The sequence below is a fragment of the Scomber scombrus genome, chromosome 5 (genome assembly GCF_963691925.1).
Source record: "Scomber scombrus chromosome 5, fScoSco1.1, whole genome shotgun sequence".
In the NCBI taxonomy this organism is placed as follows: Eukaryota; Metazoa; Chordata; class Actinopteri; order Scombriformes; family Scombridae; genus Scomber; species Scomber scombrus.
Window position 1 is genome coordinate 18,149,591 of NC_084974.1, and position 129,713 is coordinate 18,279,303.

Sequence of the window (129,713 nt, forward strand, 5' to 3'; positions counted from 1 at the left end):
TACAGTAGTCTTTCGTTTTTTTTCTCCTGATTATGACAAAAAACTCATGCTGAGCATGTTTGTTGGGGGAGTGTTGCAGGCCTTCAAGGTGATAAGCCCTGCAAAGGCCAAGTACATTAATGAATTGACATTACACCAGAATCAATGTTGAAGCTCTCAGGGTCTGTAAAAACCACACTTAATGAAAAGGGATTACTCTCTTAAGATCAAGGTCTTCCACTCCCCCTTTTCCCCATGTTCTTTTTCTTTTGCTCTTTTGTATTCTGTTGTCTTTTCTGGCCACTCTCCCCATCCTCTCTGAAGAAAAAACACACATACACACATTATAATTTTGTCCATAATTTCACAAAGTATCCCCAGTCTAAAATGTACCGACAACTGTGGCAGTATGCCAGTTGTGATTGGGTGAGGCAGAACCTTAGATTTGAGACTCTATTATTCATGTTTGGGTATGCTTGAATAAAACTACTTCATACAACTTGTCATCAAACTATGTTTAAAGGCAAAATTCAAAAATGCTGTTCCAAACAACCACACTCAAATGTGTGGTGAAAGACCTGCCATCAAAGAAAGGAGTGATAAACAATAATCGTTCAAATGAGTATGACAGCACATAGTTTTGGACAGTATTACCCCAAGGGAATGGAAAATGTTACACTTGTTTGTGCAGACAAAAAATGACTGAAATATTTGTTTGCAGAATATAAAAACAGAGCTTGAGAAAGAGCTTCAAATCTTGTCTGCTTTTTCACCTCCAAACAGTTGGCCAATCACTTCGTAAAGTCGGCATGCTTGTCGGATTATTTCAGAAAAGTTATAAAAAATGTTGACATCCAACGTGTGTTTGTGGGTAGGGGGTTTAGGGGTAGACCTGAAAGTGAAGGGATATAGGGCTTGAAATGGTCAAATATCAGAGCAAGAAGAAATAAAAAATAGCAACAGACAGGTTGCATTAGACCCGAAAGGTTTGCAACAACCTCAAGAGGCCTTGACATTTGCCTTGGATTTTCTCCAAAACATCCCTGATAAATAGTTACATGTATTTATGTATATGCACACTTTGTTAATTTGTAGGAATTTGATTCACTTTGCGGTTTAATCTGCTTATGTGTACATATTATTAAAGTTGACCCGCAGCACAGTCTTAACTAAACGTGGTTTTAAGTGTGCACAAGTACTGTATATGCATGTGTACCGTGCGTGGGTTGATGCATGTGTTGGGTGCTTTGTGCTCCCTCAAGGCTGTCTTTCAGCTCTGACTTCCACCCAGTGAGTCCTCTTCGTTTATTGGTCAGGCTACTGTCTCTTGAACTAATGAGCCACAATGCATTGCTGTTCCCTCACACACTTTTCTGCTTGATTTCACATTTCTCCTTGCCTCTTTGAAGCCATTAGTTGAGACTGTTGAAACTCAGTGTGTGTGTGTGTGTGTGTGTGTGTGTGTGTGTGTGTGTGTGTGTGTGTGTGTGTGTGTGTGTGTGTGTGTGTGTGTGTGTGTGTGTGTGTGTGTGTGTGTGTGTGTGTGTGTGTGTGTGTGTGTGTGTGCGTGTGTGCCTTAACGTACATGAAGCATCCAACTCTCACCTGCTATGAATAATTGATCTGTTTGAATCTAGGGCACATGAGGTTTGTATGCAAGAAGGCAGCTGCTGCAGCAGGAAAGTACCTTACAGTTTGTTTTAAGAGAAACACCAGAAGGTAGAGGCTGCTGAACTGGAAAATACCCCCTTTCATCGCAGGTATAGGTCAATACTGACCTGATCATTTTAGTAGCATGTAAGGAGTCCTGGATATGCTCGGTGTGTGTGTCTCCAGGGTTAGTGAATGGCATATCTATACATGCCTTTAGGATGTACTTTTAATTAGCAGTTTCAAGTAGCTAAATTCAGATTATGGCCTTTAATCGCAAACAATGTTTAATTTTTTTTTTTAAACTAAAGGAAATTTGTGGAGGAGATGGTGTAACAAAGGTTGTTTACTGTAGGGAAAATATGTCTAAGGTTTAACAAAACACTCAGCCACACAATTTAACACAATACAATTCAAGAGCTACAACAAATCTAATATTTATCTGGTAAATAACATGAAATTATTCATGTTAGTACATGGGAATTGTTAAGTCATGCATTTAACTGCGCTCTGACTATCCTCACAAGTATTCAACCCAGAATCACTGCGGATTGTGAAATAGTCATGAAATTTATGTGTATTGCCTTGTTTTTTCTCATTTGTTAATCTTTTCTTTTTTGTTCCACTATAACCGCTAGAGGTATTTTCCTCATTATCATATCCCATATTAAGGTTTTCTTTTAATGATCTCCTCAACACAAGAACATGAAAGTGTCCTTGGTAACTCAACAATATGATCGGTTAATGTTGAGGTCATCAATAATTATTAATTCTTCTTCAATAATAAGAAATCAAGTTGTTTTGTTTTGTTTTTTTTTGGGGGGGGGGGGTTTGTCAGTTTTGCATAGCGGAAGACCATAGCCATGATGCACAGCCACTGTTGCTATGGAGGTTGCTATGGAGGTTTGTTATCTGTTCCAAAACTTTTATTTACTATTTTGTCTAGTAAATTAATTACTGAATTTATTCCAAATTCATTAAGATTTTGCTCATGGAGTCCCCCACGTCATACACAACAGAGATAGTGGTGTTTGGATTTGGATTCGGTTTGGGTTGCTATTGTGGCCAATCGGCGGAAATTTGAAATGGAATGAAGCCCACTGATGGCAGACATCCCAAAAGCAGTATTCATATGAGCTAAGTCCACCCACAACACAGTGCTCTTCCCTAACCTGCCTTTGCACAAAATTTCATTCAATCTTGTACCATGGCCACATAAACGGGATTAAGAAGAGGTTAACAAACTGAACTTTACATTTCACATCTTACTTACTTTCACTTCATACTTACTTACTTTCCCCACTGCAGTGACAGGGATATTGTGCTGCAGGAGCTGGAGTCCTTTGGATGAGAATAATCTGAGGTCATGACTCACTCATCCCATGGGACTTACCACAAAAAGTAGGTGGTTCCCCAGTATCCTGGCAAAATACCCAACCTGGCTCTCTCCATCTGGCCACCTAATTATCCCTCAGTGTAACTGGCTCAATGATTCCCTCCCTCTCCACTTCAAACTGATGTGTGGTGAGCATCCTGGTGCAAAGTGGCTACCATGCATCACCCAAGTGGGTGCTACACATTGGTTGTTAAGATGTATTACGGCTGGCTGGCTGGCTGGCTGGCTGGCTGGCTGGCTGGCTGGCTGGCTGGCTGGCTGGATGGATGGATGGATGGATGGATGGATGGATGGATGGATGGATGGATGGAGGATCGATAGATAGATAGCCCACATACTTGGTTGTGAGAAGTCCTGCCCATATGCATTCATAATATACAAAATCACATCAAGCAAACTGCAGTGACTTGAACCATTTACCTGACTAATCTGGCTCTACAATGAATAGTCACGTTGGGGAATAATAACCAAATGAAATGACAGCAGTAAAATGTGTTCCAGCCATGCAGCTAGATTTTGGCCTAAATGCACCCTCAGTTGGACTGCACTGGTTTTGAAATGCCCACATAACTTACTAAGCATACAGCTCTGCACGTCAATTTATAATTATTTTTAGATACTCAGCACAACATGTGCAATCGTCCACATATTTATCTGTGGGACTCATAGGTCCACACACAAATAATTTCTGTTTTGCAATCATCTATGCAAATATTTATTCAGATCTTCTTGTCCCAGCAGATAAAAGCAATAGAATAACAGAATATTCTGACACATTTACCAATAAGTCTCATGCTTACCTTGTCTTATTTACCAAAACAGTCCACTGTCTATCCTATCCTGCCATTTGGAGCACCTGGTTTGTTTTATGGTTGTTTAGATATAAGTTTGGATATTATTAAAAGACATACAGGAATTGACAGTGAGTAAAAAATGCATACTGATAAAATTAAAATAAAGAAATAAAACAGGATAAAATCTTAAATGAAAACAAATGTTAAGTTATGTAGCAATTGTAGTTTTAAAAAATAAATAACAAATAAGAAAAAAAATACAGCTTGTGTGTTCCCGAAGTGGTTCAGGCTCAAAAGGTATTTATAACTGAAATACAAATTGAGGGGTACATCAGCATACTATTACACTGATTGGACTGTTATATTATAGTTTTGTGTCATTGCATGAATCTAAAAAACATACGTAAATATTTTATTTATTTATTTTACATTTGGCCTGCTTTGGTCATTTCACCGCGCTTTTCTAAACACAGTGTTTATTTATTAACTCCACAGGGGAATTTCACCATTTGTTTGGCCCCTTCCACAGAAACATCAAAGCACAGGGTCAGTTAAAGAGCAGCAGCCCTGAAGCCGGTAATGATTCAATGGTTTGCTCAGATTCTTCATAAAGGAAATGCTTGCTGACATGAGGCTTAAAAACAGGTTCTGTGGTTCATGGACTAACTACAGTGCCAGTGTTGTAGACATGTTTCCCCAAGTGCACAATGAACTGATAGTCACCTCTTCCTCTCTTTACTTATGAATTAAGTAATTTTTTACTTTTTAACAGTAAAAACAAGAAGTTTCTGAACAAGAAGTTTCTTTGTTAATCGTTGCTTTTCCGTCTTCCTGTCTGCTCCCTGTCACAGTATTGCCACAACTCAGCTGTCACTCTTGACAGAGACATCCAGTGATTGGCTGTTGCACTCTGTTATTGACATACATGCGCATGATTGAACAAGATGCAGCAACTGGATGAGCCGGGCAGACTGACAATAGTCCAGCCTGCTGCTGAGAGCTATAAACTCCACTCAAACTTTGCCAAACGGAGTAAAAGCAGAATATAACTCAAATGCGTGAGGCAGGAAGCAGAGTGGTAGTGCACATGATTAGAGTCCTTTGTGCAAGTCCTATGCCTCAGTGTGTGTTGCAGCCTTAGATGGGCTTGATCCAAATATAAAAAGACAATTTAATTAACAGTCAAGCATTAATTTATCTATGTATTTGTATCCATATTTTAATTTGTTTTGTTTTTTTCGTCTAAATTCAACATTTCTGTGACACTCAAATATAATTAGCAGACCAGTCAGAGTTAATATCATTTATATCAAGTATAGCTGGTGCTTTGGAAAAGTGATGGTGTCAAAAAAGCCTAATGTAATAGCCTTGTCTAGTCTAGGTTCTACTAAACACATTCATTTTGGAGGCGTGGGGAAATAAATTCAGTGGGGAAATGAAGAGCTGCCACTCAATCAACCAATCAATCAATCCATTTTGTTTAAAGTGCAAAATCAACCTACTGCTTGTTCCCAATACACTTTACAATTAAAAAACATAGGATAAAACATATAGCAAGCAGTTAAATAAATGAAAATTAAAATAAAGCAACCACATTAAAAACATCAGTATCAAATGGATCTTAAAAGGTGATGGAGCCAACTAAGTTTTATGATAGGTTGTGATAAAGTGAATAAAGGTAGCTTTTCATTCTCGATTTAAACTCCTACATTAGGAATAGTTTCATAACATGCACTCAAAACATTTTGGTAGTTATCATCATCAGTTTATCACTTTTGTGATAAATAGTTCACCACTGTGATTTTACTTTTAGAGAATGAAATAAGAAATTCAAACAGAAATCTTAATATTGTCAGAGCTGCATGTACAAGTGGTACAAAAGCACTACTTTCACATGTGTGGTTAGAAAACAAGCATCCTAATTGGTTGGTTTCTATTCACAGCTCTATCATATCGGAGTGCTTTGTGGCCTCATTACCCTGAATGTGAGATGTTTTTTAAGTCAAGGATCCATATGTATGTTTATGTATATTCTATATATATTTTTGACAAAGCAGCATAAAGATTTCTCCACATTTGAAGAGTAAAAGCTCTATATCTACATTATTTAAAATATCTCTGACAGCCATCAAGCATGAAAGATAATTATTAGCCACTTTACCAACCAAAATTGCATTAAAAATGCCCTCAATCAATTTAATGCAGCTACAATATATGAACTACATATGTATATACTTTGGATGATTTATATAGGTTTGGCAGAACCATTTACCAGTTGTGTTTGGCCAGTGGAGTACACTACCGCCACAGGGAGTGCAATATATTTGAATCATTTGGCTTTGTGCTGTCAAGATGAATGAATGTAGTTGTTGGCTGATAGTGTTGCCGCCCCAACAGCGGTGACTTGACTAGTGTGCCTGTGTGTGTGTGTGTGTGTGTGTGTGTGTGTGTGTGTGTGTGTGTGTGTGTATGTGTGTGTGTGTGTGTGTGTGTGTGTGTGTGTGTGTGTGTGTGTGTGTGTGTGTGTGTGTGTGTGTGTGTGTGTGTGTGTGTGTGTGTGTGTGTGTATTCACATCTATGTACCGTATGGCATCTATCAACATTCAACAGAAATGTTGTGAGGGCGTGAAGAGTGAAAGACCAGTGGTACAGATGTGCCTGCGAATGTAAGCAAGTGGAATTAGCACCTACTAAAAATCCATTAAGTCTGTTAATTAAAATGTCGGTATTAAACATCTGTTGACAGCTCAGCCACCAGGCATCCGCCTCTCTGTCTGGCATCTCAGCATCTTCAAATTCCATCTTAGAAATAAATGAGCTTTATTTACCTGCACACTCCCCACAAATATCCTCCTTTATTCTGTACATGCTCCATATGGTGCTGCTCATTTTGAGGAGTTATTTTTAGGCCCTCTGATTCCTCAACCTGAGAAACACTGCTGTCACTCATATCATCTCTGCCTTTTTTATGTTCAGCTTCCCCCTGGTTTACTTGCTTGCTTTTATATGTGTTTGTGTGTTGAGAAGCACTTTAACCACTGGATCCTTGTCTCCCTGCAGTTGCAACTGTCTGCACTCTTTAGGTGAGAGAGACCTATGTCATAATTTTCTGCTCAAACATAATATTCTTTTTCGATCTGCAGTTTTAAAAAACACAAACAAAAGAGAAAGAAACTAATTACAGTTATTTGTGACTGAGATGTAGTTAGTCTCTGTTGAACATGTAAAACCTGTGATTTACAGATGTTACTTCCTACTGCAGTTAGCACTATTGTTATTTTTTCCTATAAGAGATTAAACAGTGTCATATGATAGAGAGCATGAAATGTAAACAAACACAGATATGAACAGATGATGCACTCTGAACTGATGCACACAACATCTGAGTGTTTGCAGGAATATTGCAGTTAACAGAGTTATTTTTACCTCATGATCTGATACTGAAACTTTTCAAGACTTGACAGTAGACGGAAAAATGAGGAGCTGAGGGAAGAAAGCTTTTCAGATTTTTGTCTATAGCTTCAGGTCAACCTCACCCTCATCTAAGGCTTCTACCACAGTTACATTGCGTTATACCTCTATAACATGAATATAATATTGCATAGTATTAACTATAGTGTATAATAAAACCCCACAGAGTAATAGTGACATTGTACATATTTTGTCAGTTGGGTTTTAAGGCATGCGTCTCAGAAGAATTGGCCCATTTAAGTAAGTAAGTCAGTGATCTAATATACTGCTTCACAATTATTAACCAGTGTGTGCATGACAATGGCTGTAAACACCTTTTGAGTGTGGAGTGAATCGAGACATTATTTAGAACCAGTCAATAGCAGCGGCGAAAACACTGGGGTGCTTATCAGGGTCTTTGGAGAGACACAGGAAATTGAGTTTGTCCAGTCTAATGATGGGCAGAGTCACGCAGCTCTACAGACGTACCATTTCCCTCCTATTAGCAGAGATGTGTTATTCATGAGGGCAAATCTAGTGTGAACTTTGTTTCATTGATATTCCACACAGTCACTTCTCATTGCGTATCAAGGGACCAGAGCCATTCTGTTTTATTCATTTATTTATCTATTTCCGTTTCTTCACCCCCATAGAAAAAAGGGAGGTTGGTGATGATGGGGTCACAGGGCCAAACGTGATTCTCCCTGCAAAGAGCTATCGATAGCATCTGTCTTCAGTAACCAGTTGGGAGAAAAATGGGGTGATGAGAAGCTGCATGGGGAGAGAGTTGGAAGTGAAAGACTTGTGACGAGAGTGTTAATACACAGCCCAGACTCGCGCCAGAAATAGCTGTGCTTTTTCCTTTCCAAAAGCACATTATCTCTCTTTCAGAGCCTGTCCTTTATTCTGCCAAATTCCAATGGGCACTATTGGCATATACTGTATATGCTCTGTCATGTCCAAAGCTATTTATTCAATACAATTTGAGCTGAGTGGGTCTTTGTGTGAGGACACAATGCAGTTACGACACACATTAATTTCTTACATTTTCATTTAAAGACAGAATTCCCACATAATACTTATTTTTTTACCTCTGTGCTGAAAACCAGTCTATTCAAAGCTCTGTAAACAAGCATCATTCAGCCTTTTATGCTTGTCACGCTGACATGATCTGCTTCATTCATTCTCAAACCTGATGCATGTGTTTATGCTTGAAAAGGATATTGAAAATATGCCTCAATGCATCCATATGCAGTTTATGCATATCATATACAAGGCGTTCACTAACTAGTGTGTACATTCAGGTTGGTGTATGTATTTAATTAAGTATTTGGCAAGTGTTACTGTCTCTAGTGGCAATCCAGCTTATGCCAGATGCATAAGAGAAAACTGCATGCCTGAAAACAGGTGCAAATACATCTCCCATGTCACGCCGACTACATGCAGAGGATAGTTACTTACTACAAAATACGTTGAGCATCCACTTCGGAAGTTTACATCCTCTAAAGAGAGACATTTTGCAAAGCAGTAAGAAAAAAAACTGCTGCTTTAGAGGAACAGATTAAACAGGGTAAAGAATCTATTACTTTGTCCTGACAAGCTGAGGGGAGCGAGAGGAGAGGAGGCACATCCTTAGGTGTCTAACATGATTAGCAGATCACTGATTCAAATTGTCTCACTATCTAGGCAGCATCTACATTCTCGCTCCCTCGCTTTCCCGTGTATCACGCTTATCACTGTCTGTCTCTCGCCTGCTCAGATCATTTTCCTGTTAGAAATCTGGAACCTAATTCTATTGCAGACATGGATGAAGTAAAGTGTTAATGGAAGTAGTTTTTAAAAATATCACCACTTGAGTGAGAGAAAGGTCAGTTGAATTATGGAATCTCTTCAATCAATTTTTGCTAAACAGGTGACTGAAATGATTATGATTTTATCTCAGAACAAATGTAAAAGAAAAAACTGATTCAATTTGGTGTATTTCATATGGATTTTATGTTTATAAAAATGTGTCCTGTCCTGCGTGAGGGTCAATAGTCTAATGAAATGTGAGCCAATACCAAATGAATTGACAAGAAAGCTGAATTTCAGGCACCTGGTGGTTTCTGCTTAATGCAAATGTTCCTCAAACAGCAGCTGGAAAATTCACTGTCTTGTCTTGCTTATTTTTCTGATAGATAAAGTAAACCTTTATTTCCCAAGAGCAATGCGGAACATTTTTACCTATTCACTCAGTCAGGAGGTGCCAGACTTGATACATCTTCATGAAAATGGCGAGGAGAGGATAGAGATTGATTGAGATAGAACAGCTGCAGAGTTGCAGAGTGACAAAAGGGAGAAACCGCTTTCTTGTTTGGTCCTGACAGTGTGACAAATCAGGATTTAGCCACTGATATACTGGATCCATGTCCTGATGTGGGTCATGACATTTTAGTCAACATCTAAGTAAAGCTGAGACCTGTTAGGCTCTCATGGTATATCACGGTCTCTCCAACACATTTCACCTCCATACTAGCACACAGAACACATTCGCATTCAACCTTTTGACAGGTTTCAACCGTGAAGAATCACCTCATTTAGTGGGCACATTTCTGGTTCAGGAGGATGCATGCATTTCCATTGTTGCCCAGTGGCTGGGCTTAACAAATAGGATTAGAGCCGTGCCCAAGAGAGCTCACTCCTGTTCAGGTGACACATAGCACCGTGCTCCAGCACTGCAACTAGACACAGAGAATTACTGTAAAAGGTCAGTAGAGTCAGACACTGAATGTCACAGCTTAGCCACAGTTTGATGAGAAAATACATTCAGATAAATATGCCTATCCCTTGGTGGAGAATAATTCTGCAGCTCCTGAATGCCTGCATAAAAGAACCAGGATTATAAGGCGAGTTAAAAGGAAACAGGCATATCGATTAGAGGCAGTGAATCAGGCCTCGGCGATGCTGTGAATAATAAATTGAGTAGAAGACAGCCAGGGGTTGTCGGATGGAGCTTTCATGATGGGCTGTGAGTCGTGCTCATTTAAGATGAGACTGTAGATAAGTCACATCTCCTGTCCTCAGGATCTGGGGAATCATGTCACTGATCAGAAAGCGCCTCAGAGCAGCTTACTACAAGTTTCCATTCCACGCCCCATTTAACAACACAAACGGACTGATCGCACCCTACGCTCACTGCAAAGTAGTGCCAGTGGACTCAGGGAAGGGATTTGGACTCTTAATAGCGCATATCCCTAAGGTGGCAGAATATTAGAAAGGGGAATTTCTGAAATAGCTGCATATGTCAAATCAGACAAGAGCGATCCAGTCAGCTTTACTGAGATGTGTTGTGACTCACAGAAGCAGGTGTTATTGTTTGCTCTCTTCAGCAGTCTCCTTATTGTGGGCTTAAACACACTGACTGGATTTGGGTTATAAACTGTGACAGAGAGGGTTCATATGTGTTGCTCGTACTGTGGCATAAGTTGAACCAACCACACTGGACCTATGACGAGGAACACATGTCCCCGTTTGGCATAAATTCAGGTCCAAGTTCATATTCAAATCATGACTCAATCCCTCTTGAATTCTGCTTAGTGTTCTTGTTTTCTAACTATTCTTGTGTTTTAGTGTCAACAAGAAAGCATTACATTGAAATTTTTAGTTAAAAAAAATTCCACATTTAATTCTTGTTTCTTTCCTGTCTCTCTCTCTCTCTGTGTGTGTGTGTGTGTGTGTGTGTGTGTGTGTGTGTGTGTGTGTGTGTGTGTGTGTGTGTGTGTGTGTGTGTGTGTGTGTGTGTGTGTGTGTGTGTGTGTGTGTGTGTGTGTGTGTGTGTGTGTGTTTGTGTGTGTGTTCACTGCAGCCTGTGGGCTGGAGTTCCTGCTGATCCTCTGTGGGCTCGAGCTTTCCTGGTCCTGCCCCCGTCACTGTATCTGCTACACTGCACCAAGCACCGTCTCTTGCCAAGCCCACAACTTCCTGTCGGTCCCTGAAGGCATTCCTCCTGAAAGTGAGCGCATCTTCTTACAGAACAATAAGATCCACCGTTTACTTCGGGGTCACTTCAGCTCCAACACGGTCACTCTCTGGATATACTCCAACAACATCACATACATTGAGCCCTCCACCTTTCATGGCTTCACGCTGCTCGAGGAGCTGGATCTGGGAGACAACCGCCACCTGCGGTCCTTGGCTGAGGATACCTTTCACGGGCTGAGTCGTCTCAATGCACTACATCTGTACCGTTGTGGACTCAGTTCACTTCCTAATAACATCTTTCAAGGACTCAGAAACCTGCAGTACCTCTACTTGCAGGTATACCTGGCGACTTGTGTCTGGTTGATTTTACTATCAAGACAAAGCTTTTTCAAAAATTAAGTTTGAACACATTTGGACAAACATATTGTGTATATGTGTATATTTTGTCCTAACCATAAACTATGTTGTAGTTCACTATGTTGGTCAGTTAATTGACTGTGCTCCTTGTGACTCACATGAATGACATGCTAACAGAACTGTGGGGCAACTGGATTTTAAAACTTCTGGAAAAACACATTTTCCATTCATGGTTTTTCCCATCTTGGCACCTATGTTGCCTAATGTCTCTCATCTCATTTATTTGATTTTAGATTTTTTTTAAATGACAGCCCTAAACTCTATGCATAATACAAAATGGATTAGTATGTAGATACATTTTAGCTTGCAGTAAATCATGTTTAACTGAAAACATTGCATAAGATGTAATCTTGTGATTGTGTTTTCTCTGTCTCTTCAGGATAATCATCTGAAATTCCTGCAGGATGACACTTTTGCAGACCTCCACAACCTGAGCCACCTGTTTCTGCATGGAAACCGTCTGTGGAGCCTCAACCAAAACACCTTCAGAGGCCTTCGGGCCTTGGACCGTCTGCTTCTGCACCAAAATCAGATTGAGTGGGTTGATCGCCTGGCTTTCCATGACCTGAAACGTCTCACCACCCTCTACCTGTTCAACAACTCCCTGATACAGCTGTCTGGGCAGTGCCTGGAAACCCTGCCTGCCCTGGAGTACCTGCGCCTCAACGACAACCCTTGGTCATGTGACTGCAAGGCCCTGGCGCTATGGGAGTGGTTGAAACGTTTCCGAGGTTCTACATCTTCTGTGGGTTGCCAGGCACCAGCTGATATGGTTGGCAAAGACCTCAAGGAGCTTCGCAAGGAGGACTTCCCCAACTGTTCACCAACTGTTCCTAATTCTGAGTCTAGAGCCCAGACTAACAATTTATCTGGCACGGTGAACCCCTCTTTGAATCGCGGCGTAGCAGTGGGCTCTGGGGGACAGACCCACATAGTGCACCCCTCGAGGCCTGGTCGTTCTAGGAACTGCACAAAGCCTCGTAATAGGGTGAGCAAGGGAAAAGGTGACAATGAGGTTCACCACTCAAAGGAGGTCATGACAGACAAGGAGGATTCCTCCTCAGATTTCACAGATGGGGGGAAACATGACCACACTTCCCCGGATGGCACCGTCACACGGAGGAAGCACAAGTGCAGTCCCCGGACCACTGTTCGCCCCCCTAGTGGGGTTCAGCAAGCCAACAATAGGGCAACCTTATCCCAGCCCTTACTACATGTCTACGCCCTCTTAGTGGCCTTGATAACAACAAATATTGACTTCATTCTCCGTTGATCTACAGAGGGTTTGGCAAATGTTAATCACAAAAAACACAGCCCTCAGACCCTCTCTTGCTCCTGCACTACAAGGCCTGTGTGTCTTTTATGTATGTGTGTGAGTGTGATTATATGTGTAAATGTTGTGTAGGGAGCTTTACTGTTCAGACGGAAACAGGCATCAAAACATCTACAGAAAGTCAAAGGATGATAAAAGGTTAAAGCAGACAAAGCTTGCACTGCCACTTATGCTAGTATGATTTCATCTCCATATGTCCTGGTATCTTATATATATATATATATTTTTTTTTTTTTTTTTAGGTTTGTTTTTCACTCAACCGGAGCTCAAATAACCAAAATTTGGTGAGAAGAGAGCAAGGAAGAAGGAGTTCTCCTCAACTTGAGTTAACTCAAGTTAGCTAATTAGCTCTGGGACAGATAAACTTAATCTACAAGTGTTCCATCCAGCTTTAATTTTCAGTTCACAGTTGGTAAATTGTTTTCAAGAAAGCACAAATGGAAAGCCGATGACCGACCCTGTAAAGAGTTATCTGCCCTATCTTGCTCTCATCCTTTTTGCTAAATGTATTTCTCTGTTAAAGCCTTTGGTAACAACAGGTCCAAATTTGTGTCTAAGTGTTTCTCATGAAGAAAGAGATGAGCATGGCAATAAATTGTCAGTCAGTATCAGACCTAGGAATGTGCCATTCTTTCTACAGAATGTAGGTCTATAGCCACAGATTTTTTAAGGCCATAAACAGATTGACAAACAAATTGTAAAATTAACCACTAACTAAATAATGCTGTTGTTTTCAGGTGCTGTACCAACCCTATGCCTATTTAACAGTATTCCACATTGGCATTCATTTCTACACACACAGCTCTGTGTCCATCTTCATTTACACCATTTATCTCCTTCTGTGCAACCGAATATTAAGCTGCTAATTGTTTTGCGAAGACAAGGACTGCCATGTGCTATTTTCATTTGCTTGGAAAACAATGTGTCTCTGGGAGATCAAGCTGTGAATATTGAAGAGTCTGTCTATATCCTGTGTCAGATGTTGTTCATGATTTTTTTAAGACACAATATGGACCTACAGATGGATCCCTGCTGTGGGACCAACAGGAGCCGTAGAAGTCGAGGGTCAAACGGGGCTTTCTCAGTTTCCCAGTGAGGTTGTGCTGAACTGAACCCTCCTTGGTGAAGGAACCCCTCCCTCACTGAGACTGTGAGGAACACATTTTTTTTCATAATCACTTAACTTCAAAGGAATACAAGAACAAGACTCAAGAAAAAAAATGTGTGTGCATACCTAAAATGGCTCATGTGATCAATAAAATAAAAAAATTTAAAAAATTTAAAAAACATTTTCAATGGAGCATGGCAAAAGAGGGATCATGCAGAGAGAATTACGCCTCTTTAATAACTGATTACCCATGGGTGTGGGGATCCAAGACCGAGACAATTGCTTCTGAAGTAACAAGGGGGATGCAGTTTCATACAGATTGAGTGATGGACAATTACAGGCATCTTGCTGTACTTCTGGAGCTTTTGTGACTCTACTGCTAAGATGGTGTTTGTATCAATGACGTGAACTGTAACAATGGAGACAAGAGGACTTCTTGCAGTGCTGATATTAATCATTTACTGTAATACTATGAGAAAAACAATATCAGTGACATCAATGATGATAACAGGGTTTTTCACTCCTCCAGTCAGGAGGAGGCTTTTTGTTTTTTTTTTGTTCTTTTGGGGGGTTTTTTCTTGGTGATTTGTTTATTTACATATTTTTCATGTTATATTTTTAGAATCTTTATTTGTTAATGCACAATCTGTCACCTCCGTCTTTCTTGTTCTACTGTATTGCTATTCATCTTCTTTCTTTGCCATAATTCAATTGTTCAATAAGTTATCATCAAAGAACAACAGTACAAAAAATGTTTATAAAGATATTAAAATCTATATCTTCTTATGTCTACCGTTGCAGTCTGAGTCTGTTTATTGCTGCGTTCAAGTTTTACAGGCTTGTTTAGAGGAAGCAAAATGCGAGCTTGATCTCCTTTTCTTGCCTTTCTTTATTTTTAATTCATTTAAACCAGAAATTGATTCTGTCAGAAAATTTAGCGTTTTTCCACCCTGTTTCCCCCTCTATCTTTGCTCTAGTTTGCAATCTGTCTCCCCTGATCAAAACCCCGCTGGCTAAACTATAGCTGCATCCTACAAACAGATACTCTTCCCACTCTGCCCACATCTGGGATTTATACAGTATACTCAGTGCACTATAAATATTAATGGAATTTTGAGCGCTAGACAAAGCCCATTTTATTGATAAAATAGGGAAGAAGAAGTAAGTTCCTGACCAACAAAAAAGAAAATTCAAAGACAACGTGGAGACTGTGGTGTGATATAGTGCAGTTCAATAAATCATTTAAAAGCACTAAGGATATTAATGAAAGTGTCACATGGAATCTGTAGATATTCCAGGCTATTATTATTATTAATGGGCCTTTAGAACATAAATTCTATTTCCTTTTCTCTAAATTCCCCGCACCATGATAGAAATTGATCCACAAGTAAGTGTTCAATTTAACTTTTTTCCCATATTCCGTTAAATGATAAATGAGCACAGAAGGAGTGGTTATATGCATGGATGAGGTTGCTGTGTAATTATATTTAAATTGATAGTAGGACTGGCATCTGGTGTTGAAGCTTATGAAGCTCATCAAATCACCAGCTATCACCCCCCTCCCACCACCAGCAGCTTCACTGAAATCCTTCTATTTAGTTTCAACATAGCGACAAGAGTGCATGATTAAACTTCTCAGAAACCACTAACTGAAATTATTGGACCAAGGTTCATTTTATCCCACATTTTCATACTTTGGCCAGTACCCACTTTCAAAATGTTGCTGATTTTGTGGTTTTAATGATGATATGTACAGTTAAAATATTTTTAATCAAGTGTAGGGAGATATCTTTAAGTTTTAATGCCACCAAATGATTTCAAATATATCGTCTATATATGCAGAATTTTCTGGACTCCAAGTCATTATAATCCATAATGATTAACTACAAAGTCAGCAAAGGATGATTTTCTTTTTTCCATGTTCATGTTTGAGTGAGCTGAATGAGATGTTAAATGATGAACTGGGGAAAACGTGAAGCATCCCTGCATCCATTTGTAACTATTTGCTGGAGCTGATGGGGTGTGGATTCTCTAATAAGCGTGTTCACGTGCACATAAACATCCATCACTTTAATTTAGGGGGAAAAAAGGAAAAGGACGCATGCACTTAATAAAATACTGTAAACAGAGTTTCATAAATATGATAAGAAATGTGTTGTAAACGAATGCTAGGCTTAAATGAAATGGTTTATATTTCATTATACATTTATAACAAGGATACAGAAAAATAGATAAAAGTTAATCAATTCATAACAAAAATATAAAAATAAAACATTGGCGATCAATCAATCAATCAATCAATCAAATTTTATTTATAAAGCACATTTCATACACAAGGTAAACTCAATGTGCTTCACAACAAATAATCATAATAAAATAACCAGCAACACAGTGCAAATGTAAAACAAGATAAACAAGTCCAATCAAACACACATGTGCACACACCTATACACACACACACACACACACACACACACACACACACACACACCTAACCAAACACTGTCATAAAAAGAAAAGTTTTTAACCTGCTTTTAAAAATGGCCACTGATGTGGCGCCTCTGACTAATTCAGGCAGGGTATTCCACCTGCATGGGGCATAAACACAAAAAGCTGCCTCCCCTTCCTTACTTTTTATGCGAGGTATAACTACATTTCTGCTGCCTGTGGATCTGAGGGTTCTTGCTGGTGTGTAACTGATGAGCATGTCTCTTATGTACTGAGGCGCGAGGCCATTTAAAGCTTTGTAAACCAGGAGGAGGACTTTGAAATCAATTCTCGCCCTGATGGGCAACCAGTGCAAAGATTTAAGAACGGGAGTGATGTGTTGATATTTTTTTGTTCCAGTGAGAATATGTGCTGCTGCATTTTGATTTAATGGTAACCTGTGAATACTGGATTTTGGAAGGCCGGAGAAAAGGCCATTACAGTAATCTAATCTACTTGTTATGAATGCATGGATCATTTTTTCAGAATCGGATTTTGACAGGAAACTTTTTAATTTGGAAATATTTTTGAGATGATAGAATACTGTTTTTGTAATGTGGTTGATATGAGTCTTGAAATCTAAATTACTGTCCATTTTTATTTCCAGATTTCTTGCTGTAGATTTGCTCTCTAGAGACAGACACTTGAGATGTGCTGCAATTGTCTGTCTCTGAGTTTGTGCACCAAAAATAAGTATTTCTGTTTTGTCTTTGTTTAGTTGTAAAAGGTTTTCTGTCTTCCAAAGGTTGATATTGTTTATACACTGAGTGAGGGACTGTAAGGGAGATAAATCATCAGGATATAGTGAAATGTAGAGTTGTGAATCATCAGCATAATTATGGTAAATAATCAAGGCTTTAGTTCATGCATGTATAAACTGTAGATAGCCTTAAATGTCTTTGTTTTTTGTTTGAGAAATTCCTAGTATCAATATGATATTTCCCACAATCAGGAGCATTGTATACAATATCACAGACTTTGAAATATTTATTTCAAACTCCAAAGTCCTTTACATCCACATTACTTGATTATGTTAGATTACCTTTTCATATATGTCAGCATTCTGTTCTGCATCTTTCTTAATTTGCTTAGTTTTGTTGTTGCTTTTTCAGTTAGATTATAGACTAATTTAGTCCATTAATCTGTCACTCCTATCCTTCCAAGAAGTGGAAACTTTGGCTTACATCACTGGTAGTACATTACTGAAACACAAGATGCTGATTATGAGTGTATTTTTTTGGGGAAGCAGAGGAGGATATGTTATGAGTTTTAACAGATACACGATCCATACAGATTGTTGAATAAGAATCATCGCTCTCATTTTCAAAGGCTAACCTTTAGTTTGTCTCTTTTTCTGTTGAACACAAGGTTGTCAAACAACATTTTTTGTCATAGTTTTCATTGACAAAATTAAAACCGGTTGAGTAGGCATGATGTTATTCAACTCTTTCTGCCTGTTAATACAACCCTATTAATATCTGTTCATATTTCGAGAACTAAAACTACTGAAACCTTAAGGTCAAATTTTAACCTTGATGTTCGACTGCTCTGCAAATTCTGTAGACTCATTAGGAGCAGAACAGGCACATTTTACAGTCTGCTTAAAAAATAAAGTAATAAGTGTTAACATTAAATATTCAACTCAACAAGCTTTTCCAAAACAAGTGGCGTAACACCTGAAACTTAAATTTACTGCAGCACAAATTAATTGTAGATAATAACTAATTAAGTGCAGATAATAACCTGAAAATAAATGGCACTTGAAACTCAGGCACCCAAGTATTATGGTGATCATTTCCAGCCAGCGTTATCTTGTCAGTGAAGAGTTTTACACAGGATTGTTTGATTTTCAGCGTAACTTTGAGGTAAATTGGTATCTGACTCACAGATACTCTCATCTGACTTGACCCACTTATTTGGAAAACACATCAAAGGCAGGGACTTAATTGTAATTGTCTCATTGCAGAGAACATCTAGGAGCGATCAACATACAGTCAGGACCCAGTTCAGTTGGAAAATCCTCTGTGTGAAAACAGGTAGGACACTGACTGTATCGTTAGAAGCTGGAGCCAAACTACTGCTGCATAATTAAAAGACAGGATGAGGAGAAATAAGTTCTAAAATGTAGAATGTGGTATCATTAAGGAAATGAGAGAAGCGGAGGGAGAGAGCACGAGGCTACAGTACATCAGTAATTGAGTGGTTAGAGGGAGGGGAATTGGCTGGGATTCATGGGGGAGGAAATGATACACAAAGGGAACACAACCAGACATGAGACATCACAGTAATGAAACCAAGAAGAAAAGAAGAGAGAAAATAAGCAAAGGAGTGGTGAGAAAATGAATAAAAGAGGTGTGTGCTACTTCACAACACTCCAGGCGTCTTATTCCTATAAATACACCATGTATGCAGATATAAACATAGTCAAACATAAGCACCAAAAAGCCCTTATTACACATCACCACAACACACTACGGGCCTCCCAATATAGAACCAGCATGTAAAAATTTCACATCACTTATTCATGCAAGGGAGAGGCTGCTTCTTGATTCAACCAAATGCATGTGGATGCAACTCTCTCTGACAGAAATACCCCAACCCCCCAAAAAATGCAGCCTTTGACTATCTGTGCCCATTTATTGGCTTTTAATTGACTCACTGTCACTGCTGTGTGGCTTTAATTAAAACCGAGCAATTATAAAATTGAAAAGGAGATGAAGAAAGTGGGTGAGCTGGGAAGGGAGACGGCACACAGGGGCACATGATAATTAAGAGCAGAAACACCACAAAATGCCACAACACTTGCACCTAGTGTGACTCTCCATTCCTTCTCTTTCTCTGAGTCCCACTCTCCCCACTCAATCACAAAGTTAATATCACCTCTTTCTCCCTAAAACCCTTTCTTATTCCAGCTCTTTTATTTTGTCTATTTATTTAGCTTAAAATCCCCCAAGAGCCATGGTGTGCTCCAATTCTGCAAACCAGCCCGCCTGCATACTAAACTGAGAGGATTGAGCAGCCCAAGGCCACACCACCACCTGCATGGATTAGATGCGCGCTAATCCTCTCGTGTTTGACCTCAAGTCAGACGGAAGATGCGGAAAAATTACTGAAAGTCAGCGTGGCATGTTTCACCATAACAATACATCTAGGTTAAATGATTTATTTGTTGGTAGGTGGAGGAAAGGAGGGGCTGTTTGGTGCAGTGTTACCTTTCATGAATCAAATTTCTCTGATGCAGATTTTAAAGTGCTGAATGCTGACTTTTATGTGCACTGTTGTGCCTGTGGCTTTGCTGATTTACTAGAAAAATGAACTTTGTTCAAAGAAAGAAGCTACTTTAAAACTGTTTGGAACTTGTTTTTGCCATTATTTGTGTTATGATAACACTGCACTCACCACAGTAAACATTGAGCTATGGGAACACTGCAAAATTTCTACAATGAATAATGTGTCCATCACATTTTGGTGGTAGTTGAAATGTCCACTACAAGCATTTAAGAAGTGGTCTTTAAGAATTCTGCTGACATTTTCAATATTTTAGTTATTTTGGATTAAGATTTTTTGTGTTTTACAAGCATAATGAAGACATGTTTGAGGCCCAGTGATTGATGTGGTTACAGATTTTGTGAATATAGTCAGCATTCACTCTCCTGCTTCATGTGCAGTACACAGGCGGGTTGCTTCAGGTCTGAAAAGTGAAGCCAATGTGGAAGTGACCTAATCCTGCATTTTTCTTCAAAAAGAAGTCAGATCGTATGGAAGTCTTTGAGAAAATGACCCTACTTCTCACTTGAGTTATTACCTCAGTTTGCAGTTTCCTAATAAGTTTATGGTCTCAATCGCCAATTTGAAGTCTTCTTCAATAGGTCATGATAGACATTTCGTGAATTGAAATGAAAATGAAAATTAGTATTGTCATTAGCATCATGTTTTCAATTTGATTAGTTTATCTATTTTGAACATGTTAAAATAACCAAATAAAATAAATAGGCAGCCACAAAAAAAACATCCTTGTTTATTTGTGGCAATGCATTTTCAGATACTTTTTTAATGTGTTTTTTTTACTTTAAGATTAGGATATTTTTTCAACCCATGAAGGAACATTTAATCCTTGAGATAGGTGTTTATTAATTACATACATTCAAAAGTGAATTTCACACTTCAGAGACGAAAGCTGGTCCACCAAAAACAGACACAGCACTTAAAGATAGCAGAACGGAGAAAAGAGCCAATCACATATCCATCCAGTGGACGTTGGCACAACGGCAGAAATGGCAGTTAATCGTTTTTGGCAGCTGCAGCAGGACATGGCATAGCCACCCTAAATGGAGATTAGGTGTAAATGCACCTGAAATGTTGAAAATAATTCCCAACTGAAGTGGAAAATTGTGTCTATAAACTTTAAACTACGGCAAATTAAGGCTTAAAGTCAGTCTGTAAACTTGGATGGATGTTTATAGCAAAGAATTTTGGGAAAGATTTTACCATTTTCCTTTATTTTCTCAAAAAAGTCCAGATAAAAAAGTCCAGATAACCTGGCTAGCTCTTTAAACTTTTATAATCTTCTTGGTGAGTACAATGTTACAGACAAGAACAATAGCCAAAATATTTTATTTCAATAAATAAAGCTCCATCTGTATGAAACTTCCAGTTCCCCTTTAAGACAACAACACTATTTTCTATTTATTTCCTTTGAGCTAACGTTCCTATTGAAAAACCTCTTTGGTCTGCTTTTGTACTGATCAATGCCTACAATTAACACACAATCAGTTGAGGAGGCCTGAGGAACAGAGGTGTGTTCCTTTGAGCGTGAAGCAGCCGTAGAGCCCATCACTCCTGGAGGGGTCCGTGCTCCAGTCAAGAGGCTAATGACACACACAGCTCTTCTCTCTAATCACTCCTCTAGCAGATCTGACGGGAGGGAAAACTCCTCACAGCAGCATGTTCTTCAGTGCTGATGATGAGATGTGGTTTTGTGTGTGTTGCATGCATGCAGTTTCAATTATTATAGGTGAATCGTAGGCCAACAATGTCAAGTAAAAATTTGTAGTCTGTAAATTGGTTTAAAAAAGAATTTAAATGATGCAGGTTACCTAAGATCCTTGATAAACCATGTTACACTATTTTGTAGTGAGCAAGTAACTCAATCTACAGCAGGTAGTGAACATACTTAACATACTTTTTCCTTGCGAAATAGAATTTGGATCAGATCAGATATCAACCTTAATGGTGATTTGGACTTCACCTTACTCTCATTTCATTCAAAAGCCCATACACATTTAATAGTGGGAGAGCCTTTTAAGAGAATGTCTTTTAAATTGTTCACAAAAATGTTCTAATAATCTTGGATCAGAAAAGATTGGAGTAGAAATGAAGACATACTGATGACACATTTGCAAAAAGATTAAACACCTTAAAAGATAAAGTAGACAAAAAATGTAATTATTAACTTCAATTTGTACTAATTTCAAAGCTATAAACAGCCATTTAAAGAATAAAATGGCTGCTACTTTATCTTTGAAGTGAAGTTTGAGCTTCAACACTCATATTACAAGGTGGCCATGAGGGCTTGTGTATGGCAGCAGGAGCAAAGAAGGCAGCATGTTGCAGTAATATTATAGATTAAAGCCTGCATGTAACATGTGTAATTATTTACAATGCTTTTATACTGTCTCTCTGGAGGGGTATCCAACTGGTAGGAGACCTTGAGGGAAAAACACAGAGTATGCTGGAAGGATTACACACATGTTCTAGCTTGGATCCCGGAGGAGGAGCTGGAGGACGTTGCTGGGGTAAAGGATGTCTGGGTTACCCTACTCAGTCTGATGGCACAGGGACCTGGTCCTGAATAAGAATAGACTACAAGACAAGAGGTTAAGAAATGAGGAGGTAACAACTTTATGTTTAAGAGGGACTTTAACTTTACATTTAAGTATTTTAATTACTGAATACTTAACCCTTAAACAGGCAACATGCACTGGTAGATACAGACTCTTGAACACCCTGTTAGGATAGTTAAGGTGGGTTGTTGAATTGTGTGTGCCTTGAATTGGTAGATCTGAAGCTTGTGGTAGGTTTAAACTGTTTAGAAACTATTATGTGTGATCGTAATGACCAGAGAAAGCAAGAATCAAATCATCATCATACTTTATCAAATAAAGCATTCAGTTGTTTTTAATGATGACTATTTTTATACCTTAATAGGGGCATTGTATCCTGGTGGAGATACAACTCATAAAATCTAAAATATATTTAAAATATTTGTGGAAATGTTTTACTCTAAGTGCGAATGAGATAACTGGAAACATCAAATTATGTTTTTTACATCTCATTTTCCACTCCTGCCTGTTTAAGGGTTAATGATCTTAGTAATACTACTTAATTATTACACTTGATATGATACTATTAGGTAACACTTTTTTTAAAAGGTCACATCATTTTTCTTAAAGGAAACAATATCTGACTATAAATTCATAGAAATGTTGCTGAAAAGAGCTCTGTAATTTGAGTAGCTCTTTCAAGGAAATTCCTGTAATAAAATAGTGCATATAACTCAACACAAACTAAATAAATTCAGCTGTCTCAGAACTCTGTCTCTATCTTTCTCTGTAATTAGTACCAAATTACACAGTTCTCTGCAGGAAACTTGATAGAAAATTGTTTTATATGGACCATAAAATAAAGTGTTACTACATGTAGGAATGCCTGAGAGCTAGTTCAGGCAGTCCAACTCAAGCTGCCACTCCATTCACATGCCACACTCTCCTCACTGTAACACAGATCCAACTCACCCTTATAATCATGGCAATATCAATATTTAAGCAGTCAGTGCTCTGCTCACAGTTTGCGGCATGCCAACGGCAATTTTAGGGGTTGGAAATCTCATTGGCACACACCTCTTTGGCAATCCAGATATGACAGCTCATTGGTCAAGTTCAACAATACAATAGGGCGGGACAAACGTTGGTCAATTAATGATGACAGGCTGTTGAGATCATTCAGATCAGTTAAAGGTGTAATTTGATGTTTTCAATTAATTAAACCAAGTAAGAGCAGTCTATGGAACATAAGAGTGTCACTCATGCAGATGAGGATATATGTTTATCATTGTGTATGATCAATATCTATTGTGTAGAAAATGTTATTACAATGAAGTTCACAGTTCCGGGACAGTAGAGCTGATGCAAGCTGAGCTAATGCCACAACATCGCTGATAATTATTTTAAATATGTAAATATGTAAATATATATATTGCACAGGTATATCCCTGTGAATAAATGTGTTGCACCAGTTTGCATTGCTCCATATTGAACCTGTACAAGGTAAGGGCTCTTAGAAAATGTGCAGTCTATCCTGAATACTGATTGAAAATAGACATGTTTAAATAAGCGCTGCTTTCCAGAGACTGTGATGAAAATGGAAAATGTGATGCACATGGAATAGAAAACAGAGGAGAATGGTATCTGCATGCTAGTGCTGCTCTAAGTTGTAATACAAAATTTAGTTTTTGTGGGTGGTCAGCTTTACAATGGATGCTAACATGAGCTTATCTGTGCATAGGTTGAATCAATGTGATGCACTGAACATCTGCATTTATACATTTTGATCACCTGCTATTCATTAAGGGTTGCTATGCCATGGCCACCCCACACTAGCTCTGTATCCAACCGTGGCCACCCCAGTCAAAATGCCCTGGATACGCTACTAGCTACTGCTGCATGCTGGCTGCAACATCACTCACATGCTTACTTGCTTGCTGCCATTGCTCCTACTGCTGCTGCTGTCATTCATATAATGTTTCAAAATCCCCACCTCCACTCCAGTAACCACCTGTAGGCTCTGACTCTATCTTCCCCGAGGGGAGAAGTTATTATTGTCGTTCCCCACTCCAAGCTGTGTGAGATCAATGTTTCCTTGTGAGGAGCGATGAGACCAGAGCCTAGACACCAAACACTAATGCTGTACATATTTTACATTTAAATAATAATGTACTCCACGTGAGTTGACTGACTGAACCATTTAATGACTTGCATTTTATTTTGATCCATTCAGACCTTTATTTTTATATCATAATCTCACACAGAATTGTGAGTGATTACTTTAAAGCTCATGTTGTTATGAGATGACATAATTTAAATACATCCTGAGGAATCCTGGGGTATTACTGGACAACAACACAAAGCTGCCCTGCTAAGGAAAGAGAAATTTGCACTTTTTCACATTTCATTTCGGTAGTCATTTCCAGATATCTCCCAGTTTTTAATTTGAATAAAACTCTCTTCTGATCTACTGACAACGTGGTTCTCCATCTCTCCTACCGCTGGGTACAAAGAGAATGAAATATACTGATGTTGTAGTGATTTTGTCACTCACCTTGAGATGAGCCATTGACAGACCCTCCCAAACATGCTTAATCCTCTCTGACTCTCTAAGTACAGAGAAATAACACAGATTTAGCAAGGGGTCTGGACCCAACAGTCCTCTGTGCTACAGCATAGCGCTGTTTGAAATGCAATGAAGGGTGTCAGTTGCAGCTGATGGGCCTCATCACTGGGCCAGCAGTGTCTAATTATCATGTCATATTCTCCACACATGTCAACACCACACTGGCAACACTCCCAACGCCAGTACTTTGAAGCTGTGTGCTGATTATGCAAAACAATAAAATGGAGTTTAATAATCAAAGAGGGTTTTGTTTCTTTATCTCTTTGTCTTTAAAACCATTGCATTTCACACTGTTTCGAGGATTACAGCACAACATCAATCTTAACAAGACAACAGATGAACAAATCAAACAACCTCCTGTGTATCAGCTAAGCCTCATTTTCAAAGTATTACTGTAGCAGAGGAAGTACAGAGAGTGAGAACTTCTCCATCTGAAGAAGCTTTCCTGCTGCTGTTCTTAGATAACACTGCCACTAAAAGTTTTGCCACTCCAGCAAAAGAAGACACCACGAGTGTGTCCCCTAACATCCACATGCTCCCACTCAGAGGGAAGCTGTTGGGTGTCTGAGACTGAGTTCAAGCTTGTCTCGCTCCCTCACTCCATGCTCCTGCCCTGCAGCACAGGCATCACTCAGATAAACACGTACCCACACTGACACTCAGCGCTGCACATAACAATACTCACACAAACCTTTTTAAAGCACACATTTTTACATGATACTCATCTGCCTTTTCTCTGTGTACATGCATACATATCAGTGTGCCTGAATGCCTTTCAAATAGGTTTATACCACCCACACAAGAAACAGACCCCAGCTTTGTTTATAGACAACAAACCCTACTGATGAACTCAGAGAGTGTGGCCAAATGCCAGACATGCTACAATATATGTAAACAATGTAATCTTGCACTCTAACTAGCATAGTGGTTCATATGCAATAAATAAACAATCTCTGCCTTTCAGCATGAAAGTGTATAACAACAGATGTTGTGAACATTTGGCTTTACAACAGAAAAATGTAATTATTTATAATTCAATTTATTTATTATATTTTACGTATTGTTTTATATGCAATGGTGTGTAACTTGTAGTATTGTATTTTGGCATTTTTAATGTGTGCCCTTGTGACATTTGCAAGGCTGGAATCCTCAGGTGTTGTTGATTATATATGAATTACTGAGTAAAATAATAATTTGGTATACTGATTTTTCCTAAGATTAAATTTCCCATCATTTTTATTTTAATGATGTCAATTCAAACAGGTCCTAAGAGCAAAGCAAACATCCAGGAACAACCCTGGGCTGTACATTGACATGTGTACATTTTGACCAGTGGCCACAGTCAGGCTTGCAGGTCACATGACACCAACTTTAACAAAAATGGTTGTAAAACCATTGATAAATATAGCATTTATTGTAAGAGGAAGAATTATGTTTTCATTCATGATTTACATATGCTTGCTTTAAATAATATGTAGTTTTACCATTTTCAAAGAACTCACACACTTTTTTATTTATTTATTTTATTTTTGTATTTTACCAAGTGCTGCTATTATCTTCTGATCTGATGTCCTTATGGGCAGGATAACATTTCCTTGTGCCCTCCGAAACTGGTATATATGACTGAAAATCAACCATAAGGAATGTAGGAGTTATCTTTCATCAGGATGTCCTTCAACTCCCACATAAAACACATTTAAAGGACAGCCTTCTTTTGCCTGCGTAATATTGCAAAAATCAGGCACATCCTGTTTTAAAGAGATGCAGAAAAACTAGTTTATGCATTTTTTACTTCAAGGCTGGATTACTGCAATTCCTTATAATCAGGCTGTGCTAACAAGTCTCTAAAACCTCTCCAGCTGGTCCAGAATGCAGCTGCACATGTACTAACAAAGACTAGTAAAAGGGGATCATATTTTCCCATTTTAAGCTTCTCTGCACTCTCTCCCTGTAAAATCCAGAATAGCATTTACAATCCTTCACTTCACCTACAAAGCTCTTAATGGTCACGTACTATCATATCTTAAAGAGCTCATAGTACTATTTTACTTCATTAGCATACTGCACTCCCTGTATGCAGGCTGGTTCCTAGAGTCTTCAAAAGTAAAATGGGAGGCAGAGCTTTCAGCTAACAGGCTCCTCTCCTGTGGAACTATCTTTCAGTTTTGATCCAGGGGGCAGACACCCTCTCTACATTTAAGAGTAAGCTTAAAACTTTTCTTTTTGATAAAGCTTATAATTAGGGCCGACCAGGCTTGCCTTGGACCAGCCCCCTGCTATAGGCCTAGACTGCTGGGGGACTTCCCATGATGCAATGAGCTCTTCTCTCCTCCACTCCCTCTCCATCTGTACACATTCATGTTTCATTAAGGCATGTTACTAGCTTGGCTTCTTCCCAGGAGTTTTTGTGCTTCTCATCTCCCAGATTCTTGTGGATCATGGTCAAGGACAGCCTGGTTATGGATGATAAGCTTCCTTGGGTTGTTGTTGTGGTCCTGCTTGATGTCCACACCTAATATTATTAGTCAAATTTATAGTATTATTAGTATTATCATTATTATTGCTGTTGTTATTAATGTGGTTATTGTTGCTTTGCGTGTGTCTCTCTCCTCTCTCCCCCTCCTTTTTCTCTGTCAACCCAACCAGTCGAGGCAGATGGCCGCCCACCTAGAGCCTGGTTCTGCTTGAGGTTTCTTCCTGTTAAAGGGGAGTTTTTCCTTACCGCTGTTACCAAATGCATGCTCATGGGGGAACGTTCAGTCTCTGTAAAAAAAACGTGTTTTGTGATTTGGTGCTATATAAATAAAACAGAATGAAAAAACTGGTGAATGGTTAATGTTTGGTGGGGTTTAGGCATAAAACCTCCTGTTGACTTTTGACCTTCTGATTTTTTGGTTGTATAATTAAAAGAGTTGCCTTTCAAATGAGGGGTTGTCTGGTAAGAGGCTAAAGTGAGGAGACAATCGTGGTCATAGGTAAAATTTGATAAAGATTGGTAGAAAATAGGTTGTAAGGAAACAATTCAATTGATGTATCACAGAGAATTTTATTGTGTTATGCTGATGTTTATTGAAGCAAATTAATTTTGCTTTAGGAACGATGATATGTTTGGTTTATTATCAAAAAAGGGATTTCCTGAGAAAACAGAATAAGCTGAATAAGCTTACAGGGCAACTAATGTCAACAGTTGAATAAGAATGCAGTTAAAACTAAATGATATATCAAAGGGAAATATTCCTTTGAGATGTTTGTCAGTTTCTTTCATTAGTCTTGAAATATGCCAGACTTGTGCAGCAGTGGAAATGGCAGATAGTATGAAGAATATTCAAAAGATTTTTTTGGAGTTGGGTGGTGTGGGGTGGGGGCACAGGCAGCACATTGACTCAGTGGTTAGCACTGTTGCCTCACAGCATGAAGTCCTGGAGCCTGCATTTTCTCTCTGTGCCATTGGGTGCTCTGATTTTGTCCCATCATCAAAAGACATGTATGTTAGAGTCAATATTCCTGTCAGTGCCCCTGACCAAGGCATGGCAAAAGAATTGGAGCTGGTCACAGGGCGGTGGTTGCCCCCCACTGCTCCTAGTATGGATGGGTCAAATGTAGAGGATCAATTTCCCCACAGGGATCAGTAAAGTTCTTCTTGACAAAGTATACCAATCTGAACAGAAATAACAAAGGAAAGGAAAAATACAATACTCATCTGTGATCCACACAATAACAATTAATTTGCTTCCCCTTGACAGTATTTCAATATTATGAGGCTGAATGTAACATATTCAGTAGGCAAATGGAAGGAAAATGATGGTATAACCAGGAAAGACCTCACTTTGTTCACACAGTCTTAGGCAGTGCTGGCTCTTGCATTAGGGGACAGATCTGTATTGATTTTGTGACAAGTGATTCAGGCTCTTCTTTAATTGGATATGTGCATTTGCAGTCCTCCGAGCTAATTGCACAAGGCCATGACAGCTCAAGACGAGCAGCTGGGATCGGACCAGCATGCTACTCCACCATTTCTGCCTGGTTTTATGACCACGGGTCCACAGCTCTGCACAGAATAATCACTTCAGGTCAGTGACAGAGCACTTGTTTTATCACTGATGCGTTTCTGCTGTGACAATATTGTCCTGGGAGGCAAGTGGTTTGGTCAAAAGCTGATGCATGGAGTTAGAAAAACATCCTCGTCAGTGTTAATGATAGTGAGCCAACTGATGTGAAAGGATTAACCTTTAAGTACAGTATTTATCCTACAATAGGCACAGAACAGAGACAGCGAGTGAATTATGAATACACATTTAACCTAAATGGTAAAAGTAGCCTGTGGATGAGTGTAAAAATGAATTCCAGTGACAAGCTCCTCTGCTGTAGTACTTGACCTTGGAAACAGGATTTTGAAATCTCACCAGAGCTTTCAAATGCATGTCACACCCTTCCTCCTCCTGGCCAACAGGTGAAATATTCACTCTTCTTTTACAGTAGTTCTATTTTTGGTCTTCACTGACTCCTGAGGGAAATATCAGAGGTTTTAGCTGCTAAATGCTCTACTATATTCACATACTAATTGCTGACTTTCTGCTGTTTGGTACAATGCATGTAGTGTACTGTTGGTTTTTGGAGTTTTTCCCTGAAACCAGCTGCCTAATGTGGGTGGAAACAACAAAGGTGAGAGCAGTAAGACTTATCAGACTGATCCAAAACAGGTGTGCTGGGGGCTGGAAAACTACAACAATGAGCTGAAAAACATTATAAATCTCTGCAGAGCTGAAGGGACTGCAGAGCTGTGGAGTTAAGTTTGCCAGCTTTCAAAACTCCACTGGGCACCTTTGTTATAACCCAGCTCAAATGGCCACATCAAAAGGGAGACATGCCATGTTAAAGTTTCAACAAAAGTTACATTTTAAAATGTGTTGTAAGGTGCAAGAAAATGAAGCGTAACAGAAGTAAAGCAACATAATTAAACCAAACAGGCATCTGTAGGGAGAGGGGGAAAAGCAGCAGTGTTAGAAACTGCCTGCTTCACCAACACTTAACCCTCCTGTTGTCCTCGAGTCAAGGAAGGAAAAGAGGAAGAAGGAAGGATGGATGGAAGGCAGGAATAAGGAAGGAAAGGAGGAATGAAGGAATGGAGGAAGAAGGAAGGAAAGGAGGAAGGAAGGAAGGGAGGAAGAAAGAAGAAAAGGAGGGAGGGAGGGAGGAAGGGAGGAAGAAGGAAGGAAAGGAGGAAGGAAGGGAGGAAGAAGGAAGGAAGGAAGAAAGAAGGAAAGGAGGAAGGAAGAAAGGAAGGAAGGAAGGAAGGAAGGAAGGAAGGAAGGAAGGAGGGAAGGAAGGAGGAAGGAAGGGAGGAAGGTAGGAGGAAGGGAGGAAGAAGGAAGGAAGGAAGAAAGAAGGAAAGGAGGAAGGAAGGAAGGAAGGAAGGAATGAAGGAAGGAAGGAAGGAAGGAAGGAAGGAAGGAAGGAAGGAAGGAAGGAAGGAAGGAGGAAGGAAGGGAGGAAGGTAGGAGGGAGGGAGGAAAGAAGGAAGGAAGGTAGGAGGGAGAAAGGAAAAGAAGGGAGGAAGGAAGGAAAGAAGGAAGGGAGGAAGGTAGGGGGGAGGAAAGAAAGAGAGAAGAGGGAAGGAGGGAGGGAGGAAGGGAGGAAGGAAAGGAAGGAATGAAAGAAGGAGGGAGAGAGGAAGGAAGGACAGAAGGAAGGAAGAAAGGGGGATGGAGGGTGGAAAGAGAGAGGAAGGAAAGAAAGAGAGAAGTAGGGAGGGACAAAGTACAGAAGGACAGAAGGAAGGAAGGAAGGAAGGGAGGAAAGAAGGAACAGTCAAAACAGACGGGGTCAATTTGACCCGGGAAGACGACACGAAGGTTAAATAACCTGGAAACACAGTGGGCCCTCAGCTGGTCCAGGTTATAGTAACGCTCACCTGCAGAACAAGGAGAGATATAGGTTAATACCACATTCAAACCCCAAGATGACCCTTGGTGTGATCTTGGGTTTGATGTGCAATCTCATCCTCAACTGACGCACTTGAATATCCTTCTCAAATGCCTCTCCTTGAGCAGTCAAACCCCTTCTGACCTTGCCCACCATGTTTTCTTTGGCTTTGGGAGAGCACAGCTGTTCTGCACAGGTGTGCATCCAGTATGTGAGGGAGTCCTCCTGGCTTATGGAGTTTATTCCCTATCTTAATTCAAGAGCATATTAAATGGATTTGAGAGCAGTATTTATTAATTTCATGCTCAGATTTTGTGATATTTTCTCTCAAAACTCTGCTCTCGCGCTCAAATTTGCTCTGCGCATGCTCGCACTGTGTCCTCGCACTCGGTTACAACGCTGCTCGTGCAGATTTCCTGCGCTCACACTCGAGAGGTTCTTCCTCTCGCACTCAGGGAGTTTGTGCTCGCGGATCTCTGCCCTGCTCTCGGATCAAAACTGTAAACAGGTGCGTTCGCTGCTCTTCGAGGAGCGTCGCATACGGGCGGGCACTCTTTCAACCGGGTTTATCCACTCCTGACCTCCGGTGCTGTAATAAATGTGGTTTCTCAGGATTTTTTTGAATGGATAAGTAATACAATATAAAATATCATCATTTGATAAACATCAGATTCTTTTATATAAAGATAATCTTACCAAAGAATTTTCAGAACTGGTCAATATTATTATAGTTTTGGGTAAATATCATATCCATTCAAGCAAATGGAAAAATAAACCTCCCTCAATAGTTTGGTTTAAAAACGAACTAAATAAATATTTTTCTTCTTTGAAGTTGTTAAATGTATACAAGCCAATTTGTAAATTGAGTGAAACTGCAAAGAAATATTTGTTTTTTTGAAGGTTTTGTTTGTTTAATGATATGAAGTGCCTTGTATTTTCTTTTCTTTTTATATATTTTTTTATTATATCCTTTTATGTCTATAGCCTTGTAGATTTTATTTATAATGGAGATATCTTTGTATTGTAAAAAGAATGCACATGTTTCCTATCGAGTTTTTTTGTATATTACGGAAATGTTAACAAAGTTTATTGGAGAAAAAAAAATAAAAAAAAATAAATGTGGATTCTTTCATTTTTTTGACCACTGTTGGAATAAAATATCATTTAATAAATATTATTATTCTAATACAATATAGCTATTTTAATGAAAATCACGGACGCTTGTGTATTTATTAAATAATATTTTATTCCAACAGTGGTCAAAAAAATGAAAGAAACCACATTTATTACAGCACCGGAGGTCAGGAGTCAGAAAGAGTGCCCGCCCGTATGCGACGCTCCTCGAAGAGCAGCGAACGCACCTGTTTACAGTTTTGATCCAGAAAAAATCCAAGAGCAGGGCAGAGATCCGCGAGCACAAACTCCCTGAGTGCGAAAGGAAGAACCTGAGTGTGAGCGCAGGAAATCTGCGCGAGCAGCGTTGTAACCGAGTGCGAGGACACAGTGCGAGCATTCGCAGAACAAATTTGAGCGCGAGAGCAGAGTTTTGAGAGAAAATATCACAAAATCTGAGCATGAAATCAATAAATACTGCTCTCAAATCCATTTAATATGCTCTTGAATTAAGATAGGGAATAAACTACATACTGGCTCCCCTATGTCCAATATCTAATGCGGTAAGTGATATTAGAACAGGAGATGAATGCCAACATGCACAGGATTTCGAACACACCTGGTATGCCATAGGGCTCCTCCGCCTCCATCAATCTTCTATTATCTAGATTGAAGACAAATGCATAGTAAAATAAATACTATCTTCGTGAAACTTGAAGGGTGTTATTATTTAAGCCTATGTCAAAGAGTTGATTTAGACTGGAGTTTGTAGTGTTCTTGCTGGATTACACTTAACTATGAAGTGTTTTCCTGTGCATGTATAAAGTGATTGCATTTTATTTTTAAATTTAAATTTACTTCAAACAACATGGATCTCCATTTCTTTTATTGACAGTAAAGTGATGATTATTTTACTGGAATCTAGTGGAAGTCGCATCTATTAACTGCAGTCTGGAAATGTCAGTTGGCACATCAATTTTTACTGGAGGCAGGTGGTTAAGTGGCTAAATGCAAAACATGTTAAAGAAATTGAAGTGAGGGAAGTCTTAGTGGCAGGTGTAATATATGGGAAGATAGATGAATAGATGAGGATAGCACAAAGAAAATGAAAAATGGTAAGGATGTTCTTTCTCGTTTTAATGTAATGGCAAAAAAATGGCCTCCAATCTTTTGTAATAATGTTTGCAGAGCTCGCTATAAAAATGTACCAAAAAGTGTCCTTTGCCATTTCCTCAGGGGTTTGAGCTGGAGAATCAAGCTCCCACATCACATCCCCACAGCACTGACAGCAAACGGTGAGGCAGCGTTGTGAGTGCCACTCCATCACAGGGGACCAGTGGTACAGCTACTCATGTCAGCGTGCCGTATTCTCTCCTCGCCGCTAAAAATAAGATGTTAAAGCCTTCGAAAACCTGCCTCCCATCTCACTCCGTTTGTTAAGTCGTCTCAACAGGGAGACTCTAAGAGATTCCATCTATCCCATCAGCTTCAGTGCAACTCCTATACCACAAACACTCAGGAGAGAACTGTCAGAATCTAAAAAAACTGTGTAACACATTGAGATTATTACCTCTGTAGAGCTCCACATAAGTCAGTGTGCAAGGTGGTGTGCAGAAGCTACATCTTTTCAAGGTCTTTTTTATGAAGGTAGGTTGATCTGATCAAAGAATTCAAAATATTTCAGAATAGCTGTGATGCTATGAATTTGTAAACCCCAACCAGAGATTGCCGTGAATACAGATGGTGGGTTAAAAAAAAGCAGCTTCTGCTCCTCTTGGTGGCTAACAGAAAAACATTTTCAGGGCCAGCCACTTCAGGGTTCTGTGGTCACAGATAAATCTGATTTCATCTCTTTACCAAACTTGAAGAACCCATACTTTGAGACTGGAAAGCTGATGCTGTGGTTCAAAGTGACAAGTGCCATCCTGGTCTCTGCACTCCTCTCTATCAACACTGAGAGAACCGAGCAAAAATGGAAACCAGCTCTGCTTCTTGTCCGTCCTTCTTCTCGTTTGTCCTCTGTACCACCATCACAGTCAATTAAATTCAAGCTTGTCAGATCAAACAGGCTTACTCTGCCTTTCCTGCTCTCGCACACACACATAACAACCCCCCACAAGAGCACAAGGAAGAGAGGGGATGCCTTTAATTCAGGGTGAGGAGAAGAAAGTTGACATTAGCGGACAGGCGTCGGTTCTGCCAAGAGATACTGTGACTCACGTGCACACTGTCCAGTGCACTCAATTAAAAACATGCTCTGTGGAAGCCTTTGATCTGCTTTTATATACTCTGGACATAGTTCAGCCATGTGCAACACCCACACATGCACATACACACACTGCACTTACCCACAAGTGCAAGAACAATTGTCTACACACATCCGTTGTTCTCTAAGATAGGAACATACTGATGTTTTCAGTGTTAAAAGTCAGCTATTTTGATGCAAGCTTATGTCACACCTGCAGCTCTTAGCCCACATACTGTATGAGAACAAGTCTTATAGAAAACTGATGTATGTTTCTCACATTTGTGTTGTCTGTCCTCTTTGCTAATCCAATCATGTTGTGAGGTCCTACAAACAATTTGATGGCTCCTGGGAGTCTTACAAATTATCAATGTCTTACAATATCTTTTCTGAACTTATTGCACAAACTTAATGTTCCAATTCATTTGCATCGTGGCATTGTCCTTGACCATATTGTAATTGTACTACTGTTATTTCTGTCTTCGTGTACATATGCAATCTACCACGTCTGTCAATCCTGGACGCTGGATCCCTCCTCTTTTGTTTCTCCCTTCTTCTTTTTTTTACCTTGTTAAATATTTAATTTCATTCATTTTATTGTATCTTATGGTTTGGCTTTTGTTTTTTGAGTATTTCCTTATCCAAATCAAGAGAACAAGAACAGAATGTACATGTTGTACTGATGTTACAGTCCTCTGAGACAGATTTGTGACTTTGAGCTACATTGACTTGATTACTGCCTTTCAGAATCTGAATGCAAAGAATTTCACTTACAGTAAACTGTCTGCTTCATCTATCTGTAGCTTTTCAGAATAGAAGCTGTGGCTGTTGCAGTGTTAATGGAGGGTGGATAGACAATAGGGTTATTATTATTGTTGTCTATAGTTGCAGCAGTAGTAGAAGTGGTAATATAAATCACATATGTGTATTAAAAAATGCTACAGTGCTTGAATGGAGACAAAAAAGATCAGCATATTCAAATTTTAAAGAATAAATAAAGAGGAAAAATACTAAGGCCAAATTTGAAAAACAATGAAAACAAGACACATTCATTCATTAATATATTCCATCCAATCTGTATGAAAATGATAGGCTTAATAAGTGGCACAAATGTAATAATATATTTGGAACCCAACATCACTAATACATTAATATGCAGATTTATGGAACCATAAATATATACACATATTTAAACCTTTATCCATCTTTCCATACATAGTTATTAAACCCAAGAGCGACCATGCTTGCAATTATTTTTTTAAACATTATCTCACAAGTTAATTATTTCATTATCTCAAGATAACAAAACTCGTATTTTCATGATACCAGGTTAATTTATCTCATTATTGTATTGTATTCTATAGCAATCAAATAAAAAACTGCATCAGTATAATATAGAATCTACATATATGTGATACTTGTGTATGTATACTATATATATATAATATATATATAAACTGCTTTAGAAACATGCTTTAGTTCATGCCAATACAGTTATTTGAATTGAACTGGATTGGATTGAATAGATAGATAGATAGATAGATAGATAGATAGATAGATAGATAGATAGATAGATAGATAGATAGATAGATAGATAGATAGATAGATAGATAGATAGATAGATAGATAGATAGATAGATAGATAGATAGATAGATAGATAGATAGATAGATAGATAGATAGATAGATAGATAGATAGATAGATAGATAGATAGAGGTGGGATCCTGTGTTAAACCTTGAAGTAAAATCAGTTGCTACAGAAACCATCTTTGCATGCTGGCATGGCATTCCTGATCTCTGATAAAAACAAATTATAGTAATAAGAGGAAACAACTTTTTGTTTTCTCGTGATAACAGGTTGATTATCTCGTTATCTCAAGATAACAAAGCTTGCTTTATCGAGATAACAAAATAATTAATTTGTGACCTCGAGATAACAGATTTTTTTTTAAAACTGCAAGCACAGCAGTTCTCAGCTTCTGTACGTAGTTAACCTTTATTAGCATTCATTTGTATGATTTTCCATCACTGATATTGTCTATAAAAAATGTACAGACAGATTTTTAAAGCTGCAGAATAAACAGTTTATGAAAGATTTGTATCTTTCATAAGCTGTCAAGCCTTGTACATTTTTGAAGGAATACAGAACACAGAGAGATGCCTCATCTGGGAAGGTCAGAGGAAGGTAAGAATGAATAGAAACGCCACACTTATTTCACTTCCTTACTGCACTCTATAGGATTCAAATAAAACCTCATGGTACAGGGATGACTTTATTTCTATTAGTTGTCAATGTCTTTTGTTGTCCATTATGTTATTATATATATATATATACTATTCTGTTCAAGGCACCACAGTGTGTGAATGACTCTGATTTGACCTGAGCACAGATCAGGCTGTTCTAATTTACTGTAGAGCTAGGCACATTTAAAAACTCTCAAGACCATCTCTACTGAGAGCCGTAACCAAGAGGGGTAAAAACGGCAACAGCAGTGAAATGAAAATCTTATAAACTCATAATTGTTGTACATAATGACTCATCTGTTATCTTGACAAGTCTTGCAGGTGAGACCAATGGACAGTGAGAAGTTTAATTAAAACATTATTGCATAAAATGTTTTTGACATCTGCTGTTATTCTTTGACTTATAATCAAACAAGGACAGCAACAGTCTCACATGTCTTGCCTTGGGTTTATTAAATTAGAATATTAAATTTTGTAGCATGTTTAAGAAGTAAACAACTGATAGCTTTAAGAACTGCTAAAAGCTGTTTTGAGTGACCCAGAATTTTTTAGAAATCCAGAATTCAAGGATAAACATACAAAAGACATTTATTCTGTATTTTTAACCTTGTCTTTTGAAGAGTTTTGCAACTGCAGTCACAGAGGTCTTCAAAAAATATGTTTACATTAAAGGTAAACCTCTCTTAAATCAATAATAATAAAGTGAATGTACATTTCCCACTAATCATCAGACAAGTTTCACCTGTACCTGCACCATTCTAAAAACTTGGATGCTTGTTGGTTTTGGTTATCTTCGAGACCTCCCACTCAGCTCATACACCCCTGCACGGGACACAGTGACTCACCTGGGGGGACAATCAGCGCACTACTGACAGAGATCAGGTCAAATGTCTTTCTGCATCCTCACACAGCATTAAGCATTTTGTCAGCATGTCTCAGAAATACATACATTCAACATGACAGAGGCCTCCAACCCAGAGGTGAAAGGTGTCCCATCTGCCACTCATAATTCTAAATGTGCCCTCTTTAAGGGTGTGTGCAGTCAGAGAGCATAATGTGCTTTAACTATGACACTAATTTTAATCACTCACCACTTGAAATAATGGGATAGGGCTACTAAATCAAGTTGTATTATATTCCCAGTCGTGAGCTGTATAGCTTACTCATTATTCCTCTCCCAAAAGGGGCAACAATATGTAAACACTGAGTGAAGAGTAGTAGACTTTACAAAAGCAGAGTCCTCTGTTGTCTTCATGGGCCTTTCAGAAAAATACTATCAGCATGATGACAGTTAGTGCAGACTTCAGAGACACCCATCCCTCCTCTACCTTTTTCATAGACTCTTGACATCAGAAATACAAGGATTAACTTTTTTTTCTCCAAGCAAGTGGGAATTGAAATAAAAAAAATAAAAAAAACATGTTCTCTGCTCACATTCCTGTGACAGAAAACAAAGTGTCTGATTTTTTAAAGCCTCCTGCTGTCCATTTCAGAATTTTTATTTGTCCACATTTCTAACATTGAGTAGTGCTTAGTTTGTGGTTGTGTGTCGAGGACATGCGAAAGATTTAGTTTTTGTGGAATTGAATCAGTGCAAAACTTTTACTTCAGTGCTCACAACATGGTTACTTAGGTAGGTTTGTGTACAAAAGAAGTGGCATTAGGATGTGAAGCAAAAGCTGTGCTGTCACCGTCTTACACACATTAACATGGTGGAGATATGCAAGTCCTCAAGGCTTTCTAGTCAACTTACCGCAAACTAAACAAAAGCATGACTGAAAAACTGCAGAGGGAAACACAGTACTGTCTATGGGGAGTCCTTTATTTGATCATTATCTCACAGAGTTTCAACATTTCTGAATTTATACCTATCAACAATGCAAGTGCTGTTTTTAAATAACTGCAATAACTGTTTTTACATTCGAATTCATTTGGAGTTGTATTTGCATCTGTGTTATGTAACTATTCACTCTCATTTTAGCTGTGTTTTGGTATTCACCGGCCCCTGAAAATCTTTAGCAACTAAGTGCTCCACTATTTTCACCTGCAGGTTATTAACTTTGTGACATGTTTACAGATTGGGCAATGTGCTGCTTTTTTCACTCACGACAACTGCTTGCTGCTGCTGAAAACAACACTATCAGAGTGCTAGGAGTGAATCAAAAAAGTAAAGTGACCATAAAACCAAAATAGTTTGTTAAAAGACACTATAATGCTCTGTGGAACTGAAGGAAACTGGCTTTATTATTACAAGTGAGCCCTCTCATTTTATGCAGTCATTTCATCCATTCTTAATAGAAACATATTGAGAGCAGCTTTAAAGGTGCACTGTTATACTTGGTCAGAATTTTAGTTTAAAACATTCAAAAATGAACTAAAATGATAAAGAGAATATAAAAAACGTCAAATGTCGAAGCTTTCTTTGTAGTTTGTTGGGAAGACCTCTGAAGTTAGCTAGCCCCTGCCTGTCCGGTCTCATTATACTACCTAAGACCTCAAGAGGCAACAGTGAGTCACTGTAGCGTTTAGTCTGCCCTCAGTCCAACATGAGAGGAAGAAGATCATGTAGCAGTTCTACATAAAAGTTTGTTGTAGCATTTCATTTTGCATAGATTCAAGATTTAAAACTTCTTTTGTTCTTTATGCTTTTTTTTGTTGCTTGAAGACTTTGGCTTCAAGTAACACAGGCATATAATTAATCCACATACTACACATGTACACTACATGCGTAAAAGCACACACATGAAAGCACAGAAACTGCAGAGGAATGCCACAAAGTAATCAATGGTTGCTATAATTAAGCTTTGGCAGAACTTTTCTAATTCGATTTTGGTTAATGAGGGAGCGTTTACAGTAACAATACAGATGCAGCCAACCCAATCCAGGCAGTCAGTAGCTGCCAATAAATACAGCACCGAGTTACTTAATGATCAGCAGGGTTGTTCAGGGTCACTGTGTGTGAACTCCATCAGAGGTCCATGTTGAAGTAGGAGATGATTAGAAAAGCCACCTTGCAGAATGATTAGTGTACGTTGGAGGTGCTGAGATTTATGACAGTAACACAAATGCCTTGTGTGTTTCAGTCTTACATGTAACAACATCAGTAAATATAAATGTGTGCTGTATTTATGGAAATGAAATGCTAATATGGTTTTCTTTTGTGTTGATTCAGAGAAATCTCATCACGTCAGGTTTTGTCTTGCCCTCGTCATTCAACCGTTACCCGGGACAGTCAGTCTCCTCTCTTGCTGACATCTTTTTATTCAAACCCAATGACCCATTATACATCTTAACCCAATCACTCCATTTCTACTCAGCCCACAGTCCACTGAAAAGCCATTTCAAGTCATAATCAATTTTGCTTAAATCAATAACTGCTGGTGGAAGAGAGAACATGGGGACTGTACTCTCACTGAGTTGTCACTCACTCAGACAATTTGCTCTTTCTGTCTCTGTTGTCTGCTATCTGGCTTGGCTCTATTGTTTACTGCTGGATGTTATCCAGTCTACAAGTACACACACATACATGCACAATTATTTACAACATTCTGCCATATCGGTCTTTCAAGGCAAAATTCTTTGTCAACATGCTGATTTTAATTACATACCACCTTCAACACTGCTTGCTTTTTATTAACTCTCACTTCACAGCTCCACAGCTCCACTGCACACAAGATACTCTTATCTAAAATCAACATTCCTTGCAAGCTGACAGAAAAAAATTGTGATTTAAAATGGTTTAATCACATCTACACATGTTGATATTTGTTGTTACAATCACATAACCCGGGAAGATACAAAATATATTTGCTTTTTACTCTCATTGACCAGTGTAGCCTTACAGCTAGAGGTTTGGCTTCTTGTTTCATTTGTTTCTGATACTGCAACCGGCAGGTGGGGAAAACAGCTGAAGATAATTGAAATTCTGTCATTAAACAATTTGATATTTGCAGGAAGGGTGTTTGTTTATCGTATTTACCACTGCTGTATTTCAGTAAAAGATAATGTGGGTTTTGGCCAGTATAATGTATGAATTAATGGAGGCTGCAAGTGTTTTACAGAAATAATTGCTTTTTCCTGCATATGCATAAAGCTTCTAGAAGCAGAGGAACCTATCTCATACTCGTTTTATAAGATACAGTATGTAGACAATGCACACAGCCTCTAGGTTTTTTTCTAGACACCAGGAAACAAACACTACTTCATCTCCAACCATAAAAGAATCATTCATGTTGTTAAGCCAAAAGTCTAAAATATACAGTGTGATAATGGATAAACTGCATGTGGCATACTGGCTGGCTGGCTGGCAAGCTGTTTTTAAAGTAGAAAACATATATACAACACAAAAATAGGACAATACAAGCAACATTTCTAGCACTGTAGCTGCCACAAGAGTTGCAGCAGAAGCTCTCACACTGGGAAGCCTCAGTGTGGTTTGAGCTAGTTGTTGCCCATTGTTAAGATTGGCACTACATGTCTGATCCTGCAAATAAAATGTGTCATTAAATATGGTCAAGTCCAAACCCCACTAGCTCCCCTTTAGCTGCATTTTCCCTGACATGTGGTGAGGTGAAGGAATAACATCCCTGAAGGCTCAGAAAGCCATCATTAAGGATCAGACAGGCTGACAGATGTGTCAATATTTGTAAGGCCATCCTCAATGGTGTATGTGAAAAAGACAATATCAGCCCCAAAAGACAAGTCCTCAATGAAAGCTGGTTACCACTGAAAGATACCACCAGCGATTTGTCAAATCTGACTCTGTTTATTTTTACTCTAGATAACTGGTTGTCTGAGACAGTGTTCAAGACTGAGTGAATGTGTTATTAGGTATTACAATGTCATGCAATTCAGCCCTGATATAAATCCTTTAAATTTTAATATTGTTATGTCAACGTCAGAGTAATTATTGAAGATGTTCTGTTGAATTAAACTGCATTATATAAAACATATGTTTCTAATATTTTTCCATTTATGTACACAGTGTTGAACTAAACATTAGAAACACCTCCATGCTTTCTGTTTTCCCCCTCTGTTCATCTCTTTATATGTATTAACACGTTTTTAAAGTGAAAGTAATTTTCCCACTTACCCATTGTGATATCCAGCTCTTCTTTTATTTACTGAGGTGATAAGACTTCTACTGCTCAGACTGCAAAAGCTGTTTGTGGGGCTCAAACAACTGAAAATGAAATGTGAAAAACTCAGCTGCAACATGCCCTCCAAAAAATAATGTGTGGCTAATCCTCAGGCCTTACTGTGAACAGTTTTTGTTCAAATTGTTGTCTCCTTAAAGAAAGGACTATTAAACTATCCACAGAGAGGTGTGTGGACACCAACAAACAATAAAAGCCTGCACTGTGAGCGTTTCTCAAAGTGAGACCATGTAACATTTTTTATTTAACAAATAAAATTCACGAGTACTAAAACATTCTCTTGTCTACAATGACCTATATGGTCATTGAATTATCCTGTAGAGTCCTGTGTTGTTATATGAATACACACAGAGGATCTCTTTAAAAGCAAAATTAGACATGGGGATACAGAATTAGGAAAATTACACAACCGACGGCTGCTCTTACTTTAATTCTGTAATTATCACTTGTGACCACAGTAATCACTGTTTAGCAAAAGTTATATAGTCTCATTTAAAACTTCATGTGCACATAACTTATAATCATTTAAAAAAAACAAAACAATGTATCACCTCCCAGTCTGAAAATAATATCCCTGTCAAAGAAATTGTGTTTTCTTTCTCCATCTCTTCAGCATAAATTCTTGCCATGCACTGTTTATTCATAGCAGAAAAAAACACTGAATCCTTTGTGATTGAAGTACTGCTCCTGGTAACACCAGATCCAGGGCTTGTTTCTTTATCAGGATAACTCAGCATAAACAACATGGCAGGGGACAATCTCAGGACTTCTGTCTTTATACACAGTGTAAACCTTAGTCTTAAGGGGTTGTTGTTGATTCCAAAATTGACAGGCATGAAAAAAGGGATTTAGATGTTGACCCAAACATCTCTCTACCTGGCTTTGAAGCCTGAGAGTAAGGCCTGGTATCATACTGTCCCCACCACCTTGCTTTCTGCAGTAAAGCTCCCAGTCAAAGACATATCCTGGGGGACAAATGTGACATATTTTCTACGGGCTCATCTACTCTTCTTATTTTTCCTGTGTGGTTCAACAGTGCAGCTGCTGGTGGGATAAACAGTCCGAATGCTTTCCAAACATGTAGACCATTTAATTCCCCCCTGCGGATACCTCACCACCAAAACTTCAAGCACTGGCCAGGACACGCATGGGTCACTGCTAGGCCAAATCACAACTTCAATTAGGCAAAAACAATGGGTGTTAGCTCAGGCTACTACTGGCTTGAGGAAACATTCCCACCCACACAGCAGCATTATCTCTCCCACTACAGACATGCATGCATCACCTGGAGCTCCTCAGAAGACACGCAGTTGGCATCGGACATTCTTGTTTAATTATAGCTCTTCAGAGTAATGCTGCACATTACCTTAATTTTCCCTCATTAATGATTGTCATAAAGCATCCCTCGGCTTCTCCCTTTTTTCAGTTTGTTGATTTTATTAGTCAAACACGGGGCACAATGGCTTGTAAGGAATGACGTGAAATGGTAGCTCCAGGGCATCTGTTGAATTAGAGCCATGGAGTTGGCAGGGCAGAAGCTGAGGCACCTTGACAGCTGGGTATTGTGTCTGTGGCACAGTTTTTTTCTCTTTTTCCGGGATATTAATATGACAGTTTTAATATAGAAGAAGGAGAGACTATAATTTAAAGTCCCACAGCAGAAAAAAAAACAATCACAAATCACTGATGTTCCCAAGACTTTGCACTCCTGCTTGCTGTGTTGGTTTTAAGACATTATTGATCTCAAACTGACACACTAAGCCTTTGACCAAAGAGCTGACAACAGAGCAAATGATACAGGAGTGCTGTTCTTCAACCTGATTGTCTGAGTGACAGTCAGATCTGACAGTTTCAAACAGCTTTCACGCTCAACGCTAGTTTTCAAGTGCCTCTGTAATGCTGTAATTGTTAGAGTCTGGAGTATATAGTCCAGGGTTTCACTTCAGTAACTACAAATATGTATGTCTTCTCAGTAATAAGCTCAAGACAGCACGTTTCTGTGGAAATGCTTTAAATGAGACAGTGATGATAAGAATGGAGGAATGCAATTGAGGAAGTGGAACAAAAACAGTGGAAATAGTTTCAAGAGGATTTTTTTTTTCATTTAACTTTGGCATTCTTTCATTCTTTGGCAGCTTTGCCTTTCCTCTTCCATTGAATTCACATGAATGACTAAAGGATGTCTCCAGATTCAGCCTTGTCTTTAAGGGTCTGAAGAAAGATGTCAAAATATCATCTCCAGCAGGAAGTGTGTAAAGCCGCCTGTGCAGGCGCTCTGTCAGCTCCTGAGACAGCACAGTCGCTTTCCCTGACTTCCCCTTTTTTCATCTTGCTCCAGAAACAGGGAAAGGTTCTACTGACAGTAAGTAAATAAGCCAATTGCTTTTCACTTTGGCAAGAGAGGGGGGACACTCTTGAGGGCTTGTGTAAATGGAGCACAGAGTGCGCAGAGATCAAGAGGGCTGGACTACTAAGACATATTGCAGCAGGGCCTGAGGCTACGCCCTCCCCTCAAGGGGTGACTCTTCCCCCAACCTGGCCTACTTGTCATGGAGATATAATCTGTATCCCGGGGAGAAACAGAGGAGCGAGCAAATTTTGTTTTTCCAACAAGACCCTGGCATATATTCAAACACACCTGAGAATGCATGAGTTCCACTTGGACTCCCATTGCACTGAGGAGATAATGTGCAGGCGCACACTGAAGATGGATAATATAGGATCACAATGTAAAAGAAAAAAAAAGTGTATCTCCCCACCCAGGAATACTACAGATTTACAAACTGAGCAGAGTGCACAGAAAGGAAGAAAAGGGCATGGAAGACAGCAGTGAGTGAGTCTGATCTAATGCAGAACTTTCTACAGCTGTAATGTCCTGCTGACATGTAGACAAGTACACAAACAGATGTAGTACAGGTCACACAGTGAGGCCTGCAGGGAGCTCCACCAGCATCTCTGAACAATTACAAAGTCCCAATGCATGAAAAAGACAAGAGAGGGAAAAAGAGGAAGGGTGGCACAGAAGTGTCACAAGTTACATACCCAGTTACATAACTAGAATGTCTTCCCAAATCCAACACCGCAGGGACTATTAAAATGTCTCTGTATAGAGGCTGGAAAGGAGAGCAAAGCAGAGTGGTGTAAAATGTGAAGTGGACAGACAGGCAGAACTGGATATAGTGATGATGCACAAAAAACCCCAGGACTGAACTATATGCTTACAGTATCAGCATCACCATAAATTACTGTTTATGATGCTCGCTCAGTTCATACAAGGAGACAGACATATTTCCAGAGGGGGAGAAAAACGGAGACATATTTTCTGTATGACGATGGGCTCTGACAGTCTTGCACCATGTCTCCTTGCACTGTCTAATCACTTGTTATCTTGACACTTCAATGAACTCGGAGATGATACCACTCCTCAGTATTCACTGATGAGCAGCCCTTATTCAAAGCAACGGGTCATCCAATTAAAGAGAACCTAGACAAGGTCATCCGCACCTGTACATACGGAATGAAGACCAGCGGATCTCATAGCATGCAGTGTCAGTTCCTTTGTGAGGTTTACAAAAGACCAACATGAAACTTCAAAGTTATTTTGATATTGGAAACCATTCTAGGAATAGTAATTTCAGTGACGTGCTGAACCTTTGATGTTTCTCCTTTTATTTTTTTTCTTCTTTTCAATGTAATGAGTATCTGAAAAATATTCTACCAGCGCCATTCAAAATGCCCCTGTGGTGCTGATTCTGGTCCTCTTAAAAAAAAAAAAAAAAAGCTGACAGCTGCAGGACAAGCCTCCCCAATCGTCGTTCCTAATGCATATGGAAATCATGCAGAGCAAGAAAAAAAGAAAGACACAAAAAAGATCATCGGACCTGCATCCCCACATGCAAATGATAGATAAGGGGCAAGATGCTCCATCGGCTAGAGTACTCTAGCCCCTGTGGCAAATTGAGCAAATGGCTCAGCTTCTAGCAAATCTAATTGCATTTGAATTATATTAAAATATTTCTGCTTTAGACACATGTTCCCAAGAGGTGTTGTACTTTAATTTTGCTGAGAAGATATTATGTACAGTAATTATGCCAAGAGACTGCATACTCAACAAAAACAGGCTCCTAGAGGAGCTTTCAGAACCAGCCAAGGAAGTTGTTTCACTCATTGGAAGGAGAGCAGTCAATGGACAGATTGATGCAGAGATTTAATAAAAAATAAATAATAAATAAACAAGGCAGATGTTCCTGACATAAAATATACATACTGTATAAATGTTGACAGTATCATGCCAAATTATGAGTTTTTGTCCTTCAAGAAAAATGAATGAATTATTTTCTTTTTTCTTCTCTTTTTTACAAGCTTGGTCTTCTTGAGGTTTTTTTTAGCCAACATACTGTTATACTCTAGACTGATGTTGTACAGATAGTGGGCACAAGCAATCCCCCAAAAAGAGCTTTACAAGAGAGTCCAGAGAGGCCAAAAAGGAAGAGCTCTCTGGACTTTATAAAAGTACCCATAAGTGTCAGAAGTTGCTTTTAGGTGCTCCAAAAGCAGGTGAACATTACAAAGTTGTTAGTTTATTTATACAACTGTTTTTCACATTGCAGAGCTACTTCGGTATCAAGGTAGACCTGGAAGCATAATACTGTTTTGTTTTACAGCAGGATGTGGGATGTGATGTAGCCAGTGCAGCTCAGAAGTTAAATATAATGAGGAGTTAAATCCAGGTTATATTCTATTGTTAAATAATAGGTTGAACACTCGGATTCTCTTGTAAAACTTGGATGCTGGTGAATACGATGTCATCCTAATTTACAGGTAAAGTTTAAAGGATACAAGGCCATGTAAAATGCTGTAATTTTCCATATAATAAAAACAGAAATGGTCCCATCCTCAGAGATTTTTGTACTCCAGATCTCAAAGCTGCAGCTCACGTCTCAGACTTTTCCAGTGAATCAGGCAGCAAAGAAGAAACCAAATAAAGAAGCGAAATGAAATGGTAATCAAGTCTAATAATGAGGCTACAGAGATTTCATAATGGAGACGAATAAAATAAATGAATAAAATGACATATTGTCTATTCAATGGTAAAGCCCTCTTTGGACTAAAAGGAGAAGAAAAGGTTGTAAGACACTTTTCCCAACCGGGCTGTATACTCTGGATGTATATAAGACATTTTAATAATGGGTTATAAGTGTTGTTACATTTAATCCCATTCTTTCATGTAGCAATATCTGAGGTAACCTAGAGAGCCTAGGTCTGAAGACCCTCAAGATAAAAGTTTACTGAATGCTGAATAACAGGAAAACAGAATGATATTACCTGAACCATTTAGTGTAATGGAGAAAACTGCTGTGACAAGCAGTATATAATCTTTGAACAAGAGATTGCTATGATGCTTACCAAGAGAATTGTACAAAAGCAACTCTATCCCCAGTCTGACATTTTTGCTGAGAATAGAACACAGATCTGAAAACAATTCATTGAAATTGTACCAAAGTGGGTTTTTTTTTAGGACTTCTAGCCCTGACAATGACATGGGGACACTGCAGAGAAAATTAGAATACAAACTAACTACATGGCCTTATAATCTAGTGCTTGAGAAGACAAACAGAACTTTATCTATACTCAAATCCAATTAAATTGGAAACAGGATAGGGGCTCAAGACACATTTGTATTTACATATTCAATCTGCACTGCACTTTCAGAAACAACAATGGATTATTACTTTATCTGATTGCAACAATTATTGTAACAATCAGCTTTCCACCTGGCAGACATTTTGACTGTCAGTGCAATTTTCAGCAGCCATTTGAAGACAGAGCACATATCCTGCCAGAAACATTTATTCTCTCTCTTGCTGTCACAGCTATTGGCCAGGCCAGTCTGATAAAAAAGCTGTGCTGCACCCACATGACCAGTGTTTAGTCAACAGGTCCCTAGACAAGACTTACTCAAACTGCATACTCAACACACACACACACACACACACACACACACACACACACACACACACACACACACACACACACACACACACACACACACACACACACACACACACACACACACACACACACACACACACACACACACACACACACACACACACACACACACACACAGTCCCCTCTCACACATGAGCAAATATCCTGGCACAGGAAAGCAGCAAGGACCATGAATCTTCAGAAACACACACACTGCTTACTCCCATTCATTACAGCAGAATCCCAGCAGTCCTCCCCCTGATCATTTGTCTCCATGGTGTCAGGGCCACAGGCTTTTCTATCACAGCACCTCAACCTGCTGGGGTCCACAGGTCCAAAGGAGAAGCATCAACGATATAACAAAACCACCAGCATTCTGGGCAAGGCAAGAGCTAAGGCACAGCTGACTGATGACCACAAGAAGTCATCATGATTTACAGATACACTCATACTCCCTTAAAAAGCTCCTCTTGTCTGTGAATCCATTGTCATTGTCCAAAGGGAGGCAATTATTGGGCAGCACCACTTATGGTTTAAGATTAGGTGATTATTTGGACCGTCCTTATGAGTCCTCTGTTACACTGGTCAAGTTACACATAAAAGTAGCTGCAATACAGAAACACCATTATGTTTTCCATGAATATACAGTATGTCATTTTGTTTGTATAGGATTACCATAACTTTTTTTAATTTGCAAAATGACTTGGTTTGTGTTTACAGCACATGCAAAGATCTCATACTGTCAGGATATATATGTGCACACACATTGGATTATGGGAAACAAGGGAAACAATGGGCATATTCACAAAAGCAGTCATTCCTATACAGACTTCTTTCTCCTGGAGAGTTGAATGAAGAAACACTGTGATCATGTTATGTTGTAATGTGATACGCAGTACATGAGTTTATATTCAAACCTTTATTCACTAAGCTGTGACATTGATGTTACTGAGAAATCAACTCACACATCTTAACATGTTAACATCCTGCTGCTGGTTTTAAATGAAGTTTTAAAAGGTAAACACCTGTTATTATGGGAGGTATTGAATGCCTTCATCAATGAGAGTTGTGCAACTGAAAACCACACTGATAATGCAACTTTGAAAGGATGCAAGCTGCTGCCAAAGACAGCTAAAGAGGAACACAAAGCCAAACATGGACTCAAAGCAGGACCCGTCAAGAATTACAACGCAGCTTAGGTGCTCAATCTTATGGGAAATTGCATTTAAATAAATGTAAGTAATTATTTAAGGTGGACGTGTAAACTTACTAATGATATTTTCCCATGCTGAGACAGAAATGTCAAACACCTCAGTAAAACAGATGGGCACAACCAACAAGGCAATCAATGTTGTAACAGCATAGCATCTGTTGATACCACAGCTGCTATACCTGCAGTTTACTAATTATACTATGCCTCATATAACTTTAATATTCAGCTTGGTCACACAGGTACATGCTATGTGAATCTTTGAATACAAATGCATTGAAATTATTCATATGTCAAACTGCCACATTAAATGTGCAATATCCCTCTTGAATTAACCTTAATTGCAGTCGATAGAAGTAGTAAACTGAATCCTATTTTATCTCACTATAACTAATATAGTGCTTTGTGTATGTATCCTGTATGTAACACACACACAGACCCCAAAAATAAATGAATACTCTTATGTTGGATTAAAGCTAAACTACTGCAAGTTTTCCATGTGACAGGTGTATGGTAATTTGTACTTGTTTTCATCATGCTTCATCAGTGTTAACTAAAATAAGGTTTTAGATTTTGACACAGCACACCTGTTTCATGGATCTACAGAGGTCCTTCATTCATCCCCTTCACCTGGTACAAATTTGCCTTTGGAGCCTCTGTCAGTAGGGATTGCTCCAGACAATACAGCCTCCAGCATCAACGCCCACAGCTGCAATAAAGTTATCTACAGGGAGAATCTTAAATTGCTTAAAGGTTAAACAAAATCTAGGGAATGAATAAACAGTGTGTAAGACTGAAAATTAGTTGCCCAAATATATCTACTGCACAAGAAGTTAGCATAACACCGACACCACTATTATCTAATTGTTGATGAATGAGCCAATTACAGGGTTGTCAAACTGTGAGTTATCATCAAGTAATTTATGACGAGCAAACAGTGCAATGTCCAAATGAAACTACCATTGGAAAAGCTGCAAACACAAGTGTCATACTGAGCTTTAATACCATGCATGTTAATTATTCTACTCGAGTGTTACATCATGACAGAAATAGGTTTAATTTAGCGTTAATGCCACTGTTCAGCACTAGCTGCAGGGTCCCCATAATGTGAGACAAGTCTCTCAGCAGGGACCTCTCAGCCAGTCGTACATCAAGTCATTTCTACAATTTACTGTGTGTAAAACATGTTTTAACTGTATGATTGGAGTACATTCTGCCTTCCATGTATGATTGGAGTACATTCTGCCTTCCATGTATGATTGAAGTACATTCTACCTTCCATGTACTGTATCATCAATATAGTGAAGTGATTTCAGTTTATTGATCCCCCAATTTCAAATTGTATTTTCCACAGTCTAACATAAAGATAATATGGCTTTGATTAGCAATAATTCTTCATGCTAACAAAGGTCTTTGTGTAATTTAACAACCATAAAATGAAACCATCTATGTAAAGTTCCCTCAATAGATTTGAGTTTCCATTTTAAGTAAACCTGGGGTGGTGACAATACTGAAACCACCCCTTGACCTCAACAGAGCGTCCTTTCACACATTTTAATCAACATTTTTATTTTGACCATGTTTTCTGATTATTCCATTTAGACATGCTCAACTGCTAAGACAGCAAGAGCAAACTATTCTTAAGTAACAAATGTAAGTCTGCCAATCACAAAATCGATATATAAATGTTTCCCAGTGTAATTTTTTACTTAGAGTTGTGTAATCAGCTTCATTAAAATTAGAAAAAGCAGGTCTGAGAATTGAATTATCAAGCGACTTCACTTAAGTTGAGGCTTGAACAATAGCTAGAGTTTCCCTGTTTTAAATGAAAGCTTATGGGATGCCAGATGTAAATAAGGGCAGAAAATAACTTGCTAAACCTGACTCCCTGGGGAGAATGCTAAATTTACCCTGGCAGAAGTAACAAACCTTGTTTCTTTTCTCTGCAGTGCTATGTGCATCACTGAATAAAATGTTTCACTTCAGATAGCTAAAAGAGCCACTAGGTCCTATCAAGCCCCATCTGTAGTTGCTGTATGATTGACTAGTGGTCTGAGATAGGGATGGGATAAGGAATAACTGACAACTTTTGGCACTACTTACAACAATATCTGACTTCGTGTTATGAAAGACAGATTTATTACATCTAGGAAGTCATAGAGGAAGCACATTAATAGTTATACTAAGGGAACAGCACAGTGAGCACAGTTGTAGGGAAACTCAAATCAATATCTCCGAGCACGGCTGGCGAAATAAGTAGAAGTTACCTTTCCTTAGCATTTAAAGACAGGTTTAATCCATCTCTGCACACTACAGGCAACAGATGCAGCGCTCAGCAGAAACGAGACGTTATCAGAGGAGAAATGGGGAGGTGCTGCTTCACTGATGTTCTGCTTTAATACAACATGAAAGTCAGGTTTGCAGGGGAATCTGTTGCACATCTGAGCGAAACCTGAGGAGATAGAGGGCATTGTGTGCCAGCCCTTGAATAAATCTCTTAAACATAGTGCATGTCCTAAAAATAGAAAAAGTCTACATGTTTTCGCTTGTCCTCTATAGGAGATCAAAATCTGCTGCTGTAAGTGATTCTTGTGTCAGTTCAACATTACTGATATGTACATACAATACTAAGATTAAGAGAAATACGCCTGTGAGAGAGCCAAGTATCCACTGTAAAAAAAACAATGATTTGATTACAAACATCTTTATTTTCAATATTTATTATAACTAAAAAAAAAAAGAGACTGAACTACAGAAGTTCCAGGCATTGAAAACATGAACATCTTGTATCTACTTAAATAGAAGGCAGTACATTTTCCACCAGGTCTGCACTGTGCATGTGTATATGTGCTTATGTTTGCAAGTATATGAGAGAGCACGCAAAAAAATAGTCAAGAATAAATGGTCTTATCAGGGGTGTGCAGGTCCAGCCCAGTCATTTTGAGTGCGCGTCAGAGGGTAAAAAGAGTGCTCGCTACTGTGCTGGTCTTCTGCTTAAAGCAACTACCATCCCCCACATGACCACAGTGCATGCAGTAACAACTGGCTGACTTAAGACAGACAGTGATGATTTATTTTGTGCCTTACTGACCCACTCTCTGTTCATATCCCCAAATATCAAAAAAGAAAAAAACCCATGTCTGTTATGTTCACCAACAAAAAAACAGTTTCCACAAACAGGCCACTGATCATTATTTCACAAAGGAAAGGTGAACTGTCCCTCCACTAGTAATCCATCAGTACTTTGAGTATTACTCATTCAAAGGGTAGTAAAAAAGAAAGAACAAAGAAACTACACACAATTGATATGAAGACAAAATATCGTACATTTAGAGCTATTTGTTGGCTGTACAGAAACAAAAGAAACTTAACACTTGGCTTCGATCACAGCTTCCTATTGAGCAGCCATTTTCCTGATGTTCATGATCAACCTCTTGCAGTAGTCCTTATGGTCAACGGGCTTCACATCCATAACTGTAGCCTTGATCCTGGATTCATCCTGTCAAAAAAAAAAAACAATAGGAAAACCAATTCAGGTGATATATACACACACTTTCTCCGCAGTGAAATCCAGGGTCACGAGACAAGACACAATTTCATCATGTTTAACACATCCACCAGCACCGAGGTCTGTTGCTCCTTCAACACATGTCAAAAAATATCCTTCAAATCTCATTTAGCTGTAGTTTTTCCCCCTATATTAAAATTATGTATATGTATAAAATGTAAAGCTACAAGATGTAAACAAAAAACACATGCAAAACAGCCATATATGCAATATATTGCTCGTCTGCTGCAACACATCTTCCCTTCCCCCATGACAAAGCGGGTTAATGCGAAACATTTGAACTGTATTGTGTTGGCATTCTTCTGAAGGTTTCACAAAAAAAGAGGCAGCTTTCAAAGCCATCACCACCTCCACAGCTGTCTAGACAGTGGAAGGTCATTTCTACCAGGGCTATTATTACTCTATGCATTTAAACACAGGCTACACTCATTTTGTCTCCATTAATCCTCCGCTGCTAAAGTGGATGAAATGTAATTCATATTCCTTTTGTTTGGTGCCCACAGTCTTAAAGAATAGCCCACTATAAATCTCTTTGTTTGGTTTTTATGATGTTAGAGAAGTGTTGACATTACATAAACATATAAAATATGTGAAAATTATATCATATTTAGAAATACATTAGAATTAACTTTAGCCTTTAAATGGACTCAAAAAGATTCATGTTATATATGCAATATAGATAAATTATCCTGATATTAAAATAGTGATATTTTGTTCATACATTGACAAAAATAAACATGTCACATCTGGCTAATTTTTAAGGAGATGGTTGGGATATAGTTGTGAAATAGAAAAACAGGTTAAAACCCTCTTTACTTTGCAGTAGGAGAAATACTTGTGGATCAAAGCAGACAGAAGAGAGTTTGAAGACTCTGGAAATATCTTAACAGCGGTGGTTGAAAGGCACCCTGTTGTGTCTCTAGTAGTGTTATGCAGCCATGTTTTTTATGAGCGGTCCCTGTCTTGTTTGTGCTGTGAACACAAGTGTAGCAGCATGCATGTGAGCGATATGATACACATTCTGGCCGAGGATTTCTGGATTATTTCACTGATCAGTTGGCTGAGGTAACGCTGCAAGAAACGTGATAATGTGTCAGACGGAAGGAATAAGAGGACTGCAGGCTAAACATGGACAGAAATAGGCAGGGATTATAATATTTTTATTTATTTAAGTGCTCTGCAAATGTTTTATAGAGGCAGGATATGCATTCAACATGTTCATCGTGCCTCAAGGATGCACTGCACACAATGTGTCTGGTGAGTAATACTGAATGTAAATGTTTCCAATAACCTCCACTGAGTACCTTCAAATGTTATCAAACGACCATCTGGGCTTTTAAGAAGGTTGCCAGAGATTGATGTCTAAGAATAACAAGATGTTTAATTCTGTGACATGAAGTCCATGCAAAAGATTTTATCATTTTAAGGGTGAAGACCTAATTAAGACCTACACATTCCTACATGGCAGCTACTTTGACACATTGTGGTTACATTTTAGCAAGAGGAGAAAAAAACAACATTTTTCTTTTCAAATGGAAATAACTAAACTAAGTGGTAAAATTCACCTCTGCTCCTTGATTTGGTTTAGTTGAACAAAGTTGAATTAAATCATTCCTATACTGTAGATCTAAAACACATTTATTATCCCTACTAATCAATGTTGCAGAAGCCTTGAAATTAAATACATCTTCTATAGAAATAAAACGGCTCCTGAAAATTTCAAATCACAAACCAGATGTTATTAAATACCACAAATGTCACTCCAACATAAAGACATTTAAATCGTTTTAATTTTCTAAACAGATTTTAATCTACAAAACGATGAACAGTGTTTTCTTCTTCCTATTCTGACAGTGAAGTGAATTGTGGTTGCGTTTGATCGGCGGGTGACTAACTGTGTGCGAATCTGCGAGCAGCCAACACCACACAGCCAAGTCGGGTGTTGAGCCACACTTGGACAACTTGTGCTGAACCACCCTCCTACAGCCAACACTGCAAGCGTGTGTACACATGAGCGCAAGAGGAAAAACACAGAAATTTGTTCCACTGTAACCTTTTTCTAACAGCTTTAAACTTGCCAGGAACACTTACAGCACGAGATAGCCAAAGAAAGTATATATACACAAAACGAGACATCTAAAAAGGAGAGCAGCAGAGAGGACGAGTCGACAGAACATTGACTCAAACACCAGCATCTAATGAGTAACTTCAAATTCTATCAAATGTTCACTCTAAATCCTAAACTACACATAATCTATATATGTCATCCTTGTACACAATACTACACCAGTGGTTCTTATCCAGCCTGGGAAACTGACTAAGTGCAGTTGATCTTTGCTGTAACAGACAGCCAGCAGCACTAAGGAGGACCAGTGTTGAGAACCACTTCACTACTCTACACTCACACCTCTGCCCTGCCCTGTAGCCTCAGAGCAGTAAAAGACTTCATCATGTAATTAGTGATCCTCACTCTTGTCAGATAGGATTTGTGTTTAAAACTGGGTCTACACTGACTGATTGTGGGGCTGTGCTGCAATGAAAGGCATTGAATGGTTGTATATGTTCTGTCTGGCCTTTTTTTCCCCCAATCAGTGACATCATTTTGAGACACTTGATTCAGTAATAATGTTAAAACACAGCCTGCAGGGACAACGAGACCTTAATAACAGTACAACAGCTGGACTATCACAGCTGCAAGCAGCCAGTCCTGATTTCAGGTGGGTTAGTGACTTAAAAAAGTTGAGGAGTGGAGTACTGAGCAATAAAATATTTACATTTGTGTTTTGACATTAACACATTTCATAGTAATAAGATCACTCGTCCACTGACATGTTGAGAGTTGCAACACAATTACCTTCATGTGTTACTCTCAATGTCAAAATACTATATTGATTTGTTTGAAAATAATTACATTACGCATCACACCCACATGAACCAACATCATGTTTGTGTTTATGCTTTGATAAATATAATAAAATAGGACACTGTGATCATATGAGCTTTGGTTCAGAGTGATGTGAGGCAGCACATGAAAACTCAAAAAATCATTATCTTCTAGGGTTGTAAAGATCAGTCGATTAAGATTGTTGTTAAGATATGATGGTTTTGTACTGCTGCTCTGACAAACCAGGACATTTATAGATGTCACCTCTGACTGAGAAAGTATAATGGCCTATTTTATATTTACTGACATTTTATGGACAAACGATTAATAGAGAAAATAATCTTTTGTTGGAGCTCTGTTATCTTTTATGTAATGCAGTTATAGTTGAGTTGATAGCAACACTTATCTCTATAAGGCTGCAATTAATTATTTTCATATTTGATTTCATGGTGAATTCTGCTTAAAAATGAATTAAATTATCAAAATCCTTGCTGGTTATTTTTCCCTGATTAACAAATCAATGTACTGTTTCAGCTTTAATACCACATATGTACGCATATGTCTACAAATCTGAACTCTATCTTCCCACCATCAGTTATAGTCAGGGTGACCTTTAATTGTGCTGAGAAAGTGTTTTAGTGTCTAAATGGTATTACAGGTCATAATAACATCACACACATGTGACTGTTGCAAGTGCTTGATTGAATTATAAATGATAAACCTTGTTGTGAAAACCAAAAAAACCTCACTGTGATAAAACAGGATGGATGGGTGTCAATAAATGTTACCGCTTTGTCCCACATCGAGCCTATACAACACTGTAGACATGACAACGTGCAACAGCACAGCACAATGGTTGGCTTGTCGAATTTAGAAGGAGAAAATAAACTGAAAGAGGGCTTGCAGGTGTCTCTGTTGAAGGAATATGGGGTTTGGAGGCAGCAGCCAGTACATGCTTGTAGCAGTGCCACTGGCAGTTAGGATGCTGAGCTGAATGTGACAGACACAGTGGCCTCTTCTGTGTGTTGAAGGCGGATGCAGCCTCTGGCTCTGCTCCAGACTTCCTGCTCAGAGTCCCAGTCCAATCAATTCTTTTATGTGCTTCCCTCAAAACAAACCTCTATCTGTGTGGCCTACAGGAAATAGTGACCGCGACTAATCTGTGTTTGCACCCTTCACAAAGCCACTGAAAATGAGCAGCATGACCTAGAATGTTGCTCTTTTTTTAAAGATTGCACTGTCAGTCAAAATGAAAGCAAGTAAGCTTTTTTTTTTTTCTAAATGACTGGGCAAAACAACCAAAGAAAACAAAGAACACCCCCCCTCCACACACACACGCACACGCACAGAGTTGTGCTTTACTCACGTTATATGTTTCTAGCTTCACTCTGGTGCGGAAAACAAAAGTGTTGAAGTTGGCTTGTTGGAAGATTTCGTCAAAAGCAGCTTCATTCTGAAATTGAGAGAAAATAAAATGGATTAGCTCAATTTCAACGAAACAAATCAACATTTTAATATAATCAGATGTTAGTATGATGAAACTCAAGTAGGTAACCATTTTTCCTGAATTAAACACTGAAAAAGACTAATTTATGTAATTACACCTTGAAGAAACAAAGCACGGTAGGTGTCTCTAACACATATTTGCCTATGCAGGAGTGTGTGTCTAGCAGTAACAAAGCCTGGGGTTTAGCACTTGTAATGACTATTTCCTTCAGTCTGTATTACATTAACAAGGGGATTCTTACCGACTCCTTGAGCTGCCCCAGGTAAGCTGCATTCTGGCCAAGAATGGCCTCTGCACTCTCCTGGAAGCAAGTCACCCACTGGTTGTCCCCAAAATCTGCAATGTTGGCCTGAGAGATACAGAAAACAAAAAGGCAAGAGTGAAGAGTAGTTAGAACCACACACAAGTACAGATCAATGCATTCATGTTTAAGATTCTTTATAGGGGTGTCTTGCTGTGTTGTTTGTTTGATGGTTTGCGGATGCTTGAATATGGTTTGTTGTTAACTAAACATACATCACATCTTCTAATTAGCCTATATCCTGCTGGCAAAACACACAGTCACTGTGCACTTGTGATACATACAGCGGATGCAAATTAGATGCACTTAAGCTGGATGCACAGCTTAAGTTACAGCTTGTGAAGAATAACGATATGTCCTGGTGAGTAGTACAAAACAAAAGCAGCTTATTTCAGATGTCTCGCTGCAATTTCTCTGTTGCTGACTAAACTGAGTTTTTGTATTCAATGTTCATAGCTTTATCAATGTTCGTTGCAAATGAGCAGAGAAAAATGGGCCTATATTTTCAGAATACAGAACAGTATGAAAAAATGTAAGTGTAAGTGTAAAGAATCTAAAATTTGCCCTTGTCAGTCTCTGTTGCAACAGAAGCAGCTTTAAATCCCTCTAAATTTAACTACAAAGAACAGATTGTGGTAACATCGAACTACAAGGAGCACAAGTCACTAGAATGATGATGGCCATCGCCTCAGCAGAAGCATCTGCTCAGGATGAAGGAGGAAGAACAGGCTTCTAAACTTTGTGCATTTGCATATATACTTTTGTGTGAGTGCATGAGCCAGATAGAAGTTTTAGGGAACCCAGTGCTGAGTCACTTACAGAAAGGATGAGGCGGTACTTGAAGTTAGGGAACTCTTTGTCACACTTTTCACAGCGGAACATGCCATTGTGCTGGTCTACCACTTTTTTGTTGCAGTCTTGGCTTGGGCAGGCCTGGTAAAGGCAGTTTTCCTTGCGCAGGTACACTATGGTAGCTAGGCAGGAGTAGTAGTCTGCCTAAAAGGGAAGAACAAACAAAAAGTCATATTAATTAAAGTTCATTGCCAAATAAAGATCCTGAAATGCATTTTTTGGGTGTACTTTAGATGTAGTCTTCGCTCAATAACAAACTTTGAATTTTGTATATTAAGTATGATAACAAGCACATACAAAGAATTAAAACAGCACAAAATAAACATATGACATTTTCAGGAGCACCTAGTGGAATACGCAAACAGTCAGAAAACAACATTTGTGCAGCAGATGCACACTCTCCACCAGAATCTTAATTCCACTGACACAAAATGCAAACTAGTGAGGTAGCTGTTGCTTCTGCAGTGTGGAGGCAAACTTTAGTAACCGGCTGCACATAAACAGATTTAGGAAACATTCCTAGTCGGCATGGAAAATACCTAAGCAAGTGACATGAATTCTACATTGAATGTGAAATAGATGCTCTGGATGTGCTGTAATGAACAGATGAAAACTTTTAACTAGGTTGCAGATGAGTCACAGCACCTCTTCTCCTCTGGTATTTCTCATGTAGCAGAGGCCCTAATGCACACCACAGATGGCTTTTAGACTCTAATAGCTGATTGCTTTGGACATTGTCTTCTTGGCTGTGAAAACAGAGGGGGGACAAGGGCCCTATCCAAGGCACCTGTTCAGGGTCAGAGGGCTGAGCAAAAGGGCTGCCAACCAATCATTATTGCCATCATGTAAATGCAGTTATGTTCACAGTATAACTAGAGTTTCTCCAAAAGGATGAAAGAAGAATAACTGGTGTATATTAAAAAAACAAAAAACAATACAACGCCCACAAGGGACCTTTAACTATTTCACTCATCTAGCATTTTTTATTCATTTTTAATGTAAAAAAATAGTTGAGACACACCTTTCTGAGTGGATTCTATGGTTTTGAGTTCATGCTCCTCTGTATTGTGGTATTTTATAGCTTTAGTAATAATAATCATCATCATCTTTATTTATAGAGCACTTTAAAAAATTCTGTGTTGGGAAAGCGAGAATGGAAAAAATTTAAACATTTAAAAAAAAAAAAGATTAAAGACAGTCAAAGAAAATTCAAACTTAAGTAAAATCAGGAAAGGCTCTCCAATTAAAAGAGCATCACTGAGGCAGTCAGCTGGATTTCCTGAGGGCGATTGTGAAGCGCATTCGGGATTCTGGGGTCTGAGTATCGAACGAGTAGCTACATCTTCGTATCATGTGAAGTATGTAAAAATACACAACCGACAAATAAGGCCAATCCTGCTTAATAGAAGACAAGAAAGAGATATAGTTGTTCAAAGAGACACAGAACCTCCTATTTGACGGGAAAGATGAAAACCATTCTAAAGCTGTACCAAGACTCTCCACCCATGGCCTCAGTCTGTCTAACAGGATGCTGTGACCAATCTTGTCAAAGGCTACGCTAAGGTGTCCAGGAGTACAAGGACTGAGCACATGTCATTATCAGAAACCATTAAAAAGGTCATTGGTAACCTTGAGCAGGGCAGTCTCAGTGCTGTGATACTTCCATTTCATTTTCAATTGCAGAGAGAAATTGCTTGGACCCTAGTTTTTTCAAAAAATTTGATATAAAAAGGCAACTGGAAAAGTGGTCTACAGATTTGAGGGAGGCAAGGATCCAGTCCAGGTTTTTTAACAGTGGGTGAACACAAGCAGTTTTAAAATAATTAGGGGACACAACTATTAGACAAGGAACTGTTAAAAACAGAAAGATAACAGGGCCTGACAGATTCCATTACGTTTAATAAAACTTTGTTGGTATTATATAAAAAGGGCTGGAAGACAATCTCATGTATGACACTCTTTCTAAAAGTTTAGACAAGGTAATGGGATAAAACTGGTTCAAACTGTCTTGTTACGGGTGAGGGATATCAGATTAAGTGGCATTGGGGGTAATAGAGCCTTTAATTGACTCCATTTTATTGGTAAAATTAGATAGAGGGGCTGGACTTACCAACTGATTGCAGTTTTAAATAAAATCTACAGTTGTATTGATGGGCAGATTTAAGTTCCAAAAAATAGTGTGTTCTCCCAATTTTAATCATATTGCTGTAGTGTAATAATAACTCCATAATACTGCAATGTATTTGGATTTTTTTACATCTGTGTTCTGGTTTCCTACATTCCCTTTTACTGCTGCGAATACTGTCGTTTATCCAAAGCTGCTTTCTTTCTGAGAACTTAATATTTGGTGAAGACCAGCAGAATGAATTAAAATGGTCAGCCAGTTCATTGTTGTGGGAATATATAGACAGGCTTTGATTATCGAACAATGTGCCGATCTTTGAGACGTTTTGTTCATTAAAGATGTGAGTACAACAGGAGTGGGGTTAGATGGTATTAATAATTGGTGAGTTAAAAAAGTCAATATTTGTGACTGGATGCAGTCATACCCAGTTATTCCACAGAGGATTTGGGGAGTTCTGCTAAAAAGCTGCCAGTTGGTTGCTTGGGGTTAAACTTTACATCTCCAAAGAAAGGTGACATAATACAATGCTTGTAGGAGTCCAGTAAATTGAGTGTTTTAAAATCCTGTAGAGCTTCTCAGAGCTATGGAGGTTGAGCTCATTTGCTCTGACATAGATGAAGACTGCTTCAGCAGAAGATATAGACACATATTTGTGTCGAATATCAGGTATCTTGGCATCATTATCAGAAGCTAAAGTTCTGGGGTACCAGTAGGTCCTTGCCTGAGGGAGAGCGGTGTGTCGGACCATAGATAATCCCACAACACGTGCTATTGGGTGACACTGCCAGAGAATTTGCCTGGGCCTCATCATTGTTTGTTGCACAGGCCCCCTGTGACCACCCTCTTCCTGGTGCAGCACACACCTGCCCAAGTGGGAGGTCGCTGGGGAGGGACGAGCAGCTGGAAAGTCTCCCAGGCCTGCAAGCTGTTCATTCACCAGAGCTGGAGCATGGTAGTTTGGAGTTGTCGGTGGGTTTCTACATGCTGATGCCAGAGTGAGGGACAGCAGAAATACTGGATGATCTGTCTTATGGAGATTCTCCAAGACTGAACATTTGTTTGGCAGCTGGAGCCTCACTTGGTCGGTAGGCTGTAAAGGAGAATGTCCAGCTTTCATTGCACCACACAGTGGCCTACTATTCTGCAGGAGATAGTGTTGAGCCGCCCTGTGATCTTGGCTTAGTGACGAGCCTAGCCCATGGATCTTCAGTAATCACCAAGACTGAGTGGAACTGGGGCTAAGAGAACTCATCCCCAAAGGTGTTTCCCAGAGTCTTTTCCACCACTTCTCCATCCTTTGATTAATAGTGTGAGAAACCTGGTTTTAAAGCTCCTCAATTTAGTTTTGAATTAGTTTGATGCAACTGAAACATCCAAGAGACAGGTGTGTGACATGCTGTAGATATGAAATATAACTCTGAATTCGACACAGTGTCTCCAAGCTGACTCTCAATGGCTTTCAATCAAGCTCTATACACCATCTCACTGAAGTACGATAAAAATCAATTATTTCCACTCTCCTCATTTTATGACCATTTTGTTAGTATGCAAGTGACATTCAACCCCAATTAACTTCCAGCACAGGACAATTGGTATTACATGTCACTTTTGCTAATTAAAAAGCTCTTAAGAGAGTGGAAAATGACAGTGCCAAAATAAGAGAAAATCACCTCTGGTGAGCAGCACAAGCTGGTGGCTAACCTCTCTTTAATGACTGTTTTGATTTACCAAGAACAAACCAGACATCAACCTCTGCTGATTTTCCAAAGCAGGCCCAATTAATTAAGCAAATACCACTTCAATTAGCGGGTGACTGACCCGGGCTGCACAGTGGGCAGAGGACAGAAGAACTTGTTTCTCACCTCTGTCATAGGCCTTTACAAATGCAGTGTCAAGCCAGCATGAGGAGGGTAGCCACTTACTGTCAGAGAGGGCAAGGGAGCAATGTGGAAACTTGAGATTGTGACAGAAAGACTTTGTGACAGGGACAATTAATTGCAACAGACTTTGATGGTGTGGGGGGGGGGGGGGGTTCTTGAGAGGGCTGACCCCCATGCCCCTGTGTATAGGATGTCTCAGTGGGGTTGAGGACAGCCTCAGCTCAGCTCCTTTGTCAGTACTGAGACTCATCACATGCCATGCTGAGGAGGAGCAAGAGCCTCCATAGCCCAGGGTCAAACCTTTCCTCCTCAGCAGCAGGGAGCTAATGCCAAGAGAAGCCCTTCACCTGACAGGCGACTAATGGTTACAGTAAGGATTTGGGATATGGAAGTGAAGAGAAAAGAAATAGATGGGACTGCTTAAGCTGCATTGTTGACTTCCACATGATAAAACAGTTGAACTGGCCATACTAAAAGAGGCATAAAGAGAAGTGTTAAGCCATGTACTATCTGTGGATGGGAATCCTACAGTTCTGACCATAGGAGAGAATTACGAGGGTGTCAGAAGTATGGAAGGGTCACTCATAGCCTCGGGTGGCATACAAGCACACAGTTACACAATTGGATGAAAAATTTGAAATTACTCAGTCTCCATAAAATATTTTCCCATAATTGAGGCTTACAGATAACTGCTGCTCCTGTTTAATCCATGTCTCTGTTTCCTAAGGAATGAGGAGTCGTCAAGTCTTCTTTGAGCTTCTCAATGGCCGACTTCAGCCTCTTACAACTGTCTTTTGCAGCCAGAGTAAAACTGCTCTTCTCATGTCTCTTAGTGCCCTATCATAATTGCTGGCATCTATTAATTGTCTCCGCCTTAATGTGATTTTTTTTCATCATACTGTGATAATTACTAATATGCAGACCATGTTAAATTATGTTAAATTACACAAGTTAATATCTCTGCACAGGTCACCATTACTCGCCTTGGATGATTTACACACTTCTGTGAGCACCATTTGCCTCAGCAGCACAAATAAAAAGAGAGAAATTAAAGAACACATTACTTTACTTATCTGAGGGCAGTAATTTCATTACAGATGGCAAAAATAGAGCCTATGTAGTCTACAAAATCAATAACAGATTACTGATGAGCAGTAAGAGATATGAATCCTTCAGTGGGATATGATTTTGAGCGAACTAGTGGTGCAGTCATGTCGTGAGTCAATTATTATGAAGATTCATCACAGTGACAGTCAGCTAAAAGAACGTTTGTGATGCAGAGCTGCGAGTGACAAGGTTACACTGCAGCAAGGCTATTAAGACCTGCAATGTCTACCAGAGATTTTAATAACAAATGCAGCTTGACTGTAAGCAATTTCATATTTGTTGTTTGAGATTCAATGCTGGTCTTTCAGTTTGTCCTTGAATATCTTCAAAGAATCATCCCTGAATAACAATATGTCTGGAGTTACCATATCTTAAATGTTTGAGTGTGTCAGGGAGAAGCTGAGCATGTGTGTGTACCTTGTCTCCATGTCCCAGGTGCTCATTCTTAACATCAGATAAAGCCTTCCAGTTGGTGTTTCCTCCCCCGCTGCCACCTTTCATCTCTGTCAGAGACTGTCCATCCATGGCATGACCCTCACTGTCATACCTATGTGGAAAAAAAACAATACCAGTCACCACTGATTTAACCTCCCTCACAGTAAACAATGTAAAGTGTTGGAAAATAACTTTAAGATTTGTAATAACATTAAAATAAATAACTTCAGTAAATAAAAATCCAGATCAAAGTTATGTGTAATCTTATTTACTTAAAAACTAATTTTAGAATACTGGATTTATACTTTAGAGAGTCATAGGGTTGGTATGTTGAGGCCTACTTGTATTGCCTCTTGTATTACTCATTTTTATACATCAGAACCAAAGCAGGAGACACAAAACACTGCAGTTCATATGGCTGTCAACAGGCTGTGTGCTGCCCATTTAACAGTTACATAAAAAAAGATCTTGTTCCAGGCAGAGCATCCATTTGTGTTTGTCAAAGCAAGGGTGGCTCAGCTGAAAGCAAGGCAGGCTGAGAGGCTTATGAAATGAATCAAGAGCAGGGGGACAGATGAGCTGGCCAGGGTCAGGGCTGTTACGGTGATATCAGTAACCTATTTTCACCCAATGTTCCTGGTAATTCAGGGAAGACAATAGGAATAAGGAGAACAGAGGAAGAAGAAAGATGGGTGGTTTCCAGGGTCCAAAATTAACAACTGCCAAACGCGGATAGATTTTCCCTTTGGCAAGTAAATCTCAGAAGGATATCCACCACCCTGGTGGGTAAATATTTGTACCAAAATAGTCATGTAATAAAATATCTGGCATGATGGCTCAGCTTGGAGAAATTTACTCAAGTTTGTCCCTATACAATGTAGGCACATACACCATGTGTTTTTTTAATGCGTGTCTAACTCTTTCACTGGCTGAACATTCAACAACAATACAAATTATAATTCTATCATGTGGAAATCCGATGTTTGATCAGTCACTCAAAACTATTTGCTAAAGTTGAGTGATTTTAAAGAATTTTTGCTCTGGCCTCTTAATTTGTATTCAACATAATAAATTATTATCTCAATGAAATGTATGTAAACAAATGAATATATGACTCAAAGAGCCATTTCTTATTTTGGCTGGTAAAAAAAAATATGCTTAGCCTGTCCACATTGCGGCAGAAGACATCTTTAAGTCATTCATGTTTCACCAGAACCGACCTTCAACATCATGTCGAGAAAGTCAATGAGAACTTTTTACCAAGGAGGAATATTATCCACAAAGGAGCATGTTTTCACCAGCAACTGCAGTGGCCAGAGGAGAAAGCAGAATTTTACATTAGATCCCTGTATGAACTGTTCAAGCACTGTAAATGTGGTGCAACAAGGGACGAAAATATGTGTGATGATATTGTCATTTATGTAGCCCGGGCAAAAAAGTGCATAAATATGTTAAATAGTTGGTGATAGATACATGAATAAATAGGATTTGATAAAAGGTTAAAAAGAGTGAAATACATATATTTCATTGTTTGGTAAAATCTCAAGTTCATGTGTTAAAAAATGTTAAAAATGCTATATGTGTTTTATTTTATTTCATTTGATAAAAAGCTGTTTACGTCTACGGTACCCTTTCTAAAGAAATGCTTTCTTTTGACATGAGGTGTATTTTATTTTGAAGGATGGGTTGTGTGTGCGTTAATGCGGGGGACAGGAAGGACGGAAAGTTAACAGGAGAAGACAGTAGTGTTTTTGGCGGTGTGGACGTCTGAAGTTGTGAAGAAAACAGTTTGTACAGTATGTGTATTAGATTTTCAACAGGATAATCTGTAAAAGTACATTTTATTGAGAGTTACTGAGAACGTCTGCCCGACGTTTTGCAACCTAGTAACCTGTTACGTCGCTCGTTAGTCAAGTGAGCGGGTTTGTAAAGTGGAGAGACTGCAGGCTAAGCTAACTGAGCTAACCCAGCTCGACATCCTAGCCTTGTGGACAGTTTCCGACCGGGAAACAACAGACAACCACCAGATAGCGCTCCGAGCCATCGAGGAGGCTCAGAGTTCCTCTGGCAACGTTGGATATCCACCCAAAGTCTGTGAATGTGTCCTCCTGCTGTCTCCAGCTTCCTGGACAGACAGTTGTGAACTGTTATATTCCCTGGATGGCCGCATAACTCCTGAAAAAGGTACCTACAGTTAATTTATTTTCTGCTCAGCTGAGAGTGAAGTGACTACTGAGTTTTTGGTCTCAACGAACACAAGCAGCGATACAGGCCTGCAACAAGTTTATTTTAGTAAGTATTATTATTTTGCCGGCTTAGTATAGTGATTATTGGTGTGTGCAGTGTTTGATTACTGCTGAAATTTTGTTTGGACATTAAAAGGGACAATATATTGTATGGTTTGAAAGAAAACTGATATAAGCTGTGGACTTGTAAAAAACAAAAGAGTACACTAAATTTAAGTTGATATATTTATTTTTGCATTATTATTCAAGTAAAATAGTACTTTTAATCTATAAGTTGGTTTCTGAGTGTATTTTCTAACTTTAAAAGTTTTGAGGTCCACATATCTTGCATATATCTGACTGTTGTGCTTGTGAATATTTAATAACGGGTCAGTACACTTAATTATTTTGATATAAAGAGGCCACTAACTTCTGGTTACATCCATAGTTCTAAGGTTACTAAATGACCCAAGATAAATAATATTAAGTTAATTAGAGTTAACCCACTAAAGTTAAATGAAGTTAAGAACTCAGGGCCCCATCTACATATATTGAGGGTAGACGGGCTACATTTAGATAAAGGACTCTCATGCAGACTTCAGCTAATGGCAGACCTAACACTGGTGCAGACAATAAAGACATACAACCAGAGGGGGTTGCCACACAACTAAGCATGCAGAGATTTTTGGGACAGTGCAAGAGATTGCATACAAATACAATAAAATTAGAGATATTCTGTGGCTTATTTATGTTAGCAGACTTCCTGTTGGAGCTGTTGTTTCATGGAGTTATGCAACAATAAAATAATGTCTTATGATTTATTGTAATGAAGATGAAATGCAGCAATGCCTCCTGATGAACTGTTACACATGAGTTCTGGCCTATGCAAGGCCCTGGATTGTTTAGTTTTTTTTAAATTTGAACTATAACTCTGTCTGCTGGGGGGAAAAAAGATGCCCTCCAAACAAAAAGAACTGTTCCAAATGATCATCAGTATAGTGTGTGTTAAACTGTAGAAAACCAGATGTGCTATTGTACAACAGACTGTGGTTGACAGCGACATGGTCATTAAACGCATGCTTGCTGACATCAGGAGAGAACTTTGGATAGGGGTCAAAATCTTTCTTGGCACGTGCTGGATCTTTGATCTGATGAACGTACATGGACTCATGAGGCACTTCCAGACTGAACTGAATAGTCATTGAACTGAATGTGTTTGTGTCTTGTAAACTGAGTTTTGTTTAAAAAATGGCAGAGGAGGAAAGGTGAATGGTTGCTATTTGGCACTGATTGCACTTTGTTGGTTTTGTTGAAATTTTATCATTTTTCCATAAAGATCTTTCTATTAAAAAAAATTTAGTAAATGTAGAAAAGCACAACACAGAAAAGATGAAAAATATCCTGCAGGGAAAGCAACATGCCATTTCTGTCATGAAATGGGAAATTGGGCCAGAGTGTGCCACAACAGCAAATCTTCTGTGAATGAGGTCACAGAGTAGGCAGACCAGCCATCCTATTTCTTAGGCTCAGTGTGTAATGTAGAAAAGACAAGGGAACAGTGGACTGTGCAGGTACATAAGGAATCCACTCCAGTGGAATTTTAAAATTGTCAGGGGCAGATGTCAATATCATCTGTAAGGACACATTCCACACACTAACTCCAGAGAGACCACTGAACCAGCAGACATTCCACTGGACAGCCCCGGAGGTGAGCTGCTGTGTCTTGGCATGTTCAAGGCTACTGTTAACAAGAAAGAAACCTACCTATTCACACCAGAAAATACACCTGTGAAAATACAATTAATAAGTTGAGGACAATGTTCAGCCATATTTTTTACACATGACACGCCAGGTGCCTCTCCAGTGCTGCAGTAAGTTCAAGATCAATTGGAAAACAACTGTGTCATCTAGCAACTGTTGTCTAGCAACATCTAGCCTATTGACTGGTTTGTGCCGATGGTCGTGGTTCTCAAGAAGAGCACCAACAAAGCCAGGATCCACTTTAACCTGAAAAAGCTGAATAAATAAGTGTAAAGGGGGCAATGTACCCTACCAACCTCAGATGAGGTAACTGCTAAGCTAAGTGGCGAACCATGTTCTCCTCTCTATATGCTGTGAGTGGCATCCAGACAGCTGTAAGCTGACAACATTCATAACACCATTTGGCTGATAGTATTTCAGGCGGCTTTCAGGATATCCAGCGCACCTGAGGTGTTCCAGAGGAAAATGGAGACTCTGCAGGGACTGGAAGGTGTGGAGTTCTCTATGGACAACATCCTTGAGACTTGATGGAGTTACACGATATCGGGCTCGAGGAAGTACTGCAGCACATTGAGTCAGCCAGCTTGAAACCCAAAAAAGAGAAATGCTCCCCTTAGGCAGGGCCAGAAGTTCCTGGGTCATCTCATGCAGTCAGGCCTGACCCGAACAATGTAGAGGCCATTGGCCATTCACAAGCTTTCACCACCTGTTCATGCTCAGGAACTGAAAAGAGTCCTGAGCATGGTGAACTACCTGGGGACAGACCTCCCCAGCTTCTCAACAATAGGTCAACCACTGTGTGAGCTTCTGAAAAAGAAGAATACATGGACTTGGGGCCAATCACAGCAGTCAGCCAGTCATGAGGCACATGATACACACTCCTGTAGCGCAGTATGTGCCAGGGAAAACCCTTGTCCTTGCTCACACCTGTCCTACAGTCCAGAAAGCCATACAAGTGCAGAGACTGATGTGCACAGTGATGTGGCATGTTATGTAGCCACAGGGATGAAAAGGACTTAAAAAATGGAAAGCATCAGAATGGCCACTGACACCGACAGCAAGCTACAATCTCTCATAAAACTCATTAGAAAAAGATAACCTGAATATACAAGTAGAGTCCCAATGAATGCCCATGGGGTACATGAAGGTGAAAAATGAGCTGTCGGAATATGATGGCTTGTTGATAAGTGGAAGCAGAATAGTTGTGCAGAGGTCAATCAGAGCTGACAATCTACAGGAACTACATGATGAATACCAAGGGCTAACAAAGTAGAGTTCTTGGAGGTACTGCACCTGCCATCTACCACCGGTGCTCAGGTTATTCAGAGACTGAAGGCAATCTTTGCTAAGCTTGGAATTCCAGGTGAGGTGGCAAGTGACAATGGACACCAGTTTTCCAGTGCAGAATTCCAGGAGCTGGCAAGACAGACTTAAAAAATATCACATCTAGTCCTCAACATCGTCAGAGAAACAGACATGCAAAGAGAGCATTATAGACAGCTTAGAGAATCCTTCAGCTGGAAGATCCACTAATAGCCCTCATGTACACTAGACTGCATTAATTACGTAAAGCCTTTTGTTTATTTGTTTATCTGTTGGACACAAGGCAGAGTGGCACACAATTGGGAGGTAAGGTTGTAAATACAGGGAGAGCATGCCTTGCTCCTGGAGGCATGACTAATTGAAAATATCCCCAGACTGTGGCCTGAGCAACGCACAGGCTGCAGATTTCCCACTCCTACTGACAAATGTGAGTAATTCTTTATGGTGGCACCAATTTCCTCAGCGGTGTACCTGCACGACTTTGCTTTTATTGCGTCTGCACTCAGACTGGTGCCTGAACAAAGATATCCTGACAAATCAAATCAGACAAAATGGAGATACCGTTTTCTGTCATGGTTTAACATCTCTGAGACAAATGTTCTACAGAAGAGAAAAATGTACTGACAACATAACTGAAATGATTAAAAATGCATCACACTTAAAAAGGTAAGAGTGCAGACTAGTAGGGCTTCACAGTGTTTCGTGGCTACTCTGGACATCTGACTTGATACAGAAGCACTGTAAGATACCAGACAAGATACCACCGTGACAGCCTCCTGTCTAAAAACTGCTGCTGTTTTTATCATACAGACAGCATGGAGCACAGGAAACAGGAATGCCACAGCAGAGAGTGATTGTGATGAAGGAGACAAAAAGAGGACAAATTAGATCTGGCAGAAAATGTGCAACAGTCAACTGAAAGCAAGAGATCCCAGCTTAAAGATAACACCAAGATAGATGAGCGCAGGTTGGCAGACATGCATGTGCATTGCATAGACATGTCAAACGTCAGCGTGTCAATGAAGATGGACAGGACAGGAGCAGAGATGTGTCAGAGGGAGAGGCTTGAGGGGATGATGGGGAACTCTCAGTAAGCAGTGCTCTCAGCTCCGAGCTAAGACTAATGCCTCAGCTAAAAGTGGCAAACACACCACAAACACGATTACTCCATGTTGTGTGTGACACGGTGTTAGCCACTTCATCTCTGGTGACTGACATGTGGTCAAACGTCAAGCTAACAAGAACTTAAAAGCCATAGTGATAGCTTATTTAAACAAATATGGATAAACACGTATTCCTACATTTTTATTTTGGCAGAATTACAGCAAAGTGTTCATTTTTCCCTCATAAAGAACAGACTACATAGGCTGTAACTGGAAAACCACCTGTATAAGACTGCCTGTGTATGAATGATATCTTAGTATAAATGTGCAAGAGTACAGCAAAATTTACATGGCATTCCTACCCCCTAGGACAGCTGTTTATGTATGAGTAGACTCTCACCAGTGTCACAATACAGTGGAAATCACTTACAGTGATCATTTCTGTATAGGTCACCTTGATCATTATAGGCAGATGATTATTTTTAAAAAGTTTCCTTTTTGTTTATTGCTCATTCAGATTACTATCTAATTGACATTTGTATATTCATTGACAGTTTTAAAATGCAGTGCAGCTGTTTCAAAAGTTTGTTTCGCTGCTGCATCTCGTTGGCTTATGTTTTGCAGTTTGTCATAAGCCTCAAGGAGACCATGTTTTTCATGGAGATAAAATTACTTTCTTACTTTCTTTCCTGTCACGATTTCAATGTAAAAGCAGTATCAGCCTTGGGTAACCAGCCAGCAGCAGACGGGTTACTGCAAGGCAATGATGGTGGTGCAGCTGCTAAATACAGTATATATCAAACGTGTGTCATGCGACTTAAATGAAAAATCATAATTAAATTATTGTAGTTTAAAATCTTTTCTATGTTGTCATAGAAAACATAGAACATTACTCTGAGAGCAGACTAGTTGACTGCTTTAAGCTAATAATTTACCCATTTGTATAGGAATGATTCTGTTCCAAGCTTTTTGATCCATATAAGCTTTTTATGACTGTAACCGTGATCACTATAAGCAGTTTCCACTGTATTTTAATTGATGAGTCTATAAAGAACTCCACCTTTTATAATGTGGGGAAAATAACAAATTGTTGAAGCTGTTGATTCATTACATTACTTTTTTTCAGTAAACAGAGATTTAGATTGTAAAATAAAGGCAAACTGGAGCAGCAGTGGTTAGCACTGTTGCCTAACAGCAAGCGGGTTCTGGGTTCGAATGCACAACGTTTATATTGAATTATATTCATTATGGATTAATCCAATTGCTTTGTTATTAACCGATTTGTAATCTAATCAGATGTAAAATCCTTTTTCTCAATTAATTGATAAATTACTTTCACTATTAAATGAGAAGAAAAAGAAATGTTCAGTGTTGTTATAACCTAATGTGAAACCTAAAGAAATTCAGATAAACAGATAAACAGCAAATCCTCATTGATTAATCAACTATTTGTTTCAGCCTTATTGTTTTGTAAGATAAAAGCTAAAAACAGTCAGATGCAAGAGGGAAAAAAGTAAATTCTTACAACTGACAAACTGGAAATACAAAATGTAAAAAGTTGCCAATTATTTTTCAATCAATTGATTAATCATTTCAGCTCAACTAGAAAAAATGAATAAAATTCTATTCAACAAGGTATCAATGGCTCTCTTTTCTCTTGGATTTTTGTAATGACAGTCTTCTATAAATTATTTAACCTAATATGCTGTTGACATTCATGTTTGTTTTTTGTTTTTAATAAAACAGAGAAACAATTGTTTGTTTTTCAGTTGCTACATCATGCAAGATCAATTTACACATAGCACAGTATATTCTGTATGGCAAGTCAAGCTAAGCTAATGACCCGCTCTGTGCGCCAGTGAGCAGATCCAGCGAGGCAGCTGGGGGTGGAGTGTCTTGGCTGAAGGGCACTTTGACAGTGGTGGATGAAAGGAGGCCAACACTACTCAACAAAAGGGATGAATTCCTCCCCTCCTAAACTCTTAATACATTTGGTTTCAAGTCAGTTACTAATTAAATTCAGTTAATAACTCAGCTAGTAATCCTTCCACATCTTTTTTTTCTCCAATCATTACAGCACAGTGAAACATTTAAGTGGAATAATAAGGCATACTTTTCACAAGGCTTCTGTGTTCAAGCTTGTTTGCTTCTGGCTGTCATAATTACTGCATCCAACTACAGTATGTGCTGTGTGGGGCCTGTACAAATACTGAAGACATGATAAGACAGACAGATGAAATGTCCACTTGGACTTGTGTGATTAAATGAGCCTGTGGTGAATGTCTGAGGTTGCTGGCATCAAGACCTGAAAATAAACATGACAAAGAGCAGCTAAGCCTGAGAGTATGGGAAAAGTCAGCTGGACCATCTCTAAATGTGCTGTTGCCACCTAATGGACAACTGCATCTGCACAGTTAGATGGAGGAAAGTCAGATGCTGCAGTCTGTTTTTAACATTAATAATTTTCACAAAAAAAGAACACACTATAGATTTAACGACAAATTGGAAACTTTTTTGGAATTGGAAGTAATCTCAAAGACAGTGAGGGCAAACTGCACATGCATCCTAACAATGCACTAAAACACCAGATTAACCCAAGTTCAAGACAATTAGTGCATAGTGCAGCATTCTTATTTGAAGAAATTAACACCATTTCCCCCTCTGCAAGATTAACTAGTGTGACATGTGGTAAAAGATACAACTCAGCTTTCCACATAATCACACTAGTAAGTGCTGAGCAGCACCACTAATACACTGCATGAGTTTAAGTCAACAGCCCACCAAGGATAGACAATTCATTTGAGGAAGTCCCATAGGTGTGCACCTAAACACAATCAAATTAAGGCGCCTCCACATGAGTAAAACAATGTTTAAGCAGCCTTGGCTGTACAGTAAAGCACATCTTTGTTCAGATGGGGGTTCTTCTGAGCAAGAATTAAAAATAATCATGAAAAGTTTAACTCAGAGTTTAGTTCTTTGTTTTGTTTCCCATAACTGACATCTTGCAGAACAATCATTAAGGGACACATATTGTGGACTGCAACCACCCTGAGACCTGTGCTTGAAATTAAGGATGCAGTTTTACCACAGACAATAAAAAATTGCACCTGAAACACAAAGATATGGCGTCTGGGACAATTCTGGGAAAGTAGAGAAACTTGTCATTACAAAAACGTCAGAGCACAATTGCAAATAGGTGTTATTTGGATCAACTGGCCACATATTGGGAGTCTAAATGGTTACTTTCGTGCCTGAAAGAAACTGATTAAGCGACATATTAAGTGCGTTTTAAATTTCCTACAGCAAATGTAGAAGAACACTAGCTCTTTCAATCATTCATGATCAGGCACTCATGTAGGTGTATCGTTTAAATTTATGCAGAGTTATTTTTTATTGCGTTGTTGTGCTATTTTTGGCTCAGAGAAAGTGTATCCATCATTCTAGGAGCACCAGGCCTGAGGGCAGCAGACTCTATTTTCCCCACAAGTTGCAGCCTTGATGAGTGGAGCTCCGTTATGTAACGTTTTTCTCTGTGCATAAATGGTCATGAAAATTTAACACTGCTATTATATTATTCAAGGTTGCTTTGTCATAATATCAGTGCCAGAAAAGTTGCACGTGCTAACTGAGCTGCACCGTATTTGTCAATGCTTGTGTTCTTTGACATGTCATCTAATGTGAGGTGGAAAGTGTCTAAATAATAATTGCACTGTGAAAATGTATGTAATTGCATACAACCTGCTGCACTTGTCTTAAAGACAGGTGTAATTATCAGCAATTTTTGGGTCAAAGAAACATTTTTCACAGGGCTGATAAATCTCCGACAGTTGTGGGATACTGAGGGAAAAAAGTTAATTTTGAGACCTGCCTGGGACCCAGGCTTATCATCTTCATCATCATGACAAAACACATCATGTATTCAACAGCTAGTAGTTTCCCAATGAAAGCACTACCAACTAGACATCACTTCTGTAGTGCAGCCTTAAAATATAGACACATCACTATGTCAGCTATCCTCTCTATCCTTTTTCACAGCATTGGCGCGGCTGCTACAGCTCTCGGCCATGACGCACAACAATCTTTCCTGTGGTTCCCACTTGGGTTGACTTGCATAAAGAGTAATAAGGCAGTTCTGGCCTCTTTTCATCTGTGACTTTTAAACTGTTCATTAGGGAATGCCTGCGAACCTGCAGCAACCCATTGTACAAGGAGACCTGCATGGGCCCACCCCTCTTCTGCAGTGGATAAACCAACACAAGGATTTAGGCATCATTATCTCTGGTTGTCCAAGTGAAAAGTGACTGGAGAAAGTGGGGCACAATCTTCTTACATTAAATAGAAGAGAGCACAAGAAAAAGCCAATGCAACACTGAGGGGTGTGGAAACATGATTCAGGACTTAATAGTGTTCAGGTAAAAGAAAGCAGAGGAACCAGGGGTGGTAAGGATAATAAAGCACTTTCTATCACTATGCAAATATAAAATACAAAAAACTTAACAGCAATTCACAGTAGTTGACATTTTTAGCAATGAAATAAATTAAAATATTCAGAAAGAAAGCTAAGGGCATGTGCTAAAACCATCCTCAAGAAATTACCATGAGCCAATACAAGATATCTGATTAAAGAGGCACATTTGTGATTTGCCTCTTTCTCACCTGCAAAGAAGAGTCACATTTCACTGCGCTGATTATGCAGATTACATCTTCTGATCATGTATAAATACTTTCAGCCTCATTTGTCAAAGCAGAATAAGAAACTGAACTGGTTTTGTCACAAACTAAATTTGAGCGGTGTACTGTCTTTCACTTTATTTTTCTGGGCAGAACGGGCACTGGTATTGGAAGGTAAATAAATGAAAGTCTGGATGCTATCGATTGGATCCGCACTCACAAATACAGACATTTGCTTTCATGTCAGAGAGGAGGGGCAGAAGAGACCTGTTTAAGGAGGATCTATAAGGAGGACAGATCAATCAGTGTGTCTCAGTGCTGGTGTGAGCTTAAGCATCATCCCCCCCCCCCAGTCCCACTCTCTCTTTTGGTCCATGTGAGTCCTGCCTCATCTATCAATCATGTGCCAGCAAGCACCACTTCATACCACAATCTATAAATGTGCCTCTATCAGCTTTGACATCACATCCACTTAACAGGTGATGTCTTTGTTTAAAAATGGCCACATTTTTGACAAAAGGGAAAACATATAGGTAGAGGTGCAATGATTACAACAGAAAAATAATAAACTATTTTGATAATCAAATAATCTTAATTTTTAATTAAAAAAAAAAAAATAGAAAACCTTGCTGGTTCAGGCTGTCAATGGGAGGATTTGATGTGTTTCTTTACTATACAGGATAGCAGACTGAATAGGTTTGGATTTTTGACTTATTTTTGGTTATGATATAAACCAGAGAGAAACAATAATTTAGGAAGTGACACATTGAAAAATTGGCACACGAGCCTGAAGAAAAGATGAAAGCTGGAGTTTTAAATGACAACTGCTTTGCAAGAAAAGCAACAAAAAACCCACAATCTTAAAGGAATAGAGACACATGACTTAATTACTGTCTTAGTATCTTATAACTAATTTGCATATATTTGGCTGTGTTACTTCTCATTTAAGTATAGAGAAATAAGCATGACTACATGTACACAACCTCTCTGATTTTAAAGATAAAGATATCTTGGCTAATTGCCACATAAACCTATGTTAAAGTGAAAGCAAAGATGAAATAACATAATACACACACCAACCAAACACACACACACACACACATACACATACACACTTTACACACAAACAGAAAATAAATGGCACAATCAACATAATCACAGAGAAATGAGTCTGGATTTCATTTAATCTGGAAAGGCGATTAGGGGAGTAAAAAACACATTTCCACAGATTAAGTATGATTTCCATTTATATGTAATGCTTCGCTGACGCACCCCCCCACACTGTAGCTAATGGGGGAAAGCTAATCTTGATAATGAGAATCAGAGCATGCACTATCCCAACTTGAGAAATGGAAACTCCCCATTTAAATCCTTAAGAGTTCTTCAATTTCATCAGCAACACTTGCATGAGAAACGTTAGCTTCCAGTGGATGACATGTATAGCATGTATCAAACCTGCTATAAAATCACTTTGTCATTAGTATACAATTGCAGACACTAATAAGCAATTTTCTGCACTGTATTATCTATTAACTTGGGGCTCACTTACCAGCCTCTGAGCTTATATGCCTCAGGAATGTCTGGGTTGATCATCATGGTGCTGCTGAAGGATGCAGAGAGAGACCGACCTCCAAAGTCTGAGAGCTTCGCCCCTTTAATGGCTAGAATTGGCTGTCCAGAGCCATCAAACTTTTCTGCCTATACAACACAAGAGATATAGACAAAGGTCAGACAATCAATTACTTTGTTACTTTATTGTCTGGATTGAATCGGGTTAGTTTTATTTAAAAAAAGGAACAAAATATGAGTCTACAGCCTCTGAGTCTGATACTTTAGCACAGTGATACTTTGAGTGAAACATTCATGTCAAAGGCTTAACATGCTGATGTTTGGCAGGTGTAATATTTAATGCCCTGGTAATCCTAATTAGCAAGAAACAGCTAGTACAGCTGAGGCTGATCAGAATGCCATTAGTTGACCTGATGATGGCGCTAAATATAAAGTCTGTGGATCACCAAAGTTATTATTATTCATTCTGAGAGGAAGAGCAATGTCTACCAAATTTCAAATGTCAACCTCATGGTGATGCTTGAGGAAAAGTCAACAAGTTAAAAAAAGTCAGTTGAATTCATCATCTGGGAACCATGAACGTCTGTACAAACTTTTCTGCCAGTCTATCTTGATATTATCTCCCTGTATACGACATTTTTGATAAGCTGGTGGCACTAGAAGAAAAGTCTAAAATAAACAAAGTCAGTAGGATCCCTCCCAAGTTTTCCTTTTATTAAAAATCCAAAGCAGTCTGGACACAAAGTGGTGTACCGACTGATTGCCCGATAGAAAGGCAGACATCTCAATATCTACATCCTTTTAAAAACAAATCAGATTTCACATTTTCTGAAGTTTTTTCTAGTTATTTCTATTCTGAAAATACCATATAATTGTTTTTCCCCCTCTTTATTAGTTTTCTCTGAATTTCAATTTCCCAAATGTAGCATTCAGTGCTCCTCATAACAACCTGAGGATACCAAATGAAAAAAAACAAACAAAAAAAACAAAGGGATGAGGGTGAGGTGGGGGGAGTATAGCCTTCAGAGAAATGGTAAAATATCTCACTAATCTAAAACACTTGCTGTTTGGCATTGCCATTGTTCTTTATAAACTATACATCTTGTGTACCTGTGCAAGACCCTCGGGAAAAGGGGTATCTGTCGAACAAACAAACAAACAGAACACTGTGCTTCATGTCAGGAGGAAAGAAATGTTGGCGAACTCAGCACAGTCCCTCTGAGCCACAGGTAAAAATCAACTGCAGGAGCAGTTACTTCATCACCCTCTGACAGGATATTCAGTCAACCACATTCACCCACAACTGCCTCCACTGAACCCTGCACACATTGTTGAAATCATCGAGGTAGTCAAGTGATCCCCAAATGTGTAAAACAATCTTTTTAATTAATTAAACACCTTTCTGACAGTCACACCTAAACACGTCATGAATGCAGCCTTTATTGCAGGTTTTTTTATATTTTTCAGGTGCTCATCTTCATGTTCACTAGCTTTTGTTAAGCTTCGATCTGTTCAAAATTCTCTAATCAAAAATGTTTGTTCTCTGATGAAAGTTACCGCTTGTGAGGATGTGTTCTCAGAAGAAAGCTTAACCATTACAATAAGCATGTCCATGCATTGTAAGACTGGTATTGATTTTGAGCACCCATTTAACAAGCTCTAGACACAACACCTCTTTCCCCATTACCATTCCCATTTTACTCCTTTACTTTAATGCATATACTCACTTCCTCTCCCCACAGTGTGACAGACACCACCTTCCCAGACATGTCCATCAGATTGAGTGTCCTCTTGGATACCTCACGGTTTGTCTTGGTAGTGAGACGGGTCACCTCATCCACAGTCTTGCACACTCCAATCACATCTGTAAAGAGATTATCATGAATCAGTGTTGCACATTAGCAGAAGTTGCTGGCTCTATTTTTCTATCCCCACTTTGATTCAGTCTGAAGTTGAGGCATCTAATATTATATAGGATAACACTATGACCATGTGTGGTTTCCTTTTCAAGAAAAACAGATTTACCCACATATACATATCATAAATATTGATTGTGGTGTTTACAGACAAGGTCACTCTGGGTCCCATGGTTTTCCAGCACAAATTGGCTCTTGGGAAATAAGTGATTCACTCATTTCAGGTGTGAGGTCACTGGCCTGTATAACAGGCACTTGCATCCATAATGCAGGAGAAAATCAATTTAATAGGCTTTAAATGTTTTCTACAAATGCACTTCATCAAGAGCCATCAAGCACAATAGAGCCATCTCGTTCAAAGTGCAAGAGTGGATTCACCAACATTACTGCTACCTCAACACTCCACTGAAGGTAATTAAAATTATTATAATTTAATCACAATAAACAAAATGTAACATTTCATGCCAAATGGTATGTGGGAGAGAATTTACTTAAACAGCAGTACAGGCTGCTGTCTTCATTAAAAGTAATTACAAGCAGGCTCCTTATTACTTTATTTTACCTGTGACAGCATGTTCTTATTTTCTCATTGGCTTTGCCATAGGACCCAAAGTCAATCTGCACTACAGGCTAATACTGTCATCATTATTAATATAACTTTTATTTCTGCCCCTACGCTGTACCTACCTCAATTTCCCAGCATACTTTACTTCCTGCTACAAAATCTATCCTCAGCTTATGAAGGCTTATTATTATGTGTTTGGGAATACCTCAGTAGGAGACAGGGCTTTGAGCGTTGGTTGGTTCCTTCTTTTCGTTAAGTAGAGTGCTTCAGAGAATTAAGATGCGTTTAGGCATCACAAATCCCAAGCCCTCCATGAAAAAAACAATTAAATTCTACACCAGAAAAAAAGAAACCCAAGCCACCTGTAATTTGGTACACAGTAAATTCACTGATTGGCTATTATCACTATCCTTTGCACTGTGTTACACAACTCTGATCGCTGTACATTTGTTAAGAGGACAGGATACATAAGACAATTAAAACATATAAGCAAATGAACTGGCAAACATGGCTACAAACAGCTCATTTTAGAAACATTGTCCCACTACACAGGGTTGCTGCACACTTTTTGAAATCAAATTTAATGCTTTTTAAGATCTTCTTAAGACCCCAACAGAGAGGATTTAATATCCTTTCCACAGCTAAATTAATGCATGTTAGGGATGAGCTTTATGTTCAAAATCCATTTGACTAATGTGAATATTTTTCTGGATATTTTTGTATATCCATAAAACAATCATATGTAATGAAAATCACATAAAGTAGTCAAATTAATTGAAAATGCAATTAACTGTGCCCCAGTGTTACACTTAACATAAAACCGAGGGAAAAAAAGGTTTTAATTTAAAATTTTAATTTTAATTAAAGCCGCAAACGGCGATGGCGGGCCCTCGCTCACCCATGCCACCGCGGGGCCTGAGGCATGGCGGGGCTGTGGCGTGAAGCAGAAAGTGAGAAAAAACCTGGAAGGAGGCCAAAAATGCAATGTTTCGTTCATCCAGTAGGGGGCAGTCACAGGTAGTTACACATATGGTCTGGTGTGTTCAGGGCGGCCACTCATCAGTCATGTGAAGTTTGGAGTGAATTGGACAAAGCATGAAGGAGTTATGAGAGGTTGATGGTTCATCCACCAGGGGGCAGTAGAGTGTAACAAAACACAAGCGGTTGCGTTCAGGGTGGGACAGTGATTACACATGTGAAGTTTTGTGGAAATCGCACAATGATGATGTGCGATTCCACTAGGGGGCGACACGTGTGAGATCGCCTATGAGCGAATGGAGACGTTGAGGTCGGCACCCTGGACCTGTGTACCAATTTTCATGATGATACGAGTTCAATAAAGCCATCAAAAAGCCAAACGTATTTTCATGGCGAGGAATTGATGGTCGCCGCGTCGCCACACGGACGCCATTACTCGTAGCTTCACAGTGTTCATAATGTAGCTTCACCAACTGGTTCTGAATGAAGTTGATGGGGCAAAGTATGTCATTTTAATGAATCTTAGTTAACTTCCTGTTACCACCGGGGGGCGCTATGAGTTACATGGGAAGTTAATATATCGGGACGTTCAGGGCGGAGCCATCATCATGTCCAGCAAGTTTGAAGCTGATTGGATGAAGTATGTGTGCGTGAGAGCCACTCGTATGTACATGGCGAGCACGCCAAAGTTAGTTGAGCCCTGGCAGACACGCCCTTTGACCTACGGATGCGCAGAGCACAACTTAAGCTCAGCTAGGTCTGGAGATGTTGCGTACCTAATTTGAACTTGATCGGGCGAACGCTGTGGGAGGAGTTAATTTTAGGTGGGAAAAATCAAAACCAAAATGGCCGACTTCCTGTTGGGTTGAGGTCATGAGGTCAAGAGGCTTTTTTGCATATGTGGGTATAATACATATGTGTACCGAATTTTGTGAGCATAGAACAAAGTTAGCAAAATTCCCTATGGGCATTTTTGGACTTTGTAGGGGGCGCTATTCCGCCATTCTGCGTCGACCATGTGCGACCACCCAAAAATATCGAATTTCGGATGAGGCCGGACGTCTGTGCAAAAGTATAAGCATTTTCGCATTTGGGAAAGGGGCGAAATTGGGGCACGAAATGTCGGAAGAATAATAATAATAATAATAATAATAATAATAATAATAAACATTACAATTTCAATAGGGCTTTCGCCAGGCGACTTGCAGTCGCCGCTCGGGCCCTAATAAACATTACAATTTCAATAGGGCTTTCGCAAGGCGACTTGCAGTCGCCGCTCAGGCCCTAATAATAATAATAATAATAAACATTACAATTTCAATAGGGCTTTCGCCAGGCGACTTACAGTCGCCGCTCGGGCCCTAATTACAATTTGCTTGGACTCGTTAACTGAAAAATTGAAACTTTTAGTTAAAAACTGTGTAAAACAACAGGCTTTTGTGGTCATTCTCACCCTATCAGAGCAGGTTAAGACACACTCGCCCAGAGGCTCCAAAGATACAGTATGTCTACCTTTCATCCACTTTAACAGACCATTACATTTGTAAACACCAGCCAAGCGATCACCAAATGAAAAATGTGCTCCTCTCCTTCATGTTGGCCATTGTGGCTCTGCACTACAAACACTACTATCCAGATTCTGGCAACTATCAGAAATAACAGAGGGCTTTGTGGCACCTCTCGACCCCCCTGGCCAACTGTCTTTAACTAAGCATCATCTGTACTGTTTTGTGTGCTTCTTTAATCCTATTACCTTTATGAGAGCAGGTGGCGGCCTGTGGAGAACCAGTCGAAACAAGAAAAAACAGAAAAAGAAAGACCTGGACTGAGTCATGACCGGAAGCCAAGCCACATTTAAACAAGTGAATCCTGTGGGTGGATATTTCTCATGCAACTAGGCATCATTTCCAAATTTAAGACCTACAATAAATGAAAACTAGACTTTAAAAGACAATCTATAACCTTTAATTTTAAAAATCTTATTTTAAGACTTTCTAAGGATCTGAAGGAATGAGGTATAAGAAAAAACTGAGTGTGAAGCCATATAAGTGTCCGCACAGCCTCATTCTGAGTAATAGACATTAGACAGTTTGTGTTAGGACAGGTTTCTTAATAGAAAAAGTCTAAATCATAGTCTCAAGTGATGTAAATGATGCTTCCATGTTGATGTACATGAAGTGATGATGATTACATGTCTATGAGAAAACAATGAATCACTATGTTTTGATTAGCATTGTACTTGGAGAGTTTAAAGTGAACAGTTTCAACTCATTTATTCCACCCACTGTTTAACCGTAGAAATATCTACAAGCACTTGTAATAATTAACAAGTATTTTGCTCTTAAAGCAGCCACACCTTGAGGTTTACCAATCCAACATAACTTAAGCTGTCAGATGATTCATTTTCTAAGACGGACATCAAGTTGGGGCTGAAATCAGGAGATTTGTTGGCTGATCAAATTGATTAAATGTTCAGGCTTTATGGTTGATTTCTTACAACATTCTGTGTTTATTTGCAGTCAAGGCTGCTCAGTATTTTGGACTCAATATACAGTCTGGGCAAGAAAACGGATAGATTACAGGTATCTGGAAACTCGATGACATGGGTTGAGTTGATAAAATACCCATACAGATGATAACTTGTGCTCCTTACCAACAATGGCGTCCTTTTCTCTGTTCTCCAGGTCACTGATGGAGACAAAGTCACACTGCACCATGGGAACATCACAACTGTCTTCACAGGGGATGACACTGGAGTCTCCATTGAGTGTCATCTCATAGTCATTCTTCACTGATGTGTACTGCTTGTTGGCGATCTTTAGGGAGCCCTTGGAGATATAGTAGACCTGGCCCATGCAGATGGATGAACCACGTGTTAATCAGAGATCAGGGGAACATTTCACCTGACTGAATGGTGCAAACAAGATACGACTTCAGACAGTCGGGGGGATCAACAAAGGCTGGCAGATGATCATAAGCCGCTTATTGTATGCGTACAGTGCAGCCAGATGACTCATTCATAGTCTCTGTGGTTTTAACTCACAAAGTACTGGCAGCTGTTGTTAGAACAGTCCACAGCCAAATCTGTCTTTCATAATGCAGTGAAAGACAGTTTTGGCAGATAATTAGAACATACTGATTCATTATCTGGGGGAAGGTCTCACCTTGCCAACCTCGATAAGGCTGAAGAACTTGTCCACCTCTTGGTTGAAACCAGTCACTCTTATTTCTCCCTTTAACAAAAGGAAAAATGTGGTTTACATTAAAGCACAGTGCAGGATTTCCAACATAAAGACAATTTTACATGAAAATAAAATAAAAAAACAACACTCACACTCTCATCCACAATCTCCATTGAGAAAAGTTTTCCATCACCACGAGAGTTGCTCCATGTACGGATACTGCTCTTGTTGGTTACACGAGCACGAATTGTCCACCTTTGGGATGAAGACAGATTTGAGGTTATTCCTGTCAGTGTTGTTCATTTTTAGAGAACCTCATGAACCCATACTCTACCTCATTCAGATATGCATTTATTAATTCATAGATTCATTCATTTACAGTTTTGTCAATCTGCCCCCTAGTGCCCATTAGGATGGAATGCATCATTTACTTGCCTCCTCTCCTCAATGAGCTTTTCAGGGACATTTTGGCTACTCATAGTAGACAACACATAGGTGTTTCTAATGACATTAACATGAGCTCTGCAACATTTCAGTATGCCAGCTCTGTACTGGCATTCCTCAACAGAGCGTAGTCGTTAGTAATGTTATTAGTAACACCTGTATTCAGTTAATTACCATGTCTTCTGTGAGAAAGGCCACAACTGTTTAACTAGGCTTTGACACTTAAATAAATTTATATATCTTACAGAATATCCACAATACTATTACTATCATTGTAGATGCTCCATTTCAAAGCTGAATCTTATCTTCCAAAAACTCCTGCAGAACATTTGTATTATACACAATAACTACAATACAGTCCAACTGGATTTATTGAGGCTTATACCAACACTGATATTTATAATTTATTGGCTAATTGCTTTTTTTCTTCTTTTACATAAAACACATATTTAGAAATGGTACTCAAATTTTAAAAATAATTAAATAACATTTCTTGGTTTTTTTTAACAAAATGTGACTGTACTGTGCAGCATATTTTGCTATCAATCATCATTTTGCTATTCGTCAGTGCTCTCTGGTGGGCAAACCATACAACTGAGACACTTTTTAAAAATGGCTTTAAATATATCTTTGTACATCTGTTATCCAAATTACTTTTTTGTGTCTTGTTACATCAGCCTGGTCGATTTATTGGTCCAACTCTAATATACAGCAATCTCGAAAGACTATCCACAGGCTTAACTATTGATATGTGCATGTGGTCATATTCAGAAAAGTGTATTGGAGTTTTGATTGAACAGTTCAACAGGCTCTTATCACTGTTTATAGCTTAGATTCTGCTTTCTAGAAGTCTTCTATAAACTAGATAATATTATCCCTCTGATGTCTCAAGCACCATACAGGGGTGTCACAAAATATTTATACCTTACAATAGAATCCAATACAACAAACTAAAGCTTTAAATGGCCAGTGGAGATTTAGCAGCTCTCTGGCAGTCCCAACAGGACATTCAAAGCTTCACATAGGTTGTATCTGTGGCAGGTATATTTTGTACAATTGGATTAATTTATTTAGATGTTTAGGATTATGTGCTCATCACCCATTTTCTTCAACGTCTAGTTTTAACATGCAACATTTGCTGGTGCTCATGTTTTTGTTTTGATTTCCTGATTATAAATGTCTGCTCTCATGTATCGTTAATGTCCCAAACAGAGCAAATATATGACATTTTGGGCACCTAGCCCACCTCCTCTGAATAGATAACACTCACTTGGACTGGTAGGGGTTGAGGCTGGCAATGGGCACAACTTTGGAGCTACCCCCAGGAGTACTGGGCATAGCTGACGAGGCCTTCTTCCCAAAATCTCTATTGAATCCTCTGTTCCCTGTTGGAGGAAATGAAGAGAGAAATAAATGATCCATGAAGAGCAGTGATGGAGAGGAGTCAAGAGAGAGGCATATACATTATTCATCAGAGACAAATTACAAAAATCCAATTTCTTTGGATTGCAACTGCTTGATCACTGTAATTATCTCACTTCATGAGAGAAGTTTCATCAAAGAAAAAGCTAATGACTTAAAGTAAATTTACCACCGTAGACTCACACGTCGAGCAAAAAGAGTGACTCGAACAAGAAACAAGAATCTTGTCAAACCAAGTTGTTGGAGATGTGTGATCCAGCATTTTGGTGAGAAGGATGATTCACATTTCACAGAATCAGGGCAGAGTGTGAAATGCTATAACAAACTGGAGCTGCTCTTCCCCCCGAAGTGCGGTGCTGCCTGACTTTGAGATTTTCCGTTTGAACAAGCGCTGCACATTTGATTTGTGTGCGTCTCACGCGGAGGATTAGAGTTCAAAGTGTCCACTTAAGTCCTCCCACTTTGCCAACCACTGCACTTCTGGTAATTAAGCCCCCAGATCAAGCAGCACACACAGAGAAATGAACAATGACTGTGCTGATGAGGGTGCTTGCCACAACCTCAATTCCCACACGGCAGATTAGAGGGATGAATACCTGCTACGACACACACGAGACGACAGCAAAACCCTTCTGACAGCGGGATTGCACATCTCTCCTGGTCCAAGTTACTTACTATGCTGTGATCCAGTGCTTATCTTTGACATGAACAACCAGCACTCTGTTTGTTCATAGAGTTAATATTCTCTCCCCTGGTAGTCTGTGTTGCTACACATTTGTTTTTTCGTAGTTTCTTTAGTTAAAAAAAGAAAAATACAGACAATGTCTGATATGAAAAGGCAGAGACTGCTACTAAATGATACCAAGCATCCCTTTTTTTAAAAAGTGGGAGCTCTGGAGAATTGTGAGTGTCAGTAACATTGAACAAAACTCTTAATAAAGTCTGAGAGAGCTAAAAATGAAAATGTTTCTCAACAGAGCTGTCAAAGTTACATCTGTCCTGTAAATCTGTGGGTCACCTAAATTGTGGAGGCAGTAGAGAAATGCTGCCATCTGGTGGTCATTATGAACTATATATATATATATATGTATGAGATTTTTGTGGAAAAATATTGCATATATATATATATATATATATATATGCAGTATTTTTCCACAAAAATCTCATTTCTAAAGAAAATCTTTTTTTTAATTAATGTTCACCGACTTAAAAGAAAACTAACATTCACCTTCATTTGTATTTTGTGCCTGCAGTGGAGGGCGGGTTACAGGGTTTGGAGCCGGCTTTGTGCCTTTATTCTGACCTGCAAGAAAGGTTTGACACACAACTGCGTCATTATAACAACACAAGTGACCTACATTTCAAGCTACTATCATTAACACTCACTGTGTGTACTGCTTTAAATGAAAGATTTACTGAAATTATTCAGAATGTGGCAAAATTGTTAAATATGAAATGTGTTTTGAAGTCTTACCTTCAGAGTAAGGTGTGGGGTCTCCGATTCTCCCACCAACATCTTCAGCAGACTTGATGATATCAATTTCCAAAATGATTACCACACGTCTGCAATAAGAGATCCTTTGTCACATAAAAGTTCATCCAGGTCAACACATGAGAAAGGACCTATCGCCAAAAGGGCGGCGCCAAAATGAGGAGAACTGATATATTTGGAAAAGTCAAATGAATTAAAGTGGGAAAACTAGAACTTTTTTAACAGCTCCTTTTAGTTTTAGAGGAGAGTTGATTAATATGTTCACATTTATGCAGATAGTTTGGAAAACCCTGATTCTTTATAATGACCAACCAATCGTGTTTGCTTCTATATAAAGATAAGAAATGTATAAGTGAACCACTTACCGTCCATCTTTCAGTATATTGGTCACATGCCTCTTGAGGATACAGATGCAGTTTGGGGCCAGTTTGTTCTCCTCTGCCATGAAGTTCAGCTGGGTGGACAGCATGAAGGCTGCAAAGGAGTAGAGAGGTGAGATGGGAGCCCTGAATCATGCAGGGAAAACTCAGGTTTATGCAGACACAATAACATAATTTAATCTCATTTGTTTCACTTTATTCTATTGTTGATTCAATTTAGTGTCATCTAATTTTCCCTTACAAATAAATGTCTACTTCTACTTTACACACAATCCTCTCTCATGAAAGCTACATTTATAAGAAAAGCCTCCATAAAAGCAGATGAAAAGACTATGTATTATATAACACTGTCAAACATCCTTGCATTTACTAGTCCAGAATGCCCTTTGATTATGGTTTACAGACTCAATGTTGGCAAAGTAATATTTGATTATAAACTATCATAAAATCTAAACTTTTATAATCTCACTGTTTTCATCATAACACTGTTATGGATCCAAATCTGCTTTTCTATATGTATATGGCAAGCTTCGTTAAGAGAAATAACATTAAAAAGTTGTCAAACCTATGATTAAAGACGTTTTATACATATATAGAGGAGAATTTAGACAGGTAATATGCGAGGCACTCAAAATAAAAAAAGGACAACTTACACGACAGACTGTGCTGTCCATCACTCATCATCACCCGAAAGCGAGCTGGACCGTTTCCCCCATCAATCTTGCGGATGTTCTGAAAGGTGATACCGTTTAATATCTTCAAGGAACAAGGTTTACCAAATACTGTGTTGGATCATGTGATTCAGCTTCATATGAAAGTATTCATTTCTGTTTTGGTGTATGTTACCAACAAAAACAAGAATAGAAAAAAATCTGAACTACTCATACAATGAGTTAAATATTCACCAGGGTCTGTTTCCTGCTCTTGAAGATGTATATATGCAGCGTTGGGGAGTAACTACTTACATGTAACGGCATTACGGAATTTAATTACAAACTGTTACCAATTAAATCCAACCTTTTTAGTTTTTACATAAGATATCTTTATTTTATATTACAAAATCTGCATGAACTAATGAATGCATTTTCAAATGAGAGATAAATCTTGCTTACTAAGAAATGATCTCCCTTATAAATCATGTCAGTATCCATGAAAAACACCTTAACTTAGATTTTGATGGGCTTAATGGGTACACTTACCCCAATAGCTGAAAACATGTTAGAAAATTATAAAAGTAATCAAATGTAATAAGTTACATTACTTTGATTAAGTAATTGAAATAGTTACATTACTCATTACATTTTAAAATGGATAACTAGTGATCTGTAACCTATTACATTTCCAGGGTAACCTTACCAACCCTGTGTGTGTGTGTGTGTGTGTGTGTGTGTGTGTGTGTGTGTGTGTGTGTGTGTGTGTATATATATATATGTGTGTGTGTGTATGTTTGTGTGTGTGTGAGTCACACAAGCTGCTAATTCAGTATGTCAAATTACGACTCATGACCTTAAATGTGAATTCATAGGATTTTTCATCCAGAGGAGCAGAATCCAGCTTTAAGTTTGCTGTATGACTCCCCAATCTGAGCAGCTGTGAGTGTTCAGCACATGTTAAGAGGACGCAAACAATACAAGGATTTCTTACACACTTGCCAGTCTAGTCAACGCTACACTGGCATTAAAGTGGCAGCAAATGATTAAAGATTGTGGGATCCTATTACTCACCACCAACTGAAGCACTGCGTCGTTGCCACCGTTTCCATTTGACAGAGCCTGAAAATACAAATGTTACTGTTGTTACGGTTTAGTCATTTTTAGTTAATTTACATTATAACAATGTTTGGTCTGGAAATTGGGGAAATAATTTATTTCTAAACTGCCTAACACTTAACCTTAATCATTAAACCTTGACTGACGCTGATAACAAAAGGAAACAGTTTTGCAGGTAATGTAACATTTAGACAGTTAAGCTAAGCAAACGTTAACGTTTTAAATGACATTAAGTGATGATACAAACAAATGACTGCTAGCCTCCACAGCTGAACAAAGACTGAACAATCTTTAACTTCGGCTGTTTTTTGTGATGAAAATCGTGTTTTAGCTTTTTAAACACACTGCAAATATTCAACCTTACCTCTATCGCACCCTCTGACAGTTTCGTCATGTTTGCTGAGAAGTTATTTAGCTACAAAAAGAGAAAATGACTGGTACTGCAGCACAGTCAAATATTTGCGTCTAACAGTGACAGTACACAGTGAATTGTGTCGGTGGCGCCAAGCTTCGTGTTTACCGCTCTAGTTTCCGTTTCCTCTCACTGACCTGACGTCTGTTTGCTGTTTGAGCAGTGCGGTGATTTTCAGGCTCGGAAAATACTGCAAAACTGAACTCAGACCAGCTGCATGAAATTCGGCGCCAAAGACAAGCTGACGTCACGCGCGTAATGCGATGCATTCAGGATACGCAGAATAATGGGAGATTTCATACACCACCATAACAAATCTTTTTTTTTTTAAAGCATGAAAACCATATAAGGGTTGGAAGCAGTGGTGTAGTCCAGGGTATACGCAGGTATACGGCGTATACCCACTTATCTTTCAGTCAGCATTGCGTATACCCACTTCTAAATCTCCCCTGATGCGCACCATTCAGTAGTATCTGCGAGCCAAATTGCCCATGTTTTTCCTAGGATGGTGAAGCCATGACCCACGCTACTCTACCTCTAATTGGCTAGTACTCGCTGTCAATCTAATCAGTAAACTGTCGGAGGCAGAGAAGGGCGGGCCATGCCGAGGTAAATATTGCTAACCGACAAATTTACTTTTACAAGTTTACTTTAAATGATTTGCATTTAGGATATGCAATGAATCGGTAAGTTTAGGTAGATTGCTAGTTTGGGTAACTTCTGAAACATTGGACACAGAGAAGAGTGCAACACAAATAATACACCATGTTGCCAGTGAGATACAGAGCAAAAGCGTCAGTAGCATGAAAGCATCATCCTTAAATTAGCTGTCCTAATTGACGAGGCATCTTCTTTAAGTCACAAAGCTGTCAACAAATGCTGAGAAAAATGTGTAATTAAATTACAGTTACAGGAGGAGAGTGTTTTCCTCATTTTTTAAATATGTATCATGTTACTGAATATATTACTTTTTAATTCTTTGAAATCAATATTTTTTTATATTTTGTAAATAAATCATTATGTGGGCTTAAGTCGTGTCACAGTACCAATTAAGCCCATGCTAGACCTTTTGCTAGAATTTTTCAAAATTCCAATTCCAAAATCTACATGAACTAATGAATACATTTTCAAATGAGTGATAAATCTTGCTTTATAAGAGATATCCCCCTTATAAATAATGTCAGTAGGCTATCCATCATAAACACTTGAACTTAGACTTAATTGGTACACTTACCCTAACAGTTGAAAACATTTGTTAGAACATTTGAAAAGTAATCAAATATAATAAGTTACATTACTTTGATTTAGTAATTGAAATAGTTACATTACTTATTATATTAAGTAACTAGTAAACTAAGAAACTAGGAAATAAGTATATATTATTGTGAACAAAGTTGATCATAATCAATAAAAAATAACACTCAAAAAACCCAAACATATTTCCAGAGATAAATTAAGTAACTTAAACCCCAAAAGTTGCTGATATGTGGCTTCGCGCCTATTACATTTTTGCCTTGCAAGGCAGCTGAATTTGCAAGGTCACATGTGTAACAAACCATCTGAGGCCTCAGGTTAATTACTAATGTTCCATGTCCTCTGAAATGAATCAAATTACACACAGAATACAATGAAATGTTTCTCATCCACAATGTGTTAAATTAAAACTCAAAAACATGACGTGTTGTGATTCAAATCAAATTTATTCATTAGATAACACCTAAAATTCCATTAAATACACACTTATGCAGAAATGTTGTGGCATATCAGATTGTTTAGTCAAACATTTTGACATATTGAAAGTCTCAAGTGTAGGCTAATCAAATAACTCAAAGATGATGAGATTTAAAGGGGTATAAACAACTTCTTATTGTTACATGTCATTTTTAGAAGGTTTTAGAAGAATTGCTCATCATCTAAACCAACAAATCTGTATTGAATATTACATTTATTCAGTGGATACTGGGCTCCTGTATATTCTATAATGAAACAGGGAAACAAATGAAGCATCTGTTCTCACACACATTTTTGATCCAGCTAAGTGATATTGTACACTTAATCCGTACAATCATAAAGGTCTTGGTCTGGGTTTCCCCTGGGACGGTTGTGCAGGCATTAGTCCCTACTTAGGTGGGCCTCCAAATGAGCCTATGTAATGCTTGTCAAATGGGTATCCTACTTTATCCATGCTTCCAAATTCTCCTCGCTGCAAAACAGGAGCTCCGGGGTTAGGGTTGTTGATGACACCCATGAAGATTGGTACTTGAGTCTTATCATCCAAAAGGGCAAAGAGGAAGGGTTGGCTGAGGTGGAAGATAGGGTTGGATGCCCGTGAGATGACCACAGTGGTGGCTGCAGCAGCCTCTGCACCGTCCTCATTTAACTCCATGCAGGATTTATGCAGCACACTGGACACCAGTAGGGAGCCATCTGCCATGTTGGCTAAATTGGGACTAGAAAACATATCTCCAAGGCCTAACACACAAAAGAAAGTATTAGGTCAATCTTGAGATATACATTTCATCAAGTAATTAGAATTTATATCTAATTTGTTTTTCATCATAGCAGATTTTTTAACCACTTACCCAATTTGGTAAAAACATCCTGTAGCTCTTGAGCATATTCCAGTTTGAATTTGGGGACTCTAACTTGAACAGCCCTTTCCTTGGGCAGGCGATTATAAAGGTCGGAGATATTCAGCTTTGCAGCAAGTGAAGACACGTTGACCTGGCCGGACAAAGGCATGACCACTAACAAGCTCATGGACTTTTGGAATGGGAAGCTCGCTACCTGCACAGGAAGGAGAAATGGTGTTGGGATAAAGATGTAACTATGTTTAACAGAGGAGCATTATAGGTTTTAATTCCAAACTGTGTGTTTGAGAAGAGGTAGATGCATTGTATATTGAGCACAGTGAAGACTGTATGATTTAAGATAACTTACCTGAGCCTCCAGTTCATGATCAATAAATAAACTCAAGGGATGTTTAGCATCTTCCATCACCTCAACATCAACCATGTGTTTTTCATCAAGGTAGAACACACCTCTGGAGGTGAAGCGCGGGTCAAATCGAGCTTTCCATTCTCCTGTGGGAAACATTGAAATATAGTCCCAATTTTATCAAGGATCGGTCAGCTTTTATACCAAGAAAAACTCAGAAGTTATTTCATCTAGAGTCTTGGGAAATGAGTATTTCTCAGTAAACATATGCTTGAAAAGATGCTGAATTAAATAAATATTACAATATTTTATTTACCTTTGAAATGGACAGCATTGATGAGCATTAGGAGCAAATTGGGTGGTAAAGCAGATAGAAATTCAGTCATCTTTCCGTTTGTTGCCTTCTCTACCCAGTCGTTTATCTGTTGCAGGCTCTCTAGAACTGTTGGTTCTGACTCATACAACCGCTGGGATTCCTGGACGAAGTCTTGTTTCGGCTTGAACCCTACAACGCATATTAAGCACAATCTCTCAGACTCTATTTTTCTTAAACCTGATGTTAAGGTCATCTTTTATAATTTGCAGGAAACAAGAAAATGAATGTCATTGTTATCAGGACTTGTGTAGTGTCAGCTTTTAGCATAGTTTAAAAAATACATTTAAAAGCCTTATTCTGCTAGGCAGTAACCTTGTTGCAGGAAGATGCGTGTGGCAATTTGCAGGTCATTGTTTCTGAGCTTCTCTAAGACATTATGCAGAGACTCGTGGTAGCAGGCGAGAGTGTTTTCGTGAAGATGATGCATCAGCAGCTCCTCCGTCTCATTAACTGCCCCTGTAAAGAAGGGAAGTGCAATAACAGGATGAAGGCAGGGACAGTCTCCAGGTCTCCAGACTACTATAAAATAGGACAAGTTGCTGACACAAATTAATCAAATGTGGTAATGAAACATGCGTGGAAAACAAGCTTCTTAGGTGCATTGTGTCAACATGTAAAAGGTACAACACAACATGCTTACCTAGAGCAAGTTGGGAAAGCGCTAATGATATGCTGAAAGGAGATATGATGACATTTGGTTGCTCTGGCGTTGTCTCCAGATTCTTCAGCAGCTGTATGCCCAGTTTCTGTATGGAAGCAGCAATAGCTTCTCTGGACTGTGGGCTTCGGCCACCAGAAAGACAGCCCTCATCTTGCTCTTCGTCTGATGACCCCCCATTGGGCCTACTAGTGACGGTTGTTGTGAATTCAGGTGCGTCTGTGATATCTGCAGCTTCTGGTTGTGATGTACTTTCAGTTTCTACTCTCTAAAGGCAGAGAAAAAAAGGAGACATTTTAAGCCCAATGAAAGTTTTCCTCATTTTACTTATGTCCACATCACAGCTTGACATACGAAGCACAATGGAAAAACAAAAACCTTCAAACTTTTTATTTTGGCACCTTACATTTATGGAGTGGCTGGGCATCAAAGGAATAAGGGGCACCAATGGGATTGACTCATCTTCTGCCACCTCAGCATTCTGTTAAGCACAAAGACAATATAAGATATTAAAACAATATGTACATTATATAATCTTTACCATTTACAATTACACATTTGCAATTATCTAGCATGATTCTAGTAGTGATTTAAAAGCAATATCAATGGCTTACAGTCACTCCTTGGCTGCAGAGACAGATGACCAGGAGTGTCAGACTAAGGTCCATGTCCTTACGAAGTAGCTGTAAAAGAAAGAAATTATGTTGCCAGAAAAAAAATGTTTGGCCCATTCACTTTTATAAAGCAATAAATATACCTTTCTTCTTCAGACCCATTCAGTATATTGTGCAATATATCAATATCACATTTTCCCCCTCCTGTTGTAGTTATAAGCTCGTATAAAAATCATTAAACATAACATTCTCACCTTTGTTTATAGTATCTTTGCTGTACTGTTTGCAGGTATCAAACACTTTACTTAGTCACGCACTCTTTTAAGGGAGCCCAGATCATCTGGAAATATGCCTAAAACATAGGAGACCCATGAAAGATTTTGTAGACTGCTCCTAAATTTCCACACAGAAACTGCAAAGTGTCTGCTTTCAGGATGTCTCGAAGCACATCCTAATATTCCAGATTTATTGTTCAATAAAACATTGTTTCAGGCTATGTGCTCAGTGGGACTCAAAACCATTTAGACGTAGCAGTGAGTTTTGAGTGAGTATCAGTACATTGTGGTGTCTACAAATTTTCTGTATTCAAATCTGCATAAATGTCCAAATGTAAAACAAGATGACACAAATAAGTAGTTTTATGTCAAAAGTATGAACTGCTACAGTGCTACAGCCTCTATTACAGACCTGACACAAAGAGGAAAAATCTCTGAATTACTGAGTAATATCTACCACATTCCAATGAGTATTCAAATGAGTCAAATATACAATAGTGTTCCAATAGGTTTAATCAAAATATTTGATCTTACCTTAAATTAGAAAAAAAACTGCTGTCTAGTCCAAAAAAGGAGCGACTAAGTGACTGTGGATGGCAGAATTCCTCAGAGTAAAAGATTGGCATTTGCTCAGCAAACAGTTAAAGATCAACTTACATTGATTGGGGCCTCATTTAAGCCACTATTTGTTTGTAAATGTGGCTACCGAAGCTCATCTGGGGTTAAATATTGAAACCTAACAGGCTTAGCTATTTTGCAAGTCAGTGGGCAGGTGAAAATATCATGACACAACTAAATCTTTGACAGGAAACATGACAGCTTAATTTCAAAAGTGTGGTCAATCCAACTCTGGGTAAACAAATAATTGCAAATACTAGTTAACGCATTTGATGATGGAGGGACCAGAAAACATTTCCCAGAAACCCCTGGCTTTGATATACACCACATTAACAGAACACATGGTCTTTCAGTCTAGAAGTTGTAGTTATAATTTGTGACCAATAATTAAAAAATAAAGAAAAATAAACTATTCAACTGGTTTGGTCACATTTCACCTCGAAGCAAAAGTGATATATTCTGGATCACATGACAGCAGCTGACAAACTCGTCTGCAAACACAAGAGGGGACTTTGTCCAACATGAGCTGCAGTGACTCAGACCAGAAGGCAAGGCCGGGAGTCCACAAGATTGAATCCAGGTGAATCATGTATTACAACTGGGACACACAAAGAACATGGAAGCAATTTTTATTAATCCAATTAATAAATAAGCATTTTCATGGACTTTTCTTCAAATGTTTAAAGACATACGGGATCAGTTGTAACCAATTTCCAATTTGCAACTACAAATGTTGAAACAAAGTTGGTCATTTCATGATTATTGAGCTTTTACTCTTTATAACTAACACAAAATATCAAAAAAGTGTAGTACACTTGTCAGAGCATTTTGAGCTTAGAGCAAATAATTAGAAAAGTAGGCAAACTGTGTTTTACAACATGACAGTGATAAAATCACACAAAGGTCAGAGCTTTGATTGTTGAAAGTTTTCATGAAAACTGGGCTGGGTCTGAGGAATACAAATCTCTGTACTCTTTAAGCATTTGTATCTCACAATATGCCACTTTTTTATTGTTGTATACATTTTGTTGGTATTTTTTTAACATATTCATATGCCATTGCATATAAATGTTAAAATATAAAACTGCTTATCTTGGCATTGACTGTTATATGTTAGCTTTTGTAGTCAGAAATTAGAAAGTAGTAAGTCTACCAACTAGCAAACCCAGTTAAAGTGGCATCTGCTTGGTCTCACTCCCAGCCCCAGTAAACTGCTGCTACAGGTTCTGACTTCTAAAGCAAGATCTTCTAAACACGGTTTAGAAAACTCCAAAGAAACTTCAAGTAATTTATTAGTGGATAAAAACATTCAGTCTTTAAAATCTGTGTGAGAATCTAAATGTTACAATTCAGGCTATTGTTGTGCAGGAGAATAAAGGCTGTGCATCAGTAATTTACTTTTGTATGCAATGTCAATTGAAGTGTCTCCACTCTGAGAAGATGCACCAAGACTGTTGACAAAACAGTGTACTTTTATTTTTCAGGATGTATAAACAATCTATTGTGAAACAACTCTTATGAAACGCGGAGTAATGCTAACACAAACAAATGATTTGATCTACAAATACTGCATAGTTTAATCAGTGCATTGGATACGCATGTATTCTAACGTCATGGGACATGAAAGGTGAGGTCAATGTATTTTTGGTGTTGGTATGCATCTATTTGGAAAGTGTAAACACTACATAAGAACCGTGTTTGGTTCCACCTTCCTGAGCACGTCTTCTGATTAATTCTTTTGAACAGAACTGACCTAGTCAAAAGAATAAATGACCTTGTCAAGATAAGAATTATACTATCTATACATATATAGGCAAAAATGCTTTAAAAAAAATCACAGGATTTACTGTACATGATGAATGTCAAAAGTGGCACACTTTTCCTGTCCATCAAATTCGGTCAGTGCCAACAGCCAGAGTGGCAAGAGTCAGTAGACATGAAGCGTATACAATGCTGTACTTGTGCTGCCTCATTCAAAAAGCAATTTAGAGGGACAGAAAGCCTGCCCTATGAGTATAACTGACCTCAATCACAGGAGAACTGGTGTCTTCATGAATAAGACACTTACAAGGTCAGTGTTAACAGTGTTAAAGTGTAGCTGGGAACCACTGATTTAAGCTAATAACCGGATGGCACCGTTCTCAGAGCCGAGCAGCAGAAGCCTCTTGGTGGGCAGGACTGCCAGGCTGGTCAGAGTTCCCCTGAAGTTCTCTGAGCTCAGCTTTGTGCTGCTAACAGGGCTCAGGGAGATATCTGCCATCGAGTACACCCCGATCTTGTTAGCCACTGTTCCGCTTACAATCTCTGAACCATAAAGATCAAAGGCATGGATGGGATCAGACTGAGACTTGTACTGGCGAAGAGGCTTGTGCTCCAGATCTTTCCACACAGTGAGTGTGTAGTCAGTGGAGGAGCTGATGACCAAGTTCCCTTCAGCAGCCTGAGAAGTAAAACACAAGAAAGGAAGTCACCAACTGTTGATATCTTTAGCAAATGTATATTAGTAAAGTAATGTTATTGTAATTTCTTTGTTTCTTTGTTCTCCAGGACAGGAAACAAGCACACAACAGTAAAAAGACAGATGGACAACCAAAAAACATGTATTTTAAACAAGTATTTTTGAGCTGTCATCAAATGATGAATCTCCAGCAGATAGCATACATTTATTTACAATAAAACAGAAGGTCAATCATTTGTAAATCACTTAATTAAACATAATAAAAACATAATTAAAAAAAAATTTTTAAAGAAATTATTTTATATTATTTGTTATTTCGAGTTAAATGTCAAATTCTTCAAAACAGCACACATATTCAGAAAATTGATCATGCTAAAGCATACAGCACAGCTTGCTTGTACTATTTCTCACTCAAATTGTCGACAGTTTCTGACTGACTCAAGGACATGGCTTGAGATTAAATATTTGCTAGGAGTATTTTTGCATCCACAAACTTGGAACCTTTAGTTGTAAGTGCTCCATTTGTTTGCTAATCTTTATTCATCTTAAAATTAATTTCAAATAAGATAAGATAATGAACAGAACTTATTTGTTTTTATTTTATTTTAAAATGACAAAGCTGCTGGTTGTAATTATAAGTGCAGGAATTGAGGGGAAGTCTGACTAATATGAATGTGTCAATGATAACCACTGTGCTCTTTCTAATGAGTAACCTGGGTCCATATTTGCCTAAACCTGTGCTTTTAAAACTAGAGATACGATCCTTGACCTAATTTGGGGTTAAATAAAGTTTGCTCATCCTTGCGCTCTGTTGACAACAAATTTGCTGGGTACAACTTTCACCATCCTCTTTAGTGTCTGCGCCACTGCTTTTAAGGAGTAACAGGCTCTTATAATACTGATGTCATGCAACAGCTTAAGTTTTTACATACATTGTACAAAACTATGATTAAAAACACTGATTCATACGAACTATTTATTGAATGCGGAGCATCACAACAGCAGTATTCCTCTTCTGACAACAGCATTTAATAACGCCTGTTTTCAATTCATTTTTATCAGGGGCAGGCAATGTGGGTTCAGCACACTTGGTGATACCCAGCAACCAGAAACAGGTCAGGCATCAGCGTAAAATTATCTAATAACCCATGTAGACAACCCAGCAAGAAGTCAGGGTCAGACATGTGCACGTAATGTGAAAAAGAGTCAACGTGAGTGACAAAAGTGACACAAGGGACAAGTGATTAAGTGGCTGACGTGCGCAGAGTGGGCGGTGATTTTCATGGTTGTGGTCATCCAAAGGTTTCCACCTTTTACCAGAAAGCCGTTTGTGATTTCCTTCTCATCAAACTTTGCTGGTTGATGCACCAAAACTTACAAAAGCAGCAATGAAGAATTAAATAAATATTCTCCTCCTCTGACTCTCCCATCTAGCTACTGTAAAGTTGAAACATTTAAGATAACACAGCTCAATCAGGATGAATTGCTTGGGCTACATTATGCACCAAGTAAAGGCTAAATATATATTTTTAATAAACACAGCATTTGTTTAGTTTGCTTTGAATGTTCCTCAGAAAGAAATGACACAGCTTATAGCCCTATTGTACTGTACCTGTACAATTGAACAAGTAATAAGGTCATATTTGTGAAACTGTCCACTGTTTCTGGCTAAATGTTTATCTGTCACAAATGAAGTTTGGCCACAGTGTAGGCAGCGTCCGCACACGTATGGGACATTGCATGAGCCAAGTCCCCCCACATGGCCCTTGTCTTGTGTACACAGCTTGACTGGTGTTCAGTGTAAATGAGTTGCACACACGTCCACCCAGTGTTGGGAAACACACACTGAATATGGGTACTTGGCGTAATAACGGTTTTAGTTAGTGTTGGCCTAACATTTGATTGAGGAAACAATACACAACAATACGATACATTTTCCTGTTTCATGGCCAAGCATGGCTGACATACAAAGCATATAACAAGTATTGAGTTTTCAACCACTACAAACATTTTAAAGCTTGGTGCATTAGAGACACTGCACATTTTAAGTGTGGGCTGCCAAATGGCAACATTTATAATGTAAGAACTATATTCTTTTTTTTCTTAAAACATCCAAATGTCTGTTGTTTTCCTTTCCTTCCTTTCCCTTTGAAGACTGTTGGGCATCTAATTATCATTTTAAAATAGCCTAACCACAAATTTTCCATTATTCTAAAATAACTCACTTATTTATTGACAAATTTATTAAAACTATAAATCAAATATTACATTTTCATCACATTGTAATTAATGTATATATTGCAATTGCTTTAATTGTTCAAATATCTATTTCCAAAATATACTGTAATAAAAATTTTTGCACTTGTTCATTGGCTGCATTACTATGGTTGTCAACATCCATGCTTTCACAGAGCCTGTTTTACTGTCATTGGTAATTTAAAAAGCAATAAATAGTCTTGTGTAGTCATACAGACATCAGGTTAATAAATACTAAACACACACACGCATGCACATGTATACCTTCATTTGGAGGATATCTCCCTCATGAGCGGGCCAGCCCCTCAGAACTAGTCCTGTGCGTGCGTCTAGCAGAACAATGAAGCCAGATGAGAAACCTGCAGCCACAGTGCGTCCTGAAGGGCTCACAGCCAGGTAGCGGATGAGCCCAGCACTTACATTGTTGTATGCCAGACGGAATTCATGCTAGGGACACACAGTAACATTTGTCACTGTCAAGTCTGAAATAACTTTTTAGTGCAGAGGTGTAAAAAGTGCAAACATTTTGTAATGTAAAGTAATAGCAATTTGTGGATGCTTTATGATGTAGGTGTCCATGGAAAGAGCTTGCTAAGTAAAATCCTTACCTGCAATCCTGGTTTGCGAGGGTCAATGAAGCGGAGAACAGAATCTGCACTGCCATACACAACACTGCAGTGTGGAGCTGGCATGGTAGTGACAGCTGTAATGGGATTCTTCCCGTCCACAGCTTCATACGAGCGGATCTGCTTACCTAAGGACAATAGAAGACAGTATATAGCACATCACAAAAGCATATTTAGGAACTTTTGCACAACACTAAGCAATTGTGAGCATTAGCACAGATGCTTCCTCACCTGTATACTGGTCCCATAGGTGCACAGTACCATCACAGCTGACTACCTCCTGTAAAGCCTCTAGCTGTCCGACATAGAACACAGACTTTCGATGCTCATTATATGTCAGCCTGGGCTCCACCTCCTGTGTTCCATCACCGTGGTTGTAGAGGGGCCAAAGCTTCACAGTCTTGTCTTTACTACCAGAGAGGAAGTAATCCTCCCCTGCCAGTGGTGCCAAACACTTTATAGTGCCCGAGTGACCCAGGAAGCTCTGCAGACGGATCTGATGGAAGTGGAAATGTGGATCCTGCTGGTTGAGACCAATCTCATACTGCCAGTAAGCCAGCCAGTTGCCCTGCAGGGAGCGGCCACTGCGAGGGAGCTCTTGCTTCAGAGCACTGTCCTCTGGGGTGGGACCTGTCACCCAGGCGGAGGAGAAGGAAGCTGTGCCTACAGATGAAGTGGTGAAGGTGGAGGCAGCGGTGATGATGGGGGCAGTATAGCTGGAGCGTCCCCAAGAGTTGGCCAAGCTTAGGTTGGGGCTACTACTATAATCAGTGTCCTGGGAAACTTGGATACGGTTTCCAACTAGGTGGCTCCCAAAAGTGCCTGACTCAGGGAGGGAGTCTCCCAGCAGGGTGGAGCTAGTTGAAGGTGCAGGAAAGGGGCTGTTACCCATATGTCTGCTGAAACCAGAAGAAACACCCATGGAAGATGGAGGAAGCTCCACCCTGGATGCTGCTGTGACGTTAGCATCTGGGCTTTGTTGGCTCAAACTCTGATGATAGGACTGGGCCAACTGCCAGACCAGCTCGTGGTTAGGAACCAGTTTCCGAATTGCCATGTCACCTGCAGGAAATAGTGTGTGAAAATATTGTTGATTTTACAGAAGAGTTTACTCGCTTCTTTCTGATAGGACATTTTTCCTGTGCCACAAGATGAGGTGTTTCTTACCTATGAGGCAGTAAAAAGGGATGTAGGAGGCATGGGCCATCTCAGGGTTAAAAACGGTTTGCAGTTCCTCAAGTACTCCCAACTCATATGTCATGTTCGGCTTTTTAGGGGTGCTAATGTCCACCACTGTGACCTCTCCCACAACTCTGCGATGGGCGCTGTCCAACTAAAGTGTTAAAAAAAATAAAAATCCGTCACTATATTTGTGTATTTCTAATGTAATTTCCATAAAAAATAGGTGCAACTACATGGATAAACTTTTAAATTATCTGAATAAGAACAACCATCCTGCCATATTCACAAATCGACTATCTTTGTATGTCAGACAGTTCTTATTCCAAGTTTCAGTCTATTGTTTTAATTCTATGCATTTCTTCATCTGCCTTTATGTTATTTGTTTTCATTAAGTTCTTTGTGACAGATCTGCTTTGTTGAAAGTGTTTAAGAAATAAACTTGACGTGACACTTTTATGTCAGGGATGCAAACATTTAAGGGATAAAAAAGGTAAGAACATTGCATTAATAGAGAAAACCTGTCACAAATTGGTGGGGTCCGAGGGTATTTTCCTCTGGGAGAAAATCTTGAAGCATATTTGATTTACATGTACATTTCTAGCTACCTTTAAGTATATATGCATCTGACCTAAAAGCAAAGTCTAACAGCAATTATGGGACAAAACAACCCTCCATAAAACATAAAAGAAATCAATAAATGTGGGAGCTGAATAAATCAACCAAGACAACATAAAAGAATATCTTGGGAATCTGCTTGTAGTAGCTCCTTTATTAACACTCTTCCACTATCAGGCATATTATTGGTGAAATTAATGAAAAAAGGTCTTACATCTAGTCTATATGCATAATTACATATGACCAGCAACATAAATGTAAATGTGAATTCAAACATTTGTCTTTGTTTACTGTGATAAAACTACAATAAGCTAATGAAAATAGTAATACTATTAACAAGGAAGAAACAACAGAATAATAATGTAATACTGTTGTTTAAAAGACGTATCAAATAAACTAAGATGCCTGTTATTGCCGTATAACATTTCATCTTGCCCGTATCCTGGTGTGGAGATTGCGATAAACAGATAAGCAGCCATGAAAACCACTGACTTAACACTTGTAGAAATCCAACTATTTTTTGCTGTTGTCATTGTCACGCTCGAGACTCCCTTCATGATGCGCATTAGAGCTTCTCAGGGTTTACATGAGCAGAAGGCTCTGAACTACATAATTGGAATTCTATGCTCCAAACCAGGAATTTGTAATGCTAAAGTTAAAATTAACCAATTTTCCCAGGATCCACACAAATCTCTTAGGCTAGGTTACCTATTCTAATCATAAAGTGGCAAATTTTGCTGAAAGGTAAGGAGTTTGAATCTCTGTTGTGTGTGTATGCATACCTGGGGCTGCATACAATGCAGCAAAGAGAAAACCTCAAAGAACTGGCACAGAGTGTCAGCCATATGTTGTTGCACCATCTCCCTCCCGATGCGTAGACAGATGAGAGCCATCAGGCTGAGTGTCTTAAGACAAATGGCAGTGCGTGTCTGCACCCCACTGGGGAACCTGAGTACAGCAGAAGTGGCAACACCAAGCAGAGGATGAATGATAGATCTGTTTCACCAGGTTTTCTGATTATACTTCATTTCAACCAAAAAACAAAAAAAAATTGCATTTTACTTTTAACACAATGTGTGTGGGTGTATGTTATTTACCCCATACGGGGGGTCGTGAGCAGTTCCAGTAGTGGCAGAAGCACATCCTGGTTAATCTTCATAAGCATGTCCATCAAAGTGGTATCAGAGAGAAAGACAATGATCTTCTGTGTAAGCGCAACAGCTCCAAGCAGGCTGGCCTCCTTACGTGTGTTGAGACGCTGTGAAGAAGGTGGAGACACCTAGAACATACACGTGAAAACATTGAAAAAAACAGACACAAAGACAAGACATTTTTTACAATATTTGCAAACAAACGTATACCTTAAAAAGCCCTTTGGACAGTAAAAATTAAAACAATTCCTTTCCCTAAAAAACATAAATTTGGATTACTAAGGCAAAGGGGGTTTTATGTATGTGCATGTGTACACTCTATTTTGTATGTTACCAGGTCTTACCAGATATCCTATATAAGGCAGGTACTGGTATGTGAGCACAGGTTCTCCATAAAGTTGGGCTATGTAGATGAGACAGTCCAGTACAGGCCCTGCTGTCTGGTCACCCACCACTGGTTTCTTCTCATACACGTTGCCCATTCCAACACTCTCCAAGTTGCTGTCTTCAGTTGCAGGGGCCACAAACTGGTGGTTCTCAAGCCCTTCAGGTGGAGAAAGAGGGAATGGAGGCATTGACAAAAACACGAACAGTAAATGCATGAAATAGTTTGGAAAATACTACATGATTTCAAGAATACTGCAAAACATCTATGGTGTTGGAATGCTATGTTGATAGATAATTGGGATAGTTACAGTTTTATGTTAGTTTACTCACCAATGTAACAATTAGTGAGCAATCGCAGCAAATTTCTGGCCACATATCGAGACGTCACTGTTGGTCCAAGCTTTGCTGATAGCCATCGAACTGTTTTGCAGACGGTATCTGTGTGTGGAAATGTAGTTAAAAACATTAAACACTATCAGATAAAACAGACAAAAGCTTTAAATAAACCATCATTTACTCACCTAGAAGAATCTTCTGCTCTTTCTCCTCAGATTCCTCTGATAGATCTTGGTCATCTTCCACCTCCTGCTCTCCAACAAGGCCTTTGTCCGTCTCTTCCAGTGCCATTCCATTCACAAACTCGCCCTCCAGAGTGGCAACAGTGGCTCCTGAAGCTTCTGTGCAACCAGAGAGAGTGAGCTCCAGGTTTTGGACAGTGGGGCCATCTGTTTCTTCTTTACCATCAGTCACCTCCTCTTCCTCCAGCTCTCCTCCCTCCTCTCCCTCACTGGCCTGTTTCAGATCCTGGGTGCTGTCAGCTGATTTGAGACTGGCTCGATCCCGCATTGAGTCTCCATCTCCCAGTGAGAGTTCACTTGTGCTGCTTTTGTCACTTAGCTTCCCCATACTCAAAGACTCTTGGTCTTGATCCTTGGCTGCAGAGTTCTGGTTATGCTGTTTTCCTGCTCCACTGTTGACATAGAAGCCGTTCTGAAAGTCTTCTGCCTCTGAGAGGAACACCTGGTCATTGAGACTGATGCCAGAGGAGTAGTCAACCAGCCCTGTGTCTCCCACCACCCCAACTCCCCCACTAGCTCCACTGCTACCTCCCATATCTCTGCTAACAGACCCTGATGATGGCCGCCCCTCCCCACACTGAAAGTCCTCTTCTTCTTCTTCACCTAGATTACACGTGCCACTCCTCAGCCCTTTACAAGCTTCCCCACCAGAGCCGGTGTTGCAGCTTTCAAAGCCAGTGATGACCTGTAGCACATGAGGGAGTAGGCTGGACAGAAAGGCCTGCAGGCCAAGCCTCACAATCAGTTGCAGAATGAAACAATCGGTGTAGAGATAGAAACGTCCTCGCAGGCAGTGAGGATTTTCATATACATTGATCAGTGGCTTCAACAGGTACTTGCTTGCATTTCTGGGACCCAGTACTCTAGAGATGGGCTCAAATAGGTACCAAGTGGCATACACAGCAGTGGATTCCTCAAGCATGAGGGCTAGAATGAATGGCAAGAGAATCTCAAGACCCTCAGCTGTGATGTTACCTCGTAAAAGTGTCTCCAACTGCTGCCACAGGTGAAAGACCACATCTCTTCCTTGAATGCTACATGTAGTCTCCATCTTGGCTTGGTAGGAAAAGATAAAATGATGAAGTTCTGGAAAATAGGAAGGGAAAGGAAAGGGGGTGATGATTGAGTTCAATAATTGGCAGGGGTTTGGGGGAGGGAGGCCATCACAAATGGGGTTGTACATGAAAAGGAGTGGCCGTGGGCAATCTGGTATTTCTCTATGTGATACTCCAGAGTGCTTCTCTATTAGCAGCAGTGTCTCAAGAGCGTGATGCAAAGACAGTGGCACATCACGGAGGCTGGCAGAGCATAGCTTCATAACAGCTTGGAAACGCTGTCTGAGAGGGGTACCTGGTTTTAGTCCTCTCAGTTTGGAGGAGTAGAATATCTCAGCAATGAGAACACCAAGAGCCTGCATATCTCTTTGGTAGAGATGTGTACGAGAGGGTAGAGACTCAATTATCACACCCTCTCTCGAGCATTCACTAAATTCTGCAGGATACCATACCTCAGCGTGTAGACTCTTTACCAGAAAATTGTTCAACTTCTCCAGCTCTTCCAAAGGCTGCAGCGGGTTGAAGCCCTCAGGGAGGACAATCTTGATTTCCTCTGCACTGACTGTTGTCACACTCCCCTCTGCATGTTTTTTGTTCAATGGCCCACCTCTCTGTAACATGGCACTGCGTAAACCAGGGCCCAAGTTGCTTGTGAAATCACCAGGGAATGAACTTGGGGACTGGGACACAATAAGTGCTGTGTGGTCTCCTCCCATCTTTCCTCCTGCTGCACTGATGTTTGGCAGTGGCACAGAACAGGATGCAGAAGTGGATGAGCCAGTGGAAGCTAATGAGTCTAGAGCCTCTGTACCTTGTTCAAGCTCTTCATCTCGGTCTACCATGGTCCAGCCACTGGATTCGCACCCTGTGGACTCTGGCACCATTCCATCCACAGTGTCAGTAGCTGTGTCAATTTGTGGGATATGTAGAGAAGGCACATTGAGAGCAGCAAGTCCGAGGAGAGGAGGTTCTGCTGGGGCATACTGGGAAGATGATAAGCGGGGCGGATGAGGTTGGTCAAACAGCTGAACCACTCCATAGGTAGTCAGATTGGTGTGGTTGTCAACTAAGTGCAGACACACATTCTTGGCCTTTACAGATTCTTTACCTGACAGCTTATAGCCAAATGTGAGGTCTATCCAGTGATGCAAATGCTGGGACACCTCTCTGCTCTCCAGAAGACGCCGATGGATCTCAATGAACTCTTCACACGACTTGCACCAAGAAGGCACATCCAGGTCTGGCATGTCAGGGTGGATTGAGCGGAAAATGGAGGGATCTGTGTAGAACTCAGGAATGCACTCATCAGGAGTCCAGTTCTGCATGCGCTCCATACTGGCTGGGTACTCATTAGGCTCCCACTGGGATCTAACATGGCTGCACAACACGGACTTGGGTGTCTGCCGAGCTTTGTAGACGTAGTACGTAATATCTGAGAGCACATCAGATATGTGATGAGGTACATGAAGGTGGTCAGACTGTCCTGTACCGCCAGCACCTACAGAGCCACTGAGATCTCCACCTACACCGCCTCCTCCCACCCCATTGCCCACTGCAGCTGCCAAAGCCTCTTTGGTCATCTCATATGTGAAGTCCAGCTGCTTGTCCCCCTTGTTAAGCCTGAACTTTGACCTCCTGAGGTCCCGGAATTTTCCAAATGGCACAGTGAAATCGACCACCCATGGCAGCACTGGGTGGTAATTATGGTCTCCTTCTCGCCGCCCTGCTAATCTGTTGAGTTCCATCAAGTAGCGAAAGTTACTTACTCGTCCATGGACCCAGTCCAGGACCAATGTCTTGAGTTCATCAAAGCAGTCTCTGCAAAGTCTTTTGTTCTCTTGGCTCACACATACATTGTCCCTTGGCAGGACACTATTTGGCACTTGTCTGCCAGTTACATCATTGTTTGCATCCCCTTCCATCCCCAGTTCCTCATAATGGGCTAGGTTGAGCTTGAGACGGCTGCAGAGCTGCTCATCTACTGCTATGTCCAGCAGGGAGAGCTCACCACAAGACAGACCTGCTGCATGACATGCCTCTAAGGCTGTTAGTAACTGGTAGAGAATGAACAACACTTTGGCATGACTGTTAGCAAGCTTGGCTGGGCTGAAGGAGACAATATCATGGAGTGAATACTGTGTGTAAGGTAGAACCACATAAAGCATCTCTGCTGTCTCAAGCAGACACTCTGCAGAGAGAACATTAGGACACAGATGGTCAGAATGGGACTTGGAAAAGCAAGACAAACTGGATGGCAAGCAGTTTTCTTTCTCCTTCTCTCTGGCAGGAGAAAGGGATGGTGACACTCTGTCAGATGAGATGAATGTGGAATTGAAGAGCTTCTGTAGCGCATGACGCACTGCATCTACAGCTGCGACATGACTCTGCTCATTGGTTCCTGCATATGGCTGCACAAGTTTGTAATGAGCTTTACGCCACAGATTCCTGAAAAAATAGAAAAAGACAAAAAGCTGATACATCACTATGTCAACAAAGTTTTACCCCAATAACTACATCTGTTTTTTTTTATTGGGAGTATTTAAACCACATACATAAATCTAACAGGTAAACAAGACTACCTAAGATCTACCCTTAGAATTCAATTTCCCATCAAAGCAATCAGTCTGAATTTTTGAATATAGAAACCTTCAACAAGCAAGAGTTAGAATCCAAATGTTATTAAGAGTATATGACTAATCAACTCTGCTAACAGTGAATGAAAAAACACTTCATTAAGCATGTAGAGATGCGACTGAATAAAGCTAAACACAGAAAACATTTATTTCTTTTGCAAGTAGCTTAGGATGAGATTTTTTCTTCACAAATAACTAATAGTAACTCTCGGGGGTGACTTCAGAAAAAAGCTCTATGACAACTGTAAGATAACTAAAAAAAACACATTTTGCAGTAAAAAATTAAAGTATGTACAGTACCTGACATTGTGCTGTGACACATACTGCATGGTTTTGTTATAAGACTCCTTGGATGTTAATTCCATTTGTTGATGGCATGGGTCTCTGGCCAATCTGTAGCTCAGTTTGCTTTTCCTCAGACCTTGTATGCACACTCGTGTCCAGCCAGGAGGCAACTTTGCCTGGGAACATTGAAGGTATGTGCGAATTTCTGACTCGCTGATGCTGTCAAAACGGGCACAGCGTATCACCCTCTTCTCCCTAAGGCCCATTACCCAGCGCGTGGGAACAAGGGCCACAAGCTCCTGGGGACGGGGTCCTGGCCCTTGCTGCCGTCGGTCGACCCCCAAGTCTCTCTCTACTGCTTGCATCAGCCAATCCATGGTGAGTATCCAATGTTTGTTCAGAGTCACACACTATCTAGCTGGGTTCACCTTGCCGTCTTCCACTGAAGGGCAGACTTAATCTCTTCTCCAGCCTGTCCCTCTGAAAAAAAGTCGTTGAAAAGCAGAAGTGGACATCAACCTCTTTTGTAATGTTTAAAAAACAAAACTGCTGTGCAAAGCTGAAGACATGAATCATTTTTTACATAAGAGAAAAGTAGGTTGCTGCTATGAAATAGTGAAATAGAGTTGGTAAATTCACATGACTACTTATTCTTCTCCAGGTCCCTGAAGTTTGAGCTCAGCTCACATGACTGAGCTGTCTCTGCCCCATCAGCACACCTCTCATGGGGGGCATATTTCAAGGAAGTCAGCAGGTTTACGTTTATATCATTTTGCCTGAGACTTGCATACAAATTAACACGTCACTTACTCAGTACATCTTGATAAATTTAACACTTACTTATTTACTTTTAGCGGTCAGTGGTTAAAAGTTTAATGTCGTTTGGCTAGGTAGCTAGCAGGCTGGCAGATACAATCTCTAGAAATATGAAAGCCTAAAGCAAAATTATAAACACATGTATGCTTCAAATAAAGCTAGCATGCATCTAATTTAGATACTGAAACCCGCATCAACGGGATAAATGTTAAGCAGTGACTGTGAGGTGGGCGCTTTAAGAGGTTTTCTGACTATTAGGGAAGTAAAAGTCAACTTAACGCTAACAGTTAGCTTAACTGGCTGACATTACGTCCTAACTAAAGCAAGTAAAAAGCCCTGTTACATCTACTACCACCGTTGTCAAAGTGGTGATTACTGATTACATGTAACTCCAGTGTAATTACAAAACAACAGCCATCGACGACAGCACTTAATGTTTCATGCTCACCACTCTCCACTTGTAGCAGCTGATAGCTAGCTAGCTGTTATGCTAACGGCGCAAAAGCCGGTTTCACGCATGACGCCTTTTGTGCAACATTAACCATAAAAGATGAGGACGTACTGCGATGCGGCGGGTGCCTGTTCCATTTCCGATGTTTACAGATGCGTGTCAGCAGACTGGGGACAGTCAGTCAGCCGAGGATGTTTTGCTCTGTGCTAGTTGGAGCCATGTTTTAGAAACGACATCTCACGTGACACAACAGCAGCCCCATCTCATGTGATTACTGCCCTGCAACTGCAAGACAAGCTGGTTCCTCAATAACCTGCAAATAACAGCAGATTAAACACTAGAGAAGGTGTTTGTGGTTACTAGCAGGGTTGGGAAGGTTACTTTGGAAATTTAATTGGTTACCCTATTTTAAATATAATAGGTAATGTAACTATTTCAATTACTTAATCAAAGTAATGTAACTTATTACATTTGATTACTTTTTAATTACTTTTTTAATTTTCAAACAAATGTTTTCAGCTGTTAGGGTAAGTGTACCTGTTAAGCACCAACATCTAAATTCAGCTGTTTTTCATGGATACTAACATGATTTATAAGGGAGATCATTTCTTATAAAGCAAGATTTATCTCTCATTTGAAAATGTATTCATTAGTTCTGTAGATTTTGGAATATAAAATAAAGATATCTTTTTCTTTTTTTTTTAAGTCAAAAGTCTGGCAGATATATATATATATATATATATATATATATATAAAGTCTGGCATATAAATATATATATATATATATATATATATATATATTGTTTTCAAAAGAAATAACAAACAGCAATATATGTATTCAGTAATATGTTGAATATTAAAAAATGAGGGAAAAAACCCTCCTGAGCTAAATCTTAAAGGTCTGACTTCAGATGTAACCCCCTTTGTAATCATCAACATTTTCATAAGTAACTGTAATTTTATTGTAACGGGTAGCAGTTACATTTATTTTGTAATTAAATTACATAATGCAGTTACATGTAACTGGTTATTCCCCAACACTGTACTCTATCTAAATAGATAGATAGTGACCCGTACAATGTATTGACAGCCACAGTTTTAAAATAGAGAGACATCAAGAAAATACTGTATGTTATTGCTAATTATGTGGTCCTGGGTGTAGGTGTGTGAGTAAGTTTCCTGAAAGTCTTAAATAATCTATACAAAGTACAGAAGCATCATATGCAAAATATACTTAAATTATCAAAAGTAAGAGTAAGTTCAGAAAAATTCTCCCTGTGAATGTTATATTATATGTTATATTAATTATATGAATACTGATACACTCATGTGTAAGTAGCATTTTAATGTTTTAACCATTGAATGTGGTGCTCATTTTAACTACTTTACACAATATTAGGTAGTTAATCTATAACAATGCATCATATTTTCTGAAGTTGTTTTGCATGTAAAATCTTAATCTGCAAAGTGTAGCTGTCAAATAAATTCAGTGGACTAAAAAGTACAACCATTGTGGAGTAGAAATGTAAATAAGTAAAGTAAAGTAAAGTACCTCAGTCAAGTAAAGTATCTTAAACCTGTTAGTATAATGCTGCAGTAAATACAATTAGTCACATTCCTTATTTACCTATAAGTCAAGTGCACTGCAAGTCTTTTCTATGTTAAGTAAATACAGTGCTAATACCAGTGAGTGAGATGTAAGGAGAATAGTCTCCACAAGGTGGCATTATGTGTGTACATCACAAACCAGTCATGTAGCAGTGACTCTATACATAAGGAAACATAGACAGTGATTTAATGTGCTTTACCTTTGTGATTTAGTCTTTGTTTGTTTGATTGCCTTGAATGTTATAGCATGCTTTTATGAGAATAATTACATCAAATATTCTGCTCACCTCTCAATATGTTGCTGTCATGTGGACACAATTGGTTGCTTGTAGCCAAATTTAATCACTGTTCAACTTGTAAAACATTTCAATAATGTGTAATGTGCATGCCTGGCTTCTCCATAATATTAGGTTTTTTATTTTCAAACTAATTCCAAATTTGGCAATTTGTTGTGATTTGGGTTTAGTAACTTTATTGGACACAATCATGTGAAAATAGGCTTAATCATAGATACAGTCTTTCTATGGCTCATCTATCAAACTACACTACAGTGTCATACACAACATGCTATAGATACATAATGTCTTATTAACACAGACATGTCAAGTTGATATTTCATATAAACTTCAAGAAAGTAACAAAGTATCCACATAAAACATGCCCAAAAGTCAGAGCACAAAGCTGGTATCTACAGATACAGGAAAAGCGTCAGCGGTAAACCACAAAATGTGTGATTTGGGAGGAACTGAGTTTAAATGAATAGTCATTTAAGTGTGTTTTATAAAAAGCTTCATGTGTGACTATAATATATGAGAATAAGCTTTAAATTGAGTTATATTCTGCAGGATGTCGTTGTTAACATTATATACGTGACAATAAAAAGAAATATCATTTTTTGAATATCTTTCTCTTTTCTTTGGCTTTTGTACAGTGAGTGCAGGCAAAACATTTTTAACTCAAAGAAATTAAAAATACCAAGTAAGGCTGGATTGACTGTCCAGATTATGACAAATTTTGCATGTATTCAAAATAGGCAAAAATAAGTCTATAGGCATGAATGTTCAAAAACCCATACTGGATTGTAGACTCACAATTACAGGGACATAAATTAAAAGCTTCTCTCATCTCAGCATACCACCAATGCAGCATAATTACTGTCAGCACTCTTTAAAGAAAGATATAGCCAAAGAACATGACATTCCTTGGCTCTGCATATCGTGTTCTCTCAGTAGTTGACTGCAGGACACACTTTGTATGATGTTCCAAAGCACAGTGTTGGTTTTGGTTTGAAGTATTTCACTCACTGCCAATGTCTTTACAGCACATAAAAATGTGGTGGACACAATGGCGCATACTATACATTATGGTTCAGTGCACATTTGTACTCGTGTGTTATGTAACATCGCTCAAAATAATGTGATTCTCATCTTGGAAATTCACAAGAAGGGTTCATGAGTGTCTATGAGAAAGATGGCCTGCCACGACCTTTGACACACTATACAACATGGAAATCAAACACATTTAAGCAAAAGCTACAAATGTTTTCTAAAGACAAAATTAAAAGTAAAAACTGCACATTGTACAAGTACATTGCTTTAATCCAGAGAGATAAAAAGGTGTTTCCTCTGGCATTCTTACCTGCTTTTTTACTTCTTTATTTTTGTGTGGTTTGTAAGATCATGAGTTAAGTGAAGAAGTAATTTTTTGGTAGAATTAGCGCCATCTTTTGGCAATTTATTCATCACTCTATGTTTTTCTTATTATTAACCAGTGCAGATGCAAACTTTGGGTTTCAGGATTTTTCTTTTTCATTATTTATTTCATTATTTAGATTACCAATAAATGCCAGATTCTTGCAGGTATGGCCAATATAACAAAACACTGTGTTGTGCTGTGTTTACTGAGGTTACACATTGAGGTGACTTTATTAATCCTTGTTAAAACTACAATTTTTAGCTGTTCTTTTAAAATGACAGCTATAAATGCATTTAAGTTACTCCAAGCTGGGATGGTACTAGTGGTATGAAAAAGGATTTTTCTTTTTTACCAGCCAAACTAACAAACTTAGCTAAGTTTCTAAAATTGCGTCACATGAACAATGTGCTGTATGTGCAATACATGGAAAGTCCACATTGACTGCCCATGTCGAAACATGACGACTGCTGCTGAAGCCATTTATCTGTCTAAAATTTATCAAACTACATTTGAGGAACCTTTTTCTAGGTGTGGCACTGCTGACATCCAAAGTTACCAAAATACACATAAATATAATTTCAAGTCACTCATACTTTGTGGGCTTTTATAGAATTTTTAAACAATCGCAATGTCAGCTAGTTACTACATACATTGTTTGACATACACAAATACAAAATCAATCATTGTCAATCAGTCAGTATTGTATTTCTGTTAACGTTAAATGCTGGAGAATAGTTGTAGTTTATGCACAGGGCCATTAATACCATTGTCATTACTGGGTTCACATTCTGTACTTGCCAGTAACATACTCATAATGGGTTTTGAAGGCTGGTTTTGACATTTTTAAACAAACCATCTTTGACCAAATGTAGGAAGAAAAAAAAATCAAATTAAAGAAAGGTAGTATTTCTTCACCAGAATTATAACCTGGCTGATGTGGCATAGTGGGAGTTTTGCAGAAAATTATACTTTTGATGGCTGGGTGAGGTTACACTGTGGGAATTTGGACTTATGACCTCAGCGTTTTTAAAATCCTGCATGTTGCTACCTGTGACAAAGAACACTTCAGGTCAAAGATCAATTTATACTTAACGAAAATAATTAGGTGGAACAACAATGATTCAAATGAATATGTGTAACCTTAATGTTTTACACTACTCCATTAGTTGTTCTGTCAAAAACTATGTGGGAGGAAAGGAAGAGAGCAGGAGGTTTTCACTGACTGTGCACCCGCCTTGACACGCATTTGAATGTTTTTAGTTTTTAGATTAAATATTAGCTCATATTATAGTGCATCAAAGACCCTCATGACTTAGTCTGGTTGATATCACGGCTATAATTATCCATTTAGTCTCATTCAAAGGAGGATTGACAGTCATGAATACACTCACTGCTCATCATATAAGCTCGTTTTCACAAAAGAAAAAAGTTCTGTCACTCAATCCTCATTACTGATAGAAACTACACAATGAAGTTAACGAAGAAATGTTTTGAGCTGATAAACAACTGTTAATGACTTGGCAACTGCAGGTTATACAAGTTCATCAACTCTTTGTTATCTTATCACCCCCTGTGAGTGCAAGATAAGTGATACGTTTTGGAGGGATGACACAGTATATAACATTACAACAGGATACATTTTTATTTGTGAGGTTTGACCTTTTCCTGATTATTAGTATAGCCTAATCAATCAATCAATCAATCAATCAGCTCTTTTTGTTGTTAATCATAGAACATTTCTCTCTCTCTCTCTCTCTCTCTCTCTCTCTCTCTCTCTCTCTCTCTCTCTCTCTCTCTCTTTCTCTTTTAATTGTGCTTTGTGCCGCTCTCTCTCTCTCTCTCTCTCTCTCTCTCTCTCTCTCTCTCTCTCTCTCTGTCTTTCTTTCTCCTTCTCACTCTCCCTCTCTCTTTCCTTTATTTGATGTGGGACTCCCCTCCACCACCACCACCACCACCACTCTCCTCCTCCCCCTCTCCACAGCGCCTCAAAAGCGCGATCCATGGTGCAAAAGCTTCTTTTCTCCGTTTTCCTTTAGGATGGCATTCTTCAAATATCTGCTCTCTGTTAAAAATGAGCTTATCCTCTTCTCGTCTCCGCTTCTCCTTCTTCCATTGCCTTTGGTGATCGGGACGCCGGTATGTAACAGATTTGGATGAAACAATTGATTCACTTGGATCAAACTTTGCTATCTGAGTGGCGAAATCTTGCAAGTCTTAGTGACTTCAGCACAAAACAGTTGAAATGTTTTTTTAAATTAATTTTAAGGTTGTTGTTGTTGTTGTTGTTGTTTTCAACATACAGGCAGCGCCACTCATATTGTCTTTAATTATGATTAATTAATTTATGATTAGTCTAATTAGGGAAACATTTCACTTGATGTTCATGCAGTTTTAACAACTAAATTAACCAAATTCATCCGCAAATTCTGGTGCTGAAAGATTTTTTGCCAGAAAGTGCCGTTTTTAAATACTTGAGCTGGTTCTTTATTGCACCTGTTGATGCAGCTCACAAGTGCACAGCGCCTTGGAGCAAAATGCATGAGAACTGTCCAATGTTGCCTGAGGCTGGTGCATTTTTGTTATTTTAACTCCTTGTTGTTAGCATGAACGGTCATGTCCAGCGTGGGAACATAGAGTCAAAGGGCTCTGTCCACGTTGCCACCGCTACATGTGACAGAGACATGCACAGAGGCAACATACATGTTATGATAAGCAGAGACTCCAATGTAAAGCAGCCATGCAAATGGAAGGTAGAGGTAGCCTGTGTCTACCATGCGTGGAGGTGCTCTTTGGAGAGAACTCAAACTGATAGAAGTTTAGGATTCTTTGCAAAAAGTGGAGACAAAGGATTCTTTGAAAAGTCTTCATTTGAAAGTAAAAGTTTTAACACTCTTTATTACACAAGCTGCAGGGCAATACATCATAAAATGAATATATAATAATTTGAGGGATTTTTATAGAGGTCAGAGGTACAATCTACATCTTACAGATGTAGAAACAGGTGACCAGACACAATAGAACAACAAGCCTACTGTACCCTTTGAACTGTCATAACAACCCATTTAAAATTACATAACAGTTATTACATTTTGAGTCCATTGTTTTCACAGCTTATATAGCACCTTCCCATAAGGGATCTTGAGCAATAAAAGAAAGTCTTTGGATTTATTTGTCCTGTTTGTTTGTCCATGTTTTCATGCAGGAGGCAGAATGTGCCTATGTGATAATACTGATGGCGGTCTACTGGTGTACAGAGGTCCTACCACTGGCTGTAACAGCTCTGTTCCCAGCCATCCTTTTCCCCTTGTTTGGCATCATGCAGTCCAAAGACGTAAGTGAAATTACTGCAATAAAACGTTTTACAGTACAACTTTTATTAGTCATGCATTCAGTCTTAGTCTGTGTCTATGATATATTACCCTGCTGTTCCAGGTGTGCATGCAGTACCTGAAGGACACAAACTTGTTGTTTGTGGGGGGACTGATGGTCGCGGTGGCCGTGGAACACTGGAATCTGCACAAACGCATTGCCCTGAGGGTGCTGCTGTGTGTTGGTGTGCGTCCAGCACTGTGAGTGGCCCTGTTGCACGCCTCCACAGCAGATTCTTTGTTTGGCTTGTCACATATCCGAAACATATCTAATCAGCTATAATTTCAGCTACAGATAAGGAAACTATTTTCATGTGTTTAATTGCTGTCATAAAAGTCTTCCTCTCTTTTTGTTATTGATAGTTGTAAAACACCCCAGGGCCCCTCTTCCAACCCAAGGCCACTAACAATATATGTTTTTTTATTTTATTTTTTATTCTATTTTTTTATCTTCCTGACAGTTTGATGTTGGGTTTCATGGGTGTGACAGCCTTCTTGTCCATGTGGATAAGTAACACAGCCACCACAGCCATGATGGTGCCTATTGTCCAAGCAGTGCTGGAACAGCTCAACAACAGTGAGACAGAGCTACCTCAGATACTCAGCTCAGAGGAGCAGGTCCAGACATCAGAGACAGACGGCAAACAGCCTCAGCAGACCGAGAAACAGAGTGAAGGACAAGGTGAGTCCTGACCATCTTTAAGTGAAAAATTTGAGTATGATGCACAGCATTAAAAAACTGTTAACTGTTAACTGTAAATCCTCTCATTCCTCTGTCTCTATTTGAAGGGCCAGTGGTGGTGACTTTCTTGGATGCTGCAGTGGAGGCTACAAGGCATAAGGAGGCAGCAGAAAGACTGAGAATGTGTAAAGGGATGACCTTATGTGTCTGTTATGCTGCCAGCATTGGAGGCACTGCCACACTGACAGGGACCGGTCCCAATCTGGTGCTCCAGGGCCAGATGGGCCAGTGAGTATTTTGTTCTTTAGTAGGATTTCATAATTTTTAACCTTGTTCGTCAAAATATTTGACGGCCTTTTGTTGTTTCTCCTAGACTCTTTCCTCAAAATGGAGATGTGATTAACTTCGCCTCCTGGTTCGGCTTTGCCTTCCCTAACATGATCATCATGCTCACACTGGCCTGGCTTTGGCTGCAGTTTGTCTTTGTGGGATTCAAGTGAGTTTGGTGATGGTTAAAGCCTAATTATAGTGACAGAGACTTGAATCTACATCAAGAAACTTTTACCGCATCGAGAATGTGATTGAGTGTAGAGGTGACACCAAGGTCTTGTTTCCCGTGTGATGCTTTTAGTTTTAAGAAGACATGGGGCTGTGGAGCAGTGAAGACAGAGAAGGAGATTGCTGCCTATAATGTGATCCGTGAGCAGCATCGTTTGCTGGGGCCCATGTCCTTTGGAGAAATTAACGTCTTGGGTCTCTTCATTCTGCTGGTGGTGTTGTGGTTCACAAGGGATCCAGGCTTTGTGGATGGCTGGGCGACAGATATCTTCAACTCCAAAGCAGAGTTTGTATACTTAACTATATCTGATAGCATAATAATCTCATGTGACTTATTTACTTTGAAGAAACTTTCATATAAATGTGATTGTTCACTACCTCACCTCTCCATCTCTTAGGTACGTGACAGATGCCACAGTGGCAGTCTTCATTGCTGTCCTCCTATTTGTTTTGCCCTCAAACCCCCCACGTTTCTGTTCATGGAGGAGTCAAAGCTTAGACACAGGTAAGCCATCATTCTGCATGAATATGTATAACATTTCAAACAGTTATATCAGAGTTTTAGGAGTAGACTGTTCAATTATTTAACACTGATATTGAATTTACTGGATCTCTAGCACCACATCAAACTGTTGGCCCAAATCCACGTCTACTCAACTGGAAGGTTGCCCAAAAGAAGTTACCATGGGGCATAGTGCTTCTCCTTGGAGGAGGTTTTGCCCTAGCCAAGGGTAGTGAAGTAAGTGGCAGTGACAGTCATAATGTAAATGGGACATTACGCATGGGCTAAGAGCTCACATATGATGTGGTAAGAATGCTAATGTCTGTGGAGTAGGAAGTGTGGTGGTAGCCTCATGGTTGGTGTGTTTAAATCTTTTCATGAAATCACACTTTTGATACTGTTTATGGTCACCATTTTTTCTGCAATAACCATTAAATGTATTTACGTTCTGTAATTACCTCTCTATATAAATGTTGTTAGTGGCAGAGTCCACTATCCAAAGTTACTGTTTTTTATTTTATCTTCTTGATATTAGCTTCACTGTTTTTCTTTTTTCCAATGCTAAATCAAAGCTGTGTTAAGTTATTGCTTAAGCAAAAATTAGCTCAAATAATTCTATTCTGAATTTTATGCTGCAAATACAGTAGGACTGATTACATTGTATAAACACGGTTAGTGAGGAAATGTTAACTTAGCTGTGCAAATAAAGACATGCTGCATACATAAAGACTGCATACATTTCCAGGAATTTTTTTTACCCTGTATATGTTTATGTTATATGTATCTCTTTAGGTATCAGGACTCTCGAAGTGGATGGGAGATCAAATGACTCCCCTGCAGAGCATCCCTCCCTGGGCAATTGCTATCATCTTATGCCTGCTGATTGCTACCTTCACTGAGTGTACTAGTAATGTAGCCACTGCAACGCTCTTCCTGCCTGTCTTAGCCTCAATGGTAAGACTTCTTGGAAACAAAAAAAGATAAATTGTGTTTGATGAAGGAAAGAAGTAGCATGTCAGACAGTCGATCATGTTTGACAACCTCCAAGTGTACCGTATTTCCTCAAATGAAAGCTGGGTCTCCCATAACAGCAGTCAACAGTGGTCGACACAAAAAAATAAAGGCCCATCCCTAAAACAGGCCAGGGAATAAACAAGGGTGGATAAACTACTGTTTCCTATTGTATAATATGCATGCCAGTCAACCGTAGAAAGTAGTTACCTGGATGTAACTCCAGTTCTATGAATACATGTGTGGCCCTCTTGCCGACCGTCACAGAGATGGGAGAGGGACAGAGAAGACACAACATTGTTAAAATATGGGGATAACAGCAAATATTTTAGTAATAATGATGGCAGCGACACTAGATGAGTATGGGTAACCAGGGTAACTTGGCTAAGCCGATGAGCATATAACAATGAGGCTTCATTCTAAAAATATGAGAAAATATACTTATCAAACTGAGAAATTACAAATAAAGGCCTCTCTCTAATATAAACCTGCTTAGAATAAAGACATATTAACCTCTGCAGTTGACGTAAATTAAGGCTCCGGCCACTATTTGAGGAAATATGGTAATTTCTTTTGAACGGATTTCCCCAATTGGAGTCCAGCATTGAAACTACTCCCAGTGGGAGCCGGCCTATTTCCCTTGTTTGGTTACTCATCTAGTTGGTCATTCAGGCTGAATATGTTTGGTCCCCTTCCCCGGGCCCCTCCTCCCATTAATAACCTGCCAGACACACCAATTCAGCACAGTGCCTTGTAATGCTGCCCACCCCACTGCAGCTGAAGAATGGCATTACTGTGCATGCTAGTCAAGCACTCAGGAAAACACCGGAACTGGGTTGTGAAAGACTGTGCCAAGCTGGGGTATTCAGACAGACATTTATTTAGGGCGATTCCAAGTAGGCAAACAAGGACAACCAACTCTCATTTGAAAATGGGATAGAAAGAGAGAGGAGAAACAGAAAAGAGAATCTGATCAGTTACATGCAGATGAAAGTGGGGACATGACACTTGCGTCAGTCATGGCTTGTGGCATGTCACCTCATTTGTCATAATGTCAATCATTGATTTGTTAGCATTTGATTTAAACAAAAAACATCAGACAATGTCGAACACTATCATCATGGTAACCTGATATACAGCCGACAGTTTAAATATGACTGGAACTATAAAGTTCCAGTCTTTTTCACCCTTTGTTTATTTTGAGAACCAGAAATTACTGTGCACTTGTAAGATACTGTGCTGTGGGATATGTAATTCAGAAGAAATTCCACACAGTAATGTTTTCTGCATCTTAGAAGTCTGCCATTATCATTACACATGTAGTACTTTTCTATTTTAGATATCATGACTCAGCCCCAAGCTTGCAGGAATTGCATCTTAACTACACCCACCTAATGAGAGTTTTCACTCCGCACAGACTTGCACACATTTCACTCAGAGTTATGAGTCAGTGATTACGGTTGCAGAAAAATAGCCAGATGGGGGAGTGGAGGATTTTGTCATCAAAGCTGTCTTCCATCCTGTCTCAGATTGCTGATCATCTCTATGTAATTCTTCCAGTCCCAGTCCATTGGAATGAATCCATTATATGTCATGGTGCCTTGTACTCTGAGTGCCTCTTTCGCCTTCATGCTGCCTGTTGCTACACCGCCAAATGCCATAGTCTTCTCTTACGGATATCTCAAGGTTGCTGACATGGTGAGTATGGCAGTGGCTTGTTGTGTTCATTCAGGAAATTATACGTTAAACATGCAGAGCTGTTACTTTAGGGTCACTATTACAAATTATGGGACTGTTGAATTCATGTGTTCATTGTCACTTGTAGTTGTGACGTGAAACTGCTAAAGTACTAGTTTTGAGAAATACACCTATTGCTGCTGAGTGTCAGATGAGAAGAAAATGAGAGTTTGTACTGCCAGTTAGCTTAGGTTAACATAATAATAAACAGCTTGCCTGGCTGTGTCAAAGGTAAGAAAACCCACAAGCACTAAAAAGTGTATAGAAGCCCTTAAAACCACAACTTCTAGTTTGTTTTTATACTTTGTTTTTGTACAGATTAAACAAATAAGCTATAACGTGTTATTAGTGAAGTTTAGAGGTGCTGATAGGTGGATTTTGAGACCTTTGAACAGAGTCAGGCTAGCTTTTTCCCTCTGTATCCAGTCTTTATGCTAAGTTAAGCTAACCAGCTGCTGGCTGTAGCCCAACAGACATGAAAGTGCTTTCAAATTTCTCATCTAACTCTCTAAAAATAAGTGTGTTTCCTAAAATGTTGAGATACTGCTTCAAAATCACTGTTGCTCCGCTTCTCCCTCAGGCAAGTACAGGAATTGTCATGAACATCATTGGGATCCTTTGTATCACACTGGCCATCAACAGCTGGGGTAAAGCCATGTTTGACCTGGACTCCTTCCCCACCTGGGCCAACGTCACCGAGGTGTGAGCCTGGTTCTGCCCTTAGAGATTATCCATGTACGCCAAACAAAGACCTCTGGTCAGAGTGACAGCGCAGGACAACATGGGGGTCCACCTGTGTACGAGTGCTGCTAGGATGCAAGTCTCACAAGCCTTGTTTTCATTGACAACTGAGTCTTATGCTTGTGGCAGAAAGTGGTGATAATTATGACTGAGAATAGAAGAAATGGTTGGGGGGGGTGAAATTATTTACCTTCTATTTACATAAGACCATAATGATGATACACTTTGAAAAAGACCCCTCGTTGCTATTAAACAGTATGACAGTAATCACATACTGAGAGTATTCTACTAGGCAGAAAAATCTACAAACACCATTCAAATCAAGTGTCATTATGAAAGGAAATCAAAGGAAGAGCTGTTGATAAGGTTGAACTTATTAGAATCGTTTTGCATACATTAGTCACATTTCAATAGCAATAAGCCACACTGTATAATATAGCACTATTAAGTGGTTATGGAACATAACTACTCAAGTTGTGTACGTTAGGGCATTTTTATAGGTACTTGTGCTTTACTTGAGTAATTTAAATTATGCTACTTTAAACTTTTACTCCATGACATTTCAGAGCAAAATGATGTTCCTTTTACTTTACCGAATTTATTTGACAGCCGTAGTTATTAGTTGTGTTGAAGAGTAAGAATTTACCCTATGATGAGTTTGTAAAATATGACGCATTGTTGTATATGAAACTACCCAGCAGTATATAAAGTGGTTAAAATAAGTCCCACTTCAACCAGACACAACATTAAAATGCCACTTACATGTTAATACTTTAATAATATAATACAATAGTACTGACAAGGGTGATCTTGCTGCCTAAAGTGTGTTTTTACTTTTGATACATTTTTATGTCAATATTTATGTACTTTCACCTGAGTTCAAGACTTTTATTTGCAATTGAATATTTTTACACTATGGTTTTGCTACCTCTACAGAAGTAAAAAAAAATGTAAATATTTTATTCACCACTGCTAAACTGAACGTTTTGTATGCACATCTGTCAAAATAGAGTCTGTTGAAATGGGTCAGCTATTTTCACATTTAAAGATAATGGGCTAAAGATAATGGGCTAATTTTTACAGTATAGCAGAAAAATGACTACAAGTAAACATGTACTTTTGCCCCTGTGTATCCAAATTGAGCTCTGCTTTGACCTACATGTGAGGGGATACGGTGCTTCCAGCATCAGTTGAACTTTGATATGTATCGTCACAGAGCAGGAAACCTATACGTGCCTTGTACAAACATAATGACGTATTGTACTGCAAACCCATTTTCAATGTTTAAATCAGTACAGTGCTGACATTGTGCAGTGTCTCACTGTGATAATTCATTCTGTCAGAAATTGCAAAAAGTGGTATATAAGAATCAATGTATATATTTTTTCCTCAATTACAATACTTTTGCACAAGTGAAATTGTCAAAATAAGTGAGAATGTCTCTTGTCAGCTACATGAAAAATAAAATACTTTTTTCTTAACATAAGTGTGTCTTTCTTTTTTTATTGCATTGCCTCTGCACACAATAGTTAAGAAACAGTGGAAAACAAATATAATTAATCAAATGTGGAATAGTCATGGCCTGCATGCTTTTAAAATGCTTTGTCAGTTTGTGTCATGCACACAATATTATTATATTTGACAAAAACTCTTTAAAAGCTACTGATTTAATTAATTATTCATTAGTTAAGTTTATTTGGAACATGTTAAGTTTATTTCACATAGCGAAACAAAATAAATAGGCAGTGGTTTACGGCAAAATAGAAATTATAGCAAGAAGAAATAGAAATTTAAAATAAACAAAAAAACAACATATATATACATATATACACATATACATACACATACACACATATATTTCCCTTCCATTTCCTTTTTTTCTTTCTTCCTCCTTTCTTTTCTTCTTTTTTTTTACTTTCCTCTTTCAGGCATACAACAAACAATAAATATCTAATGTTCGAATGGGTGTAGGAAGCAATGAGCTTTTCCAGTCTTACCCCTTTTTCTACCCTTTTTAAAAAAAAAATAAAAATGTTAGACTCTATCAGTCACTTGCAAGCTAAAGAAGAGAACAAAAAAAAAAACTAAACTAAACTAAAACAAAGAGAATACAGAACATACAAACAAAACAAAAAAACATCCAAGCATTCAGTGGCAGTAAGATTAAACTAATTTATTTGACAGTAAGTTTTCTGTGTTTATATTTATAGTAACTATAATTATAATAGAATATAATATTTTTTAATGTGTTAAAATTTACAGTAGGAATATTGTTACAATCGTTGTATGCAACTGTAGAATAAAATACCGTAATAGAAAAAGTGTTGCCTCATTTTCTAACATTAGAATATTAAATTGCTAAATTACAGAAATGAAAAAACTGGGTGATGTATTTACAGTGACCTGGTATAAACAGTGCTGAGTTAGCCAGGTGGTGACACATGCTAAACACGTGACACAGTGCTCTCACATGACCTTCCCAAATATGGATGATGTAGCTCCACTTCCTGCCTCATTATCCAAAAGTGAAGCCAAAATTTCTCCTTTCCAGGAGCTGCCATCTTGCTTGTGTGGCGTCATTTGGAGCCAGGCAGTAGAGTAGGGCAATCATGACATCCTCCTTTCTATAAGTCTATAAATAACTAATTAAAAACAAACCTATCACAAAAATGGACATTTGAAAAAACCTAAAATTACAGAAACCACCTTTAGGGAAATTTTATTTGACATGAATATTTTAGTCTGACTCATGTCCCATCCGCTAAAATGATGGGGGACTTGTGACCTATACTACAGCCAGCCACCAGGGGGCTATCGAGATGTTTTGGCTTCACATTTGGAGCGCTGTTATGACATCCTTCTTTATATATAGTCAATGCTTTGAATGCAGAGGACACAAAGCTAACATATTTTATGTAAGATAACATAAGATAAACTTTTATTGATCCCACAGCGGGGGAAATTCACCGCTACAGCAGCTAAAAAAGATAGGGATATGAGAAAAACTATTTTAAAAAAACATGTATACAACAACATTAAAATTAAAAACTAAAAAAGGACCTTAAAGTGCAATTATAGTGCAGCATTGTACAGTCTGACTGCAGTGGCAATGAAGGACCTGCAGAAGTGCTCCTTTACACTTGGGGTATATGAGTCTGTTGCTGAAGGAGCTGATTAAGGTCCTCACAGTCTGATGCAGAGGGTGGGAGGTATTGTCCATGATGGTGGACAGTTTGATAGTTAACATAAAACGTTTAACACAATGCACAGTCAGGTCAACTATGGATTTCTGTTTCCTAACAGACCACCAGCTAACAAATTAAAATCAGCACAACACGCTTTTGAGAATGTCTGGTGTTAGTCAGGACCAAGTGTTTTAATGTTGAAGACTCTGCTGACATTACTCCTCAAAAACTGCAAGCAGTGCACTGCCCACATCACCACATGGCAAAAAATATCTGTTGAGCAGCCATCTTGTGGTCTTCCATATCTTCCAGTGCAGAATTTTTGGCGCCTAGACTGACTTGGTGACATGATGCATTTCTTTGGCTCAACCAATCAGCTCACGACAGCCTGTCATGACCTAATAAACTCTGAGACAAATTTAAAAACTGTAAATAACAGCCTGCTGAAGCATTAAGAAACAAGGCCATCTTGAAGTAGGCCAATTAGTGTTCATGTGAAAAAAACAAATGAACTGCTAACTTAACTACAGTAACATAATGATTACTGTAATTTTTACATTAACATAATGTTTTCATCAGTAGTATGAATATGACTGTGATTTTCTATAGTAGTATAATGAATCCTGTAATCTTCTACAGTAACATAATGGTTTCTGCAGTAGTATTGAGTATTGCTGCAATTTGCTGCTGTGGTTTAATGTTTACTGGGATTTTCTACAATAGTTAATTATTACTGTGACTTTCTACGGTAGTGTGTTGAATACTGTGTTTTTAGGGCTAATACACACTATTATCGTAAACAAATATACACAGTAATTAACTTTGCAGAAACACAATAAATCACTGTGGATTTCACAGCCATTTTTATATGTGTGTTTTAAAATGCACAGGTGCTTTCATGCTTCTTGCTTAGTGAACTCTTGTCTCATGCATAAAGCTGATATAATCCCATAAACACAGAGTGGGAAGCCACAGTATTCCTGGACTGAAAGGCCACGCCTAATGTATGCAGGCAAGAGCTCTGTGTCATTGTCTTCTTGCGTGAGCCAAGGATCAAGTTAGTTATAATGTCCAGCGCTGTCTTGCGTCATAAACACTCTGAGCTCAAGGAAGACATTTCCCAAGAGATCCCTTAATGCCCAATGAGTATCGCAATGACTCTCTATCACCATGATGATGATTTTATTTACAGGCAAAACAAAAGATTGGCAGATGATCCAAATAGTTAATCACAAGACAGTATATCCATGACAGTAAACAGCACTAGAGACATGTTGGTGGTATCGTGCAACAGAGGAAAACATGTTACACTGCAGCAAAGCCAGCGGGGAAATGAAAGGATCACATCAAAAGTCTGACCTCAGTCCTTCTGTTGGACAATTAAATGTTAGACGGTTTAAAAGTGGTTAACAAGCGGTTGGGTGCATTGAGCAGTTCAGATGACTATGATCTTGGGTCCCACTGGGGAAAAAAACTTATGTAATTACAGTGACTTTCTCTCCCTTTGCTGCCTCTCAGCCACCCACTCATTATCCAATTGAAACACATCCTCATGTATCATTGCTTCCTTTATTGGCTATATATAGCATATATAACATATATATATATATATATATATATATATATATGTTTATGATTTCATGCGACTGACTGCACACACAAAGACCTCTGGTGAACCCAGAAACACATTTCTATTAACTCATTTTAAACTAGTCTTCTGTTTGCAGAGTAAGCAAGAAGCAAGTTTAATAAGTGACTTACAGACAAAATATGCCATCATTTGGGATTCAAAAAAACTTCAAGGCACACAGGTCAAAAAGCTAATTATATGATCAACTGTTGTGTCTCAGAGTATTTTGTGGATGAGAAGGCTTTTTAAGCAAGCGTTGGTCTCCCAACTACTCTGTATCAGTTACACATAAGGACAATATGTTGCCTGTCTGATACAATCAGTCCCTCCTGGCACTGTGTGTAGAGATGGTTTCAGTTAGCAATTCAAGTATCCAATTAAGCTGTGGACAGAGTCAGGCCAAAAGCCAAAAGAGCCAAAAGAGGACAGAGGGCTTTTCTTTGCATTCTGAAGGCCAAGGTACATTCATACTGAGAAGGCAAAACTAAAATTGACCTTACAATTATCTCCTTGGTGAGATCATATGGGTATGCAAGTCATTATACTTTCATGACCTAAAAGAATGTTTTCTGTATCACAGAGTATCAGATTTGTACAGAATAAAATCTCCTGTAAACGGTAAGGTACCAAGACAGAACAAGAAATACATGTGCACAGGAACAAGTTGGGAACAAATCCAAAGCAGGCAAAAGTCAGCCTGTTTCAAACCACGATAAACCATTCAAACTGCTTGATGAATAATGATTTGAAAAACATGACACAGAATCCTCTAATGGTACTATAGGTGGCTCTCTGAAAATAAAGCTAATGCCTCTCATTTAAAGCTGATAACAATGCTGCAAGTAAACATCCTGTGTCCACACAACGTGTCCCAAGTGGGAGGGGGGTTGATCATTTTAACCAGGCTATTACAGAACATAACTCCCCCATAATGTAATTTGGTCAGATTTTCAATAATTGTTTATGCCTTTCATGAAAATAAATAAATACCAAACAATGTTAACATATTTCTATGTTTAATATGAACATATGGCTTTGTCCAAAAGAGAAAAGAAATCTGCCTACCCAAAAGCTGATAGGCAGATTGTTTGTTTTTGCTTTTTTGTTTTTGTTTTTAATCATAGGACCAAAACAGGATAGCTGGCTCCACCTGCTCCCAGTCTCTATGCTAAGCTAATTGGTTACTGGCTGAAACTTCATATTTAGTGCACAGACATGAGATTGGTGTTGATCTTTTTATTGTGGGGGGGGGGGGGGGGGGGGGGGGGGGGGGGGGGGGGTGGGGGTGGGAAGATATACTACTAAGCACATGATCCACTGACATGATAATTAAGTTTAGTAGCTTTATTGTCATTATATTGAGGGTCAGACAACAATATAACGAAATTTAGTAAAAATCCAGTTTGACTGATGATCCTCTCAGTTGATATTGCGCCACTTATATACTGCAAATGAAAAATCCTAACCCTTTGTTTTAAATTACCTGACAAAAAACCTGTGGGGATGTAATATCCCAGTTTACCATCCAGCTCAAAAGTAGCCTAGGAGCTCTTTTTTTCCACTCAGTGACCAATAGAAATGGAGTAGTCATCCTGAAAGACTGTGCTTCCATCTCAAGATGCTGCATTACTGAGTCTTATGCAGTGTCTTACCAAGACTTTGTGTTTACTGTGTGACCAGTGGATATACTGTACCTCTTGTCAGGAAAAGGTCCCAGAACCCTTCACCTTGGGGAATATTCCCCTTTTGACACGTGTTGCATGAGCTCCACGTGTGTTCAAAAGCAGGGTGAAGGATGACTCATCTTCCTGTATGACCACAGTTCATGTGTTCTTTGCACTGCTTCACTCGCAAAATTGGCATTTTTAGGTGTAATAAGAGGTTGAAGCACTGCAACCCTACTATTGTGTCCCTCTCTCTGAAGTTCTCAATACACTGTTTGGATGAAACTGTCTCGTCAATCGAGCCTTGACATTTACTGTCAGCTGATTCAAAGTGGCCCGACTATTTTTCCTTGCATGTTAAAACAAAGCACAGACAGTCCGGTGGTCAAAGAGCATGCATGTCCAACCTAAATTTCCCCCAACACAATGACGTCTTTCCCACAGACCTACAGGACAGTGTCACCTGATGCTGAGGTTGTTTGATGTAACAAACACAATGAGCAGTTTTTCTTTTTTGAGGCTCTTGTGAAAGATTGTGTTTATGCATGGGTGGTCAGAATCAATGACAACCAAGTCTAGCCAGCACATGACTTAGTGGCAAAGTTACAATATAAAGGGGTCAATCATTGCATAATTGCTTACTTTCAATATACTTTGCTTCATTAGTTGACCTTACAAGGGCATAACATTTGAAATGAATAGTAGACTTGGGGATGTCCTCTTACAGAACTCTGAGAACTTCATTATCTCTTTAAAACATTATATATTTATAAAACATCATACATTTTAAACCCTTTTAACATAGGTTTTAATTTAGAAAACATGATTATTATTTTTTTGGGGGATTTTTAAAAATTAATTCATCCTTTAAAAAAACAAAAACAAACAAACAAACACATAATTCATCTTTTCTGGGAGGCAGGAACTTCCCGTAAAAACAACCATACCTCTCATTTCTCAATTTATGAATATAACCTTGTGGTCTTTGCCAATAAAGCGAAAATGTATTTGATTATCTGAAATTCAGAAATTCAGTACTGGTGGATGCAACTTTAGGTAATTTTGTATGGTTGATTAAATGGAGCTTGTCTTAGTTTGTCTTTTTACATTAATAACCAAATAAACCTGTAACTCATGATCATAAAGTATGAAAAGCATTGTAATGAATAATATGGTAAATGTTGATTTAATGGGGAAATTGAGGACATATTTAATGTCTGTGTTCTCATGATTAATTTCATTTCATTTGTGATATAATAGAGACAATCTAAAATGGAGATCACTTGACACTTTATGTGAGTAACAACAGGAAAGGTTCAGAATCTATAAATGGGGAAATGGCTCCATCTAGTGGTAGAAATCTGCATTAAAACATGTATGTGCTCGTGAATGAATTTATCATCTTTTGCTGTAGCCTATATGGTACATTAGAGCCTTTATCATACTTGTAATAGTAATAACAAACCTATTCACTTGTCGAATATAATATTTAGATAGGCTATTGTATACAGTGTTATATTCAAAATCTGAATGAAAATTTCACGTAATTTGTAGTCTGTAATACTTGTGTTATGTGTGGGCTGAGCTACTGTTTACTGCCCCTGACTACTACAACCCCAAGTAAGGCCCGTAAATGAATACATCAATTGGAGAGCAAACAGTAGTTTAATGTATAAAATGTATTAAACAGGTGGTTGATGTACATACAGTTAGTGGGGATTAAAGCAGACTAATTAGGCAGCATAACAATCATAAAAGGCTTGGACATAAAGTGGGACTACACACACACACACACACACACACACTCACACACACACACACATTACAAATAAATAAAAAACACTCCATGCAATTAAAACACCGTGTCCTATAGCTTTCTCACAAATATGCACATGCAATAATTGTCTTGACTAGTCTCAGTCTTTCCCCCAATCAATCACTCCCTGTTGGAAGATAAAATGTGCTTTGGCTCAGGTTTTAAATAAATAAATAAACAACAGCTGCAATAATTAAAAAAAACGAAAAAACGAATAAAACCCAATAAAATAAACGTAAGAACACGGCTGACAACCCAAGGTGCACCGAGCTCTGAAAAGAGACAAAAAAGTGACCCTCCAAAATATTAAATTTGACAAAATGTACATTGCATAATAAAAACAAATACTAAAAGACAAAATCATTTTATATTAAAATACAATCAATTACAAAAGCATATCACATTACCCCAAAATGTTTGTAGCCGGCCGGTGTTTCGGTCTAACTGGTGACCGTGTTAAAAGGTGACTTTCTCACATTTTAAGATACGTTACAAGAGGTGAATGAGTCTTCTGAACACAATTGTACTTGCATAAATGGTTAGATACTTAGGTTTTAAACACAGGTGAAAGTGGTTCAACTATAAAGTCATTTTTAGTAGAACACCTACGCCAAAGTCACCAGTTAACACGGTCATCAGTTAACACGGTCACCAGTTAATCCGAAACACCGGCCACGTATGCTGCCGTCACTCACTGTCCCGCTCTCGCTTGTCTGTTCTGCCCGTTCTACTATGCATCTCGTCTATTACCGAGTTATTACCGACACAAGT

At 38.9% G+C, this 129,713-nt stretch overlaps 5 protein-coding genes across 7 annotated transcripts; 2 read left to right on the top strand and 3 right to left on the bottom strand.

Moving 5' to 3' along the window:
- Window positions 1-11,100: 11,100 nt before the first annotated feature.
- rtn4rl1b (reticulon 4 receptor-like 1b) lies at window positions 11,101-12,919 on the top strand (the record flags this gene model as incomplete). The annotated part of the gene is made up of 2 exons (XM_062419866.1): window positions 11,101-11,565; window positions 12,026-12,919. Coding segments are annotated over 2 exons (1,359 nt in total), but the record flags the coding sequence as incomplete, so codon positions are not given.
- Window positions 12,920-51,599: 38,680 nt separating this feature from the next.
- rpa1 (replication protein A1) lies at window positions 51,600-88,839 on the bottom strand. Its single transcript, XM_062419581.1, has 17 exons — window positions 88,727-88,839; window positions 88,318-88,365; window positions 87,247-87,325; window positions 86,579-86,687; window positions 86,196-86,284; window positions 85,950-86,024; window positions 84,570-84,684; window positions 83,008-83,110; window positions 82,838-82,906; window positions 82,327-82,519; window positions 77,942-78,078; window positions 76,195-76,343; window positions 63,545-63,674; window positions 57,983-58,159; window positions 57,104-57,211; window positions 56,722-56,808; window positions 51,600-52,402 (listed from the first exon to the last, which is right to left on the bottom strand). Exons 1-17 carry the CDS (start codon window positions 88,754-88,756, stop codon window positions 52,298-52,300), a joined length of 1,803 nt encoding a protein of 600 aa, XP_062275565.1. The 5' UTR covers window positions 88,757-88,839; the 3' UTR covers window positions 51,600-52,297.
- Window positions 88,840-90,455: 1,616 nt separating this feature from the next.
- On the bottom strand, window positions 90,456-94,402 carry serpinf2b (serpin peptidase inhibitor, clade F (alpha-2 antiplasmin, pigment epithelium derived factor), member 2b). 2 transcript variants are annotated; one of them, XM_062418662.1, is made up of 10 exons: window positions 94,169-94,401; window positions 93,614-93,711; window positions 93,360-93,428; window positions 93,152-93,226; window positions 92,728-93,013; window positions 92,400-92,543; window positions 92,028-92,216; window positions 91,715-91,857; window positions 91,357-91,561; window positions 90,456-91,246 (listed from the first exon to the last, which is right to left on the bottom strand). In XM_062418662.1, exons 3-10 carry the CDS (start codon window positions 93,411-93,413, stop codon window positions 90,894-90,896), a joined length of 1,449 nt encoding a protein of 482 aa, XP_062274646.1. In that variant the 5' UTR covers window positions 93,414-93,428; window positions 93,614-93,711; window positions 94,169-94,401; the 3' UTR covers window positions 90,456-90,893. The 2 variants fall into 2 exon arrangements, with proteins under 2 accessions (XP_062274646.1, XP_062274647.1); XM_062418663.1 differs by lacking the exon at window positions 93,614-93,711 and having other exon boundaries at window positions 94,169-94,402.
- Window positions 94,403-94,910: 508 nt separating this feature from the next.
- wdr81 (WD repeat domain 81) lies at window positions 94,911-108,945 on the bottom strand. Of its 2 annotated transcripts, none has more exons than XM_062418661.1 (12): window positions 108,857-108,945; window positions 107,494-107,958; window positions 103,449-107,005; window positions 103,258-103,365; window positions 102,885-103,084; window positions 102,487-102,668; window positions 102,172-102,337; window positions 100,760-100,925; window positions 99,824-100,654; window positions 99,575-99,720; window positions 99,231-99,413; window positions 94,911-96,692 (listed from the first exon to the last, which is right to left on the bottom strand). In XM_062418661.1, the coding sequence occupies exons 2-12, from the start codon at window positions 107,853-107,855 to the stop codon at window positions 96,366-96,368; spliced, it is 6,228 nt and encodes a 2,075-aa protein (XP_062274645.1). In that variant the 5' UTR covers window positions 107,856-107,958; window positions 108,857-108,945; the 3' UTR covers window positions 94,911-96,365. The 2 variants fall into 2 exon arrangements, with proteins under 2 accessions (XP_062274645.1, XP_062274644.1); XM_062418660.1 differs by having other exon boundaries at window positions 108,743-108,943.
- A 5,140-nt stretch (window positions 108,946-114,085) lies between these two features.
- On the top strand, window positions 114,086-120,612 carry slc13a5b (solute carrier family 13 member 5b). The gene is made up of 12 exons (XM_062418941.1): window positions 114,086-114,184; window positions 115,251-115,379; window positions 115,481-115,617; window positions 115,878-116,098; window positions 116,206-116,386; window positions 116,472-116,594; window positions 116,730-116,942; window positions 117,055-117,161; window positions 117,274-117,395; window positions 117,951-118,112; window positions 119,730-119,867; window positions 120,487-120,612. Exons 1-12 carry the CDS (start codon window positions 114,086-114,088, stop codon window positions 120,610-120,612), a joined length of 1,758 nt encoding a protein of 585 aa, XP_062274925.1.
- The last annotated feature ends 9,101 nt before the right edge of the window (window positions 120,613-129,713 follow it).

Bases quoted from the DNA above. Each gene is read 5' to 3' on its own strand.
- wdr81 (XM_062418661.1), bottom strand. From the start codon at position 107,855: ATGGATTGGCTGATGCAAGCAGTAGAGAGAGACTTGGGGGTCGACCGA. The intron at 100,655-100,759 runs GTAAGAAACACC...TATTTCCTGCAG, and splicing joins CCCTTTTTACTGCCTCATAG to GTGACATGGCAATTCGGAAA. The intron at 96,693-99,230 runs GTATACATGTGC...TTTACTTCTCAG, and splicing joins GAGATATCCTCCAAATGAAG to GCTGCTGAAGGGAACTTGGT.
- slc13a5b (XM_062418941.1), top strand. From the start codon at position 114,086: ATGGCATTCTTCAAATATCTGCTCTCTGTTAAAAATGAGCTTATCCTC. The intron at 116,387-116,471 runs GTGAGTATTTTG...TGTTTCTCCTAG, and splicing joins CTCCAGGGCCAGATGGGCCA to ACTCTTTCCTCAAAATGGAG. The intron at 119,868-120,486 runs GTGAGTATGGCA...CTTCTCCCTCAG, and splicing joins ATCTCAAGGTTGCTGACATG to GCAAGTACAGGAATTGTCAT.
- rpa1 (XM_062419581.1), bottom strand. From the start codon at position 88,756: ATGACGAAACTGTCAGAGGGTGCGATAGAG. The intron at 83,111-84,569 runs GTGAGTGTTATC...TTCATCCCAAAG, and splicing joins CTCAACCCCTACCAGTCCAA to GTGGACAATTCGTGCTCGTG. The intron at 78,079-82,326 runs GTAAGGAGCACA...ATCTCTTTACAG, and splicing joins AGAAAAGGACGCCATTGTTG to ATGTGATTGGAGTGTGCAAG.
- serpinf2b (XM_062418663.1), bottom strand. From the start codon at position 93,413: ATGGACCTTAGTCTGACACTCCTGGTCATCTGTCTCTGCAGCCAAGGA. The intron at 92,217-92,399 runs GTTACTGCCTAG...TATGCGTTGTAG, and splicing joins ACGCATCTTCCTGCAACAAG to GGTTCAAGCCGAAACAAGAC. The intron at 91,858-92,027 runs GTAAATAAAATA...TGTTTCCCACAG, and splicing joins CAATGCTGTCCATTTCAAAG to GAGAATGGAAAGCTCGATTT.